We start from the raw sequence: 144179 nt of genomic DNA, 5'->3' as shown, positions 1-144179 counted from the left end.
GTAATTTTTCTAATTCAGGTTCAAATCTGGATAAATAAATTCCATTTAAAACCATGCATCCAGTATTTAAATTGATTTACAATCTAAGTGTGATCCCAAAGCTTCCTGAGCCGAGGGATGGCACAGAACTTTTAAATTCAGAGCATATCACAACATTCCACACGATTGGGAATTGCTGCCTGGTAACCATTGGGAAGGTATCCAGATCCACCTGTCTTTTCAAGAGAAAATTTACCATTCCCATTTTGCTTTGCAAACTGAAAGTGATGATAATAACATTGTTAAAATACACCTTTACAATCACCATCGGAGGCTCCATGTCTTATTTGTGAGGGACAGCTGCCATACCTCCTTATCAAACCTACTTCTTCCTTTCTGGAGGCCAGTGCGGCGCGATTCACTCCACACACCTACACCTCCAATGTTACCTGTGGTCCCCTACTGGCCAAGGAAGTGGGAACTTCCAAGGTAGGGAGTCCTAGTTTTCGACTCAGTCTTCCCGGATTTGTTCCACTTAGCTTTTACCATGTATTCTGTGGCCCAACTCATGGGCTTCCCCAATCCCCCGCTCTCCTGACAGCTGGCTGGCACAGTGACACAATGGTTAGCACCGCTGCCTCACAATGCCAGGGACTGGGGTTCAATTCCAGCCTCAGCTGACTGTGTGTGGAGTTTGCACATTTTCCCCATGTCTGCATGGGTTTCCTCTGGGTGCTCTGGTTTTCTCCCACAGTCCAAAGATGTGCAGGTTAGATGGATTGGCTGCGCTAAAACTGCCTCTTCGTGTCAGGGGTATTAAAATCGTAGAATCTCTACTGTGCAGAAGGAGGACATTTGGCCCATCAAGTCTGCGCCGACCACAATCCCACCCAGGCCCTATCCCCGTAACCCCATGTGTTTACCCTGCTAATCCCCCTGGCATGGCCAACCCACCTAACCTGCACACCTTTGGACTGTGGGAGAGAACCGGGGCACCTGGAGAAAACCCATGCAGACATGAGGAAAATGTACAAACTCCGCACACTCACCCGAGGCCAAAATTGAACCTGAGTCCTTGGTGCTGTGAGGCAGCAGAACTAACCAGGTTGAATGGCTTCCACCTATACTGTTGGGATTCTTTTCTATAAGAGCTGCTCTTATTATCTCCCCTCCTAATATTGCCCTTTCCCATGATCATAGCTAAGAAGGAAGCTAGCCCAATTTTTTTTTATTTCTCCCTTAAGAACACAAAAACAAGGAGCAGGAGTAGGCAATCCCTCGAGCCTGCTCCACCGTTCAATATGATCATGGCTGATCTCATCTTGGCCTCAACTCCACTTTCCTGCCCGTTTTCCATAAACCTTCAACCTCTTCTTCATTACAAATCTGTCCACCGCCTCAAATTTACTCCATGTCCCGGCATCCAGTGATTTTAACAGATCCACCACCCTTAGAGGGAAGCAGTCTCTCCTCAGCTCTGTTTTAAATCTGCTCCCTCTTATCCTAAAACTATGACCCCTTACTGGATTGCCCCACAAGAGGAACCATCCGCTCCACGTCTGCTTTGTCAATACCGATACAAATTACAATCAGAGAAAAAAAATCACCCTGGGTGGAATTTTCCAGGCCTTCACACCAATGGGATCTTTCCCTGCAGCGGGTTTCCTGTCAGCAGGTTGAGCAAGCCACACAAATCGCTGTAGCCATCGGTGGGTCTGGAAGACCCCACTGGCAGTCAGCATTGAGTTACCTCTGCTGCTGGTAAACACGCCACGGGGGTGGGGGAGAGGCAGAAAATCCCACCATTATCTGGCTATTGATTTATTTACTGTCTATTGGACTATGCCATGTGGAAGTTGCTTCCCATGTCTGTTTACATGTCACTAGTAACAGAACTTTTAAAGTAACCTTTAGATTACTCTGAGGCAGCAAGGTAGCACAATGGTTAGCACTGCTCCCTCACAGCTCCAGGGGCCCGAGTTCAATTCCCGGCCTTGGATCAGTGGAGTTTGCACATTCTCCCCGTGTCTGCATGGGTTTCCTCTGGGTGCCTTGGTTTCTTCCCACAGTGAAAAAATGTGAGGGTTAGGTGGATTGGCCATGTTAAATTGCCTTTCAGTGTCAGGGGACTAACTAGTGTAAATAGGGTTAAGGAATAGAGCATGGGTGGGATTGTGGTCAGGGCAGACTCGATGGGCCAAATGGCCTCTTCTTACACTGTAAGATTCTATTATTGTAAAGTGATTTACTACTCCTTGAGGACGTGATCAGGCTTTAAATAATTCAAGATTCATACTGATGTTTTCCGCAAAACTTCTAATTTAGAGTCTCAAGGTGTGTGCGCAGCATAACTATCTGTGCTTCAGTGCTGCCGATGAAGGGTTTGTGCTATGAGGAGTGGTTGAGGAGTCTGGGTCTATACTCGATGAAGTTTAGAAGGTAAGGGGGGCGATCTAATTGTGAGTTACAGAATACTGACAGGCCTGGATTAGAGAGGATGTTTCCACGAGTGGGAGAGACTAGAACTCGAGGGCACAACCTCAGAGTGGAGGGACAGTCCTTTAAAACTGAGATGAGGAGGAATTTCTTCAGCCAGAAAGTGGTGAATCTGTGGAACTCATTGCCTCAGGGGGTTGTGGAGGCCAGGTCATTGAGTGTCTTTCAGACAGAAATAGATAGGTTCTTGATCAATAAGGGAATCAAGAGTTATGGGGAGAAGGCAGGAGAATGGGGATGAGAAATGTATCAGCCATGATTGAATGATGGAGCAGACACGATAGGCTGAATGGCCTAATTCTGTGCCTTTATCTTATGGTTGTTCTCTAAAAAGATGACTATCATCCAGAATTTTTGCTGCAAAACTAAGGATTCTAACTTGACTCTGTCAACACAAATCCCACAATGCCATTGGAAACCCAATCGATACAGTTCAAGATTGAGCTTTTCTTGAAATACAGGATCCTTGAATAATTAATATCCATGTAGGAAATGTCATGTCGAAATATTAAATTTTTACAACCCTCATGTGTAAATGTTGCAGCAGTGATTTAACCTGCTAAAATCTTCATTTGCATTTTTCCATCGCATCACACAAAAGGTTAGAAAATGTAATTTTATAAGTGATAGCCTTTATTTCCTGTTTAACTATTCTGGTTTTACATAATTCATTTTTTTTAGAAAGCACTAATGCTAATCCGTGTTTAATTCTGACATGAATATTTAAGGATAAAATATTAGTTGAAGAAAAGATCATTTACATCTATTTTCCCACTTTCTGTGACATAGTAAAATTAAAATCTTGGACTAAAATTTGTCTTTGGGATCTTTGGCATTTGTTAGTGGCTTCTGGTAGTTTGTCAGTTGTGTTTGACGGTGAACTAGACAAGGACATAACATTCTCCTTCACCACAGCAACTGCAATTTGCCTTTCCCCTTCTGAGATTTTGACCCATTGGCTACAAACAGGATGTAAAGCTCCATTATGCTGTGTTCATTTCTCATGTCTAGCTGAATAAATGCCTTTTGAATCATTCATATCTAATTGCACTTTGCAAAACTGTGGTCCTTCGAAAACTTGGAAAGTTGCAACAAATACAGAAGCAAACAAAAATGTTATCAAACTTTCAGTAAAGCTGGATATGGTGTGACCCATCAACTTGGAGACTTGATAGGAACTTTCTTGGAGGTTCTCCTAATCAGCTGCCACAATTAGAATCCTAGAACCCCTACAGAAGGAGGCCATTTGGCCCATCAAGTATGTATGTACCGACCATAATCCCACCCAGGCCCTATCACCATAATCCCATGTATTTACCCTGCTAATCCCCCTGGCAATAAGGGGAAATTTAGCATGGCCTATCCACCTAACCTGCACATCTTTGGACTGTGGGAGGAAACTCACACTGACACGGGAAGAATGTGCAAACTCCGCACAGATAGTGACCCGAGGCCAGAATTGAACCCGGGTCCCTGGCGCTATGAGGCACCAATGCTAACCACTATGCCACCATGCCATCCCATAGCCTTTTACCAATGAAACAGTGAAGATGGGCGTGGTGTTCCCAAAGATAACACATTTTAATTTAAGTTGCTTTCCCTGAGAAACAATAATACCAAAAAATGCATTGAAGCTCCAGTAAGTTCTGTGAATATTTTGGTATGCAAAAATTCTCTCTAATTTCCAACAATTGCTAATCCATAGGGCGGCCCAGTGGTTAGCACTCTCTCCCCTGCCAACTCCATTTCAGGGCTGAGCAGTTCATCATCAAGAGTCCCCATTCTCAGCAATTATTTTTTTCCCAATTAATTCAAGGGATGTGAGTGTCACTGGCTAGGCACAGTGGCACACTGGTTAACCCTGTTGCCTCACAGCACCAGGGACCTGGGTTTGATTCCTGGCTTGGGTCATGGTCTGTGTGAGGTTTGCATGTTCACCCCGTGTCTGTGTGGGTTTCCTCTGGGTGTTCTGATTTTCTCCCACAGTCTGAAAGACATGCTGTTTAGATGTATTGGCCATGATAAGTTCTCCCTCAGTGTACCCAAACAAGCACCAAAGTGTGGTGACTAGGGGACTTTCAAAGTAACTTTATTGCAGTGTTCATGTGAGCCTACTTGTGACAGTACTAAATAAACTTTAGAAAAAATAAATAATTGAAGTGAGTTTGACCAGCCTGAACTTGATTAGGAACAAAACTGTGATAAAAGTGAATATATTGTGCAGGTTATGTGAATTGGCCGTGCTAAAGTTGTCCCTTAGTGTCTGAAGATGCGTAGGTTAGGTGGGTTGGTCATGGTAAATGCACAGGGTACAGTTGAGGGGTGGCAGGGAGGGTCAAGGTGGGACTCTTCTGGAGATCCAATGGGCCAAATGATTTGATTAAATTTGATTTATTACTGTCACATGCATTAACATATAGTGAAAAGTATTGTTTCCAGCACGCTATACAGACAATGCACACTGTTCATTGTGAAGGAAATGAGAGAGTGCAGAATGTAGTGTTACAGTCATAGCTAAGATGTAGAGAAAGATCAACTTAATGCAATCCATTCAAAAGTCTGACAGCAGCAGGGAAGAAGCTGTTCTTGAGTCAGTTGGTACATGATCTCAAACTTTCGTATCTTTTTCCTGATGGAAGAAAGTGGAAGAGATAATGTCTGTGGTGCATGGGTGTCCTTAATTATGCTGGCTGCTTTGTTTTGCTGAGGAAGCAGGAAACGTAGACAGAGTCAAATGGCCTCTTTCTGCACTGTAGAGATTCTATGAATACAAAAATCGAATCATAGAATGGTTACAGCAGAGGAGACCATTCAGCCCATCAAACACATGCCTCCTTTTGTACTTCGCGGCATTTAATTATTCAATAAACTTTATGTAGAGAGAATCAATGATATAGGGGACAGAAACATGAAGCAGGGATTGATCCAAATTCCTTTCAGTTAATTGAGTGAGGTCGCAGTTTATTGTACTAAGTGTCATTCTGCTCCATTAGTAGATGGTGAGCTATTCTTCATACTGAGTTTTACCTCGTGATTTCCTCAGTTTATAATTATGTTTCATGGGGATTCTAAACTTGTTTTGCATGAATATCCAATTTATTGGTTCTTTTCATAATTCTAAAAGTTGGAAGCATATCCTCTTTAATCTTTATTTCCAATGAGAATACATTTGTCCTCTCAGCTCCTCTTCATAACTTAATGACAGAAGCACAATGTGGAAATAATTGCGTTGGTGCACACTTGTATCAACATTTGCAAGGAAATAAAACTGATGCAAACGCAATATCGCTCCACTCAAAGAGTCCAAATTAGCATGCCTCAAATTCCATTTAATTGGGAGCTGAATATTGTGTTACTTTGTGCCTATCAGATTTCCAAGAAAATTCATCAGTTTATTCCCACAATATAGGACTGCAGGTTGTCAAAAATTTGGATAGAAAATCACTAGATTTGTGTGACTAACATAAGAACATAAGAACATAAGAAATAGGAGCAGGAGTAGGCCATCTAGCCCTTCGAGCCTGCCCCGCCATTCAATAAGATCATGGCTGATCTGTCGTGGCTCAGTTCCACATTCCCGCCCTCTCCCCATAACCCTTAATCCCCTCTCTTATCAAAAACCCATCAACCCACGTCTTAAAAATATTTAGCGAGGTAGCCTCCACCACTTCAACGGGCAGAGAATTCCAGAGATTCACCACCCTTTGAGTGAAGAAGTTCCTCCTCAACTCCGTTCTAAACCGCCCCCCCTTTATCTTGAGGCTGTGCCCCCTAGTCCTACTATCCTTTCTGAGCGGGAAGAGTCTCTCCACCTCTATCCTATCCATCCCATTCATCATCTTATATGTCTCAATGAGATCTCCCCTCATTCTTCTAAACTCTAACGAGTACAAGCCTAATTTATTCAGCCTCTCCTCATAGCTCAACTCCGGTATCAGCCTAGTAAACCTCCTCTGCACTCCCTCCAAGGCCAAAATATCCTTGCATAAGTACGGCGCCCAAAACTGCACACAGTACTCCAGCTGCGGCCTCACCAATGCCCTATACAGCCGCAGCAAGACCTCCCTACTTTTATATTCAATCCCCCTCGCGATGAAGGCCAGCATCCCATTCGCCTTCCTGACCACCTGCTGCACCTGCAAGCTGGGTTTTTGCGACTCATGCACAAGGACCCCGAGGTCCCTCTGCACCGTCGCCTGCTACAGTTTTTCTCCACGTAAGTAATAATCCTTCCTACCATTATTCCTACCAAAGTGGACCACCTCGCACTTGCCAACATTAAATTCCATTTGCCATTTCCTGGCCCATTCGCCCAGCCTGTCTAGATCCTTCTTGCCTTTCCACCAATTTTGGTGTCATCAGCAAATTTCGACACCCTACACTCGGTTCCCTCCTCCAGGTCATCTATGTAAATGGTAAAAAGCTGAGGCCCCAGCACCGACCCTTAGGGCACTCCACTAGTCACCATCTGCCAATCCGAATAGCACCCATTGACCCCCACTCTCTGCCTCCTATTTGACAACCAGTCCTCTATCCACGCTAACACCCTACCCCCAACTCCATGCCCCCTGACCTTCTGCAATAACTTCTTGTGAGGTACCTTGTCAAACGCCTTCTGAAAATCAAGAAAGACCACATCCACCGGCTCTCCTCTATCCACCGCCCTAGACACATAGAACATAGAACATAGAACATAGAAACTACAGCACAAACAGGCCCTTCGGCCCATGAGTTGCGCCGATCACATCAACACCTACCAACCTACAGACCTATCTATAACCCTCAATCTCATTAAACCCCATATACTCATCCAGAAGTCTTTTAAAAGACCCCAGCGAGTTCGCCTCCACCACCACTGACGGCAGCCGATTCCATTCACTCACCACCCTCTGAGTGAAAAACTTACCCCTAACATCACTTCTGAACTTCCCTCCTTGCACCTTAAATCTGTGTCCTCTCGTAGCAACCATTTCAACCCGGGGAAATAGCCTCTGAGAGTCCACCCTATCTATTCCTCTCAACATTTTGTAAACTTCTATCAGGTCGCCTCTCAACCTTCGTCTCTCCAGGGAAAAGAGTCCCAGCTCCCTCAACCTAACTTCATAAGGCATGCCTCCCAGTCCAGGCAACATCCTTGTAAATCTCCTCTGTACCCTCTCAATAGCTTCTACGTCTTTCCTATAGTGAGGCGACCAGAACTGCGCACAATACTCTAAATGAGGCCTGACAAGGGTCTTATAAAGTTGCAGCATTACCTCCCGACTCCTAAACTCAATCCCTCGATTAATGAAGGCCAGTACACCATACGCCTTCTTGACCACCTCCTCCACCTGCGAGGCCGATTTAAGAGTCCTGTGGACCCGGACCCCTAGATCCTTCTGCTCTTCAACACTACTCAGACTTCTGCCCTCATAGAACATCCTCATAGAACTCCAGTAAATTTGTCAGACACGACTTCCCTTTAACGAAACCATGCTGCGTCTGCTCTATCAAGCAGTTCCCCTCAAGATGCCTCGCTATTTCCTCCTTGATGACAGATTCTAACATTTTACCTACAACAGACGTTGAACTAACAGGCCTATAATTCCCCGCCTTTTGCCTGGCACCCTTCTTAAACAACGGCGTAACATTAGCCGTTTTCCAATCTTCCGGCACCTCCCCGGAATCCAGCGACGTCTGGAAAATAACCACCAAGGCATCCACTATCACCTCCGCCATTTCTTTCAGGACCCTAATTCAATCCTTACACTCTGAGTCACAATTAGTTGAATAAATAATTCAGGCATTTGGTTTTGATCACCAAAATGGCTTTAAGAGAGCATTTTTACTTTCATTGACTTGAATGGCGCTTGGCATTCAGCTTGGAAATGTTTGTCTTACTTTCAAAGATGCACTAAAGACATGGAAAGGCACATGTGGCTGTCACATTCAACCTGAGATGAGCTTCCAACCCTTATGTTAGTGCCATCACCAAGGCCAACTGTTTCCATTGCCATAACATTGTCCAACACCACTCTTGCCAGAACTCATCATCTGCCAAAATTCTCATTCATGCCTTTATTACATCTAGGCTTGACAATTCCAATGTATTCCCTGGTTTGTCTTCTACATTCTGCCCCCTGATTTGATTTGACTTATTGTCACATGTATTGGTATACAATGAAAAGTATTATTTCTTGCGCACTATACAGACAAAGCATATAGCAATAAGGAAAGGAGAGGGTGCAGAATATCCTGGCACAGTCACAGCTGGGTTGAAGAGAAAGATCAGCTTAATGTGAGGTAGGCCCATTCAAAGATCTGATGGCAACAGGGAAGAGGCTGTTCTTGAGTCACTGTAAACTTGAGATCATCCAAACCATTGCTGCCTGATTCTTAATCTGCAGTAAATCCCATTCATCTACCACCTCTATGCTTTCTGATCTACGCTGAATCCTGGCCAAGTTAGATCTTGATTTTAAAATTCTCATTCTTGATTTCAAATCCTCAATTTCAAAAGACCTCTCCCCCGAGACCCCACTTCCCTGTAATCTCCTCCAACCCACAACCCTTTCCAGTATCTGGCTGATTGTGTATCCCTGATTTTATTGACTCCACCATTGGTGACTGAGCAATAAGTTGCCTAGCCCCCAGGTTTTGGAATACCCTCCCTGTACCATTCTGTCTTGCTACCTCATTTTCCGCTAAAAGACCTACCTTTTTGACCAAGTCTTTGGCCATCTGATCTAATATCTCCTTCTGTGGTCCTTGAGAACATAAGAACATAAGAAATAGGAGCAGAAGTAGGCCATCGAGCCCCTCGAGCCTGCCCTGCTATTCAATAAGATCATGGCTGATCTGAAGTGGATCAGTTCCACTTACCGGCCTGCTCCCCATAACCCTTAACTCCCTTATTGATCAGAAATCTATCTACCCGTGACTTAAACATGACTTTGTGTTACATTATGTTATATAATGCTGGCGTGAGCAGCCTTGGGGTGTTTCATTATATTAAAGACACTGGCCTGGATTTTCATTCTTGAGGTGGATAACTGGAGTTTGGGAACATTCTGGCTCAACCTGTCCTTGGGAAAGAGTTTCTGTAAAGACGAGATGTCTATTGCCTGGAGGAAGGGGAAGTAGAGGTGCGGACTGGAGTCAGGTTGGATGGAATTGTGAAACAAGTAGAGATCAAGGTTCCATTTTCCAAGCACCAGCAAGAAGAATATCAATATGCGCAGAAAAGTCAGGCACACTCCTTGGATAAATAGGAAAATGTCTTGAGTAAGGAGAGGAAAAGCTCCCTCAGTGCATGTCCATACATCTGGGACAGGATTTTCCAGCTGCACTTGACCCAAAGTTTGGTCTAGAATCACGATGTATGCTTATGAGACACAGTATCTATCATCAAGGAAGGAATGCACTGTATCACGACCTTAATCTCTTGCTGACCCATAGCAAGATGAAGCCACTATAAGATATATCTCAATAAAAACAACATTTTCCTTACCACCACAGAGCCCATAAATAGTGTTAGCACAGAAAGATGAAGAACATAGTAGCAGCGAGTGAAAGAAGAGGTATGAAAAAGTCTCTGCCGTTACCAGTATGTTTCAAGCAGGTAATGGGTTTCAACCAACCAAAAATGTGCTGAACTGGTGCTGAAAGTTTATTAGATATGGCACCTCATCAGGCCTTATGGCAAACAGGTCAACACAGTGCTATATGAACTGGGTAGCTGTGCAGATGATATCCCAGTCAGGCAAATGATAAATGAAGAAAAGGTTATGTAAGATGATGTGATAAAAGTGCTACTATCTGCAAAAGAATGCCATTGTTGAGCAGACTAAACTTAACAAGCGTAACCAATGACATGGGGAAAGCTTTGATACATTTATAAATGATCGGTGTGGACTTGCAGAGACTTGCATGGGCGGCACGGTGGCACAATGTTTAGCATTGCTGCCTCACAACTCCAGGGACCCAAGTTTAATTCCGGCCTCAGGTCACTGTCTGTGTGGAGTTAATACATTCTCCCCATGTCTGTGTGGGTCTCCTCTAGGGGCTTCGGTTTCCTCCCACAATCCAAAGATGTGCAGGTTAGATTGATTGGCCATGCTAAATTGATGCTAGTGTCAGGAGGGACTAGCAGGGGTTATGGGAAAAGGGCCAGGGTGGGATTGTGCAGACTTGATGGACTGAATGGTCTCCTTCTGCATTGTAGAGATTCTATGATTCTATGAACTGTGAATGAGCCAGCTTAAAAGATGTACTAATCAGGGACAGACTTGTCATCAGAGTCTTGGGTGAAGCATTGTCCGGCCATTTGCAATTGGTAGAGGATTTAACCTTAAGAAAGGTAATTCAACTGAGCAGACAAGCTGAAATCAGGAAGCAAAATTAAATCAGCGACTCGGGGTGACAAGGAGAATCATATCCCAAAAATGACAGACTCTGGAGTATGTTAAAATTAAAAGCATAGAGTTGATTGCACAAAAGCAGGGGAGATGGGAAAAGCATCCAACAACTGTTCTAACTAACTGCTATTTGTATGGTGGAAAAAACACAGACACAAAGGTTGCCTGCCAAAGAGGCCAAATGTCATTACTACAGAAAGAAAGGCCATTTTCAAGCTTTATATCATAGCAAGAAGCTTCCACAGAATAAGGAAGTAACAGAAACCATCAAGATCCATGAAGTAGAGGGTATCAATTGTACTGAGATGTCTTTCCTTGGAGACACACAGGAATCAAGTGGAAGCTACTGGAGTGCTGATGTCCTAGCAGAGGGAAACAAGAGACACTTTAATCTAGACGCAGGTGCAGCAGTTTCAGTTCTTTCTAATGCTGAATGTGTTTGGAGGGAAGTTCTCTTCAGCCATCATGCAGAAAGTTAAACAGGGCAGTTGATAAAGAACATCTTCTGCATCAAACAATCAGCAAACTTTTCACACATTGACAAAGGCTCAACAGAGAGATGCAGTGATAGTGAAGTATTAGTTGCTCACAGGTACTTGTGAAAGCATGCAAATTGTATTGTTGGTCTCCACTTCAGAACGAAGAAAGACCACTAACCCTTGGTGAACGCTCTTAGATTCTAAGGATTTAGCAAAAATTCCTTAATGAGTCCCATAATTCAGACTGAGGATGATGGGATTTGATGCAGAGGATATTCCAGGAAAACAGCAGACTGCAGCAGAAGCTTTATCCTGTATCCCAGCGGTAAGACTTGAACAACATGATATCGCCCTTGTTGAAGAAGTAGAGACCTTTGCATCAACAATAACAAAACAACCAGCAACAGCAACTGAGGAAAATCAAAAATCTGATGATTAATATGCTCATGTCACAGAATACTGGGTCAAAGGATGGCCAGCATACATGCTACACCATCTAATTCTCAGGCAATACAATGAGAAGACACCTCAGTGTCATTGACAATTTACTCATCTCTGACTAGAGATCTTCATTCTGAAAATTCTGATTCTTGATACACTACAATGATTGTTCCAAGGACATTTCATGGAATCATAGAATCCCTACAGTACAGAAGGAGGCCATTGGGCCCATTGAGTCTGTACCGACCACAATCCCACCCAGGCCCTATTTCCTTAACCCCACGCATTTACCCTAGCTAATCCCTCTGATACTAAGGGTCAATTTAGCATAGCCAATCCACCTAACCCGCACATCTTTGGAGTGTGGGAGGAAACTGAAGCACCCGGAGGAAACACACGCAGACACAGAGAGAACGTGCAAACTCCACACAGACAGTGAGCTGAGGCCAGGATTGAACCTGGGACCCTGGCACTGTGAGGCAGCAGTGCTAATCACTATGCCACCGTGCCACCCATTTGGGCATTATAAAATTTCAAGCCAGAGAAATATATCCAATTTGGTGGTCAGCCCTCTTAAAATTGTTGGGAGAGATGATATCAAGCTTTATTACTTGTAGTGTTCATCGTCAGGAGACAGGAGAACCACTGATGTTGTCTTCTTTTCTCTCAAGAACATGGGATGAACATTTTGAAACACAGAAGTTAAATATTCTTGATTGTCATAGACTACTACTCCCAGATGGGTCGAAGTCAAACAACTGCAGTCAAACCCTTCTGAAGCAGGGATCACATTACTGAAGGAGATACTTGTGACACATGCAATCCCAGACCTTGTAATCTCAGACAATGGACTACATTGTCTGCATGGGGTGGCATGGTGGCAAAGTGATTAGCACTGCTACCACACAGTGCCAGGGACCTGGGTTCCATACCCGGCTTGGGTCACCCTCTGTGCAGAGTCTACACGTTCTTCCTGTGTCTGCGTGGGTTTCCTCTGGGTGCTCCAGTTTCCTCCCACACTCTGAAAGACATGCTGGTTAGTTGCATTGGTCGTGCTAAATTCTCCTTTAGTGTACGCTCAGGTGCTGGAGTGTGGTGACTAGGAGATTTTCCCAGTACTTTCATTGCAGTGTTAAAGTCAGCCTAGTTGTGATACTAATAAATACATTTTAAAAACTTAAGCTTTAAGTTTTGCAGTTTGCCAATGAATAGAGCAGAATTCATGGCATTATATGGATTTGTCTATAATACCAGCCCACCAAGACATCCTCAGGTCAATGGTGAAGCTAAAAAGTGAAAGTACAATGAAAGCATTGCTGAAGAATAATGACAACATCCAATCTGCATTTCAGAGCTATCCTCAACCCCACTGCAAAATGGTTTAACACTATGTGAACTCCTCATGGGAAGACAACCAAGAACCTAACTCCCTACTCTCCCTCACGCAGTCATGCTGCAAGTTCAAGCTGATGACTTGCATGAGAGAAAGAAGATGGGTGTTGCTGAGCCAAATGTGGAACTATGACAATAAATCGCTAACGTTTAGTTCGCAAGAGTTGAGACGAATAAGGGGGGATCTCAGACTTATAAAATTCTAACAGGAGTAGAAAGGGTAGATGAAGGAGGATATTGCTGATGTTGGGGGAGTCCAAAGCCAAGGGTCACAGTCTGAGGATTCAAGGTAGACCATTTAGGATGGAGGTGAGGAGACATTTCTTCACCCAAAGAGTGGTGAGCCTGTGGAATTCATTACCACAGGAAGTAGTTAATGCCAAAATATTGAATATGTTCAAGAGGTGGCTAAGTATAGAAATTGGGATCAAAGGTTATGGGGGGGGGTAACAGGATTAGGCTATTGAATTGGTCAGTCAGCCATGATCATAATCAATGGCACAAGCTCAAAGGGCCGAATGGCCTTCTCCTGCTCCTATCTTCAATGCTTCTATGATTAACGAAAGTCATCAACTCAAATGCTGGGATGAATATTCCTGTCGCTCCCCCCACGGGAAACATAATGGGCGGGGTGGGGGGTGGTGGGCAGACAATGCAAATGTCTGTTGACCTCGGGGAGGATTTTCCGATTTGGGGATGGACGTGGCTGGAAAATCCTACCCGTTAACTCAGTTTCTCTCTCTACACAGTTGCTGCTGAGTTTTTTTTTTAACAGTCTTTCAGATTTCAAGCTGTCACAATATTCTGCTTTTCGATTTTAACATGAGAATTTCTTTCCATAGTTAATGTGTTAACCATTAAAAAATGGAGAGACGGATTCCTTTAAATTGAAGCAATAATGATAAAAGATTGTTGTGAAATGCTTCACTTGGCACAAATATAAAAACTCAAACAAATTGATTTTGTCCTCACCTTGAAATCGCACAAATAATAGGACCAGAGCTTTCATATCATTGCAGTAAATGAAATTGTGGCTATTAATTTAACTGATTTGATTCCTATAAAATAAGGTGGCATTAAAAGGATTCTTTGTTGTAATAAAGTTAATCTAATATCAAGGTCATTGGTTTCTTATGAGAAGTATGTTTCAGACAATTACAATGTTCCACTTCCAGTGAAGTTGGACCTACAATTGCAGCTCGATGTCCCTTAACATTTGCCGATTTCTATGTAAGTATTCAAAATTGTGCTTTTAATATAAAAACGGTGATGAGTGAGAGAGATATTGCAATTTTTTTCCACTCACTGTGAAATTTATAGCTTAACCTCAGCACTTTAGAGAAACATAGATATACCTTTAACTTCTAACAATAAGCTGAATTGTTAAATTGTATAGCCTGAAAGAACAAAGAACAAAGAACAAAAACAGCCCGGGAAACAGGCCCTTCGGCTCAACGAGCCCGCGCCGCCATTTTAAAATTACCAGTCCCCACTCCACCCATGACCCTTATCTATGCTTATGGCATTCCACATTGAGGGAAACTAATTTAGGGGCAATTTATTACAGCCAATCAGCCTAATAGCGCATCTTTGGGATGTGGGAGGAAACCGAAGCACCCGGAGAAAACCCACGCAAGCACGGGGAGAATGCGCAAACTCCCACAGACACTGGCCCAAATCCATGTGTCTGCACAGCAAACAGTGATGTCACTGAACTGTCGTGTTGCCCGGCATCTGGTCCAGTTTAAGCACACACTAACGACATGAAGCACTAGGCTATTCTCAAACATCCAAGAGCAGCCCAAGTACGACCCATCACGTGTATGCCCCTCGTTGGAGAACAAGGCAGACCGACTTAAAACCTGTGAATTAAAAGAGAAAAACATTAGGACCATTCAGCCCATCTTGTCTCTTTTTAAAGAGCTATCCCAATTATTTCTGCTCCCCAGCTCCCGCATTTCCCTAAAATGTGGTTTGCATTCAATTGAGAGTTCTGTATGCACAAATGTGTAACTTCCATTTTCTGCAATCTACCTGATCTATTGGTAAGGGCACATTGCATTCCCTATCACACAAACATCACACACTCTGGACTGACCAGTTATCCAAAAGACAGTGACAGCCGCATTTCATTTCTACCTGCAGAGATATGCAGATAGGAACTGACTGTGATGCCAGATCTCTGCATTGAACTTTACAGATCCATCTGCATTCAAAGCAGCTAATGGGGATCAATGTAAAATGCAACACATTGTTCCCCAACTGAAGTGGATATATAACTCCTTGGAGTAACTAGCTGCAATATGCACAATAATATTTCCTTCACATGATACATTGTTCCACAACTTTTAGCAGCAGTGCTTATTCCTTGCAACCCTCTGCTACTGAAGAGCATTTAATCGTAGAAGCCGACAGCATAGCTGTAGGCCATTTGGCCTGTCATACCTGTGCTGGCTTTTGGAAGGAGCAGTTGTGCTTTGTCTTGCATCCCTGCTTTTAGTCCTTTAAATCCCTCAACACTCTTAATTCAATTTTAAAATTACTTACGGGGATGAATTTTTCCGTTCCACCCACCATGGAATCGGAGCAGGCGAGGGATGACCATGGCAAGATCCATTAACCTTGGGTGGGATTTTCCAGTTTTGGGGTGAGCACAGTCATGGAATCTGCCCATGGAATTAGGACTGCTGCCTTTTCAGATGGTATGTTCAGACCTTGACAACTCTGAGTGAAACAAGTTTCCATCTTCTCTCCAGCTCTTTTGACAATGATTTTAAATCTTTAACCTCTGTGATTAACCCATTTGCCAAGGCAACATATCAGCCTTTTGTGTGCACACAAAGTCCATTACAGTTCGCCTATAACTGCAAAAGGTCCACAGCAGACATCATCTCCCAGGCCCTGCATTCAACGCTGGCACACTTGATAACAAAGACACTTATGTCAGATTCCTATTCATGGACTACAGCTCGGCCTTCAACACCATTATTCCCATGAAACCCATCTCCAAACTTCATGGCCTGGGGCTTGGCTCCTCCCTCTGCAACTGGATCCTAGACTTCCTAACCCCCAGACCACAATCAATAAGGATAGGCAATAACACCTCCTCCATGATCACCCTCAACATTGGTGCTCTGCAAGGCTGGGTCCTCCGCTCCTTACTATATCCTCATACACCTTTGATTGTGTGACCAAATTCCCTTCCAACTCAATCTTCCAATTTGCTGATGACATGACCGTTGTGGGTCGGATCTCAAACAAAGATGAGATGGAGTATAGGAAGGAGATAGAGAATCTAATAAACTGGCACAATGACAATAATTTCTCCCTCAATGTCAACAAAACAAAGGAGATAGTCATCAATCTAAGGAAGTGTAGTGGAGAACATATCCCTGTTTACAGCAATGGGGACAAAGTAGAAAAGGTCGAGAGTTTCAAGCTCTTAGGTGTCCAGATCGCCAACAGCTTGTCCTGGTCTCTCCAGGCCGACACTACAGTTATGAAAGCCCATCAAAACATTTACTTTCTCAGGAGACTAAGGAAATTTGGCATGTCAGCCAAGACTCTCACCAACTTCAATAACTGCATCATAGAAAGCAGTTTTTCCAGTTGTATCACAGCTTCATATGGCTCTTGCTCTGTCTAAGACTGCAAAAAACTATAAAAGGGTCGTGAACGAAGCCCAATCCATCACTCAAACCAGCCTCTCATCCATTAACACGATCTACACTTCCTGCTGCCCTGCAAAAGCAGCCAGCATAATCAAGGACCCCGGACATACTGCCTTCCACCTTCTTCCACTGGGAATAAGATACAAAAGTCTGAAGTCATGTACCAACCAATTCAAAAACAGCTTCTTCCCTGCCGCCATCAGATTTTTGAATGGAGCTACCTCACATTAAGATCTTTCTCTACACCTTAGCTATGACTGTAACACTACCTTCTGCACTCCCTCCTTTTCTTCCCTATGAACGATGTGCTTTGTCTGTATAGCGCAAGAAACAATACTTTTCACTGTATACTAACACATTTGACAGTAATAAGTCAAATCAAATCAATGCAGTAAACACTGCATTGCTGATTACAGGCGTTTATTATTAGATCACTGTACTAACTAATTCAGAGAGATGACCCAAAGTAGTTGGAACTTCCTACTTTTTCATAACTGTTACATTTTTGTTTCATTATCAGTTTTGGAAGGTAAAACAATCTATTCATTGACAGCACTTTGATAGTTACTGGTTTGATACTGCTGCCGCTGATACTGATAGGAGATTGGTAGATCGCAGTTACATTGTCACTTCAGGACAGCAGGGCAGAATTTTCTAGACCTTCCCTCTAATGGGATCTTCTGGTCCCACCAACGATAACCACCGTTCCCCCTCGCTTCCCCCCCCCCCCCCACCACCACCCCACAGCGAGATCCCTGACCGTGATGCAAAACATCAGAGACATTGATAGGGCTGGAAGATCTTCCGGGAGCTAATGGCGAGCTGCCCCCATCACCATAAAACATAACAATGGGGAGGGGGAGTTGGGAGGGGGAGGGATGACTTACATTTATACGGCTCTCTTAACTAGTAAAATATCTCAAGGCGTGTCACAAAATTTGACACTGAGCCTTGGTGAGAAGATATCAAGACAGGTAACCGAAAAAGATTGACTACAAAGAGAGTTTTTGAGGAGTGTCTTAAAGGAGGTAAGGTCGAGAGGTTTAAGAAGGGGGGTAGGGGGGAAGTTCTAAAGCTTAAGAATAGGTAACTGGGGCAATGGTGGCAAGGTTAAAATCAGGAATGCTTATCTGACCAGGATTGAAGGAGCACAGGGATCCTGGAGGATGAGAGGACATGGAAATGTCCTCCCGCTTAGAAAGGATAGCAGGACTAGAACATAGAACATAGAACATTACAGCGCGGAACAGGCCCTTAGGCCCACAATGTTGCGCCGACCAGTCTTATTTTTAAAAAAAAACATTGACCCACTAATCTAAACCAATCCCTTTTCGTCCATAAACCTATCCACCAATCTCTTAAACGCCCCCAAACTAGGCGCATTTACAACTGCAGCAGGCAGGGCATTCCAGTCCCTCACCACCCTCTGGGTAAAGAACCTACCCCTGACATCCGTCCTATAACTACCCCCCCTTAATTTAAAGCCATGCCCCCTCGTGCTAGATTTCTCCATCCGAGGAAACAGGCTATCACCATCCACCCTATCTAAACCTCTAATCATCTTATATGTTTCTATAAGATCCCCTCTTAGCCGCCTTCTTTCCAGTGAAAACAACCCCAAATCCCTCAGTCTCTCCTCATAGGACCTCCCCTGCATACCAGGCAACATCCTGGTAAACCTCCTCTGCACCCTCTCCAAAGCCTCCACATCCTTCCTGTAATGTGGGGACCAGAACTGCACACAGTACTCCAAGTGCGGCCGCACCAGAGTTGTGTACAGTTGCAACATGACGCTGCGACTCCTAAATTCAATCCCCCTACCAATAAACGCCAAGACACCGTACGCCTTCTTAACAACCTTAAGAGGACACAGCCTCAAGGTAAGGTTGGGGGGGGGGCGCGCAGTTTAGAACGGAGTTGAGGAGGAACTTCTTCACTCAAAGGGTGGTGAATCTCTGGAATTCTCTGCCTGTTGAAGTGGTGGAGGCGACCTCGCTAAATATATTTAAGTCACAGGTAGATAGATTTCTGATAGACAAGGGAATTAAGGGTTATGTGGAGTAAGCAGGAAAGTGGATCTGATCCACTTCAGATCAGCCATGATCTTATTGAATGGCGGGGCAGGCTCGAAGGGCTAGATGGCCTACTCCTGCTCCTATTTCTTATGTTCTTATGTGGGCTGTGTGCAGAAACATCAGTTATATCAGAATGCCAATTCGATTTGAACATTAACAGAAGCATCAGCATTCAACTAGCAAGTGCAATGATTAAAAATACAATTTTAAAAGTTCCCAAGCTGTTCAGCGGACCACCTGGGGGACATTTTAAACTTTGCTGCATGCTGCCTGCAGTTATGAAACCAAAGTGTTGCGAGAATACCTCTTGAATTCATTTTGCATTCAAATCCCACTCTGCGGTGATGAGAAATCAAAACTGTGTAATATAATTGGCTTGTTATTAACCATCAGCAATACTTTTATCCCAGGGAGCTGTTTTTCTTGAAGTGAGAAAGATATGGGAAAAATACAACTGCTATTTTGATATTTTTAAAAGCTGAAATAAAAACTATTATGGAACTATTAATGAGTTATTTACAAAGTTATCCCTCGTGGAATATCCAAACTTAGGCTAGTTCATCTGTGTGGTATTTTTATTAAATTGATGATTCATTAAGTTTATTGTCCTAACCTTGTGAGAGACTCAGAATTCTCAGCATTCATATGGCTGCAATTTTTACGTTTCACTATTTAGATAAAAAATACTAAAAAAAGGGTATCCTTGTTCAAAATGGATGCTGGCAAAAGATCCTTAGTCTAAAAGTCTTTATGGTCTATAGGCCCTTTTGATGTTTAAAGGCAAGGACTCCCGGGGAGATAGTGGTGCACTGGAATGTCACTGGACCACTTAGCCACAGACCTAGGCTGATGCCCTTGGTTCATGTGTTCAAGTCCCTCATAGAGTCATAGACCATTTGGCCCATCATGTCTGCACTGACCACAATTCCATCCCAGGCCCTATCCCCATAACCCCATGCATTTACCCTAACTAGTCCCCCAGAGCAATTTAGCATGGCCAATCCACCGAACCCGCACATCTTTGGACTTTGGGAGGAAAACGGAGCAACTGGGGGAAACCCACACAGACTCAGGGAGACTGTGCAAACCCCACACAGACTGTGACCCAAGCCAGGATTCAAACCCAGGACCTTGTCACTGTGAGGCAGCAGCGTTAACCACTGTGCCACCATGCCACCCAGCAACTGGTGGAATTTCAGTTCAATTAATACAATCTGCAATTGAAAAGCAGTTGATTGTCTTTAAAAAACTTGTCTGGTTCACCAATGTCCTTTAGGGAAGGAAATCTGTCACACTGGGCTGGGCTGGCCTGCACGTGACTCCAGACCCACAGCAATGTGGTTGTCCCTTAACTGCCCTCTGAAATGATCTAGTGACCAAGCAGTTCAAGAGTAAAGAAGGATGGGGCACACCCACTTGCTATGAAAGAATAAAACTTTAAACAAATGTAACACAAATAATTTGCTTTTAGGAAAAGGTCTTTGAAAACCCAATTTTCTATTTCATACAGTGGTAGAAGAAACATTTTTAATACCAACGTTTCCCCATCTGCTTGCCTCCTTCATTCTTGATCCAAGATTGCATGTTTTTAATGCCATCAGTAACTCACTCAAGAGATCAGTATTAATTTACAATGACTTTATGAAAGACTGACACTTAGATAGCATCTTTCACTACCTCAGGACATCCCTTTAAAACCAATTAAGCACTTTTGAGATGTAGTCACAATCATAACATGGGAAACCAGAAAGAAATAAGAATACTGGTCTGAACTACTTTTTTTCTCCTTCAGTTTATTTATTAGTGTCATAGGTAGGCTTACGTTAACACTGCAATGAAGTTAGTGTGAAAATCCTTCAGTTGCCACATTCCAGCGCCTATTTGGGTACATTGAGGGAGAATTGAGCATGGCCAATGCACCTAACCAGCACGTCTTTTGGACTGTAGGAGGAAAATAGAGCACCTGGAGGCAGCCCACGCAGAGGGGGGGGGATGTGTGACAACCATTTTGCACACAAGTTCTTACAGCCATCAGTGGAAACAAGTGGCCAGAAATTTTTAGGGTATTTGTTAATTGATAAATGTCAGCCAAGTCAGAGAGAGGACTGGGATCCTTTATCTGGGATCCTTTACATCTACCCAAAAGGGCAGACAGAAATTTATCAACCAAGTTACAGCATTTCTGACAGTGCAACATTCCTTTAGTACTGCTTTGATGTTTCAGCCTGGAATATGTGTGCCCTAATTCAGAGGTGAAAGTGCTATCACAACCATTAAGACTTAAAGGAAATAATTCTTGAATCAGACAGTTTATTACCAGGATGGAGGACATGCACATTCTAACAGAGAACAAAGATCAAACAAACAGAACCAGATCAAGTGGTTACATGGATAATGAATTAGCTTACTTAACTGAATTTATTTAATCCCCAAGGCTCCATAATCTGTTATGAACTTTTATAATTTTTGATATAAGGCGGCACAGTGGCAAAGTGGTTAGCACTCCTGCCTCACAGCTCCAGGGACCCAGGTTTGATTCCTGCCTTGACTCACTGTCTCGAGTCTGCACATTCTCTCTGTGTCTGCATGGATTTCCTCCCACAGTCCAAAAAACGTGCTGGTTAGGTGCATTGGCCATGCTAAATTCTCTCTCGGTGGACCTGAACAGAAAGGAGCCCCACAAGTGAGAGTTCTTACTGTGCCCACCCCAGTTCAATGCTGGCATCTCCGCATCATGTACTCGAACAGGCACCAGAATGTGGCAACTTGGGGATTTTCACAGTAACTTCATTGCAGTGTTAGTGTAAGCCTACTTGTGACATTAATGTTTAAAGTTAATTTATTAATGTATTATGGATGTACGAGGTGAATAATTCTTTCAAATTGTGTTTAGGGTGTCTGTTTTATACATACCTGGATAAAATGACACAAGTTCTGCAGATTCAACCAAACCTTCTTTTCTTTATTATTTTATGGAATATGGGCATTACTGGGAAGGCCAGTATCTGTTGCCCTTGAGCTGAATGGCTCACTAGGCTATTTCACAGGGATCTGGGATTGTCCATAATACAGGCTAGGTAGGGACAGCAGATTTCCTCCTCATTAGTGAACCCATGTAGGCTTTTATGACAGCCCCAAATAGTTTCATGGTCACCATTATGGAGACTAGCTTTTCAATTCAGATTTTATTAACAATTTAAATTCCATGATGGGATTTGAACTCAAGTCCCCAGAGCATTAGCCTGAGTCTCTGATTACTCATCCAGTGACAGTACCACTACGGCACCATCTCCCCCTGTTGACTGTGCTTTGCTTTCTGGATGGAGAAAGGGAAGTTCCACTTACGGTATACAAAATTTTTAAAAATCCAAAATGAAACTGTCACCTCTCCACTAACGTCACAAGTATTAAAAGTGAAGTTTAAGGTCCCTTCGAACTTTTTTAAACTCAGCTTGATGTGAGTTCTCACGTCAGAGTCAGCAATAAGTCACATTGCTTTGAGATCACTTCCATAAGGTGGTGATGCTTCAAATATTTGGGCAATTTCACAGTTATGTAGGTTATTCAAGGCCAAATCCACTTTGTATCAAGGCAAAATGTGAGGTATATTGGCCCGTTACTCCACAAAACTAGGGGTAACCAGCCCTCATACAAATAGAAAAGAGATAGGATTATAGAAAGACAAACAAACTTATTGGTATTTGCAAAATGTTTATTTCTACATTATCGTACATGATTGAAAGCTGCTATACAAAAGTGCTTTGTACAAAAATAAATTCTGTTGATACAAAAGGATAAATGCAATGTTCATCGTTTTCTTGCAGGAACTGTAACCTTCAGTGTGTTAAACTTATTAAAATACCAATGTTCAAACCATTTCACATAATCAGATATTTCTTCATTTCATATAAGCAGTAACCTACTTCTGACCATTTTTCACATAAAAATATACAGTAACAATCCAAAATATTTCTGTCCTCGTGGGCCACAAAAAGTTGGTCTTCTATTTATCTAATTACTGTGAAAGCACAAGAGTTCAAAGCAATGTTTTCTCTCATGATGAGAGTTGTACACTTAACAGAAACTTGAGCACATTGAGTGTGGTATTGAGAGAGCTTCAAGAAGCATTCCCCCATTCCCAATATCCTCCCGTTCTCTCCTGAAGCTGGTGGCCTTGTCAGGTACAGCTTCAAGGCCCCAATACCATATCCAAGTGGCCCTACCCATGAGTGAGCAATTGACAGGGGAGATCAGAACCGAGCCCCTCCATCCTATTCTCAGCTCATGCGACACTAACATTGGGGAGGCGGGGGGCACAAATTTTCCCATTCGGCCCACCGTTGGAATCGTAGCGAGTGAGTAGAGGATCATGGAAAGGTCTGTTGACCTCTGGTGGGATTTTCAGGTTTCAGGGCGAACGTAGCCGAAAAATCCCATCTTGGATATCAGCAATCAGGCTTGATGGCCATTGTCCCCCTTTACTACAAATACTGGGATCAGTTCTAACACACCTTCTGTTGCTCCGACTGAACTCAGGTAACTAAGCACAGATTTAAATTAGTAAGTCAGAGTTGGGACAAAATTGTATTGGGATAGATCTTTGTGCAATAAGACAAAGCAAGTGAGTCGGGAACTCATTTTACCTATTTCCATTGACTACCCAGTTACGACAGCCCCTGCCTTACACTGCATCACAAAGTCAACATCCACCCCCATCATAAGATATGAATCTACAAGATGGAAGCAAGAATATGGCATTGAGATAGAGGATCGGCCATGATAACATAGAATGGTGGAGCAGGCTCGAAGGGCTAAGTGGCCAATCCTGCTCCTAGCTTTTTTGTGTCTGTGTGATTGAGTTAGTGAACCTGAACTGATTTTTTTCTGTAAGAAGAAAAACGCTGGGAATCTGAAATGAAAGCCATAAATGCCATCGGCACAGATCAGACAAGATCTCTCCAAAGAAATATGTCAGTTTTGACACGTTCCTAGCATTTTCTGTTTTTATTTAGGAGCCTGCTGTTTTTTGTAAATCCGCATCGTTACCCTGTTTAAAATGAGAGATGGTGGGTGGGTCGTGAAAATTTAATGTAATTGTGTTACTGTCTCTACTGGGGATATGTTAACTATTTGAGTTCTAAGATCACACTGTACACTAAAATCCCAACTGCCATTGGGGAACGATTTTGAATATAGAGATTGTGAAACAAGACCTTGCAATATCACCATTTAGTTTTGACTGTTTGTGTTACATACGCTTTATGACTATGGCCCAAAAAAGATAGTCCTCGGTGACATATCCAGACAAGAAACATACATGAGAATGTAATGAAATGGAACCTCCTCTGTACCACTCTAATTTTTTAGGGGGAGTGTGTGGGTAATTTATTTAAATGCATGACTTTACATTTTATTGTACATAGTAATTGGAATTTGACTCATGCATAGCCTGGTCAGGGACTTCTGGGTGCCTGCATTGCCGTACAGTCTACAGGGAACACTGCTCTGTCCCCTTATGTAACATCTCAATCTCACACTGGATTGAATCAGTTTGCGGTGGTGGAGACCATAAGCAATTAAAATATTCCAAACGTTGAAATTTTATAGCCATCTAACGTAAATAGAAACAAAGAGCAATGGCTGAGATTTTCTGACCCCCTGCCTTGATGGGACCCATTGTGGGGGACATGATGGACCAGCCAAAAATCCATCGACTTTCCACGGAACAGGAATTTATTCTCCCTGTGTCTGTGTGGGTTTCCTCCGAATGCTCCGGTTTTCTCCCACATTCCAAAGGTGTGCGGATTAGGTGGATTGGCAATGCTAAATTGCCCCTTAGTGTCAGGGGGACTAACTGGAGTAAATATTGAGGGGATAGGGCCTGGGTGGAATTGTGGATGATGTAGACTCGATGGGCCAAAATGACCTCCTCCTGCACTGTAGGGATTCTATGGATAATCCTGACAGCAGGCAAGGCCAGAAAATCCCACCCGATGTACATTGTCCAGTCAAATTCTGGAAGAGGCTCAATGACAGGACACAATCTTACTTGCCGTTCATGCCACACTCCCGTTGCAGTGAGGTTGGAGAAGTTGACGACCTGCCAAATCTCTGTTCTCTGCGGCAGGATTAGAAAATCTCACTGGCACTAACTGGGGAAACATTCTGGCCTCTGTTTTTGGTCTTGGTTTTCAGTTTTCCAACATTTCCAAAATTATATCATGTCAAAGCCCTGATATGCAGTAATTGTGACAAAGCTAATCAAAGCTGTCTGCCACATTACCAAATATGGTTTGCAGTACCTCGTACAACTTCAGAAGTAGTTGTAATGGTTACGGCAAACTAAAATGGTGACAGCGATACCAAAAATGGGAATGGGTCAGTAAGTGCTGGACTGGCATTTTCAACCCACTAGTAGCTTGTTACAATCGCATGGAATCCTTAGATTTCGCATTGATGTCAAAGCACTTTTTAGCTTAAAGTGTAAGTTGGACACCGAGGCCTGTCTGAGCTGACTCCCAGGAAAATGGAGGGAAACTCCCTTTCCAGGAAAGTCTGCTCTGCATTGAGTACACCTTGGAATGGGTAAAAATCTATTCTCATAGAATCATTGAATCTTGATGGCAGAAGGAGGCCATTTGGCACTCTGAGGCAGCAGTGCTAACCACTGAGTGTAACGGCATCTCAGAACAGCCCAGCAACCAGTAATGCCAAGCCATCTACCTGTAAATGCCAATCAGGTAGTTAGCCAACTCCTTCACATGGGAAAGTCACCAGCGGTACAAAAAGCAAATGGAGGTCCTTCCATAGACAGCATACTTCCAGATCTGTACCCTTCACCATTCTGGAGTTGGACAAAGTACTACATACCATCAAGCTTGGCACTGCTGGTTAAGACAATACCCTCTCAGAGTCCCTAAAATAGTGTGGCCCACAAGGCCTGCTCTTGCTTGGCCCCAATCCTTTATGACAGTCAGATGTGAGAAAAACTGTCACAACCCTGGCTCATATCTAAAGTCATCAGCCTCTCAATACATGGCAAAAACTCAGAAAGTATCATCCAATTCTAGGGCAATACTCCTGCTACCAGTATCCTTCTAGGTGGTAGAATGCCTAACCCTTCAGCGGATCAGGCTAAAAGTGGAGAACGTCCCTCAGATCAAGAAGGATTTCAACAAGGAAAAAGCAGCATGTGATCTGATCCTTGCATTAACTCCTTTCACTTTAAAGGAGTCTTAAAATGGATCAATTTCCCTTTACCTCACTGCGGCATACAATGCAATCTGGCACATCAGCTTACTCACAAAAATACCAAGCTTTTCTCCCTCCCTTGGTTACTCACATCATTGAACTGCTACTCCAGGACGGATCGTCAAGGGTGACTAAACTGGGCTTAAAAATCTCCATCTAGCCATTGACAAGACTAGCAAGAGCCTGGAGGAACAAGGAAAATGGGCTACGCTTAGGGATCCAACCCTATTCAATTTGTACACCAACGACCTACCCCAACCCAGTCCCAGACATTTATCTATGCAGGTTTTATTTATTCATTCGTGGGACATGAGCGTCACCGCTGGTCAGCATTTATTGTCCATCCCTAGTTGCCTTTGTTCAGAGGGCAGTTGAGAGTCAACCATATTGCTGTGGCTCTGGAGCCACATATAGGCCAGATCAGGTAGATTTATTCCCAAAAGGATATTAGCGAACCAGATGATTTTTCCCTAAATCGACAATGGCCATCAGTGGATTCTTAATTCCATATGTTTTTTTATTGAATTCTAATTCCATCATGTGCTGTGGCAGGATTTGAACCCAGGGCCCCAGAACATTAGCTGAGTTCCTGGATAAATAGTCTAGTGATAATACCACTAAGCCATGGCCTCCCCTCTGTTCTGGCAAACAATCTTTGGTGCATTGCATTTTCACAATAGAGCAGGGGGAACTGAACATTATCCTGGGCAATGAGAGCATGATCTCTGCCCTTGGTGGTACCTTTTGTATACACAAAACCTCAAAGGCTGCAGAAAAAAATGAAAGACACGATAACCTCCCCAGTAAGCTAGCAAGTACCACATGGAAATCACAGGCCAACACATACCCAGCTGCAGAAGATGGCACATCAGTATGGCACCAACTTTACTGATGTGCAACTCAACTCAACAATGTGCATCATCACAGTTATTCATTGACCAACCCACTTTCTCAGTGTTGAACAACATTGCAGCAGCCCCCTTGCCCTACTTCAGGTAGGTAACTGCAAGCCGCTGGAGAAGATCTCCTCCAACCCAAGCCTGTCTTTATTCAAGGACACCCTCAACTCAACAGCAGTTCCCTCACCCCTTCCCACGTGGTTAAACCACCATACCAAGGACCCACAGCAAGAAAAACTTACACAGAGAAACTCTTTTATTGTAGATGCCACTGCTTGCTCACTCATCTTTGAACTCCCATGACAACAGTAAGCCCTTTTAGGTTAGGTGAATTGGCCACGCTAAATTGCCCTTTAGTGTTCGGGGATTAGAAGGATAAATACGTGGGGTTGCAGAGATAGGGCATGGGTACGACTGTGGTCAGTGCAGACTCGATGGGCCAAATGGCCTCCTTCTGCGCTGTAGGGATTCTACGATTTACACCTTTGCTGGATTGTCCAAGGCATTTGTGCAGCCGTCCAGCATCAACGGGGTCACCAAGACCATCCAGACTGCAGTTATGGTACAATCCAAATAATGGCCTGCTTCAACCAGGAATGTCCTCTGACTAAACTTAAAATCGGGCTTAAAGAACTCCATCTAGATTTTGACAAGGCTGTTGGCTCTGTGACTTATTGTAAATATGGCAAAAATAAATGAAAAACATCCTTTCAACAATAAAAAAGTCATGGTATAAAGCGACTACTCAGTAGGCAAGTAGAATACGATGCTTGATTATAATTAACTCTCATTTATGAGTGTTACCTTACTTAAAGGTTACAAATAAGATTCAATCAAGCCATGGAATGATGAGTATTTGTTTTACTGTGCTAAGGCGCAAATGCTTTCAACTCAGTCGAGTCTTTTTACACTCAAATGGATTTATATGAAATAATTATTACTAAATGATACAAGAAGCTCCTAGCTATATATTACTTTCTTACCTGTGAGACACTGAAACATTATTGTTTGGATTTAAGGAATAAATAATACTTATCGAGTAGATTACATGACATCATAATTTAACTTAAAAATTTCCGACAGCTTCCCCATGTTTTTCAATTCGAGGAACTTGCAATTTTTGTTAAAAAAACATAGAATCATAGAACCCTACAGGGCAGAAAGAGGCCCTTCGGCCCATCGAGTCTGCACCGAACACAATCCCACCCAGGCCCTACCCCCATATCCCTACATATTATACCCACTAACCCTTCTAACTACGCATCCCTGGACACTAAGGGGCAATTTCTTAGCATAGCCAATCAACCTAACCTGCACATCTTTGGACTGTGGAAAGAAACCGGAGTACCCGGAGGAAACCCATGCAGACACGAGGAGAACGTGTAAACTCCACACAGACAGTGGCCCAAGCCGGGAATCGAACCCAGGACCCGTGAAGCAGCAGTGCTAACCACTGTGCTACCGTGCTGCCCCTATTGCAAACTATGGCAAACAAACTATTGCAGATGCTGAAAATCTGAAATAAAACCAAAACAAAAAAAAGATGGAAATTATCAATAGGTCAGGCAATATTTGTGGAGAGAGATCGTTAATATTTCAGGTGGCGATGAGTTTTCATCGGAACTGAAGATAGGTTAAAAATATAACTCTAAAGGTAGGATTTTCCAGCTCTCCATACTGGTGAGATCTTCCAGTCCCTCCACAGGCTGCCACTACCCCCAAATACAGTGGTGAACCATATAAACAAAGGGCCTGCCAACAGCCAATGGTGAGCCACCTCTGCCACTGGGAAAAAAACGGCACGGGGTGCCCAAAACATTCCAGCCTTCAGTTCTGAAGAAAGGACAAAAAATGAGTATTTCCATCATGTTGTTTAGTTTATTTTTATTTCTTAAAATTAAAGTCATTTTTACTGGTACCTCCGAAGTGAATCCGAGGTTGACTTTACCGTGGCAAAAACCAACACTGTTTTTTACTGAAGAGAGGATCTCTCTTTGTGGTTTCTTTTCCATCAATTATCTCCCACAAACTCTTCCTGAGATTCACTTTTACCAGGGTACACATCAATAGACACCACAGCACTTGGGTATTTTGTGCTTACATTTGTGGCCTGAAACATAGAACAGTACAGCACAGGAACAGGCCATTTGGCCCACAATGCTGTGCCAGACATGATACCAAGTTAAACAAATCTCTTTTGCCTGCCCTTGATCCATATCCCTCTATTCCTTGCATATTCATGTGCTTATCTATAAACCCCTTAAACATCTCTATCGTACCCGCCTCCATCACTAGTCCTGGCAACCTGTTACAGATACCCCATCACTCTCTGTGTAAAAAACACACCCCTCACACCTCCATTGAACTTTCCCCCTCTCACTTTAAGTGCATGCCCCCAAGTATTAGATTTCAACTCTGGGAAAAAGATTCTGACTGTCAACGCTATCTGCGCCTCTCATAATTTTATTAGAAGATGCTTTTACTCTGCAGTTCCTCCTTTGGTATTCTACCATTCCAAAGCCAGCAAGGTGGCAAGAGACTTTACATTTACTGGTGCTGAACTAGCCACAATAGTCCCAATGAATTGGTTCCCATTTGCTGGATTAATGTGAAAAACATGCAATCTTCTTGAAACAATATATTAAAGGTGTCATTTTCCCAATGCAAAAGTGCAAGGACGGATTATGTGTGAGGCAACCAGCAATCAACATTAGAAAATCATAGGCCTCAGGACACGCATACCTTGTGTTAAGAAAAGGAAGCCATGCTAAATCTTTACAAAAATCTCTAGTTAGGGCTTATCTGGAATGTTGTTTAGAATTCTGGGCATCAGACCTTAGGAAGGATGTCAAACCCTTGAGGTTGGTACATAGGAGCTTTATCAGGATGAAAAGAGGGATGAAGAATTTCAGTCAAATGGAGTGATGAAGAGGATGGGATTCTTCTCCTTCGACCAGATAAGACCTCATAGAGGTATTCAAAATTATGAGGAGTTTTGATATCGTAAGGAAAGGGTAAGGAAAACTGTTTCCTAGGAAAATGGCTTGTAACCAAAGGGTGTAAATTTAAAATGTTTGGCAAATGAACCAGGGGAAAATGAAGAGAATTTTATTCACACAGAGTTCTGTTAAGGACTGGAAGGCACTATCAGAAAGAGCAGTGGAATCAGACTCCATAGGAACTCTCAAAAGGCATCTATCTGAAGAGGTCTAATTTTCAGGGTTATTGTCATGGGATTACATTGGACAGATGCCAGCACAGATGTGACGGTCCAAATGACCTCCTTCTGTGCTATAAGCTTTTTATGAGTCAGTGATTCTATAATTTTGGATTGTATGAAAAATACTGCGTCATCTCTTAAATAAGTACAACATAAACAACATGGTCTGATTGACGTAGGTAGTAACCACAAATCACCTCAAAAGACCGGAGAATGCCAATGCTAAATGACACCACCAGCAAATTGCAATATATCTTAAATCTCACAGCATAAAGGGGACAAAATTGTGCTTGTGGAAATTTTACTCAACCCCTCGGCAAAACCATATGAACTATGATGGTCTTGAACTTACTTGGTGCGATACTAATGCATTCATGTTCAACGTGTTTACAGGAGATTCTAATGTCTGTTATTTTAAGAAGGGCGAGGTTAATTTATTTGCATTTAATTAAAGCTCTCATTAAAATATTGACATGAAGTTTCATACAAATATAAAAATAGGCACATGCCAGCCAAGCGCATATCAAGGTTCACAGTTAATTAGGTTGTTAATGCCCTTATTTTCAGACTGAGTCCGTTTCATCCCCAGAGAGTACTGCATAGGAAATGTTTCTGCTGTTTGGCATTATACGCAACAAAGGAGACAGTGAGAGCTCACCATCATGGTTCTATTTGTTCCTATGTTTGAGCTGGATAACAAGTAAGAAGAAACATATTCTGTTTTGTTTTTTGGTCTGTTGTTGAGATAGAGAAAGATATCCAGACACAGTGATATGCATCTTAGTCACAGGGCTACACAGTATTTCGAATGATATTTAACTCCCAACATGTTATTGAGATAGCTGGAACAGGGAGTGTGAATTATTAATCATTGAAAACCATTGGAATAACAATTGTGCACGTCCTTGTGATGGGCTGACCAGTTTATCGCCTAGGGAGTGAGTAGGACAATTATCTCCTTCCCAATGGTGAGATGAGATGGGAACATCATACTGCCTCTCTGCTGTACTCAGACATAATGTGATAAGTACTGGCCGCTGACTGTTTCCCTGTAGGATGCAGCTCTGCTTAATGGCTGTCACCTACCAGGTTGGTGTGTGGCTTGACTCAATCTGTGAGACCTTCCAAAGCCATTTCTGGGTAGCAGCATTTTGCTTTAAAGAAAGATAGCAGATTGGAGTGGAGAGTGTCAGATTCCTGTGCAATATCTGAGGCGAGATAACAATATCACATATTAAAATGCTGGAAAATCTCAGCAGGTCTGGCAGCATCTGTCAGGAGAGAAAAGAGCTGATGTTGAGTCCAGATGAACCTTTGTCAAAGCGATTTTTTTCTCTCCTTACAGAAACTGCCAGAGCTGCTGAGATTTTCCAGCATTTTCTCTTTTGGTGTCGGACTCCAGCATCTGCAGTAATTTGATTTTATCCACATATTATTCACCCTACTCAATGGGGGAAAAATCAATGGCATTTGCCTTAATTAAGCCAATACTTTAACTGCCTTGATATGTTTATACTGTGTGATGTGGGGGGGGGGGGGGGAACTTTTGTTGAATCATCTTTACACTTTTCCCTTTGTAGTCCAGAACTAGGGGACATAGTTTGAGGATAAGGGGTAAACCTTTTAAAACTGAAGTGAGGAGAAATCTCTTCACCCAAAGACTGGTGAATGTATGGAATATGCTACCACAGAAAGTAGCTGAGGCCAAAACCTTGTCTGATTCCAAGAAGAAATTAGATATAGTTCTAGGGGCTAAAGGGATCTAGGGATATGGGGGTAGGGGGGAAAATCAGGATATGATCAGTCATGATCAAAATGAATGAAGAAGCAGGCTTGAAGGACTGAATGGCCTACTCCTGCTTCTAGTTTCTAGCAGTCATTTCTATATTTTCTTTTAGTCAGCTTTCAGTGCCATTTCACCTGTGGTAGGTAGCGTGTTCCTTCAAGTATTGTGAGAAACATCATTAACTTGGCAATCAACCTGCTCCTCTAATTGTTTTTCCTGTTGTAATCACTTTGATAACTGTGTCTCAACAGCCTCCCATGTTCTTCTAGATAGTGTTCATTTTCACCTGTGCTTGGTCTCTGCGGTTTCATCAACGTACTGCAGTTAATCAAAAAAATCTATAATTTTAAAAGATTGACTGCTTAGCAACAAGTTTGATGTTGCTCCATAGCGCCTGAGCTCTGCTAATATCATATTTGCACACAGACAATTTTCCTACACGCATCTCATTAGCTCTGGTGCAAAGTTAATCTGCTATTCAGATGTGAATGATGTAATCTTGCCATATAAATTCTCACTTAAGTAACCATTACAACAGTGGAGCGGGATTGTGTGGGAATTAAGCTCCTGACTGGAGCACAATAATTTAAATAAAGATAATTATTCAACTCTGATAATAGTGGCATAAATGCAATGCTGTAACTGCTGCAGCATTGCTTGCGCCATTTTAGCTCTCTTATCTGCTTGTTTATCTCAAATTATTTCAAGAGATGTTGGTGCTGTAAGTATTCGCTTAAGAAAAAAAGAGGCATTTCTTTTATTGTAGTCCAGGCCTTTAGTTGACCAGGTTCAGTACTCATAGACTAGAATCATAGAATTCCTACAGTGCAGAAGAGGCCATTTGGCCCATCAAGTCTGCACCACATCTCTGACAGAGAATCTTACAAAGGCCCTCTCCCCTACCCTATCCCTGTAACGCCAAATATTTACCACAGCTAATCCATCCAACCTCCGCATCTTGGAATGTTAAGGCGTAATTTAGCATGGCTAATCCATCTAAACTGCATATCTTTGGACTGTGGGAGGAAACCGGGGTACCCAGAGAGGACTCAGGCAGACTTGGAATAACTCGAAACAGATAATTACCCAAGGCTGGAATTGAACCTGTGTCCCTGGTGCTGTGAGGCAGCAGTGCTAACCACTGTGCCACCGTGCTGCCTTATTTAGAGCAACTCTTCAGAAAATCATATATGCCCAGGTCTTGATGAAAAATCAGTATAGCTGTTTGATGTACTGAATCAAGGGAGGTTGCCTGGTAATACTGCACTGTATCTATAAGAGACTGTGGATATTGTTGTGAAGGATCCACAGTCTGCTCTTTCTTTTAACATCTACCACAGATTGATGTGGAGATGCCGGTGTTGGATTTGAGTAGACACAGTAAGAAGTTTCACAACACCTGATGTGAGCAGGAGCAGTGCTCTGAAAGCTTGTGCTACCAAATAAACCTGTTGGACTTTAACCTGGTGTTGTGAGACTTCTTACTGTGCCCACCACAGATTGTTACAACTCAGCAAAGCAGGTGAGCTTTCGCTGATGATGCCAGATGAACCGGTTAAAAGCATTTCAAGGGCAACTCTGTACAAAGCATCAGGGACGCTCAAACAACAGCTCGCTGCTAGAATGGAGGAGCTCCACTGAGAAAGGAGTGAATTTCAATGGGCTGCATTGACTTTTCTCATCTTCTGTTATATGTTCCTGAATCTCCTTTCTAAAGGCTAAGGAACTCAACAAAGTGCAAGCCTTGAACAACTGCCTGACCTTCTCCAGCCCCATACCACAGGAGGTATTAAAAATTGTCCAAATGAGGTTATAAAATCTTATTTCAAAGTAATCAAATAACAATCATTGGTGTATGGAGCAGGTTAAGATAAGATTTGAAACTGTTTTCTTTCAAAGAATTGCCTGGATTTCTTCCTTATTCACACGATTTGTTTTAAAATATTTAGCAATGTATTTTAAAAACATTAAACCTTGTTATCAAATTGCTATAAAAACTTAACACACTGTTTCTTTGTTGCTATTATAACAGAGCATTATTCAATCAAACAAGTTAATATCTCTGTTAAAATACTAGACCAAGGAATCTGATATTACTACTGTAATTGTTCAAACAACAACATTGCTGACACTAATTTCTCTGGCTTCATGTTAAAATGATACAAAAGCTACAGATGAAAAGGTAAGTGGCAATCACTTTTATGCATATTTGTGTTTTTAACATTTTAATGGACTTGTTGAATGGGAACATAAGCTTGGAGTTTAGCTCATGGGCAGGCAGGAGGCACTGAGGGATCAGAGGGAATGGGCGGCTTTGGAGTGGTGCTATTTTGAGATGTTCCCACAACTCCCTCTGGGGCAGCACGGTGGCACAGTAGTTAGCAATGCTGCCTTACAGCGCCAGGGACCCAGGTTCAATTCGCAGCTTGGGTCTCTGCCTGTGCGGAGTCTGCATATTCTCCCTGTGTCTGCGTGGGTTTTCTCTGGGTGCTCTGGTTTCCTCCCACATTCCAAAGGATGTGCTGGTTAGGTGCACTGGCCACGCTAAATTCTCCTTCAGTGTACCCAAACAGGCGATGGAGTGTGGTGACTTGGGGATATTCATGGTAATGTCACTGCTGTGTTAATGTAAACCTACTGGTGACACCAATAAATAAACTTTAAAAAAAAACTTCAAATTATCCTTGGATTTCCTGCCACAGTTGGCCTGACTGACAGTGTCAGGTTGGAGTCTGTCAGGCAAAACCTCATATGGCACAGGTCTCTCCAGTGCTACAGGATCTTGTTGCAGCCAACGCTGGGAAGGAATCCTCCCTCGAGGCAACCAAAATTCCCACCATGATAGATTCACATGTACACTTACTTGATGTTAGCATTAAGCTAATGTTAAGTAACCAAGAACATGAAAGGAAGGCTCAGGAGAATAATAATTGCAATGATATGCATATAATAGCGAGAACGGCTATGATAGGGAGATTAATTTTGGAGGCTTCTAGGAGAGGATCATGTGCCAATCACATTAAATAGTATGAAGCATATTACAGTGCAGAATTGACAACTTGCTTCTCTCACATTAACGCAGACTATCAACACAATTCATTATTTATGACTCTGAATCAACTAGCCTAATTTCACCCCTTTGCTCAGAAAACATGGTAAGAATTCTCACGACACCAGGTTAAAGTCCAGCAGGTTTATTTGGTATCATGAGCTTTTGGAGCACTGCTCCTTCATCAGGTGAGTATCAGCCTAGTATTTTAGCAGAGGCATTAACTTCTTTGATTGATTTAATGCTCCTGTTAGAATAGCATCAAAGAAACAGTGTGTTGAGTTTTTGTAGCATCCACTCACCTGACAAGGGTGCATCACTCCGAAAGATTGTGATACCAAATAAACCTGTTGGCCTTTAACCAGCTGTTGTGAGACTTCTTACTGTGCCTACCCCAGTCCACTGCCGGCATCTCCACATCTCAGAAAACTCATAATTTCATTTCCTCTTGCTGAGATTTTTACTGCACTATTTCATCAGACAACTGCAGTTAGAACTGATTGTATGTTTCCCTCATGGATATTTAGGATAAATTGGCTCATATATATTTAAACTGTTTAGTTTTAGTGACCCAGCCACTATGATGTCCGAGCGATGAACCTCTGGCCAGGAAGCCTGACTGAAACCTCTTGATAGGCAGCTTTTTCAGAAATCTGTTAAGCTGCCATTATACAGTATGCCCTCAGGCGATACCTGTGCTGTAGTAAATGAAGTTCATATTTGATTAAACCCAATAAATAATGAAAATACTCCAACAATTAAAAATACATCATGCGCAAATATACAGCAAGAACACTAAAATGTATTGCAAATGAACAGGATCGCAGAGACAAAAGAATCAGCTTCACCTTTACCATTATTCTAACTTTTCTATTTTCTTTTGGATACATTCTGGTCAGCTTGGCTTGTCCCCATGTGCCACCCGTAGCCAACCAGTGGTCAATTTGTTTGTGGGCATTTGTCAGTGCTTGGCAGAAACTGTGTAATGGGAGGATGTGAGTGGGTGGTGGGGGAAGCATAGAAACTAAAAGCGAGGGTAAGGCATTCAGCCATTCATTTTGATCATGGCTGATCGTCAAATTCAATGTCCTGATCCCACCTTTCCATCATATCCTTTGATTCCTTTAACCCCAAGAGTTATATCTAATTCCTTCTTGAAATCACACAATGTTTTGGCATCAACTACTTTCTGTGGTAGTGAATTCCACAGGTTCACCACTTTCTGGGTGAAGGAATTTCTCTTCACCTCAGTCCTAAAAGATTTACCCCAAACTTCAAGTATAACCCTAGTTCTGGACTCCCCACCATTCCGGAACATTTTCTTTTAGTCTACCCTGTGTAATCCTATAGGAATTTTATAAGTTTCTATGAGATCCCCTTTCATTCTTTAAACTCTAATGAATATAACCCTAACCAATTTAGTCTCTCCTCATAAGTCAGATGTACCATCCCAGGAATCAGCTTGGTAAACTTTCCTGCACTGCCTCTAATGCAAGGACATCCTTCCTCAGACCAAAACTGCACACAATATTCCAGGTGTGGCCTCACCAGCACCCTATACAATTGCATTAAAACATTCCTATACTCAGATCCTCTCAATATGAAGGCCAACATACCATTTGCCTTCTTTACTGTCTGCTGCACCTGAGTAGTTACTTTCAGTGACTGATGCACAAAGACACCAAGGTCTCACTGAATATCCACCTTTCATTTTACACCCATTCAAATAGTAATCTGCACATAAGCTCTGGCCTCTGAGTTTCCTTTCACTCACTTGGGAGATGCCTGGCTCTTTTCCCCCACATGCTAGTGCAGTCAAGAAAGAGAACCTGACGCAGCCCAACTGGTTCTGTTACATCAATCACACATTTTTCATCAGCCAGGAGCTAGCCTAAAGTGGAAGTAGGTCTTTCCTCCGACAGGAGGGATCTCATTGTGAAATGAGGAGAAGGGGAACTACTTTGCAATTGCATGTTGCCAACTTGCCACATACATTCTCATAGATCTTCCATGGAATTGGTCAGTGAGTCAGAGGATACAAAGATAGAATGTTGTTGTTCTCCTTACTGCCAACGACATAGGAGGGGTAATGTGCCATTAGCCCTTTGAGTTTGTTCAATTAAATCATGACTGATTTCCATATAAACTCCATCTATCCAATGTCTCCCTTGTCTGGCAATCAATCTTGTTTTACAATTTTCAGTTGACCCAGCTTCAACACCTATGGAGAAAGTTCCTTATTGCCACTATTTCTGGTGTAAAACATAACCATCCTTGAATGGCTAGCTCTGATTTTAAAGGTTATGCCCCTTTCTCCACAAGAGAAAACAGTTTCAATTTACCTCATCAACTCCTTTAACCATCATAAGCAGTTCTTCAACCTTCTATATTCTAGGGAATCAATAGTTAAGTTATGGTAGTTAGCATTGCTGCCTCACAGTGCCAAGGACTCAAGTTCAATTCTGACTTTGGGTGACTGACTGTTTGGAGTTTGTACATTCTTCCTGTGTCTGCTAGGGTTTCCTTTGGGCACTCTGCTTCTCTCCCACAGTCCAAAGATATGTGGGTTAGGTCAATTGGCCATTGTAAATTGCCCTTTTTTTCCCAAATAGGTAGGTTAAATGGATTAAACATGGAATAGGGTGTGGTGGTGGTCTGGAGTAAGGTACTGTTGATGTGGAGATGCCGGCGTGGGACTGGGATAAACACAGTAAGAAGTCTCACAACACCAGGTTAAAGTCCAAAAAGTTTATTTGGTAGCAAAAGCCACTAGCTTTCAGAGCGCTGCTCCTTTGTCAGGTAAGACTTTAAGACTTGATTATCTGTAAAGACTCACATTCCAACCATTATTTTGTAAATTAAGCTGGTGTCTTTATATGCCCTGTTTGTAAACAGAACTCCCACTTAGCTGATGAAGGAACAGCGTTCCGAAAGCTAGTAGCTTTTGCTACCAAATAGACCTGTTGGACTTTAACCTGGTGTTGTGAGACTTCTCACTGTAAGGTACTCTGTCAGAGAGGCCAAGAAGCTTGGTACTCTGTTAGACAGTTGGTGCAAACTTGATGGGCTAAATGGCCTCCTTCTGCACTGTAAGAATTCTATGATTGAAGTATCAGTTTGTTGAATCTGTATGGCCTACCCTCCATGTATACTGTTGCTTTTTTCAGATGTGGTGTCAGAAATTAATGCAATACTTTAAATATAGTTTACTCAGAGCTTTGCAGAGCAGTAGTATCATATACAGAGCTTCAATGTGGGTCTTTGCCATTAAGCTCAATGAAGAAAGCTGCTTGCTGTTATGATGAAAATTAGCTTCCCCTGTTGATCTTTGAGGCCACAAAGTGGGAAAGTGTTCCAAATTGTCAATTAGTGAATAAATTGTGATTTTTTTAAATTCAGGGGTGGAGATCAGATGGGGGGGGCAGTGGTGTGTTGCGGAGAGTGCAATACAACAGGGGGTGACGTCTGTAACTGATGAAAGTGATTTACAATGGGAAGGAAATAGCTGAGCTACAATAAACATAATTTTCCCACCTACGCATGTCTAATAATTATGTCTAAATCTTTATAGATAAACTTAAATCCTTTACTTTTCAATCTGGGTGCTTTATACATTTGCCTGGAGTCCCCTTCTATATTATTTCAGGTAAATGTGGTGCATAGAATCCTGCAATACATTCAGGTGACCATTCAGCCCTTCAAGTCAGCACAATCCCACGCAGGCCCAATTCTTGTAACGTCACATATTTACTTTGCTAATCCCCTGACACTAAGGGCAATTTTGCATGGCCAATCAACTTAACCCATACATCTTTGGACTGTGGGAGGAAACAGGAGCACTCAGACAAAACCCACACAGACACCAGGAGAATGTACAAACTCCACACAGATAGTGACCTGAGGCAGGAACTGAACCCGGATCCCTGGCGCTGTGAGGCAGTAGTGCTAACCCACTGTGCCATCTTGCCATCCCATTGTGGTTAATATCTTTATATCAGATATCAGTATCCTAACGCATAATTTCAGCGCATTCATGTGAAAAATGCAAGATATTAAATGCACATATTTGTGTTATTTAAATTCTAATCAAAAAATGCCAATTCAAATTAAGTCCAATTATGGTAGAATAGATACTAGACTTGATCTTAGCCAAAGGGCCATGCAACTTGTTCCAAATATACTTACTTTTAGGTTCCACGTACCTGTGGCCTCCCGGTTAGTAATTCATTATTGTGAAATTATGATATATTTTGGTTTGTAATTAGTTGCTGCGTAGTGTTTGGTCAGTTTGGAACAGAGATTTACTTTACTACAGTTGTCATCAGTGAAACTGCATACTGAGACAATGCATCCACCTAATCATCTGATCAATAACTGAGAAGCCACAGAAAGTTAGAAGAGTTCAAATCTGTAACTGAAGCTGAACTTGAGTCCTTTGTTCAACATGCCCCAAAAAATATTGGGCTGACAGATTTCTAACTCAAAGAAGTAGTTTCTTGTTGGAAAGAGTCTCACTCTCACAAAATTGTGCAATTTTGGTGATCAGTGTTGACCTAATGTTGCACTAATGCTTTAAATCCTACCCAAAATCGCTGGAATTATGAGCAAAATTCTTTAAGCGTTGACCATTGGACTTGCTCTTAACTTTGCTTTCAATAATCCCTGATGGAATGGATGTTATGATGCTAGAATATAGTATTATCTTTTAATTCTTGTGTTGACATTTCAGTTGGTTTCCCCCTGACCTCAATCCTGATTACGAGAATTATGTTTGCATTTTAAAAAGAAACACATTATAATCTGTACTTAATATTTATGTGGTAAACCTGGAATTTGCAACCATTGGTTTTTCTTTTGTTGCAGTTATGAAAATGTACACAAAATTTCATGTGTATAAGAATGACAGCAAAACTGTCAAAACAAGCATATTTAATCATGTACAACTAATCCAGTGTGGGTGATATAATACTATGTGGCCCTTGTTGTTCATACTCAATGTGGCTTTGATGCTGTGTAAGTATGGGGAGATAATGGCTGAGCGATATATAGATTATATATAGATACATATAATCTATATCTATATATAGATTATTAATTCAGAAATTTAGCTAGTGTTCTAGGGATCCGAGTTCAAATCCTGCCATGGTAGATAGTTGAATTTGAATTCAATTAAAAAATATCTGGAATTAAGAATCTACTGATGACCATTGTCAATTGCTATAAAAAAACCATCTGGCTCACTAATGTCCTTTAGGGAAGGAAATCTGCCATCCTTACCTGCTCTGGCAACATGTGATTCCAGAACCACAGCAACGTGGTTGGCTCTGAACTGCCATCTGAACAAGGGCAGCTAGGGATGGGCAATAAATGCTGGCCAGCCAGTGATGCCCTTGAATAAAGGAAAAGTTATCCATTTATATTAATACAGGATTTTTTTCTGTAAATAAATATTTGGCACTAAAAGCAAAATGCTGCAGATGCTGGATTCTGAAACAAAAACAGAAAATGCTGGAAAATCTCAGCAGGTTTGACAGCATCTGTGGAGAGAAAGTGGTCCCAACATTCCAAGTCTGGATGACTTATGGGGGGGAGTGGGGGTGGGAGGTGAGGCTGTAAAAAGACAAAGGAAATATAAATGAAGATAAAGAAAGCTGAGAGAGGTGCTAAAAGTGTCCATTAAAAGATCAGAATCTGTGACTCCATTTTTATCATCCTTCTTTTTCTCTTCCATTTTTTCCACTTTTCAATTGCCTTCACCATCTGCACCTCTGTTCTGCCATCCACATACTCTGATTTCTTAATGGACACTTTCAGCACCTCTCTCAGCTGTCTTTATCTTTATTTACATTCCCTTTGTCCTATTACAGAACCTTCCCCCATCCTCATAGTATAAATCTCTGCTGATTCTCTTTGCCCTTAGCTCTGACAAAGGATCATCCAGACTCGAAACGTTGGCCTTATTTCTCTCTCCACAGATGCTGTCAGACCTGCTGAGATTTTCCAGCATTTTCTGTTTCTGTTTCAATTATCTGAGGCTACTGATATAAGGAGTTTCTAAAGTATGTCACTTGGCAGTATTCCCCTAGCCTTTCCCTTTAAATGAAAATATATCCTCGAGGATGCAAAATATTCATTTTATTATTAATGGGCGAGGGTAATGTATTGACTGAATAAAATCAATTAATTTCTAAATCATGATACTATTCAGTAAGTGTTGCCATATTTTGAATTTAAAAAAACTCTGCTTTTTTAATTTAATTTTTTGCTGTCATGACGACAGTTAATCATAGAAAAACAAGGAAACCCTTCAATTAAAAGAAAACGATAGAAGATCGCATATTACAGAGAAACCTTGGGGGGTGATATTCAATTTCAGCATTGAAGCAAAGCAGGCCATTATGAATTGGCATCCTGCTTCACTGTCCTCCTGATGTTATTTTCTATGAACTACTAATTTGCTACCTGCCAATGCGCATTACTGCTTCTGCATTTCAACCACCTCATTTCTAATTTGAGTACTAGCTCACTTTGCTACTATCTGACCTGTATTAAAATAACTGCCCTCAATAGCCTTTGCTGTTCAAGTAGATGATTGAATACATTTTTTTGTTGTCATTCATTCTCAGGCTGTGGGCATCGCTAGTAAAGCTAGCATTTATTGCTCATCCCTACTTGCCCTTTAGAAGGTTATTGTTGGTCTCCTACTTGAATCGCTGCAGTCCGTGCGGGGAAGTTACTCCCAGGGCACTCTTGCACAGGGATTCTGACTCGCTGACAAGGAAAGAGCAGCAATACATGGTCAAGTCAAGGAAAGAAAGAATTATATTGGACTTGAAATGTTCACACGGTTTCCATCTCCACAGATGCTGCCAGACCTGCTGAGTTTCTCCAGAACTTTCTATTTTTATTTCAAGATAATTTGTAACTTGGAGAGGAACAAACAAGCCTCCCATCCATTGACTCTATCTACACTTCCCGCTGCCTCGAAAATGGAGCCAGCATAATTAAGGACTCCACGCATCCCGGACATCCTCTTTTCCCCTTCTTCCATCAGAGAAAAAGTCTGAGGTCACGTACTGACCGAGTCAAGAACAGCTTCTTCCCTGCTGCCATCAGACTTTTGAATAGATCTACCTTGCATTAAGTTGATCTTTCTCTACACCCTAGCTATGACTGTAACACTACATTCTGCACCCTCTCATTTCCTTCTCTATGTACGGTGTACTTTGTTGTATAGCGCGCAAGAGACAATACTTTTCAATGTATGCTAACATGTGACAATAATAAATCAAATCAAAAAAAAAGGAACGAGTGGTGATGTTCCCATTCACCTCATGCACAGTGGCACAGTGGTCAGCACTGCTGCCTCACAGCACCAGGGAGCCAGGTTCAATTTCAGAATCATAGAATCTCTACAGTGCAGAAGGCCCATCAAGTCTTCACCGACCACAATCCCACCCAGGCCCCATTCCCGTAATCCCACACATTTACACTGCTAATCTCCCAACACTCGGGTTAATTTAGCAGGGCCAATCAACCTAACCTGCACATCTTTAGACTGTGGGAGGAAACCGGAGCACCCAGAGGAAACTCATGCAGAGACAGGAAAAATGTGCATGTTTCCCTGTGCGCATGGGTTTCCTGCGGATACTCCAGTTTCCTCCCACACTCCGAAGATGTGTGGGTTAGGTTGATTGACCATGCTAAATTGTCCCTTAGTGTCAGGGGATTTGCAGGGTAAATATATGGGGTTATGGGGATAGGACCTGGATGGGATTGTTGTCAGGCCAGCGTTGAATGGCCTCCTTCTGCACTGTAGGGATTCTATCCAATGACTTGCACAGCTTATTCCTCTAGAGGAAAGAAGCTTTGGTTTGTCAGAGAATCCTTGGTGAGTTACTGCAGTGCATCTTAACGATGGTATGCTCTTCAGACTGCCAACGTAGATGTGGAGGAGTGGATACTTAAAGGTAAAGACTAGGCTGCTAAGCATATCATCCATACTGATGGTTATGTATGTAAAATTTAAAAAACTGATATCGGGATCAGAAACTATGTTTATTTCACAAACCAAAACCTCCCACTTGTGTTGTGTGGAACTAATTTACCATTTTCCCCAGAATTTAATAGTGTTTATTTTGGTGAGAAAAGAAACATGAGTTTTTGTGTTGCTCATAGAATCATAGAATCCCTACAGTGCAAAAGGAGGCCATTTGGCCCATCGAGTCTGCACAACCACAATCCTACCTAGGTCAAATCTCCATAACCCTACATATTTACCCCGCTTATTCCTCTAACCTACATATCCCAGGACACTAAGAGGAAATTCGGCATGGCCAATGAATCTAAACTGCACAGCTTGAAGAAACTGGAACACTCAGAGGAAACCCATGCAGACCTGGGGAGAACGTGCAAAACTCCACGCAGACAGTGACCCAAGCTGGGAATTGAATCCAGATCCTGGAGCTGGGAGGCAGCAGTGCTAAACACAGTGCTACCGTGCTGGCCAATCAGCCAAAATCCACTGTGCTCGGTAAAATCTTGAACTGGATGGGAACTTGTCCTCAACCTTGGTAAACCGCTTAGAGCCACAATCAGCAAAGAGATGGCTCAAGGATGCCGGAGGGAAGAGTGATTCAACTATCTTTGGGATTATGATCCAGGCAGCCCTTTGCACTCTCCTGAAGTAATTGCTTATTTGAAGCAAATAAACTCACAACCAGGATGGATGCCATGGGATGGATTTTAAACTTCCCAGGGGAAATTAAATACATCCAATCTCACCATGTTGGTTTTCATCCTGGATGGCAAATTGAAAACCTATTCTTTCCTCAGCATGCAGGAGAATATGCGCTTTTCAGAAAGACCAGAACTATATGGTTTCACCAGAATGTTTTGCAATTCCAGTGTAGTGACTGCTTGGGCAATTGGTTTAATAAGTGTGAAGATTAATATTATTTACATTTATAATCATAAAGTTCTATGACCATCGTTATTATAGTGACTCACTCACAATTTGGAATTTATGAAAGCAGAGTATATTAAAATATGCCTGGCCAGTTTCCACACATCATAAATTATGTCACACTAATAGTCCCATACAGCTAAACAAGAGTCCAGGCAATGCCAGCACAAGAAACTGTTTGCACCAATTCAACATCAGACCTAACCACCACTTCAATGCACTGTTACTCTTGCATAGTCTTAAAGATTTTGAAAAAGTTTCCCCTAATAGCTCAGTGAGTTTGCATCAAGTAAGTTTGTGACCAATATGGATGAAGGTTCTAAAGGTAAGTTAATATTTTCAAAGTTTGCAGGTGATTTCATTGTGAGTAAAGTGCCAACAGGATTGTCAACATCAGTAATGATAGCAGCTTCCATTTATCCATCAACTTAAATCACGAGTTCCTACAATGCAGAAAGAGGCCATTTGGCCCATTGAGCCTAGACCCACAACAATCCCACCCAGGCCCTTCCCCCTGTAATCCCAAATATTTTTCTTGTTAATCCCACTTGACACTATGGGCAATTGAGCATGGCCAATCAACCTAACCTGCACATCTTTTGACAGTGGAGGAAACCTGGTTGCCACACTCCAGTGCCTGTTCAGGTACACTGAGAGAGAATTTAGCATGGCCATACATCTAACCAGCATGTCTTTTGAATTGTGGGAGAAAACTGGAGCACCCAGAGGAAACCCATGCAGACATGGGGAGAATATGCAAACTCCACACAGTCATCTAAAGCCAGAATTGAACCTGGGTCCCTGGCGCTATGAGGCGACAGTGCTAACCACTGTGCCACTGAAGAAAGCTAGTAATACATCTAAAGGAGACTTGTGCAGATGGAGACGAATGTAGAAAGGTGGAGAGATTTAAAGAGCGACCATTTCAGAGTGTGGACTTGAGAGGACTGAAGGGTCTCCCATTGGTGGTAGGGTGGATCTAGTGGGGAACATACAGCAAATAAGATCTGGAAGGGTAAGGAGCTGAATTTGAATAACAGGAACATTTCAATATTAACTCAAGAGTTTTGAGATCTTCGTGCTGAAGAATGGGAAGTGAAGAGAGAACTGCAAGTGACAGAGGAGATGGGTGAATGGAGTCTACAGACAGTAGAAGTCTGGGGGATTTGGAGTCTATGGTGGATAAAACTTGAGATGTCAGTAAGGAAGATGCTGGAAAAATGCAGTGCACATTTCTCTAATTTTTAAAAATATCATAGTACCTGTTAACAGTGAACAGAACATGTACAGAGCTCCATTTTGCCAATTGGAATCAGCAGTGCATTCAATGCCTTTGTAATTCCAGAGACTGGTGCCAGTCTGGTAAATGAAGTTTGGAGACAACATCAGACGGGCACCAGCCAAGAAAAATACTGCTGCCTATATTTTCCACCAACTACTCAATGTAAGTACTTGCACCTAACCCATTAACTGTTGAAACATCGGAGTAAATCACTGGGATTATGGCCACTTTAAGTCAGGTAATGACAAGGAGTTCTACTTGACGCAATCCTGATTAATAGCACTAAATCCAGGCATGCAGTGTGGGGGTCAACTCATTTATTCTCTTCAGAATGGTCACATGTTTGAATTATGTACTGAAACTGAAGAGGGAAATACACTAAAATGCTGAAATTGTTTTTCAATCGGACGCCAAATATTTTTGAAAGGTCATTTGTATACTTGTTTTTAAGGCAAATGTTTGGCTTGGAGATGTGTGTGCAGATCCAGCTTAGGAGGTGAATGGGAAAAGGGTGCAAAGAAAAATATGCTTAATGTTAAAGCAAATTTGGATTTTTAAAATATTACAACCTAGAAATTAATCTTTGATATTAGTGTCCAAATGTTTAACATAAATTAAAAGGTTTTATACCTCCATTAAAATAGCAGACAGAAGAACAACAGACAGATGCACTCTCATAGAAAACAGCTTGAAGGATTCACCTGGTGATTCTTATTTTGCTGGGATCTATTAGTATTTTCACAGTAGAGCTTTTCAGTTAAAGCTTTTCAAGCAAATTTCCACTATTACCAGTGCTTAAAACCCATAAATTCAACAGCAAACGAGAGGGGAAATGTTGATCTGACGCATTAGTAATGCAACGGTCAAAGTTAGCACAATCACCTTCTGGGGATGTCTGAATAAATGGCTGAAACACGTTTCCACATTCCTCGGATAAAAATTCATTGTATGCTACTGTAAACAGGCCGCAAATTCTTCCTGATTCCTGTCTCATTTTGTGGAGAAACATTCTGGAATGGAGAGAGTTAAAGGACATCTAACTGTGCTATAACAATTCCAGAGGCGAATGGCAACGAGACTTGGGTCAGTGTACTTAGTGTCACGCAATCCAATTAAACAAGACACACTTTATCGTTCCCTCAGCATCCCTGTCCTCTGCAGCATGTGATTATTGATCTATCCTTGTTACAACGCCCTAATCTTTACCCTCTTTTTCTAATCTTCTGATGCTGTTCTCATCTTGACACTACCTCAGGAGCGCAGGCTTAAGTGGTGATACACTGTTTACCTCTTTAGCTACATCATCTGGGCAGATACTCCTCGGGTAGCCCGGTCAGGTTTTTCATTTTGAGAGCCTCATCCACCATCCCTATATAGCTATTAATTACACTTTTCATTTCGAGTGTGAAAGGATCAAAATCTTTCTGCCTCAGGCCAGATCGTTTGAAGTTTCCGTCTTTTTGAGTCTCGACACACAGCAGCCTGTCGTCTGACACAGTGATGTTCAGGAACTCTACCATACGCTTCAGCTGGGGTAACAGATTTCTCTTCAAGTCTTCGTAGTGCACCACCAGCACTCGGCTGCAGTATTTCAACCAATCCAAAGTGTGGGAGGCCCACCAGGAGGCATACGTGTTTACAAATTCTGGCCATTCTGCAGAGAAAAAGTTTCAACCTTGTTCAGTAATTTTGCATATCAGCACATAGGACCGCAGTTACTCCTCTATGGGTTTACTTAACCTTACACTACAAAGCTGTCATAATCTTCCGCTCATGGGAGACTCTAGGACCAGAGGGCATAGTCTCGGAATAAAGAGATGCCAATTTAAAATCATAGAATTCCTACAGTGCTGCAGGAGTCCATTCAGCCCATCTAGTCTGCACCAACCACAATCCCATCCAGGCCCTCTCCCCATAACCTCATGCATTTACCCTAGCTGACAATTTAACCTGGGCAATCCGCTTAACCCACACATCTTTTGGACTGTGGGAGGAAACCAGAGCACCCGCAGGAAACCCACGCACACACGGCGAGAATGTGCAAATTCTGGGAATCAAATCCAGGTCCCTAGCACTGTGGGACAAACCTCTGTGCCACTGTACCACCCCACGGAGATGAGTAGGAATTTCTTCTCTGAGAGGGTTGTGAGTCTTTGGATCTCCTTGCCATAGAGAGCTGTGGGTGCAATATTAAGCAATATATTTAAGATTTTTGATCAGGAAGGGAATCAAGTGTAACAGGGAAAGGCAGGAAAGTGGGCGTGAGGACCGTTGGATTTATTGAAAGGCACTGCAGGCTTGAGGGGCTGAAAGACCTACTCTTGTTTCTATTTCTCATGGTCTTAAAGTTTACTTATTAGTGTCACAAGTGGGCTTAAAATAACGTTGCAAAGAAGTTACTATGAAAATTCCCCAGTCGCCACACGCCGGTGCCTGTTTGGGCACACTGAGAGAGAATTTAGCATGGCCAATCCACCTAACCAACATGCCTTTTGGACTGTGGGAGGAAACTGGAGCACCAGAGGAAACCCATGCAGACATGGGGAGAACTTGCAGACTTTGCATAGACAGTGACCCAAGTTGGGAATCGAACCTGCGTCCCTGGGGCGGTGAGGCAACAGGGCTAATCACTTGACGGAGTTGGTGCTGCTAACTCTGAACTGACAGGCAGGCAAGATTCAGAGGACAACACCACAACAAATGCTTGACTATAACTTCAGTCAGGATGGTTTTAAGCTTGCTACAGCTGGCCTTGGCTCCCTGTTGCTAAGGAAAGAGAAATTTCACCTGAGTTTCTGCCCGAAATATCAGCCAAATCTCTGACAAATGCTAAGGTTCCACCCACTGTTTTATCTGCCAGCAAAAAATGCTTACTTTCATCTTTGCAGCATTGCCTTGCTATGTGCAATATCCCTTAATTCCTGGAGCTAGACTCCACAGGAACACATAGCTTCCAGCTATCATTCTACCTTCCTCTCTGACCCAAGTGTCAGGATCACTAGTACAGAAGGCTGGGGTCTCGTGTGAGTTCACATGTTCCTAAGATGTCCAAGATATCAAGAATATGGGGTAGCACAGTGGTTAGCACTGCTGCCTCACAATGCCAGGGACCTGGGTTCAATTCCCAGCTTGGGTCACTGTCAGTGTAGTATCTGCACATTCTCCCTGTGTCTGTCTGGGCTTCTTCTGGGTGTTTCGGTTTCCTCCCACAGTGTGCAAGGTTTGGTGCATTGACCATGCTAAATTCTCTCTCAGTATTCCTGAACAGGTGCCAGAGTATGGTGACTAAGAGACTTTCACAGTAACTTCATTGCAGTATTAATGTAATCCTACTTCTGACACTGATAAATAAGCTGAACTAATATCTCAGCATTTTCCCCTTATTTCTGTGTGGGAGTGGGACATTACAGCTGAGGCAGGTCAGGAATCTGAAGCAGAAGTTTTGGATTTAAATTGGCCACTTTTCCAATAGAACAATAGATCATCCCACACTGTCCTTCTGCCTTTCCAAAACTGGAACTTGCAGCTTATAGCTTCTGTCCCAGTTCCAGCAGGAACTGATTCTTACACACAATGTCTTTGTATTTTGCAGGTGTACTTTATCCTTGGGGAAACAGAAGTCAAAGTGTGGTGGACATTGTCACCCTGGCTGTATTGATGATATCTGCATGGAAGAGGTGGGAGCAAGAAGCAGAATTTCCCAACATAAAGGGATGGAGACTGAAATTCCCTCTTAAAGGCATGGTTGCACAGCAATCTGCAATGCATGGTGCAGTGAAGCAAACAGGATGCAGACGACCAGCATTGCCTTTAACAAATGTGGCCATGCAGCAGTCTGAAAGGGATAAGCAGCAGTGTGGAGAGACTGCATGCAGCAAGTAAAATTGAACAGGAGGATTTATGGACACCCATTGGAGAAGGTTCCAGCCCCACATTCTGGCCTGAAGGTTTGGGATGATGATTACCATTGTCCCACTGGCCAATCTTTTTGACCTCCACAACTGCAGCTTGTCCATAACTCTGTCATTTGCATCGAGTCTCTCTGCTGTCTCCTTGATTCCACACCCAAGCCTCCAACAACATCCTCTGTGTATCACATATCTCAAGAACAGTTTCTTCCCAGCTGCCATCAGACTTTTGAATGGACCTACCTCGCATTAAGTTGATCTTTCTCTACACCCTAGCTATGACTGTAACACTACATTCTGCACTCTCTCCTTTCCTTCCCTATGTATGGTATGCTTTGTCTGTATAGCGAGCAAGTAACAACACTTTTCACTGTATACTAATACATGTGACAATAATAAATCAAATCAAATCAAATATGAGAATCCTGTCTCCATCTATAAAGCTCTCTATTTCCTTCCTACCTTATTTCTGCGATCATCTTCCACCTTGTGTCTCCTCATTCTTTCTGGTCATTTAACCCTGGCTTCCTGTGTATCTGGAAGATACATTTCCTTCCTTTCACAATCAAAGGCACAATCTTCAGCTCACTTGATCCCCCTTACCGCACCCGACAGAACACTTTTTCATCTCTGCATCTTTTTTTAAGGTTTAAAATTTTAAAGTAAAATGTATTTATTAGTCACAAGTAGGCTTATATTAACACTGCAATGAAGTTACTGTGAAAATCTCCCAGTTGTCATACTCCTGTGCCTGTTCGGGTACACTGAGGGAGAATTTAGCATGGTCAATGCAAGTAACCACTATCTAAGCAGCACATCCTTTGGATTCTTCCAAGGTTCTGCATGAAAGGGGAACCTGAAAATTAGTTTATCTGGCTCTGATGGTCACTTCTGATAGTTGTCTCTCAAAGAATTTGCACCCATTCCCCTCTTCCTCTGTGAAGCACCTGACATCTTTTTTCCTGCATCAAAGGCGATATATAAACGCAAGTTATTGTCAGGATGGTCAGATTGACGCCCCTCAGAATTTCCTTCACTCATTTCAGAAATTTCTCAGTTTTCAATCGACGCTTGAAAAGTCACCAAGTAGCAAGTCATGCGCAGAAACTGACCTGGAACCACTGCAAAGCACAGGACATTGTGAATTCTGTCACAACACAAAGAAAACTCTCAAAATGACATGGTGATCACTGACACAAAAAGCACCAGGTTTAACAGTGCTGGATGTCATCTTCTATGCTCTTTTACGAAAATTATTAGAACTGGATCTGCCATTTTACCTTTGCTCTTCCAGTGGCGTTCCGATGCATATCCCAGGTGACCAGCACGCTTCCTATTAAACTCTGCCATCAAAGCCTTGTAAGGGTTTCTGATCAACAAGATGGCTGCATCAAAAGTTTCTATTTCTCTTTTCCCACTCTCATGAGTTTTTATACAGATAGTCCGGCCACTTTTCCAGTAGTCCTTTTCCCCTTTGAAACCTAACAATGATAAAGACATTAACAATTCCAATTGGGTGTTGGACAGCATTGTGGCATACTCCTAAAAACTTATGCACAGCTTATTCAAATGGAAGCTAACATTGTAACTTCTTTGGGAGACAGCGACATAGTGGTAATGCCACAGGCCTAGTAATCCAGAGGCCCAGGCTAATATCCTGGCGATAATGGCTTAAATTCTACTTGGGGCTATTGAAGTCAAGCAATAATGGGGAATTGAAAAGCTAGTTTCTGTTATGGTGTAAAACCATTGTCCATTGTCACTGGATACAGATAGATTGCAGACTTGGACAGATAAATGGCAGGTGGAGTTTAATCCAGATAAATGTGAGATGATGCATTTTGGAAGATCAAATTTAGGTGCGAATTTTACAGTGATTGGCAGAACCCTTAGGAGCGTTGACATACAGAGGGATCTGGGTGTATAGATCCATGGATCTCCTAAAGCAGAAACACAAATGGATAAGGTGGCATCTTATTTGGTCTAGACTAAAATGTTACTCCAGACCAACAGCAATGTGGTTGACTCTTAACTTCTCTCTGGAATGGCATGGTAAGCCACTCAGTTCAAGGGAAATTAGGGATGGGCTACAAATGCTGATCTTGCCAGTGACACCTACATCCCATGAAAGAATTTTTAAAAATTGGTTCAGGGCTAATGCCACCATAACAGCTTCTTACATATGACAGGTTACAAATATCTTTATGAATGAGATAATTTCAGTACTAAATCAATTTTGTTTACTAGGTAAGATCAATCCTGCCTGGAATGCCAGAAAATTCCGACCTCAGCCGTGGCTGGGATTCTCCAGTCTCGCTGATTTGAACGGTGGCAGCTGTGACGGGGTGAATGAGATCGGAGAATTCCACCCAATGTTCCAGCCAAGTAAAATGCCACATGCAACTAGATTTCACACATTTAAAAACAGAACTGCAAAAAATAATTGTACCAAAGATAGTTAAAATCCCATTTCAAAAGAAGAAGAGATACTTAGCTTAAAAGGCATAAACAAGTAATCTAACTAATGAGTTTACATTGTTTTATTGGTACCTGAGTTAGATTCAATTTAAAATCCAATAGACATCTTTCCTGCAAATGATAAATAAGACGGCAAAAAGTTTTATTGAACTGATGTGCTCAGGGATTGATTAAAACCTGTGTAATCAGGTGAAACTACAAATAAAAGTGTTACATCCCAATATTGAGGTTTAAGTTATCCAGGGTATACCTAAAATCCACAAAGCATTATTAAAGGAACATAAAGAAATAGGAGCAGAAGTTGGCCTTTCAGTCCTGTGAGCCTACTCTGTCTTTCAGTAAACCCATGGTTCTTCTGTTTCAATTCCACCTTTCCACACTATTCCTTTATCCCGTCATTCCCTTGGTAGCCAAAACCTACCAACCTCTGCTTTGAATATTACCAGTGACTGAGCATCCATGCTCTTCCAGCATAGAAAATTCCAAGGACTTGCAATCCTGTGAATGAAGAAATTTCTCTTCATCTCAGTCCTAATGGCTGATTCTTTATTGTAGAACTGTGATCAATCATCCCCCCACTCCAACCCATTCCTACCACCCCTGTCCCAGACTCCTGAATAAGGGAAAATATCTTCCCAACATTATCCTCCTAAGCCACTTTAAGAAGTTTATATGCTTCAATAAGATTGCCTTCATTCTTTGAAGCTTCAGGGAGCAGATCCACCCTGCTTTATTTCTCTTCAGAGGACAATTCCCTCATTCCACAAAGTGAACCTTTACTGTTGTCCCTTTAAGGGAAGTGTATCCTTTCTTGAATAAGGAGACCAACATTGTGCACAGCACTTCAGATATGTTCTCACCAAGGTCCTATAGGATTGTGAAAGATTCCTTTAATCTTACACTCCAATCCCTTTGTAATAAAGACTGGAATATCACTTGCTTTCCCAATTGCTTGCTGTGTCTGCATGTTAACTTCCTGTAATTCATGTGCAAGAAAACTCAAGCCCCTGTGAATATTGCCTAATCTTTCCACATTTAAAAAAAATTCTGCTTTTCTATTTTCCTATCAAAATGGTAACTTTTCCACAATTATATTTCACGTACTTCCCCACTCATTTAACCTGTCTATCCCTTTTCAGCCTCTTTGCATCCTCCTCATAACTTACTATCCCAACGAGCTTGTCATTGATATAGATTGTAGGCAGCTAAGGCTCAAGCACTGATCTTAGTGTCATCCCACCAGTTACAATTTGCCACTGTGAGTATGACTTGATTATTCTTGTCCATTAACATATTCTTGATGCGTGCTAATACATTATTGCCCAATCCATTTAGCCCTGATTATGTACAATAACCTCTTGGATTAAGGTGCACTCAATATGTACCGTCTGATTGGATTGAGTTAACATGCATTTCTGAAAAGGAAGTATTTGACAATTTGTTGGGCGCTCTTTTGAGTTTATTGCTGGCAGGGTAGATAAGGGAGACCCAGTGGACATAGTATGGATGGCCTTCCAAAAAGGAATGGCCTTCCAAAGAAGATGTAGATTTATAAAAATACTTACTAAGTGGGGTAAATTCAACCTTTCATTAGGGCCATTGGTGGGACGATTCTCCAAGCCTGCTGCACTGTTCTAAATTCTCCGACAATGTACTTAAACAGGTGCTGGAATGTGATGACTAGGAGATTTTCACAGTAACTTTCACAGTAACTTACATTATTAATGTAAGCCTATTTGTGACAATAGTAAATAAACCACTGTGCAAATCCCCTAGGCACCACACTTCAGTGCCTGTTCGGGTACACTGAGGGAGAATTTAGCATGGCCAATGCACCTAACCAGCAGACTGGGGGAGGAAACTGGAGCACGTGGCGGAAACCCACACAGATACGGGGAGAATGTGCAGACTCCATACGGACAGTGAACCAAGTTGGGAATCAAACTCAGATCCCTGCTAACCACAGTGCCACTGTGCCACCCCAGAAAGGACAGAATAGCCAGAAAATTTCACCCTAAAGCTCTCTAAAGCCACAAATTTGCTATGTGGCCCACACAGATAGTTGTCTGAATAACAAGATAAAGAATGTTAATTTCATAATAATTGTGTTGAATTGCATGCAGATGGTAAACATTAAATGAGCATTCTGTAAGGCCACCTATAAATAGTCACAGACTAAAATTGAATTTTTGGATTAGGAGGTGTATATTTGCAATGTGCAACTCTGTAAATAAATATAACATTGTGTAAAGATAGGGTCTAATTCTAACTTCTGATAACTGGCTTTCTGGAGTAGAACAAAGAATAACACATACCCTTATTATAAAGGGTCCCATCAAAATAATAGCTTCCAGTGTAGAATCCAGTGGCATGTTCTATCAAATGCCGTGCCCACGTATTCCCAGCTCCCGGAAAGCTGGAGAGAGCAACCATTACCTTCGTTTTCGTAGGCAGGAACTTCCTATCTGTACATCTGGTATCTAGAAAAGAAGCGGACTTGTATTAAATACATTATAATTCCTGATTTTTTATTTCTGATATTGTTTCTTCGAGGCAAGACTGGAAATCAATTGGATTGTACATTTTAGGTTTAAGAGAAAAAAAAAGAAAACATTTAAGTTGAATGCAATGTGAATGATTTGGTGGAAGATAAGCTTGAAAGGAAATTGTTCTGCAAATGGGCAGTGGAATAATTTGGTTCTATGTATTCCTATAAAAAGTGCAATCCCATTAAAACATATTGCACTGTTGCAGATCTTGAGTGAAAAGGAAATGACAATATTATTCGTAGTTGGGTCTTTTGATTAAAGATATGTTTATTTTTAGTCTCTCAGGCAGTCTTTTGATATTATTCCACTGTGGTATGCAATTGTAATGGATGGATTGATCAATGAAAACTTATTTCTCTTTGGGTCGAGTGAGGCTTTCTCTTGTGGAGCTTCCCACAGTTTGTTTTTTGGAGTTTTCTCTCTGAACCTGGTTTGCAATTTGGATTTTCAGTTCTGAATCCTGCCACTTTGGGATTTAGGATGTAGGGTCAAAAGTAAAGTTACTGTTCATTCTTAGTGTTTTTTTTCCTTTTGATACCCTCCCTGATAATAAAATAATCAGCACCCATCTCAGGCTAAACAAACTGCTCATTTTAAAAAGTTCCCTCCTTATTCTCATCTATTTTTTCCATTTCTTTTTGTATTTCTGTAAATAGTATATTTTTGCTAATTATAATGAAGAATTTGAGTTAAACATGATAGGGGAGGCGATTCTAGTGCAGCGGGCCAGGAGGTGTCAGCGGAGGCCATTTTGTGGGCTTCCCACTGGGCGCCATGGCAAAGCTTCCCAGGAATCGGAAATCAGCATGGAGCTGAGTTCAATATTATAATCCGCATTTGCATATCATTAGCGGGCCCAGGGCTGAAGTCCCCTGGCCCCCGTCTTCCACCCACTCACCGGGGCATGGTTCACTCCACTGGGGCTTACAACTGCATGGGGGACAGGCAGCCCGATCTTGCTGGAGTGAAGAGAGACCATGGAGGCCCCCCTCCCCCCTGCCTCCCCAGGACATCAGAATGAAGGAATAGTGCCCCCGGGTAGTGCCAGCCTGGACCCCAGCACTCCCTAAGGGGCAAACTGACAATGCCCAAGGGGGTGGGACCAGAAGAGGGTGGGCCTACTGGGGATGGAGCCTACTGGGGGAAATCAGTAGGGGTGGGGGGGGGGGGGGGAGGCAGTGCTGCCGCTCTGCATAGGGATCGGTGACAGAGGGAGAGAGTACGGCAATTGGGGCTAGCCATCCTGGTAGAGAAGCCAGTGGGGGTGGAGATATTGGAGTTGCCGGGGTGGGGGGGTCATCAGGACTGCTGGGGGAGGAAGGTTGGAGCTTGTGGTGGGGGAGGAGGATTGGGAGATCAGGGCTGGCCAGGGAACGGGGACATAGAGGCTTGCCCGCGGTGATCCGGGTGGCCAGTGATCGGGAGTGAGGGCACTGGAAGGCCAGTCATTGGCAATTGCAGGGCTGGCCAACAATTGAGAGGTCAGCAGCACAGGGCCAATACACACACGCTGATCGCTGCACAGACAGATCAGAGCTTGCTCAGTAGTCCGCTCAGTGCTATGCTGCCAGCCTCTCGGATGGGAATAAGCCCAATTCCTTGATTTTCAGAGAGAATACCACTAGATACTCTGCAGTGCCTACATTATTCTGAGTCTGAGATTCGATCTAAAAATCCTATTTAAAAAAACAGCGGGAGTTACTCCCATTTTCATGTGAATTGGGGACTTAGAATTTTTTTGGGAGAGTCCCAGCCCTAATCTTTACGGATCATGAATCACAGAATAGAATCCCTATCGTGCAGAAGAGGCCATTCGGCCCATTGAGTCTGCACCCACTCTCTAGCAGAGCATCTTTACCCAGACCCACTCTTCCACCCTATCCCTGCACATTTCCTATGGCTAATCCATCTAACCAACACATCTTGGGGCAATTTAATATGGTCAATGGCCAATCCACCTAACCTGCACATCTTTGTCCTGTGGGAGGAATCCCACACAGACAGTTCCCCAAGGCTGGAATCGAACTCAGCTCCATAGCGCTGTGAGGCTGCAGTGTGCCACCATGTCCCTATATTTGAAGTCACTTGGCAGGTCAGTGTTCGGATTTAAAAAAAAATGAATATTTTAATCTGATCGTTACTGAGATTTCTAAGTTTAGCAAAGAGAAAGATTTATAAGAATCACCACAGGAGATAATATGTGTGTGTGCAATATTGTTGAACTTAGTTGAGGAACTATGAAGTCCTGTATTGGGACAGGCCATTTGGAAGGATGAGACTGTCAGGTCATGTCCTTCAGGCAAACTGATTTCCTCAATTTCCTGCTGCACTCCACACAACCCGTTCATTTCTGTTATTTTACCATCCTTTAGATTCTGACGGAAAGTCTTATTCCCTCTTTGCTTTCTTGGCTGCTTAATTTCCATCATTGCTTCCATCTGTCAATGGCATCAGGCACTACACACTCAATCACTGCCGCAGTAGGAACTTGTCATGCAAGAGCACCCGTAATTGTGCCAAAGTATCCTCTTATCACATTCAGAACTGTGGTGCCCAGACGATCGGAACAGTGCACTTGGCAGGAATATGACTGAACATGCAATACCTTCATCCAAAGATTAAAATGCAATAGATTGGATTAAAAGCAACATCTTGCGAGGAAGAATGGGGTTTTAATTAATTCCCGCTAGTCTGCTTTTTGGGGCATTTTATTCCTCTGCACACCCATGTTGCTTAGAAAATAAAGAAACTTAAATTTGCCAAGAACTCAAGAAATTGAAGCAGGAATGGGCCACCAGGCCCTGCCATTTAATATGATCCTGGCTGATCTATGCCGGTCTCAACAACTTTTCGGTGCCACTTCTCCATAGCCTCCTATTTCTTGACCGAATATTTATCCACCTTCACTTTAAATACTTTTAATGATCCAGCCTCCACTATCCTTTGGGGCAGAAAATTTCAGAGATTAACCACCCCTCTGTGAAAAGAAATTTCTATGCACCTCAGGTTTAAATGACCTGTCCCTTATCTTGTAGCTATGTCCCCTTGTTTGAAATTCTCCCACTAGTGAAAACATCTCACCATCTCACCCTATCAAATCCCCTCAGGATATTATACATTTGAATAATGTCGGCCCTCACTCTTCTAAACTCCAAGGAATACATACTCAGACTATTTATTATCTCTTGATAGGATAATCCTCTCATTCCAGGAATTACCTGGTGAACCTTCTTTGGGCTGCCTTCAAGAGTATTATATTCTTTTTTAAGAAAGGGGGCATAACTGTATGCAGTATTCTAGGGGAGGCCTCAACAACACCCTGTACAACAAAACGTAATTTTAAACTTCAACTCCTTTGCAATAAAGGCCAAGATGTCATTTGCCCTTCTTAACTACTTGTTGGATCTGCCTGCTAACACATTACGATTTATGCACTAGAACACCTAGATCCCTCTGTACTTCACTCATCTGCAGTCTCTTTCCATTTAGATAATAATCTGTCTTTTGATTCCTCCTGCCAAAGTGCATGAGCTTCCCTACACTAAACTCCATTTGCGAGGTTTTCACCCAGTCACCCAATCTATCTATATCCTGTTGCAGAATCACAATATCCTCAGAATCGCTGTCCAAAATGATCTGAATCAGCCCAATTAGAGTCAATAGCGTTGGGGTTGCTGCTTGTTCTGACCACAATGGTAATGTGTCTTTCCTGCAATCCCTGGAGAACCATGTCACATGACCTCTTCAAACCCAACTAGACAGATGTCTGATGTGTGAACCATGCTTAATGTGTTTTAAGATGAATTTTCTATCTAAGTATGACATGCACATATCAGTATGTCATTGTTCAATCCCTAAAATGAATAAGGCAATAAATGTCACGCAGTATGAAGTGTACATTATAGTAATTGTGAATAACATCACAAACTGCACCTGAAATGGGAATAAAAGGTGAGCTAATAGTAATTCATAGTACTTCTTTGCCCTTTTGCTCCCCGGAAGGGTAGGGGGTTTAAGTTCAGTCTGGCAGCATGGTCGGTGCAGGCTTGGAGGGCCAAAGGCCTGTCCCTGTGCTGTAATTTTCTTTGTTCTTTATTCTTTGTAATTCCACCTCACTCCTGATCCTGTCCCCCATTTTCACAATTTGCTGATTTTCTCCTGAAGACGGCTGAGGCATTAAGCATTCTCAGGAAATCCATATCCCATTTAAGGGCCACGCTTTTTAAATGGTCTCAGGCAATGAGTTAGGGATCGAATGCCAGCTTGATCTCACCCTCACAGATAAGCCCTTTCCAACAGGGGTCGCCAAGCAGCAAGGAATGCTGGTGCTTTATCTCCCACTCATCTTGGTTAAAGAAGGATGATGCTAACTGAAGAAGTGCCCTTGCCTTACTCTGGTTGAGACAGGAACATAAGGAGGCCATTAGGACTTCTTCCCTCTATTTCACCCCTTTACTTGAGGTTGACATACTAACTCAGCACAGTTCAAAGTTTGGAACCAAGCTCCTCCTCAATGTGACTACGTATTCTAGTTTTTCAAACAACACAGAGCAAAATCACAGGGCAAAAATTTTTAACTCACTCAAAATGAATTATCTTCTCAGCCTTTCGGCTAAGATCAAGTGTAGTATCTGTTCTTGACATGCTGCACTTGGTTGAAGTCATTGGGTTACATTTCAGCTTCATTTGAAGCAATTTTTTAAAGCGGCATCTTGGCCTTTTGGCTAAGATGCAAATGAGATCAAACCTTGGAGGAGAAGCTATGCCTACTCCAATCAGCTTGGATCATGTAGATCAATCCCAGGACAGGAGGTGAGAGCCCTGTCTTGTCAGCTTGGATCGGGAATGTCTCACTTGTTGGGTCTCTGCATTGGATTTGATTGGACTGAATTGAAATAAAAACAAAAAAAAACTTGGACCCACAATGGTCTTTCTGTTAATCAGTTTCTAAGCCCAGTACTGACATTTTAAAATGACAGCATTTTCTGTTTGAATTTACTTAAAATGTGTTCAACTGCAGCATATTAATACATGCTGTATTAATCCTCTATGAATTCTTCCTTTAGGTTTTCCTTTCCCTTGTCGTTTTTCGGCTATAGCTAATTCATAGATGGACATGTGTACAAAACATTAACAGTGTGTGATTTAGTATTTAGGATTAAATCACTTTCAGTTTCCTGACTTGGGTTCAACTCCAGCTTAAACTATAAAGCGAAAGGCTCCTCTGCCTTCTGTCTATGAAGGTGTTGCATGAAGTGAGTTTCAGCAGTTTTAATCTAAAATCTGGTGAGCATCACTCGCTAATTTGACGTCAAAGGTTTAACCCTCATTTGAAGTGTCAAAAGATGGCTGTTGTGCGACGTAGAAACATGTCCCACTGATGCTCAGTAAGTGGGTGCTGTTTTGAAGTCAGGTCTGACGAACATTACTGATGGCATACAAATCTGTACCTCAAAGCACCTCTGCTCTCAAATGACAACACTTAGTACTCATATCGGATAACGTTCCTTTTCCTTGTATTAATCTTGCTTGAAAATTCACATGCGTAAACAGAATAAAAAGATGAAAGAAATATTTAAATAAGACTTAGTGGATAAATGCAAATATTCTGATTTGAATTCAAGAACCTGAGTAGACCAAACAGATATTGTACTTAGGCTTCAAATGAACAAGTCAATGTTAAGCCACAGAATGTGATGTTACAGTTTTACCTTGAACAGGAGTCTGATAGATAACACAATAATTTTCATCTCCTAAGAACTCTATTGTAGTGTCACTTGACAGCTTTCCACAGAGTTGGTCCTTCGCAATGTCATGAAGTGTGAAGTCAGTTGTGGCAAATCCACAGTAACATTCTGTCCTCCTGATGACAACGAGGGGAAACTCCTGTCAAGGAAAATTGCACCAAATTGTGACATGAGCCCCTGAATCTCTTTTAAAGCTCATACCTTGTGTTGATGTGTCTGCACTGTTAACTGAGGATGAATGCTCATCCTCCTTTTGTTAACTGCACACTGCAGAGCAGGTCAATTTCACTGCACTCAACAAATTTCCTTAGTCATCAAGGACTTCTGCATTGTGCTATTTTCAGACTTTGGTTTTCAAAGTGGAGAAGATTGTTTACTCTCAATACATGTTTATTTTACTTCAGGAGATCTGTGTACATTATTAGAAGCATGCACTTTTTAAGTATACATAGAATCATAGAATCTTACACTGCAGAAGGTGGCCATTCAGCCCATCAAGTCTGCACCAACCACAATCCCACCCAGGCCCTATACCCATAACCCCATGTATTTACCCTAGCTAGTCCCCCTGACAAGGGGCAATTTAGCATGGCCAATCCACCTAACCCACACATCTTTGGGCTGTGGGAGGAAACCAGGGCACCCGGAGGAAACGCACGCAGACACAGGGAGAACGTACAAACTCCACACAGAGAAAGACCCAAGTCAGGAACTGAACCCGAGTCCCATGTGCTGTGAGGCAGCAGTGTGAACTACTGTGCCACCGTGCCACCCCTTTGTTTCTATTTTTTTTCTCTTTTTCTTTCTGGCTGGATTTAAAAGAAAACTAGAACCCTAGCGAGGCAATAATGAAACTTTCTACCCTGCTGCAATGCACATTTTCACATTCCACGAAGTAAGATATAAAATAAAACCGACACTCAATCCCCTGGGGAACGTGGAAAACTCCATCCCCTGTTGGTTCCACTTCCTTCTGAGGCTTTTAAAATGTTTCTGAAATGAAATCTCAAAATGCAATTATATGTTCTGAAACAATAACTGTAGCAGATATGAACTAATAGAATTGCACTGGAATACATGCCGAGCATGGTACTTTCAGAATACTTACCAAGCAGGAGAGAGAGACAGAGAGAGAGAACAAAAGACATTGCTGTGCTGAACAAAAGCGTCTGAATCTGTTTGCTCTCTTTGCCTATCTTTCTCTCTCGGATGAGGTTTTGCAAAGTAATCATCCTGAGGATGGAAATCTACTGCGAACTAAGACCTTTTGGGAATAAAATGTAGATACTTGTTCTGTGAAACTACGCCCTTGCGTGTGTGTTGCGGTATGTGCGTGTCGCCACATGTGACATATAGATGGTGCTTGTGATTTATCCAGTTTCAATGAACTTATCCTGTTCTTTGCGTAACCTATGAAAGCCTGTTTATAATTCTTCACAATCTGAACGTGCAAACAATTGGCAAAGCGCATCCTCTCCAAATTAATTTTTAAAAACCCTGTCGTAGCTGAGCCTGGAGTGGAAGATTACAGCAGTAATTTCATCCCTCCTCAACTGGTTATATTAACATTTACATGAAGTCTGAAGAAATCTTCTGCCAAACCTCTAAAAAAAAATTAATTTCATTAAACAAATTTTCCTTTAAGCAAAATATGTTAATACATGAAATATAAACTAAAAATAACAGTCGGCAATATTGGTAGGTCGTTCCTTAACATTTTTGCATGATATTTCTCTATCCATGAGATTATGTTACCATGATACATTATGTTAAGTAATGGCTTAAATAAATGGCTTAAGCAAATACCAGTCCTCATCAGTTGGCACACTACAGTTTGAGATTTCCTATTAGTATTGGATTGGTTAGATTCAGGTGGAGACTATAGTGTAGTGATAACATCGCTAGACTCGTGATCCAGAGGTCCAGAGTACTGCTCCATCAAATCCCATCACAGCAGATGGTGGAATTTAAAATCAATTAATGTGATCTGGAATTGAAAGCTGGCCTCAATAATGGTGACCATGAAATCTTCATCAAACAAACCATCTGGTTCATAATGTCCTCTGTCGCTCCTACCAGGAACCATAGCGAGGCAATAATAAAGCTTCTTACTCTGCTGCAATGCACATTTTCACATTCCACTAAGTAAGATATAAACAAAACCCAACACTCAATCCCCTGGGGAACGTGGAAAACTCCATCCCCTGTTGGTTCCACTTTTTTCTGAGGCTTTTAAAATGTTTCTGAAATGAAATCTCAAAATGCAATTATATGTTCTGAAACAATAACCGAGGCAGATATGAACTAATAGAATTGCTCTGGAATACATCTGTTGACATTAAGGGAGAGATTATTGTCATGGTGTATCATGCACATCCACTGTAGTTCATTGACACTGTAGCTCCTTGATGCTTGTCTTCCTACTACACCGAGGTGACTCCTCATTCTGCTACCCTCCACTTTGACTTCTTGAAAAAATTATTTTCAGCTCTGGTCAAATGGTTGAAATTCCAGAATTTTTCTTTCTCAATGTCACTTCTTATAGTTCTTTTTGTTCTTGCAATTTCAAGCACCTCTTCATAGGATGTGATTTTACAACCTTGTTCCGTCTGACATTCAGCAAAGTGAGGTGGTATGATTGGGTGAGAGGCCTTAAAATCCCTTTTTATGATACTCAGACAATTGCACTCCACTCCTTCAGGTTTCTGAAGTAACTTAATGAGTACTGTATGTCTCAAGTCACTTGGTATATATTTCACTACAAATTTTTGTTATTGCTTCTTATTCTGTTTCTGTACTCACTTCTAATTCTGTTTCTCCTCAGGCTTTTTTGATTTGATTTGATCTGATGTCGTATTGTTGCATGTATTAACGTACAGTGAAAAGTATTGTTTCTTGTGTGCTACACAGACAAAACAAACTGTTCATAGAGAAGGAAACGAGACAGTGCAGAATATAGTGTTACAGTCATAGCTAGGGTGGAGTGAAAGATCAACTTAATGCAAGGTAAGACCATTCAAAAGTCTGACAGCCGCACTGAAGAAGTTCTTGAGTCGGTTGGTAAGTGACCTCAGACTTTTGTATCTTTTTCCCGATGGCAGAAGGTTGAAGAGAGAATATCTGGCGTGCGTGGCGTCCTTAATTATGCTAGCTGCTTTGCTGAGGCAACAGGAAGTGTAGACAGAGTCAATGGATGGGAGGCTGGTTTGTGTGATGGATTGGGCTACATTCATGACTTTTTATAGTTTCTTGCGGTCTTGGGCAGAGCAGGAGCCATACCAAACTGCGATACATCCAGAAAAAACGCTTTCTATGATGCATCTGTAAAAGTTGGAGAGAGTCATAGCTGACATGTCAAATTTCCTTAGTCTTCTGAGAATGTAGAGGCATTGTGGGGGAACCAGGACAGGTTGTTGGTGATCTGGACACCTAAAAACTTGAAGCTCTCGGCCCTTGCTACCCGATGATGTAGACAGGGGCATGTTCTCATTTACGTTTCCTGAAGTCAATGACAATCTCTTTCGTTTTGTTGACAATGAGGGAGAGATTATTGTTGCCGCACCAGTTCACTAGATTCTCTATCTCATTCCTGTACTCTGCCTCGTCATTGTTTGAGATCTGACCCCCTACGGTGGTGTCGTCAGCAAACTTGAAAATCGAATTGGAAGGGACTTTGGACACACAATCATAGGTGGATAAGAGTATAGTAGGGGCTGAGAACATAGCCTTGTGGGGCACTGGTGTTGAGGATGACCATGGAGGAGGTGTTGTTGCCTATCCTTCCTGATTGTGGTCTGTAAGTTAGGAAGTTCAGGATTCAGTTGCAGAGGGTCAGTTGTAACTTCATCTATGCCTGGACATTTTTCTGTACTCATTAATTTCAAAGCATTCTTTTCATCTAATGTCATAATGTTTGGCATTTCATTTGCCCATATATCTCCTCAATTTGGAACATCACTTATATATTCTATTTTATCATCACATGACCTGTTTGATTCCTATACACAACACTTGGGCTTCTCCAAATGTAAAATCATCTTTTCTGTTGTTTGAAATGGTCTTTGCCACCATCAGATCATTTTTTTGAATTATAAAATCCCTATAGTGAAGAAGGAGACCATTTTGCCCATTGAGCCTGCGCTGACTACAATCCCACCCAGGTCTTAACCCCACATATTTATCCTGCAAATTCCCCTGACACTCAGGGTCAATTTAACATAGCCAATCAACCTAACCCTCACATCTTTGGACTGTGGGAGGAAACCGGAGCACCGAAAAGAAACCCATGCAGACACGAGGTGAATGTGCAAGCTCCACACACACAGTCACCCAAGACTGCAATTGAACCTGGATCCCTGGCGCTTAGAGGCAGCAGCGCTAACCACGGTGTAACCGTGCTGCCCCTTTACTTGACAAAATTGTACAAGTCTCTCTCCTCTTTATATTATCGATCCAAGGCCATAATGACCAAAATGCATTTCTGATGTTCCTTCACTGATTTTTAAGTCACCCATAACAATTATCACATCAGATGATCTAACTTGATCATAACACTTGGGGAAGTCACCAAAAATGCCTCAATTCCCTGCTCACCGTGATCTTGTGTCAGGACATGGACTTGTATGACAACCAGGTTCAAGGCTTTGGGGCAGGAAATCTGTCATCCTTACCTGGTCTGGCTGACATATGACTCTTAACTCATAGCAATGTGATTGACTCTTAACTACCCTCTGAAATGGCCCAGTAAGCTCTTCAGTTCAAGCGCATTTTGGGATGGGCAAACACTGGCCTTCTCAGCAAAGCACATATCCCATAAAAGAATAAAACAAAGATCAAAGTTTGCCATACGATTCTTATCCTATCAAATGGCCATCACTCTTTACTTAAAGAATGTATGGCTCAGCCTTTCCCAGGCTATCAAGGACTTTGTTCAATAAATGATGACCAGCAGAAAGTTGGATTTCTTGCCATGTGAGACTTGATAGAATCATAGTATCCTACAGTGTAGAAGGAGGCCATTGGGCCCATCGAGTCTGCACTGACCACAATCCCCCCCCCATGCCCAATCACCATAACCCCATGATTTTTAATCTAGCGAGTACCTCTGGCACTAAGCATGGCCAATCCACCTAATCCGCACATCTTTGAACTGTGAGAGGGAACCGGAGCACCAGGATGAAATGCACGCAGACGCAAAGAGAACATTTAAACTCCACACAGACAGATGCCTAAGCTGGGAATTGAACCGGGCCCCTGGCGCTGTGAGGCAGCAGTGCTGACCACTGTGCCACAATGCTTACTACGCGGGCTGAAAATCCGAACATTATCGGGAAACGCGATTCTCTCTAGAGAGATCGCATTCCACAATTTTCCCCACCCTGGTGAAGTCGCAAGGTTCACGCTAATAAAGTGCGAGAACTTCATTTTAATGTATTTGCATAAATTTATCTTTCATTATCAGGCACCCACCTTATGTTCCCTTTCGCTGTATTTTCATGTCAGTCAAGTTTACAACAGGGTCACCCAAACGTGAACCTGTTGAGGGGATCCCTCTGGGAGTGTGAAGCCCCCTGGGGAGAGGGACATGCCCAGACACTTCCTCCCCCGGCACTGCCCTCTTGCACTGCCAGGTTAGCACAGTGCTAACCGAGCAGTGCCTACCTGTGCCAGGGAGCAGTGTTGGGACGGACCCTAGTAGAAGCCTCATGGGAGTGGGGGAGAACAGGGGTGGGCGAAATGGGTCATGTGTGTATTGTGGGGGAGGGGACGAGAGAGCATGCACTGAAGGGGAAAGGGAGAGAGGGAGATGTTGGTGATGATTTAGGGAAGGGTGTTGGCAGAACGGAGATGACAGCGATGACAGTTTTTGGGGGGCAGGGCAGAGGAAACTGCCAATTATGACTGTGATGTGGGGAGTGGGTGAGAGGGAGTCGCCAATGATGATCGTTTTGAGGGGTGGGACAGTGGGGGAATAGGGAGATGTCACGGTGACTGTTTTCAGGGGTGGAGGTTGCCTTTAAGAATGATGATCCAATATCTGTGGAGCCAGCTTTGCCAGCATCTTTTGGGCCATATGGTGACGTGAAACATGACCCGCATGCAGAGAAACACACCAGTTTTCCGTCCGATCTTAACCTTAATCGATACAGTGACACCAGATGGCTTCTGGAGTCTTGGGATGAGAAACTTCTCTGTTCTCTTCACTGCTTGTGGTTAAGTACATGTTAAATCTCGCTAAATAAATCCTACTTCATTCATAAATTCTAGTGATTCAGACTAGTGTTAGAAATTAATAAGTTGGACCTGAGAATTTGTTTTAAAGGGAAGGGTTTTATACTTTAACCCAAATGCACACAGTTACTCATTCCAGCACAAACCAGCCGTCGAATCATACAGCACAGTTGGAAGCCAATCGGTCCAGCATGCCTATGCTGACTCATTGTAAATTCTACCAATTAGTCCTACTCTCGCACTCTTTCACCATAGCTCTGTGCATCTTTTCCTTTTCCCAATTCTCTTTTAAAAACTGTGATTGAATTCACACTTATACCATCATTTCAGGCCCCAAATTCCAGATCAGTCGAGTCCTTTATCTAACAGCAAGTATCTTCAGTAGTCACACTAAATACGCCACATGTTTAATGCTTAAGAAGCTGTTAATAACGCTAGCAACACTTCAAAGATTAAAATACTACAGCGCTGACAGCCATTAAATGTACATGAACTGAATTCACTAGCAGACACTACAAACACTTTGGCAGGTTCCTGAATTTATTGTGTAAACGTTCTGAATGGTTATCACTAAAACAAAAAAAGGGATAAATTACTTTTGCAATTCACAGTTTCATCGACAAATTGTTTCTGTGGGCGGAATTTAATATGGTGAGGCCTTTCTCGCCCCCCCACCTCGGAGATGAGGTCCTAGGTAGGAATAACGGGTTGGGGGGAGGGATGTGTGGGGGTGCAGAGTAGGATGGCAGATCTTTTCACCTGGATGCTAACTGAAGTCATTGAATGAGATGGAAGAGAGACTGACCATGTTGGGAGACCAATAGCAAGCCTGGGAGATGGTGGGAGATTTCCCTCTTCAAAGGCACAGTGCCTGATCCAGGGGTCCGGCATTGGGAAATGGGAAGCCCACTGAGCGCCACTTTGCCTGACCTTCCGTGCCTCCCGCACCCCACTGAGTTGGCAATGCCCTCCCTGTGACCCTTTACCTTTCTTCAGGAGCCCCACAATGAATCCTAGTGAAGGCTCAAGTGTATTAGTGGCAGGTGGCCCTGTCTCTAAGGCAGAAGTGCTGGCACATGGTGGGTTGGCAGCTCTCGAGGGCAGGATTTCTGTCTTACTCGGGGAAATTCCAAATTTAAACATTTCCTATGGAGTTGAGAGCCTAGATGGCATGGCTCCGAGAGATCGTTGGCAGAGAATTGCCTATTTTGGGAGCATCACTCCTGTCCCTCCCCAACAACCTTCCTCATTAAATTCTGCCCTTAAATGCCTAATATGGGAACTAAGCAGTCTGAGAAATGTTCCCAATCATGCAGTACTTGTTTCATTCAAATGCCTTGATGACTTGCCTCCTGCTCTGCCCAAGACCGCAAGGAACTACAAAAGGTCGTGAATGTAGGCCAATCCATCCCTCGAACCAGCCTCCCATCCACTGACTCTGTCTACACTTCCCACTACCTCGGCAAAGCAGCCAGCATAATTAAGGACCCCACACACCCCAAACATCCTCTCCTCCACCTTCTTCCGTTGGGAAAAAGACACAAAAGTCTGAGGTCACATACCAACCGATCCAAGAACAGCTTCTTCCCTGATGCATCGGGATTTTTAATGGATTTACCTTGCATTAAGTTGACCTTTCTCTACACCCTAGCTATGACCGTAACAGTACATCCTACACTCTCTTGTTTCCTTCTCTATGCTTTGTCTGAAAAGCGCGCAAGAAACAATCATTTTCACTGTATGTTACTACATGTAACAATAATAAATCAAATCAAATCAAATGGATTCCAATCCCACTGGACACCAATAGGGGAAGCTTCTTGAATCTTCTAGTATCAAGAAACATGGATGTACAACACAATCTTGAACATGTGCAGAGATATCGAAATGGAGATCATAGGAGCACTTGAGAGCAGGAGTAAGCCATTTGGCCCTTTAAGGTTGCTCTACCATTTAATAAGATCATGGCTGATGTGGTTGTGGTGTCTGTTCCAATATCCTGTCTGCCTCCATAACCCTTGACTTTCTTGTCTAATAAAAATCTCTCTAACTCAGCCTTGAATATATTTAAAGACCCATCCTCCACTGCCTACTGGGGAAGAGAATGCCACACTCTAATGAACCACTGTGAGAAAAATCTCATATCTGTCTTAAATGTGGAGACTCTTATTCTTAAATTATGTCCCTGGATCCCACAAGAGGAAACATCCTCCCAGTATCTACTTTATCCAGTCCCCTCAAGATCCTGTACATTTCAATAAGATTACCTCTCTTTCTTCAAAACTCTAGTAGATATAGGCCTAACCTGTCCCACCTTCCTTCATCCTAGGAACGAGTGGAGTGAACCTTCTCTGAACAGCATTTTCTGTTTTTGTTTCAGATTCCAGTTTCCACAGTAATTAGCTTTCATTCCCCACTTTTAAATTCCAGTCCTTTAGTGATATAAGCCAACATCCCATTTCCCTTCCCAATCACTGCTAATTTGATGTGACTCATGCACCAGGACATCCGGATCCCTCTGTACCAGTGAGTTCTGCAGTCCCTTCCCTTTTGAATAGTATACCACTTTTCTATTTTTCCTACCAAAATGGACAAATTTACCTTTCCCCTGTGGTCCAATGGGCATAAGAAGCCAATACAAAATGTGTTGGTATCTAAGTCACATTTGATACCAAGTGATGATCACATTTTCCAGTGATCATTGGATAAGAACAAAGAACAAAGAAAATTACAGCATAGGAACAGGCCCTTTGGCCCTCCAGGCTTGCACTGACCATGCTGCCCGACTGAACTAAAACTCCCTACCCTTCCAGGGACTGTATCCCTCCATTCTCATCTTATTCGTGTATTTGTCCAGACGCCACTTAAAATTCACTATTGTATCTGCTTCCACTACTTCCCCTGGCAGTGAGTTCCAGGTACCCATCACCCTCTGTGTAAAAAAGCTTGCCTCATACATCTCCTTTAAACCTTGTCCCTTGCACCTTAAATCTATGCTCCTAATAAGTGACTCTTCCACCCTGGGAAAAAGCTTCTGACTATCCACTCTGTCCATGCCCCTCATAATCTTGTAGACTTCTACCTCAACCTTCATCGTTCCAGTGAGAACAAACCAAGTTTCTCCAACCTCTTCTCATAGCTATTGCCCTCCATACCAAGCAACACCCTGGTGAATCTTTTCTGTATCTTCTCCAAAGCCTCCACATCTTTTTGGTAGTGTGGCAACCAGAATTGAACATTATGTTCCAAGTGCGGCCTAATTAAGGTTCTATAAAACTGCAACATGACTTGCCCATTTTTAAACTCAATGTCCCGACCAATGAAGGTAAGAATGTCATATGCCTTCCTGACTACCTTCTCCACATACGTTGCCAATTTCAGTGATCTGTGTAGTTGTACACCCAGTTCCTTCTGCCTATCAGTGCTCTTAAGGGTTGTGCCATTTAATGTATATTTCCTATTTGTATTAGGCCATCCAAAATGCATGACCTCATATTAGTCCAGATTAAACTCCATCTGCCATCTCTCTGCCCAAGCCTCCAACTGATCTATATCCTGCTGTATCCTCTGATGGTCCTTATCGCTATGTGCAAATCCATCAACCATTGTGTCATCTGCAAACTTACTAATCAAATCAGTTACATTTTCCCCGAAATGATTTATATATATTACAAACAGCAAAGGCCCCAGCATTGATCCCCGAGGAGCACCACTTGTCACAGCCCTCCATTCAGAAATTCACCCTTCCACTGCTACCCTCTGTCTTCTTTGATGGAGCCAGTTCTGTGTCCACCTTACCGGTTCACTTCTGATCCCAAGCGACTTCACCTTTTGCGCCAGTCTGCCATGAGGGACCTTGTCAAAGCCCTAGCTGGAGTCCATGTAGACAACATCCACTGCCCTATCCTCATCAATCAATCTTCGTCACTTCCTCGAAAAACTCAAGTTAGCGAACATGACCTCTCCTTCACAAAACTAAATGAAATGAAGTTACTGTGAAAATCCCCTAGTTGCCACACTCCAGCACTTGTTCAGGTACATTGAGGAAGAATTTAGGATGGCCAATGCACTTAACTTGCACGTCTTTGGAAGGGTCCTGGAGGGAACCCACTCTGACACGTGGAGAACATGCAGACTCCACACAGATGGTGACCTGAGGCCGGATTTGAACCCAGGTCCCTAGCACTATGTAGCAGTAGTGCTAACCACTGTGCCACGGTGCCTGCCCCAAAATGTGAAGGAGGAAACTTTGAGTGACTTAACTTTTTTTTATCTCAGTAGCACTGAGACATCTCAATATAGTGTCCTATCCCACTGCCAACTTAGCCAAGATAAAAATGTTTTGCATTTGGATAGCGCCTTTGAGAAAGTGCTTTACAGCCAATGACCTACTTCTGAAATGTAATTGTTGTTGTGTAAGAAACGTGGCAGCAATGTGATAACAACCAGCTAACTTGCTCTTTTTAGTAATAGAACATAGAACATAGAACATTACAGCGCAGAACAGGCCCTTCGGCCCACGATGTTGCACCGACCAGTTAAAAAACAATGACCCACTAATCTAAACCAATCCCTTTTCGTCCATAAACCTATCCACGGATCTCTTAAACGCCCCCAAACTAGGCGCATTTACAACTGCAGCAGGCAGGGCATTCCAATCCCTCACCACCCTCTGGGTAAAGAACCTACCCCTGACATCCGTCCTATAACTACCCCCCCTTAATTTAAAGCCATGTCCCCTCGTGCTAGCTTTCTCCATCTGAGGAAAAAGGCTATCACTATCCACCCTATCTAAACCTCTAATCATCTTATATGTTTCAATAAAATCCCCTCTTAGCCGCCTTCTTTCTAGCAAAAACAACCCCAAATCCCTCAGTCTCTCCTCATAGGACTTCCCCTCCATACCAGGCAACATCCTGGTAAACCTCCTCTGCACCCTCTCCAAAGCCTCCATTGTTTGACATTGGTTGACAAGTAAATATTGTTCAGGACACCGGGGATCACAGCCTTCCTTGTCTTTGGTCAATGTCATGGGACTTTTAATGTCTAGCTGAGAAGGCGGACAGGGATTCCTGTTGAATATCTCATCCAAAATATGGCACCAATGACGGTCCACTATCACTGGAATATCAGCCAAAATCTGGTACCCATTTCTTTGCTGTGAAGTTGGTCCCATTTGAGACAGAACTTTCTCTGAGCCAAAGCTGACACTTGATAAGCGATCAATTGCCATGTATGATGTAGATCTTATAATCAAAGCTTCACTATTTAATACTTTTATGTGCATTCTGCAGAACTGCCAGCAATCGTATTTGCAAGTAAGAAAAAACAAGGTCGAAAGCATTCATCCAAAGAAATTCAGCTGACCTCAGGGGGGGTCACAATTGCAATCAAACATCTATTTGGCCCCTGTGCCAACAGATAAGAAATTACTGAGGCGGGACCAATGTATCTCACAGTAATAGGCTGGAATCTTTAAAATATCAATGTCTAGTCCCAGACTAATTGCAAAAGAAATCCCCAGCATGGAACGGAATGAGTTACCTTCATTCTTCACTTGATTAATTTTTCACTACAAATTATTTTGCAGGTTTTACAACACATTTCAAATGTGCAAAACCCAAACTCATGCAACCCTTATTCAAGGTGTCCTTTTGAAAAATAAGAAAGAAATAGAATTTCTGTGAGATCCAAAACTGGGTTAAAGGAGGTGAGACTGGATTTCATTTCCCCAGGACCTTTGCTTAGCTTTTATATCAATCCCCAGACCGATGACCCTTTTGCTTTGAAGAAAGCGGGAACATAGGCATAACCTGTAAGCTGGCATCTAAAGCACTGCTAATGGAATTTTGATCTCTCCCTTAATTCCACAGCTCAAATGTGTTACAAGTAGAATCAGAACGCACAAAATCCTGTTGACCCCAATGCAACAAAAGTTCAACAGTGCCTTCTTATCCCACTTTTGACCCAATCTTCATTCTTAGAGGGATGGGATTATAGTCTTTCATCTGACTCAGTGTCTTCTGGAAGCTTCCAAAATGAGAGTTGAATAAGAAAAGTATTTTCCCACTTGTGTTTGGTGTGTCATCAAGTAGAGCCACCAATTGCCAAGGTTGTTTGATAAATGTTAATAATCAACTTCAGGTTTCAAGTAGTTGACCACCACCACCCCCCCTGACCCCACCCCCTACCCCCACCCCCTCTCGCACCCACCCCCCCCCTCCCAGACTAATATATGGTAAGTCCATTCAAAAGTCTGATGGCAGCAGGGAAGAAGCTGTAATTGAATTGATTGGTACATGATCTAGAGTTTTGTATCTTTTTCCTGACAGAAGGAGATGTAAGAGAATATGTCCAGTGGGATTCTTGATTATGCTGGCTGCTTTACTGAGGAAGTGTAGTCAGAATCAATAGATGAGAGGGTGGAGGATGGGCTGCGCTAGGTTTACCTTTGTAGTTTCCTGCGGTCTTGGTCAGAGCAGGAGCCATACCAAGCTGTAGTGCGTCCAGAAAGGGTGCTTTCCATGGTGCCTCTGTAAAAACATGCTGAATTTCCGTAGCCTCCTGAGAAAGTAGACACACTGGGGGACTTTCTTATACTATAGCATCAGTGTGGAGGGACCAGAACAGGTTATTGGTGATCTGGGCACCTAAAAACTTGAAGCTCCTGATCACTTCCACTTTATCACTGTTGATATAGACAGAGGCATGTCTCCACCTTTCTCACCTTTACCTGTGTTAAACTTCACTTATTGCTTGGTTTAGCTCAGTTGGCTGGACAACTGGTTAGTGATGCAGAGCAATGCCAACAATATGGGTTCAACCATATCATACCGGTTGAAGTTATTGAAAAAGGCCTGGCTTCTCAACCTTGCCCCTTGCCTGAGTGTAGTGATCCTCAGGTTAAATCACTGCCTGTCATCTCTACCCCTTAAAGGGGAAAGCAGCCTATGGTCATCTGGGGCTATGGCGACTTTACCTTTATCTGTCCGTTTACTTAATTCAATTCCTGGCTTGGATCACTGACTTTGCGGAGTCTGCACCTTCTCCCCATGTCTGCTTGGGTTTCCTCCAGGTGCTCTGGTTTTCTCCCACAGTCCAAAAGATATGTTGGTTAGGTGCATTGGCCATGCTAAATTCACCCTCAATGTACCCGAACAGGTGCCAGAATGTGGCAACTAGGGGATTTTCACAGTAACTTCATTGCAGTGTTAATGCCGTTTTAAGTTTATTTATTAGTGTCACTGCAAGCTGACATCAACACTGCAATGAAGTTACTGTGAAAATCATGGGGGAGGCACTTTGGGCACAGTGGTTAGCACTGCTGCCTCACAATGCCAGGGACCCAGGTTCAATTCTGGCCTTGGATCACTGTCTGTGTGGAATTTGCACATTCTCCCCATGTCTACGTGGGTTTCCGCCGCGTGCTCTGGTTTCCTCCCACTCTCCGAAAGATGCAAATAAGCTGATCAACCATGTTAAATAACTCCTTAGTATTAGGAGGTTAACAGGGTAAATAAGTGGGATTATAAGGATCGGGCCTGGGTGGGATTGTGGTCAGTGCAGACTCGATGGGCCAAATGGCCTCCTTCTGTATTGTAAGGATTCTATGATTTCCCTAGTCGCCACACTCTGGCACCCACCTGTGATAAAAATAAACTTGATCTCTGTTATTTTATGTATACTTCCAAAATGCTTCAAATGCTGCCCAACTACTTTTGGTACCTGGCACAAAGCGGGTGAAGGGTAAGGAATGAGGCAACGATGATGTAAAGATAAAGAAATGGAACTTATGACTATGTCTTTGCTGGCAACTTGAATATAATTCCAGTAATATTTGTAGAACTGCGTACCTCCAAAGAATTTCAATATTTATTCTGAGCTGTAAGTCTCCGCTTCCTAGACCCAAACGAATGTGTATTTGACTAAAGCGCAGGTTATTCTTGCCAACTCTAATGGCAAAAGAAAGATCCTCGCCAGTAAACGGCAATTCATTTCAACAAGGAAAGGATTATTATTTTTTAAACTGCTTTGCCATTTCCACTGCATAAAATGTCCTCAGAGAGAAACTGTCCTGATCTGTATAGGAAAACAACTGAAGTTCGATTTCCACTACTGTAGACAAGCTTGCAAATACTTCAGAGGAAGTAATGATCGTTGCAATCATTAATAATGTGTTTGCCTGTGGCCTCCAATAAAGGGACGTGACATTAATATTCATCAGTTTACAGGGGTATGAGGCTGGATTACGGTCTCCACAGCCATCCAGTTGCAACAACTGTAACCGCCAGGGGCATCCCTTCTACAGCTTTAATGATAGACGCAATTATGTCAGTATTGGGTCACCAAATGCAAAGTAAATTATGTGTCCAGCTGCAATTTCTTTAATAACTGCATATTCTTTTCATGTTTTCCCCACTTCTTACAGAATATCATGTTTAGGGAGATAACCATTGGAGCCAGCAGCCCTCTGACTCTGTACCAATAGGGCGACACAGTGGCACAGTGCTTAGCACTGCTGTCTCGCCGCGCCAGGGATCCGTGTTCAATTCCGGTCTCGGGTGACTGTCTGTGCACCTCCTTCCCGTGTCTATGTTGGTTTCCTCTGGGTGCTCCTGGTTCCTCCCACAGTTCAAAGATGTGCAGGTTAGGTTGAAAGGCCATGCTAAATTGGTCCTTAGTGCTGGGGGACTAACAGGGTAAACATGCGGGGTTACAGGAATATGGCCTGGGTAGGATTGTGGTCGGCGCAGACTCGATGGGCCAAATGGCTTCCTTCTGCACTGTAGGGATTCTACGAAACTCTTCAATGTGTGGGTTACAGGGACTGTGTATGTGTGTGTGTGTGTGTGTGTGTGTGTGTGTGTGGGGGGGGGGCAGGGGGTGGGGGGCTTGTTGCGGGACGGGGGGTGTTGGGTGGAGGGGTGGAGGGGGTGGGGGGTGAGCCTGGTAAGGATGTTGTCAGAGAGTCCATGCAGACTCAATGGGCCGAATGGTCTCCTTCTGCATCTTAGGGATTCTATATTTCTAAGAATTTATGTGTGACTGCTGGCTAGCAGTCTGCTATGGAATGCAGTCCAGTCCTTTTATAATGGCTACTCAAGTGGTGGATTTTACGGCTGTAAATCAGGTGGGCTGCCCCTGTCCCCTCCATGATTAAGTTAATTATGGCATTGGGTCAGCAAACTGACAGGGGCACTTGCAAGGTCAATGTGTGGAGTTATGGGGATAGGGCCTGAGTGGGATTGTGATCATTGCAGACTTGATGGGCTGAATGGCCCCCTTCTGCACTGACCGATTCTATGAGTACAAATGATAACCAGCTTAAAAGAAAGTCAATCCCACAGGATAACATGGCAAAAGATCAGAAATTATTTGATCTAAACAGGTAAGCCAATGAATCTTTTTATTGTTCGTTCATTTGCTCTCCGTGGGTGTGCAGTTATTGCTCATGGTTTCAAATGATTTAATGGAAGGTACAGAAAAATAAACAGACAACTTGTGTGTGTACCTGACAGGAGCATCATGGCATGAGAGACATTCCATGATATTGGTAGTACAATGTGGATAACTGACCACTCTGCAGTTGAGTCTCAACCAACTAGCACATTTTAGTCATAGGTATCCCTACTGAGCTTGAGTGTCACCCTGCGTTGCTGTCCCATCAAGCCCACAGTGTTGTCTCTGCACAGTTGATCAGCTTCCCAAGGGCACAGTGGCACAGTGGGTGGCATTGCTGCCTCACAGCGCCAGGGACCCAGCTCAATTATGGCCTCAGGTAACTGTCTGTGTGGAGTTTGCATGATCTCCCTGTGTCTGCGAGGGTTTTCTCTGGGTGCTCCGGTTTCCACCTATAGTCTAAAAATATGCCGATTAGGTGGATTGGCCATGCTAAATTGTCCCTTAGTGTCAGGGAGACTAGCAGGGCAAATGCGTGGGGTTATGGCGATAGGGCCTCGGTGAGATGATAGTCGGTGCAAACTCAATGAGCCAAATGGCCTCCTCCTGCGCTGTAGGTACCCTGTGATTCTAAGGTATAGCTTAGTCCTCTGAATCAAACACTCTCATTCCCTCACACACTCCTGATATTGCAGCTGGTTATTACTGGTACACCCATTTTCTGAATTGGAAAGTTTCTTCCTATCATTGACTTTGTTGGACATTAAATCTGAAAGAAAACCATCTTGGCCTTTAATTAAAGTAGCTTTCACAATCATTATACAAATGTCACATCCATTATGTGATTTTCAGCTTTTATATTTAATGAGCAGATAATCCCTGTCCTTCTAGGCTACAGCTCCCTAGTCTGCACCATATTTGATAAGTTCTTTGATCAGTTCTTTGATTGTAAATGATGTCAATTCTGCGTTTATCGGGACTTTATATTCAGTAGGATTTATGTCAGAGTCATCGCTTCATTAAGACAAAGAATTCTCACAATCCAAACAAAGCGTTGCAGAAAACAAAAAATTATTTGAAAGGTGCAGTCGATGTGTTAGTGTCTTTCAAGAGGGAAGATGTACAAGAATGCAAAATGAATGGGCCAGCCGGTGAAATCATCCCTGCGAAATGAAGGCCAGGGTATCAGGACTTCCTTAGCCTTGCTGATGTGAAGACCACACTGCCAGGATTAACTCTGCTTGGAATTTTCACCAAGCGCCTTTCTGGGAATTCAGACAATCCCTGTCATACCTACAATGTTCAAGCCAACCTGCAAGCCAATTTAAACTTTCATTCACCTCTGACATTCAGGAGTTTTCCCACATACTTTTCACATTCAAAACAGTGATCCAACTATGACATGCAATTGCATTTTTTTTGTTCTCCTCAATGAAAGACTAGACCTACCTTTTTAGTGCAGAATTCAGTGCATTTAGACACGGTCATGTTAGACTGGATTGAATAGACGGGGAATGTCGCGGTTAGATTCCTGGGTATCTTGAAACATCCTCGATAGAGAACATTCCTATCTGAAGCAACATAAAATGCATGTTACTTTAAATCGACAACAATGGACTGAGCGCAATTATTGGAGAATAAAACTCCCTGTGGTCTGTGCCCATCTAAACTAACTTTGTTTTTACGTTTATTCATTAGTGTCACAAGTAGGCTTACATTTAGAGTCATAGAGGTTTACAGCGTGGAAACAGCCCTTTGGCCCAACTTGTCCATGCCACCTTTTTTTAAAACCCCTAAGCTAGTCCCAATTGCCTGCATTTGGCCCATATCCCTCTATACTGTAACTGTCTAAATGCTTTTTAAAAGACAAACATGTACCCACCTCTATTACTACCTCTGGCAGCTTTACTCCAGACACTCACCACTCTCTGTATGAAAACTGCAGTGAAGTTACTGTGAAAATCCCCCAGTCACCACATTCCAGCACCTGTTCAGGTACACTGAGGGGGAATTTAGCATAGCCAATGCACCTAACCGCATATCTTTTGGACTGTGGAAGGAAACCAGGCACTGGAGGAAACCCATACAGACAAGGGGAGAATGTGTGGATTTTGCACAGACAGTGACCCAAGGCCTGAATTGAACCCGAGTCCCTGGCGCTGTGAGGCATCGTGCTAACTATTGTGCCACCCTGCTACCCTTAAACTAAGGGTATGGGAATGGGGCTACGATGCTGCAAATGATGTCAAAGGGTTGCTTACCCACAGGCAAATCACTCAACCATCCTGTCAGGTCTTTGGTGGGGAAAAAAGGATTTCTTCCTGTGTTATCTCAGGTATTAAGCACACTCAGTGCATCAGGGAGACAACAACTTGCATTTAAACAGCACCTTTGATTGAGGAAACTATCCCAAGGTACTTTGTGGCAGTGTCATCAGAACAAGAAGCTGAGAACAACCAAAAGGGGGAAAGGTGACAAAATGCTTGGTCAAAGGGCTTCTGGAATATTTTTTAAATAATCTGAAAAATATTTTTGATAGGTCTTATTTTAAGACCAATAATTGATGTTGTATTCTGATTGCACTAAACTTTGCAAAATTCCCTGACATTTTAAGAGGGTGATAAAGCTGGGCTTGATTGTTGACACAATGGAGGGCAGTGCACAGTATCAGAAATCAATGAAGATATATGAGTGGAATTGCAAGCTACAGAACAACCTGCCAAGTGCTGCAATAGCAGAATACTTATTGTTGGTTATTAGTTCAGGAAGAGAGTTCTCAAATAATGTTATTTGCTGTTGATGACCCCACAAATCACATTTTGATTGAATGGAAATTAAATTATAGAACAAAATGCAATGATAGTGTTTTCTGGAAATTATGGAAGGAATTTTATGAGTCCCGCTGACAAGTTTGTGGATGAGGGGCCTGTGAGTTCCCTCAGGTGGCCTTCCCTCCACCCTCCTGTATTGATCCTATCCCCCACCCCTGATCTGTTTGCAATTTTACAGGGGCAGGCAAGGCCTAGAATGGCTCACACAGCCTCACTCCAATGAAGCCCTTATATGGATAATTGATAGCCAACAGGTAAGGGGAGGTTCAGGATTAGTGGGGGGAAGCTCAGCAGATTATCCTGATCGGGCTTGGGGCAGGGCACTGGTGGAATTTTGGGAGTGTTGGGGGGTGGAATTTAATTCTGAAGACATGGGTCCCTTACTTAGGCACTCCCTCCCTCATGCCCTTCAAATCACAATACCCTCCCCTCAACCTCCTCCCCTTCCCCACTCCTCCTCTGAGTCTCCGCTCCCCAAGTCATCGCAAGACCTCGAATTTCCTTGTGTCCTGTGGGCTGTGACAACTTTGACTTTTGGGGCCTGCTCACTGTCCCAGCAGTAGGACTGATCTCAGTGACATGATTGGCCAGTAGCTCTCTGAGGTGGGAATTCCACACGAGTGAGGGTGAAGGAAACCATCTCATGTGACCCAGTTTTTGGTTACTCCTCCTAAATCCCCTTGTTTGGTGCCTATTTTTTACGTACACTTCTGAGAGGCAGATTGGATTAGGTTTTACATTAAAGCTGCCATACAAATGCAAGTTCTGCTTGTTGTAACTGAGTCAAACAACACAGTCCTGGTTCAAACCAAAATCCCTGTGCCAATTTCTGGTGCCTGAATTCATCTGCTGGGATTACTTGTTAAAGCATATGGAATGACCTCCATGTAATGCTCAGTGTGGTACAATACATAGTACAACAGGTAGTGAAACAGCTCATGTCCAAATGCAGAACAATCTGGACAACATTCAGATTTGGGCTGATAAGTAGCAAGTTACATTCAAACCAGCTCCAACAGGAGAGGAGCCAGAATCATAGAATCCCTACAGCACAGAAGGAGGCCATTTGGCCCATTGAGTCTATACTGACTGCAATCCCAGCCAATCCCTATTTCTGAAACCCCACACATTTACCTTGCTAATCCCCCTGAGACCAGAATCAATTTAGCATGGCCAATCCACCTAACCTATACATCTAACCCGCTCCCCCTGACATTCAATGGCATTACCATGGCTAAACACTGCCCCCTTCCCCCTTAGCCAGCGACACCTACATCCTGTGAACAAATATTTTAAAAATAAGATGCGCAATTCTATTTCATTGAAAAACAAATTTCTTTTCACCAAAATAAAAGCAAAATGCTGTGGAAGCTGGAAAGCTGAAATAAAAATGGAAAATACTAGAAAAATTCAGCAAGCCTGGCAACATCTGTGCAGAACGAAACAGAGTTAATGCTTTGAGTCCGTATGACTTCTTCAGATATATTTTTTTCTTTTGATCAGAATTCTCCGACCTCGTCCATGATTCTCCAGTCCCGCTGCTATGAATGAAGATTTGGCTGAGCGCCAAATTCTCCATTCCTGCTGGCAGCAGCAGTGGGACATAGGCAACTGGGGAATTCTGGCCTTTATCTCAGTCAGCTTACAATTTAATGTTAAATTGTCAGTAGTTTGGGCTTTCTCTGTTTGATCTAATATGCAGCACATGCCGTTGAGTTGGAAAGACTAGACTTGCCATCAGCAACCACCCACCCAGGCAAGCAGTCTTTCTTCTCTACTGCCAATACTCCAACTCATAAACAATTGTCTTAAAAGTAGATGAAAAAACCCACACAATTTCTTTCAGGCTCTTTTTTTTTCCCACCCACAGCAGCGTCTAGGAAATCAATTTTTAATTTCTGGAGACTCAGACAATAGTGGAAGGTTGCCAACCCTGTGTACTGACGATGATTGGAAAGTTCAGTGGCATCTGGTACTGTGTGTATTTCTGAACTCTCTCGCACTATACCACAGCTACAAAAATAATCACATCTACAGCGTGCCTTGTCATGTTGACACATCTCAAAGAGCCTTGCACAGTGAAGCACTTTGAAGTGTAGATATTCTGTACCAGCAATGTCCCACAAATAGCAACAAGCTCAATGGGTCGGTTAATCCTTTGGATAGTGAAAAATTGATGGGGGATTCCGAGACTAGATATTCATCTGCAAATATTGCTTGGAACCCTTAGTGTTCACCTGGGCCACTGGAATAAGCATACAGGCACAGCCTCTCATTTTTAAAGTTTATTTATTAGTGTCTCAAGTAAAGCTTATATTAACACTGCAATGAAGTTACTGTGAAAATCCCCTAGTCGCCACACTCCGACGCCTGTTCAGGTACACTGAGGGAGAATTTAGCTTGGCCAATGCACCTAACCCGAACATCTTTCGGACTGTGGGAGGAAACTGGAGCACCCGGAGGAAATCCACGCAGATACGGGGAGAACTTGCAGACTCCACACAGTGACCCAAACTGGGAATTGAACCCAGGTCTTTGGCGCTGTGAGGCAGCAGTGCTAACCAAAGAGAGCAAAGATCAAAGGAAATTACAGCACAGGAACAGGCCTTTTGGCCCTCCAAGTCTGCAACGACCATGCTGCCCGACTGAACTAAAACCCCCTACCTTCCGGGAACTATACCTCTCTATTCCCATCCTATTCATGTATTTGTCAAGACGCTCCTTAAAAGCCACCTTAAAAGCCATATCTGCTTCCACTACCTCCCCTGGCAGCGAGTTCCAGCACCCACACCCTCTGTAAAAAATCTGCCTTGTACATTTGTTTTAAACCTTGCCCCTCACACCTTAAACCTGTGTCTCAGTGCTACCCAGAATGAGCATTGAAATAGGAGTGTAGCCAATCTGAGGGAAATCATTCTGGCGTGTGATAGGAAAAGAAATTTTTCTCTTCCTTAGATAGCTAAGAGAAAAAAGTCAGAGATGCTTTGCATCTGGTGCCTCTGTACTGTGCTACCCCAAGACAGCTATGGCTTCCCAATGGCAGGGCTAAGACCTGAAACTGGAAATGGTACAACAACGTAAATAAGGCGGAGAAATCGTTTCAACTTCCTGCCTCATCTATAATTCCTCATGTGCTTGCTGGATACCCTGGTGGAGCTCTGTTTGAAAAAATAAACCATTGTTGGGGCCAGTGCTTGTATTGCCAAACACTAGACAGTCTCCACTGGGAGATCCGAAGGTTTGTGCAGATTGGAGAAGTGGGTGGCAGAGTGGTAATGTCACTGAACTAGCAATCAGAGACACAGGTTAATGCTCTGGTACATGGATTCAAATCCCATTAGGGTGACCAGTTGAATTTAAATTCAATACACATTTGGAATTGAAAGCTAGTCTCAATAATAGTGACCATGAACTTTTCATTGATTGTTATTTAAAAACCTATCACTAATGTCCTTTCGGGAAGGAGGAATCTGCCACCCTTTCCCGGCTTGGCCCACACGTGGCTCCAGATCAACAGCAATGTGATAAGGTGGCCTGGTAGCATTGCTGCCTCGCAGCACCAGGGACCCAGTTTCAATTCCGGCCTTGGGTGCCTGTCTGTGTGGAATTTGCACATTCTCCCCACATCTGCGTGGGTTTTCCTCCCGCAGTCCAAAGATTTGTAGGTTAGGTTGATTGGTCATGGTAAATTTTCCCTTAGTGTCCCAGGTTAGGGGAATTAACAGGGTAAATATGTGGGTTACAGGATTTGAGTTGGGTGAAATGCTCTGTTGGAAAGTCAGTGCAGACTTGATGGGCCAAATGGCCTGCTTCTGCTGGATTCAATGATTAACATTTGTCTGACATGGCCTAGCATGCCACTCAGCTCAAGGACAATTAGGGATAGGTAACAAATGCTGGCTCAGCCAGCAGCACCCTCTCCTGCCAAGCAATAATAAAAAGTTCCTTTCTTAACTTCAACCCCTACCAAAGACAACTTTTGTGTTTTGGGGCCATGTGACTGCTGCTCTTGGGTTTGTTAACTGTGATCCTGACTTGGCCTCTCTACCTGTTCCCTACTCAAGACTTTGCCAACTGCTCTGTGCACAATTAAGCAATGGCCTAGTGGTATTATCACTAGACTATTAATCCAGAAGCTCAGCTAATGTTCTGGGGACCTAGGTTCAAATCCCACTATGGTAATTAATGCAATTTGAATTCAATAAAAAGAAAATATCTGGAATTAAGAATCTATCGATGACCGTGAAACCATTGTCAATTGGTATTAAATCCCATCTGACTCACTAATGTCCTTTAGGGAAGGAAATTTGCCATCCTTACCTCCAGAGCCATTGCAATATGGTTGATTCTCAACTGCCCTCTGTACTAGGGATGGGCAATAAATGCTGGCCAGCCAAGTGATGCCCATGTCCCATGAATGAATAATAAAAAAGTTATCCATTTATATTAATGCAGGATTTTTTTCTGTAAATAAATATGTGAGACTAAAAGCAAAACACTGCTTTGTCGGAAAAACCAATCTGGTTCACTTAATGTAAATCTGCCATTCTTACTGGTCTGGCCTACATGTGACTCCAGAGCCACAGCAATGTGGCTGACTCTCAACTGCCCTCGGGCAACTAGGGACGGGCAATAAATGCTAGCCAGCCAGCTATGTCCATGTCCCACGAATGAATAAATAAAAGCAGGGTACCTGAAGGCCCTTCTCTCCTTACAGACACGGCACACCTGATTCTATGAGAACAGCACTGCTTTCAATGTGCTGTAAGGTGTAGAAATAAAACTCTGTCACTCGTAAGTTGATAACATGCGACAACAGCAATAAGGAACGAGCTCTGTAATTTGACATTATATCTTTACAGAGAACATGACTGCATGTCACTGGGGCAATTTGCCAGAGAAATGAAACAAGTGAATGTGAGGTAAGAGGTCTTAAAACAAATTAAGTATTCAGAATAGCAGGGGAAGGAGGTGTCCGTGTATAATTCTTGTTCTGTTGTTAGGATAATTGATAGGTGAGTCATGCTGTGATATATTTGCTGCTGCGATATTACATAATGTAATTACTAACCCCATGCATTTTTTTCCCCATCTCTGATATTCCAGTTCTCACCCAGCACCCCCGGCCCCCTTCCTCTGGTAAATTCTGAGTCAGCCACCACATTATAATTGCTCTTAATAGCAAGGACAAAGTTTATCATTACAGCTGAATAAAAAATAAGAGCTGAATTGGAAACGGTCACGTTGACCTCCATTTCAAAAGGTACGCAACACAATTACTGAGCATCGATCAGTAAAATGAAGCAATAATATTTGAATGTGAGATCGTATAGTGTGGCGTCATTTAGACTCGACCGTTTAAAACCAGTTACAGTGAATTATATTGTCGGGGATCAGGTATCATCAGATATGTATGGAAAGTACATTATTTGGGGGTCAGTTTAGCTCAGTCAGCTGGATGGCTGGTTCACGATGCAGAACGACACCAATAGCGTGGGTTCGATTCCCATACCAGTTGAGGTTGTACATTCTCAATCTTGCCCCTTGCCTGAGGTGCGGTGATCTTCAGATTAAATCACCACCAGTCAGCTCTCCCTCTAAAAGGGGGAAAACAGCTGATGGGTCAACTGGGAATGTAGGAATTAGGGACAGGAGGAGGCAAATTCAGCCCTTCGAGCCTGCTCCGCCATACAATCAGATCATGGCTGATCTCTCCCTGGTCTCAAATCCACTTGTTCCCTTTATTTAATTAGCAATATTTTATTAACTGTGGTAACTTTACTTTCATTATATTATTTAATTTATGATACACAACCTCAACATTCTACAGCTAACAAATAAAACTTCTCCACAATCAAATCATGATCGGAAATAACTTTTCCTCATCATCGACCCCCTGACCCTGACACCAAGTTAGTGTTCATTAGCATTCCTGCATTACCTTTCCCTTGCCCCTGCAGTGTACATTATACAGAACGTATCAGACAATGGAAGACTTCTTTCTGGAGGGGTGCTTGAGGTGTTCTGTTTTAGATATTTTCTTGGCCCCTTAAAATCAAAATGATTTTGCACCATAATTTGCAAGAAGCATGAGGTGATGACAGCATTCCATTGACCACGGAAAATCCGCAACCTTCGTCCTAATCCACTGGGATGGAAGCGCTGAAGACAAAAATGGATTGATGGAGAAGTTGAATGAGTCAGTGTGGGTGTATTCACTGTGAAATCAGGCAGAGTAAGAGAAATAAAGAGAGGGAAATCAATATTTGTTTCAGAGAAAAGTGCTCTGGTTTCCTTCCACAGCCCAAAAGTGTGCGGGTTAGGTGGATTGGCCATGCTAAATTCCCCATTAAAATCGGGGGACTAGCCACGGTAAATGCATGGGGTTATGGGGATAGGGCCTGGGTGGGACTGTAGTCGGTGCCAACTCGATGGGCTGAATGGCCTCCTCTGTAGTGTAGAATTCAATGATTCTATGAAATCCTTTTATGAAAAATATACCAGTTGATATTGACTGACATTGCTTTAACAGTTATCATGAAATTGAAAGGGAATTTCTGCTCTTAATCACCAGCCCTAACTTTATGCAGTAAGTTTTATGGGCACTTTGTATCAAAATTCAGAAAGTCCTTAAAAACAGGAAGGGCAAAAAATGCCATTTGTATGAATCAAAAGATGGAGTGAATTAACAAGCTAGCTCTGGAGTTCTGCGAGTCAAAGAGTATCTCGTGGATTTGCTGGTCGATTTGCGCATTGATAATAGGTTTGTGTCATTAACACGCTGTTATTCTTCAAGCACGATTTGGTCCATTAAGGCACAGTGATGAGTCATTTCGTGAATAATGTCTTTCAGCCAAAGACATGATGAACAATGACATTCCTACATTATTTAATTGCATAACTGAAGTGATGAATGTCATGCTGCTCATATGTTAAAGCAACATTTTCTGGTTTGGTGTGATTTTTCCCTGCCGCTGTGTCAAGTAGAGAGTTTTCTGCACAGCATGCCACAGGGAAAGAGGCAAACTGGCCCATCGTGCCCGTGACTATTGCCACTTCCATTTTCATAATCTCATGAAGCTTTCCTTTACATATATAACCAACTCCCTTTTTGAAACTTACTATTGAATTTGCCTCCACCACCCTTTAGGCAGTGCAACCCAAATCGTAAAAACTCATTCCAAATTAATATGATCTGGATTGCAATGTTTTGCAAAATATTTTGTAATGTTTAAGGGGTGCCACCAAATTATGCCTGGCTGACCTGGAGTCTCTTTCCACCTGCCAATAGCATGCGATGGAAGGATTTTGCAGGTTGGCACTCAAACTGTTTGGCTGTATTACAAACGCACTTCCCTTGGCCATCAAGGGCTGGAATGGGACTCAAACCCAGAGTTTCTGGCTGAGGGCAGAGACAGTACCCACTGCGCCACCAAAGAAGCAAGAAATGGACAAAATTTAACTCTCAGCAGGTGAATTTAGTTTATATCTACCATGAAAATGGAGAATGTCAATGCCTTTCAAAGGTGAATCAGACAACATGGGGCTGTTATCACAAAGTTAATGATGGAGAGCAGTCCAAACATGCATCAGTTCCTCTCCTGAAGTTGATGCTGACAGAAAATTCTGGCTCAATATCAAAGGGTTGCCCCTTTACAACTGAAGCAAATGCTCAAAACATGACCAATATCATCTGACTCAGCTAAAGCTATCCCTCAGAGCCTCTAGAACATGAAAAGAGTGGCTAAGAAGACAGAAGAATATCATACAACTGAATTTTGGAAGAAAGAAAATTGAGAAGAAATATTAACTATATGGATAGCACATGTGTAACTGGTTCATTTAACTTTAACTACATTTGCTCAGTTATAAGGTGTGATATAAAACATTCATAAATTTGAAAGAAGCGTTCCGTTCCCCACAGTGGAAGATACGTGAAAAGTCATCCCATTGAAAGCATTAATTCAAAGCTGCTCTTTTAAAAACGACTGTACATCTTTTAAAACTCAGAAAGCAAGGTGAAAGGTCAGGATCGGAGGCACAAGACGCCATTAGTGTTTGCAAAGGCAAAACAAATGAGACAATGGCATTAAAAATTTGAAAACTGTAAAATGAAAGGTAAGTGGAGGGAGATAAGATATTCATTAAAAAAGTTTATTTACTAGTGTCGCAAGTAAGCTTACATTAACACTGCAATGAAGTTACTGTGAAAATCCCCAAGTCGCCACACATTGGCGCCTGTTTGGGTATACTGAGGGAGAATTTCGCATGGCCAATACACCTAACCAGCATGTCTTTCGGACTGTGGGAGGAAACATTTGCAATCCCATGAAAGTAGGAGATAGAATAGTCAATGTGGCCTGTGTTTTCCAAAAGTTTAGTGATGCAGTATTGATAAAATGAAAAGAGGTGCCTTTAATAAAATAATTAGATCCTTCATAGAATCCCTACAGTGCAGAAGGTGGCCATCCAGCCCATCGAGTCTGCACTGATCACAATCCCATCCAGGCCCTATTCCTCTAACCCTCATATTTGTTTTGTTAATCCCCCTGACACTAGGGTTGATTTAGCATGGCCAATCAACCTAACCCTTTGGACTGTGGGAGGAAACTGGTGCACTCGGAGGAAACCCATGCAGACACAGGGAGATTGCGCAAACTCCACTCAGTGACCCGAGGCTGGAATTGAACCCAGGTCCCTGGTGCTGTGAGGCAGCAGTACTAACCACTGTGCCATCCATATGAGCTGTTAGTATGTCCCTTTGGATACGGGAACAATTCAAGTTTTGAATGTCCTTGGCTCGATAGAAAGTTAAGAATTTTTGAAAGGAGAACAAATATTTGACACAAAAGAGAAACTTCTTGATTTTTTTATGGTGGGGAGTAAAAGTGAAATGTTGGGTCTGTAACTGGGGATACTGCTAATGTTTGAATTGATAAAAGAAAATATCAAAATCAACCAAGTTGGACTGAAGGTTGAGAAACAAAGTCTTCTTGGGATTCAGATCGAACTCAGCAAGCTACAGAGGCCAACAAGGAGAAGAAAGGCCTCATCGAAACTGTGAAAATAAGCGAAAAGAAATATTGGTTAAGTAGTCAAGAGATAGAGAATAGGAACTGTACAACAGGGAAAAAAAGTATTGACAATCTCTTTGAAAAAGAGATCAGTGCCTCCCTCTTGAACTTCATCTTCAGAGTATCCAGCCCACACATACCCGATTGGAAAGCCCCAAGTTCAATCCTCAAGTCTGTTCTTAGTTACCAGCCATCTATTCAGTCATTGACAAGTTGCTACAATTCTCCATTGTGAATTAGAGAGAAAGAAATCAATCTGGGCTCTCATTCCTGATCATTATTCAACAACCACTGCTGGATGTGGGTCTACAATGAATGTTGGGACAGGATTGATTTTGGCTGTCAAATACTGTGTCAACAGTCATTTATTTAATACGCATATATGAAATACGGTCAGTTGAGTGCGATATCAAAGATCAACTGGCATTAAAAGCTTTATTCTAGAAGGAGCTGATATCTTCAGGAGGGAAAAGGGTAAAACTGGTGTAAGAAATTAACAAGAAAGATGCTGACCGGTGTCCAAAGAAGTAGGGTACTTGGCTACATTCCTAAACCCGCACTCCAGCAGCCCCTAGCGGAATATTGCTCAGAATTTTCTATCCACTGATTTCATTGTACACAAAATCATCAGACAGAAACCTCCAATTTTCTGATTCAATGAAGACCAAGAAGATTTATGCAGGTTATAGCACAGTACAGAAAATGGTGAATCATTTTAATTTATTTATCTCTCAAGACCAAGTCTATGATGCTGCCTTCTTAACCTCTCCTCTCATGCTCCAGGCATTTAAGAAATTCTTATCATTTGAATAGATATCTAGAATAAGTTCGAGGTTTAAATTTATTTGTGTCACAAGTAGGCTTACTGCAATGGAGCTTCAGTAAAAATCCCCTAGTCGCCACACTCGGGCACCTGTCTGGGTACTTTGAGGGAGAATTTAACATGGCTAATCAGTGCGTCTTTTGGACTGTGGAAAGAAACCGGAGCACCCAGAGGAAACTCATGCAGACACCAGGAGAATGCGCAAACTCTGCACAATGACCCAAGCCAGGAATCAAACCCCGATCCCTGACGCTGTGAGGCAGCAGAGCTAATCACTGGGCCACTGTGATTCTATATCCCGTTCTTTCTGAAAATGTTACGAGTGACATCAGTGTCCATTCCTGGAAGGAAAATGGAATAAATTATCCAGAGACTTTCCTTACGGGAGGTTTAATGTAGCCTCTGGTATAGAGCAACAACTTTTGGCAGAATCTTTCAGTCCCAGTGGCAGAGAGAATTTACCGGTGTCACCAAAGTCAGTGGACCTTTGATTGGCTCACCACATCCGCCATGCTAGTCTGGAAAATTCTAGTCAAAGGCCTGAATTTTATGGTGGTCATAGAGTCATAAAGTCATAGCGGGTTACAGCATGGAAACAGGCCCTTCGGCCCAACTTGTCCATGCCGCCTTTTTTTTTAAATCCCAAAGCTAATCCCAATTGCCTGCATTTGGCCCATATCCCTCTATACCATCTTACCCATGTAACTGTCTAAATGCTTTTTAAAAGACAACATTGTACCTGCCTGTACTACTACCTCTGGCAGCTTGTTCCAGATACTCACCACTCTCTGTGTGGAAAAATTGCCCCTCTGGACACTTTTATATCTCACTCCTCTCACCTTAAACCTACACCCTTCAGTTTCAAACTCCGCTACCTTTGGGAAAAGATATTAACTTTCTCGCTGATCTATACCCCTCATTATTTTATAGACTTCTGTAAGATTATCCCTCGGCCTTCTGCTCTCCCGAGAAAAAAGTCCCAATCTATCCAGCCTCTCCTCACAACCCAAACCATCAAATCCCAGTAGTGTGCCAGCAAATCTTCCCCGCACTCCCTCTAGTCCAACAACATCCCCTCTATAATACAGTGACTAGAACATTCCAACATACGGTGACCACAGCATTCCAAGTGTGGCCCCACCAATGTCCCGTACTACTTCATCAAGGCATGGCGTGTAACATGGTGTGTAACAGTGCAACTTTCAGAGGTGGTCCTCATTACTCCACTGAAACTGGCAGCAAGGTCAGGAGTCCACACATGCACAAAATAAGGAGAAAATCAGAGGTTGCTGACAGGCATTTGTAATGGTTTGACAAAGCGCACTATTTAGACTCCCCTCTATGCTCAGCCCGTAAGCAATCAGTGAGTGAGCTGATGAACGATTCCATGTCCATGTTGATCATCTCACTGTAACAACCCTTGAATAAGTTACCTGGCTAAATAAGGTTTAATTGAATTTTTAACATAGCACTAAATTCATTATTAAGTTTAAGTTTCAAGTTCTAAGTTTTTAAATTTTTTTTAAGTTAAGTTTAAGTTTTAAGTTTTTTAAGTTACATTGAAGGTTTAATTTTTTAAGTTTTTTTAAGTTAAAGCTTTGTTTGTTTGCATGACTGTAAAGATTTATTTTAACTGTATCTTTGCACAAACACACTTTTTCCAATGGGAATAGCAGGGAGGTGATCAAAGGATTCTCAGGCTATTATCAGCCCGTTGGACCGCTTCCATGGCCAACAGATCTTGGAATGGGACACAAACCCAGAACGTCTGCCGCATAGGTAGGGATGCTACCACTATGCCACAATACCTTCTGGACTGCAATGCTGAATGAATGCAGAGTTCTTTTTGACTGGCTTGTGTTCACTTGGAATTAAATATGATTGATCCAGTTTATTAAGTTCCAAGAGTGCATTAAAAAAATGCCCATGAAGGTCTAATCTCAAACTTACGTCTAATCTCACTCTGGCTTTCTGCCTACAATTGTTCTGACAATTGGCACCCTGGCTACAGTCAGCAGCAGCCTCCTGTACCCACAATATGGTTTCATATATGTGCATATGGGATCTGACCCAGCTAAGAAAGACCCCACACACTGCCTGGAGCATAAGAGGAGTAGTTGAGAAGACAGCATCATAGAATTGGACTTTGGAGGTAAATAAATTAGGGTGGAATGGTGGCACAGTGGTTGGCACTGCTGCCTCACAGCACCAGGGACCCAGGCTCGATGCCCAGCTTGGGTCAATGTCTGTGCGGACTCTGCACGTTCTCCATGTGTCTGCGTGGGTTTCCTCCAGGTGCTCCGGTTTCCTCCCACAGTCTGAAAGATATGCTGGTTAGGTGCATTGGCCACGCTAAATTCTTCCTCAGTGTACCTGAATAGGCACTGAAGTGTGGCGACTCGGGGATTTTCACAGTAACTTCACTGCGGTGTTAATGTAAGCCTACTTGTGACACCAATAAATAAACTTAAACTTAAATTGAGAAGGAATAGAACCTTATTACCATTTGTCGCTACTCAGGCCTCAAGGGCTAGGTCCAGAACTTGTGACTCCATTTTGAACCAGCCATGCACTCAATGCGACTCTGCAGGTTTTCGACTCTTGGCCTGGTAAGTCTCTCTTTACAAATGCTCATTATCAGACTTGGCGGAGGAGTGGACATATCACTAAAGAAACTGGGAGGTTCAGTTTCCTTTCTTTCAATTTTTTCGGTTTCTTTTTTCAATTAGCATCTGCCTCAAAAAAATGGAACCACTGAAGTTTCCTTCTGCCAACCCATTCCCAATCCGACCGGAGCTGTTTTTGCAACCCACACTTTCCTCGTCTAACTATTCGACCTCCTCACTCACACAGTTATTTGTGGTGATTTTAGCTTGGACACAAGAAATGTTTATGTTGAACCAAAAACAAAACCTGCAAGATGTCCATTCATTACTGACTGCATTTCAAAACACTTGGCACAGCATTAAACAAAATTCGTACAGTACCAACTGTCAATGGAGTTTGGGGAGCTAAGCAACTGGCAATACAAGTGAAAATGAGTGATTGCAGTTGGTTTTAAATATGCTCAACACAATATTTCATGGTAAAGCACTATAAAATGTGAAAGATGTTGTGCCTGAGAGGTCACCACATGCCAGAGTAGAAGCAATAATTGGTATACCAATGCCAACTATTGGTATACCAACTATTGATAGAGGTTGGTAGAGGTTCTGCTGTGGGCACTACCATTGATCTGGGTACAGCATGGTGGCACAGTGGTTAGCACTGCTGCCTCATAGCACCAGGGACCCCGGGTTCAATTCTTGGCTTGGCTCGCTATTTGTGTGGAGTTTGCACATTCTCCCCGTATCTGCCTGGGTTTCCTCCGGGTGCTCCGGTTTTCTCCCACACTCCTAAGGTGTGCGAATCACGTGGAATGCTAAATTGCCCCTTAGTGTCAAGGGGATTAGTGGGTAAGATACTTGGGGTTACAGGGATAGGGCCTGGTTGGGATTGTTGTTGATGCAGGCTTGATGGGCTGAATGGCCACCTCCTGCACAATAGAAATACTGTGATTCTAGGTGGATTTGTTCAGGCAGTGTTTTTTTTTGAATTTCTGGTCAAGGCTGATTTGCACTTTGCTGAAAGTAAAGGTCAGAATTCTTGCACACCCCACTGGTATTTAATGTTTATTGTTGTTTGACACTTGTATAGTAAAAATTCTTCATAGCAACAGGACCAGATGATCTTAGCTGTGGCTAAGCTCTGAGAATTGCAACCAAAATCTGCCACAAGACAATGCCATCAGTGTTTTAAAACATTTATTTTAAATTGTTATATTGGCGGTAACCAGAAGTAGCTTAATTAACAGAACTGAAAATTAATTAATCGAGAAAAATGCTGTTAGTCACAGTGTCAATCCTCTGTCCTACGATCTATTTAGAGACCATTAATCATTTCTTTAAAAGTAAGGCACTCAGCCAAATCTCCATTCACAGTAAAAGGATCGGAGAATTCCAGCCATGAGTGAGGTCAGCTAACTCTGGCCAAAATCTGAAATCCCAACTATTCACATAAAGAATAATGGCACAAGACTCCACAGTTAAAAGCAGAATAATTTTTACTATACAAGGGTCAAACAAAGCAAGCATTAAATAGGACAAAGAACAACGTACAAAGAAAAGTCCAGCACAGGAACAGGCCCTTCGGCTCTTGAAGCTTGTGCCGATCATGATGCCCTAACTAAACTACAAAAAAAACTTTCTGCCCTTACTCAGTCCATATCCCTCTATTCCCTCCCTATTCATATACCCATCCAAATGTTGCTAATGTGTGGGCTTCCATCACCTCCTCTGGTGGCGCATTCCAGGCACCCACTGCTATCTGCGTGAAAAACTTTCCCCACACATCTCCCTTAAACTTTCTCCCTCTCATCTTGAACCTGTGCCCCCTTATAATTGACACTTCCACCCTGGGAATGGCCTCTGCCTATCCACCCTGTCATTGGCTCTCATAATTTTGGAGATCTCTACCAGGTCTTCCCTCAGCCTCAGTCTTTCCAGTGAAAACAATCCTAGTTTATTCAACTGCTCCTCATAGTCAATACCCTCCTGACCAGGCAACATCCTGGTGAACCTTCTTTGCACTCTCTCCAAAGCTTCCACGTTCTTCTGGTAGTGTGGTAACCAGAACTACACAGGGTACTCCAAATACTAGACAACCTTCTTTAGTCTACCATCCCAAATCAATAAATTTTGAACATGAATTATCAGGCAAATTGCAGTTGATGATAAATTATAAATTACACTTTAAGTGGCAGTTCCAACTAAGACCAATCCTATTAATCAGCTCGGTAGTACATACCACATATATGTCATGAAGCTCAGTCAAAAAGCCCTTCAAAATTCTGCCTATTATGTAGAGTTTTAGCCCCCCCTCCATATTAGAGTTTGTCTGATCCCTAGCCGACAGCAGTTCCATTGGCACGGTCCTCACCACACACAACTGCAGAAGCTCCTCAACTCAATCAGGATGGCATAGATCGACCAATGGCATCTTTCTGTAACAGAGACAACTACAGTAGCTGATTCTCAGCTACTGGATCTGAACTCATAGAACATGGAACATTACAGTGCAGTACAGGCCCTTCGACCCTCAATGTTGCGCTGACCAGTGGAACCAATCTAATGACCCTCTAACCTAAACTATTCCAATGTTATCCATATGCCTATCCACTGACCATTTGAACGCCCTTAAAGTTGGCGTTGAAGATGACTCTGTCATCTTCAGCTTGCCTATAGGGCACCACCCAACTCATAATTGCTACTACCCAGCTTGGGTGGCACTGCACCCCTTCATATAATTCAATCAGTTTCAATCTACCCAGGAGTTCCAGTCTCCAAGTCTCAATTGCAGTCTTTGTTTCCTTAGAAACCAGTAAATCTTGGGTCTTGACTGGTTTTGGAGCTCCAGTTAGGACCAGTACCAGTCATGTCCCAAGTTCTACGGTTTGTTTTTCCTTCTGGCTGGGAAGGTAAATTTGCTTTCTTCTGCTTTCTTTTTCACAGCTCCTTTTCTGTTGGGGGTTGCCTCAAAAATGAATCTTGGCAACTACAGTTTCCATGACAGCTACCTCTGTGAGTAGCCGGCTTAAAATTTAGAGAAAATCCCTTAAAAGCTATGCAGATCTATGTATTAGTTATACTTGGGTACAGAAGTTAGTTGACAGAATTGTCGCATCTGGGGACAAAGAGCAGAGTGTCCCCCGTAGAGGCTGATGGGAAAACATGCCATATCTTGCGGCCGCGACCTCATCAATTATGCAATTGGGTGTTTTGTGACATTTTTCATGTCACAACGATGGCATGTAGTCCATAGCCGTGTCCAAATACCATATTGGAAAGGTGCCCATTATCACTGACCAACTACTGAAAAAAGAATATGGACTTCCTGAAAATGAAAATGGATCTCAGGAAGCACACTGATGCTGGATGACAAACCTGCTGAGAAAAAAAGATGTGTCTCTAGGAACATTTTAAGGCTGGAAGATGGTCACAGGATCGGCAATGTCCACCTGGAGAAGTTGCCCCCCACCCACTGCTGTGGTATTCCAGACTCCAGAGATACAGGTCGCCTCAACCCCTAACTCCAGAGGCAGCCTTAGGCATTGTTTAGGTGAGCCCCAACATCTGCACACCACGTTGCTCCAGATGTGATGCGGAGAATCGGGAGTGGGTAGTCAAGCGCCCATCTGCACCCCATTAGCAGGATGCAAATCAGTTAGAATCTGGCCTCCTGCTGATCTGTGAAGGCGGGCATCAGCAGAAGGCCCCGCTGGATATCCACCCCAGCGTGAAATCGAACTTTGAATCCACCACCAAATTCTTCTACCCACCCCTCAACCCATCTGATCCTGCTGGTGGGAGCATGAGCGAATGAGAGGGAGGTCCAAAGATATGCAGGTTAGGTTGATTGACCATGCTAAATTGCCCCTTGTGTCAGGGGATTAGTAGGGTGAATATGTGGGGTTATGCGAATAGGCCTGGATGGGATTTTTGTCAGTACAGATGTGATGGGCCGAATGGCCTCCTTCTGTACTATAGGGATTCTATGATGATTCTATGAATAATGCCAAATGTCCTAGTAAATCAAAACAAAAGCATCCAATAATTCTTAAAATGTTTCCATGAGTCTCTGAGTTCCCAACATAAGCGGCTTAATTTTGGAAGTGTTTCCAATGGCCTGTAAACAACTGTAATTACTGGAAACCCACCACAGTGATCAATTCAATCCAGGTTTGTGGGGAGAACTGGCTTTCAACTTGAAGCATTTTGTAATTAGCGCAGCAGATTGTGGAAACTCGATTTTGTACCAAATGTAAATTTGTGTTTCAAACTCGATGATCTTTAGGTTGGCTATGCAGATGTTCAGACTAACTGAGCCGGGGTTGAAAAAAAAACAATGCAAATGAATGGAAAAAACAAATCTGGGTTTTCTGAAATGGAAAGGTGTTTTATTACAGCAATCTAATAATCGGCAATGATTTGCAAATCATTCATCTCCATCTATTTCTCCAACTAAACTGGACTCAGAGCTTCTGCAAATATGATTAAGGATCTAAATCAATAGTGATCCATAATCTCCATGCACTTTGCACATTGCTTATTCAACATCATTTTGGTAAATTGTGAAATGTATGGGGATTAAGGAACAACATTAAGGAGCAGGAATTGGAAGATGGTGTTATCTGATATCACCATTAGAATGTGAAGCATTTGTTTCAAAACAGGAGGGTAGGATAGAGTTTAGAAATTTGTAAGCAGGATTTTTCTCCCACTCTGCGACGTGTTTTGAGGTGAAGGGTGGCGGTGCACCACTCACTGGCAGAGGGACCTTCGGATGGCGTGGTGGCACAGTGCTTAGCACTGCTGCTTCACAGCACCAAGGACCCTGGGTTCAATTTCAGGCTGGTGTCACTATCTGTGTGGAGTTTGTACGTTCTCTCCATGTCTGCGAGGGTTTCCTGTTTCCTCACACAGTCTAAAGATGTGCAAGTTAGGTGGATTGGCCAGGCTAAATTGTCCCTCAATGTTGTAAGATGTGTAGATTTGGGGGATTAGTGGGGTAAATGTGTGGGGATACAGAGACAGGGCCTGGGTAAGATGCCCTGTTGGAGAGCTGGCGCAGATTTGATGGGCTGAACAGCCTCCCTCTGCACTGTAAGGATTCTATGGTCTTACGGTCCTGCTTTTGTCAATGTGGTTTTCCAATGAACGCATCGCTGGGAAACCCCCAGCAGGTCTGCGGCTTTGGCAGCACCGTAACATCCCACCGGTTTGAAGATTTTAGCCAGAGTTTCTGGTGCAGAGCTTTTCATACAACAGGGAATTCAGACGTGTGGCGACTAACAGGCCTAATGTAACTTTCAGAGTTTAGGATCAAAGAATTATAGAGTCTTGTGTGAAATACGCTTATCTTGATGCCCAGTTTTTAGATTCTCACACTCCTGTTCCCCAAATCTCCGTAAGACTGGGTCTACTTCATCAAATTTGGAGACAGTGGGGAAAGCTAAGAAAGGAAAGTGGGGAGAACTCAGCAGGAGACAAATTCTCAAGTGCACGCTAAATCTGTACTGATATGTACGGTCGGAGAATCAGGTGGAATTTTACTGCCCCGTCATGGCGAGGGGATGTCCATAAAAGGTGGTGGCAAATCATTTAAAAGTCCATTGACTTTGGCAGGACTATAATAATCTACTGGCATAAAATTCTGCCCAGACAGTACTTGTGTGAGCCTGACTTTATACTTGATGTCATGCTTCTGAGTTAATCATGTACTAACTGTGGGTAACAATGGGTGGGATTTTCCTTCCCCTCCGCGGTGTGGTTCACGGTTACGGTCAACGGGGTTTCCCACTAAATGCACCTTTTGCCACTGGGTAACCCGCAGCAGGGGTTTGCAAAAGATCCCACCTGTGTAAACGCCAGCGAGGTTTTGGGAGCGATTCCGCCCCCCCAATCTGGTTTTACACTAAAGTTTGTCATTTTCTGTCTGTAGGCTGAAATGGGTGAAGCCGCTCACACATTCTGGACCAACTTAACAGGAGGATTCAGCATTAAACTCTCTAAATGTCCCTCTGCTAACCCACTACTGATGAAGGTGGTGGCTTGTTAGGGAATTGTGGACACTCCAAGGCTCACGGCAATATTGAGTTGTTTGAATACACACACCATCAGACAAACTGTTTCCTGGACCAGCTCCAGATAGGACAGCCAGATCAGCCAGTAACCTAGGCAATGCTCATGTATAATCACAGCAAGACATTTACTAATGACTTACTTTGAAGAAACTAATATTGATTACACTTGTCCAACACTAGAAACATAAAAACTTCCTATTTTCCAATAAGTATTAACAAATTTTAGGGTTTGAGGTCCACACTAACACAGCGACCATGGCAAACTCATCCCTTTTTTTGGAAAAGTACAATTTTCATAGACTCAGATTAGATCCTTTTAGGAAGAGGACAAGCACAAAGCAGCAGAGACAAACCAAAAACTACAATACTTCTTTTGAAAGGGTTTCTCACAAGATGGATAGCTTCTGTTGGGACTAATGCCAATGGCAGATAAAAAAGAACTGAAACTGATTCATCAAAGGGACTTCATAGACACAATGAGGACAGATCATTTGGGTTTTGACTGTAAAATCCCTTGAAGAAACAATCATTCCTCTAATTTTCCTGGCTATGTATCTTCCTCTAGGCTCCACACTTGTGGCATACAGAGTAAACATGTGTAAATGAATGCAAATAATTTTCCGGTGAAAGTTGTTCAAGAAAAGAATCAACTGAAATATAAACCATCGGAATGTGTCACAAGCAATCAGTCCATCGCATGTATGGGAGGGGTTTGGAGAAGGTTCAATAATAGGCATTGAGGTCAGTTACCCCGCCCCCCACTGCTTGGTGTCCTTCCACTCAGTGGAACCAGCAGCATTGTGAAAGAAAAACAGAAAATGCTGGAAAATCTCAGCAGGTCTGACAGCATCTGTGAGGAGAGAATAAGACCAACGTTTCACGTTTAGATGACCCTTCATCAAAACTGGGGGGGAGGGTTTTTTTTTTAAAGTTCTTTCAGCATACAAACTTTGAGCTGCCTGTATCTCCGTGACCATGGTGAATTTACTGATATCACAGTCTACCATGCACAGCCTGACCTGAAATGGAACTCCGTTGGTTCCTTTGCCCCTTCCACCTTCTCAGTGGATCACTGTCTAGCTAGTGACAAGGAAAGTGCCCTCATGATGGACATACCTGCCAGTGGAGAGTCAGTAATCAGGCAGGTTGATCTCTCATCACTTCTCGGTCTTTTGGCTAAGATCATGTGTAAGAATCCAGGGTAGCCAATGAGGTTAACCTGAGGCTTCACTTGATGCAGCTTTTTAAAGCCATCTGGGCCTTTTGGCTAAGATGAAGCTCAGGTCAAACCTGGGAGGGGGTGTAATACCTCATCCTGTCAGCTTGGATCTTCTTTGATCGAGCCAAAGATGGGATGTATACTTGGATCTGATTTGTCCCTTCGGTTTGTCATGTAGGGACGCTGATGGAACTTAACTGGCTTTTTGATTAGGAATAAAGTACCAAAAGGTACCAAAAAATTGATCATGGTGTGCTGATGAGTGGTTTCTTCCTCACTAGGTGTCCAGATTCATGTGAGGTTTATGCCAACTAAAGATAGTTTGCGCCCATTGAAGGGGAGTTGCAATCTAGTTGCTGCAAATGGCTGGGAAAGATCTTCTAAGGGGGAGGAAGCCAGAGAACAGTGCAGCAGGCTAGAGAGAGAATGCTCCTAGATTCTCCAATGCAGTGCTGGAGGCCCTGGTGCAGGTTGTGCAAATAAATCAAGAGGTCATTTTCCCACTGGGGGTCCTCAAGATAGACATTGCAATGACAATGGGAGCAGATAGCCATAGTGGTCAATGACAGCACGCTGACCGCAAAGACCTGGATACAACATTGGGAATAGGTTCAATATCCTCATGAGTGCTCAAGGTTAGTGAATGACTCTTTAAATGCTATCGCCCACCAACTGCCTCAACAACCTCACATTGCTCAATGCATCACATCCCCATCGACAACCTCTGGCAGTCAGGAGTCACACTTAATATTTATCTGCACCATTTCACCCTCACACACATCCCATTACTGCAAGCTTCACACCCATATCCCATCGCACAGCTTTCAAAAGCTGTCAGCTATTCAGCAATAACAGGGAGATTACCCAAACACTGAGGAAGAAGGTGGCAGAGCAGTTATATCACTGGCCCAGTAATCTAGAGGCCTAGGTTAATGCTTCTGGGACATGGGTTCAAATCCCACCCTGGCAGCTGATGGAATTGAAATTCAGTTAATAAAATTTGGAATATAAATCTAATCTCAGTAATGGTGACACATATCTATCATTGATTGTTTGAATGGTTCACTAATGCTCTTAATGGAAGGAAGTCTGTCATCCTTACCTTGTCGAGTCTATGTTAGGTTGATTTGCCATGCTAAATAGCTCCTTAATGTCAGGGGGACTAACTAGGTAAATAAGTGGGGTTATGGAGATAGGACCTGGGTGCAATTGTGGTCAGTGCAGACTCAATGGGCCAAATGGCCTCCTTCTGCACTGTAGGATTCTATGACTCTATGTGTGACTCCACACTCACCACTGTGTGGTTGACACCTAGCAAGCAACTCAGTTCAAGGGCAAGGAAATTAGGAACAAATGCTGACCTTGCCAGTGATGCCCATAGCACATTAAAGGAAAAATTATCACATTTTTCCACACTGACAGACACTTGCCCACTTCCCTTGCAGGTCAAGGAAGGACGAAAAAAATCAGGGGGTGGGGTGGAGATGGGGTGAGGGGGCACATGACCACATACCCTCAGTTGCTTGGAAGGAACTATGTTTGGAATTATTGACTTGGCTAACACTTTAGACTAAAATAACTTCTGCCAAATCCTCCACCAGCACAGATTTTCCACTAATATAGAAGTCAGAAGCATTTAAGATGAAAATGGCATGTTGATTTGGGGGAAGGGTATCTGTCCCATGTATTGGAACACAATTTCAGCTCTGTATATTTAAGAGAGGGCATTGACAGGATCGGTGAGGAAGAGGGCAGTTTGGATGACAAACCAGTGTAAAGTTCAGAAGATCATCACAATCTACCTAATTTGCTTGCTCCTGGCATACTGGATTCTGCATTGTGGTCCTTCACAACATGCATTTGGTGTAGGGGACACTGGAGGTCTTTGGAGGGATCCCCCCCCCACCAATCTTTTCATCAACCCCCAACTCTCAAACCCAGGAATCCTACAGAGCTAAAATTTGCACCCCATAGTCCTTAATGAACTTGGATAAATTGGTTGAAGTGAATGCTATATCGTTTAAAGTTTGTAAAGTTTATTTATTAGTGTCACAAGTAGACTTACATTAACACTGCAATGAAGTTACTGTGAAAATCCACTAATTGCCACACTACGGCACCTGTTTGGATACACTGAGGGAGAATTCAGCATGGCCAATGCCCCTAACCAGCATGTCTTTTTGGACTGCAGGAGGGAAAAGGAGAACCCAAAGGAAACCCACGCAGACACAGGGAGAACGTGCAGACTCTACACAGTTTGAACCTGGAATTGAACCCGGGTCCCTGGCACAGTGAGGCAGCAGTGCTAACCATTGTGCCACCATGCCACCAACGTTGTGTGCAGAGGAATCTTTACTGTAATTATCGCATATGTTTGGTGCACAATTAATGAAAAGTTTCAATCACTGTTGTATGATAGTCTTTTAAATATTTCCAAGAAAGAGACATACATCGTTTGTTGCTTGGTCGGAGATCTTCTACTTTGTACACTGACAGTCTGTTCACTCCACCACAGACTGTGTGCTTCTCCCCTTTACACTCCATGTTGCAATCCTCTTGCCTTGCATTGGTTGAAGTGACCCGATTTCCACAGTAACACTCTGCACCATATTCCAGACCAGCATACAGGTAACCTCTGTGGAAACAATTCTGCTGTCAGGTCACAAAACAAGAAACAGGATTTGAAACAAAAAGACTTGGATCTCATCAGCCATGGTCTTATCGATTGGCAAGCTTGAAGGGCTGAATGGCCTACTGTATCTCATTTCTCATGTTCTTTCAGCAAGTAAATTTTCTAATCATTTGACACTTTACATAAAATCCAACAAATTTGATGTGCCCAGGTGCTTAATTCCCAAGCTGAAGGTGATGGGATCATTTCCCACAACTTTCAGGTTTAAGGTGAGAGGGGAGTGATACAAAAGGGTGCAGAGGGGTAATTTTTTTCACTCAGAGGGTGGTGAGTGTCTGGGACAAACTGCCAGAGGCTGTTGTAGTGGCTGGTACAAATTTGTCTTTTAAAAAGCATTTAGACATTCAGATGGGTAAGATGGCTATAGAGGTATAGGGGCCAAATGGGGGCAATTGGAACTAGCTTAGTGGTAAAAACTGGGTGGCACGGACAAAGGGCCTGTTTCCACGCTGTAAACCTCTATGACAATAACATTAAGTGTAGGGGTTTTTGTAACTTAAAATCCTTGCCATGGTTGTCAAAGTTCTCACCTCTGAATTTTGAGAGGAACAAAGGGGATCTAAAAATCTTTTAAGAAAACTTAATTCTCCAACAAACGCAAAATCACCCTGAATGGGGCTCAAATTATATTCACAGGGGAATCGGAACAAGGAAGAAATGTAGAACATTGAGTGTCTTTTAAGACAGAGATTGATAGGTTCTTGATTAATAAGGGGATCAGGTGTTATAGGGAAAAAGCAGGAGAATGAGAAAAATATCAGCTATGATTGAATGGCGGAGCAGACTCGGTGCCAAGTGGCCTAATTCTGCTCCTATGTCTTATGGTCTTATGGTCTAGAAGTGCCAGATGAGGCTGTAAAATGAATATAAAATTCAGTTGGGACACTGTTGGGATTTTCCCTTACCTTTCAGCACAACTGTCTTGACACTGTGAAACAGTCATTTTTCGAAAGTCATAGAACACTGCTCCTTTCAAAGCCTTCTCCTTGGATTCATCTCTGAAACATCCGATGTGCGTGGCTGTAAAACATAACAGTGCAATCATAAGTTCTACATCTCACAATACACAGTGTTGTATCACTGCTTGGGATTTCTATGGATTATCATTTCCAAGCAACAGCACATATTTTACAATAACAACGTAAGCTTGAAACGAAATTCTGATTGGTAGAAGCTTGGCAGTTGACTGTTCCCTGCATTCTCCATGGCAACTCCTCTACAAACCAGATTTCTTCTTGCCAAACAATTAGCAATATCATTCATGCCACACACATTGTTGTTCTCTTTACAATAGCATCTATCCTGATAAGTGGAAGATTAAAGATTTGACAGCATATGTCTTTTCTCAGCAATATTTAAAAACGGTTCAGTTTTCAGCCAGATTTTAGTGACTCAGTTAATGCTGTCAATTTCTCTGAATTGTTCAAAAATATTGTTCATTTCTGGTGAATATGGAAGTTGTTGTGCTGTAGGTAATGACTATATCAAACTATACATATTGCCTTTATTGTCAATACTTTGGATTTTGTTCATAGTACAAACAATTGGTTTCATTACACATACACTTGCAGATGAAGCATTTGCATTGGAACTTGCGATATCTTGCGATACTTTGGAGCAGCAGCTTCTGCATGGGATTTGGATCCTACTTGTCTTCTTAACCAATCAGGTTGAAAAATTATTAATGAGGCGGAGAGTAGCTTAACCAGGAAGTTTACATCAGATCATTGAATCCCAAGAGTACAGAGGAGGCCATTTGGCCCATTTAGTCTGCACCGACTCTCTGACAGAGCATCCTACCCAGCTCACCCCCGCCCTATTCCATAACCCCATATATTTACCTTGCTAACCTCCCCTAACCTACACATCTTGCAATATTAAGGGACAATCCACCTAACTTGCACATCTTTGGTGCATGGGAGGAAACTGCAGCACCCAGAGGAAACCCACACAGACATGGGGAGACTGTGCAAACTCCACACAGACATTGACCCAAGGCCAGAATTGGACCTGGGTCCTCGGCGCTGTGAGACACTGTGCAAAAACACTGTGCCACCGTGTACAAAGAAGTTTTAATACAATGTCAAAGCCAAGTAATAAGCTGGGGAAAAAAAAGATGGGATGAAGAGATACGAAAGGAAAGAGTTAAAAAAAAGTACATTTTTACTTTTGAAAAGCTCCAGCAATAACTGAAACCTGAAAGAGTAAGACTCCACACCTATGGAAAAAAGTATCAGGGAAGCTGTTCAACAGTCATTAATACCAACTACATCATCTAAAGGGTGTTACCCTGGAAGAGGTAAACCCTGACATTTTGTGGCAAGTTCCACCTTTAATTATAAGTACAGCAATTTCATAGCATTCATTGCGTTAACACAGTGCATCAGATGGCAAGATGTGGTTTTTGGAAGACCTTTAGAGCAGTAAGACAACTCAGACAGAAACTTCCTGTGTGTTTAACTGTGGTTGCGTGGCTGCCAAAGGTTATTGGCCGACTTACACTTCAATAAAGGCAGGTGCTGTTGGCCTCACTCTCACTTTCACAGCAAGCTTCAGCCCATTTCCACTAATTAAAGATTCCTTTATTAATATTAACTACAACTGAATCTAGCCTTTAGCTTTGGGTTTCTGAATCTAAAATTGATTCTCCAATACCTGTATAAAGTACATCCACATCATTCCATTTTGACAAATTTCTCAAGCGTGTCAGGGGTGGTCTTAACAATATTTGTATTGTTGAATATTAAAATAAGCTATGGACTTAATTGGGTTTAATTTATTAGTTCTGTGTAAGAAGAGTGAAAATCCAGTTGACTTGTGTGAGACAAAGGTGCTTGTATGAGTGGGAGTTTAGTCAGTTCATACTGCGCTTTTATCGTGCTTAGAAAATGTTATGGTATGAAAAGTAAATAAGCTGGAAGTAATGAAAAAAGGTTGCTTAGCAACCAGAGGCACTTTGAGGGTAGTAAGGCCTATCTTGATTGTGTTTTAAATGAATATAGCAATTGGTTATTGGAGACTTCGAAAGGGAACATTTCTCTCAGCTTTGCTGGAAGAAAAAACATACCACAGAGTAGTGGTTAAGAAAACCAGTACTGGAAACTTGAAGTACAGCTAGTTAAGGAAACTAGAAAAATTAAGAGAAGTTTATATGAAGTCTGAAAAAGAGGAACAGAGGAAACTGAAACAAGAGCAGGATACTGTTTAGTAAAGCCACAGATTAAGCTGAATAGATTTTGGTTCATGAAAGGTCAGGAAGGTATCTGAAGTAGTTCTAAGGTTTCTGAACTTTTGCTACAGTTTATGAGACATTGTTTGCAATAATTGTGGAAATTGGCGATTGGATCTCAGAGTTTGTATCAACGGATTTAAGATAAAGGAAGCCTGAAAGGGGGGGGATGGAAAACCTGGAACAGGTTCCTTGTTAAAACAATAGAGATAGAGCTTTGTTTGACTAGATAGTTGAAAAACCTGGAGTGGATTCCTGACACAAACAGCTAATGGAAAGCATTGTTTGAAAGAAGATTTTAAAGCGTGTCTTCTTGGGAATGGAGTTTGGAAACACCCATGTGTCCATCATCTCAGGGGATTGTGGGAAGAAATCCACAGAAGATCGGTTGAGTGGCATCAGTCATTTGGCTTCACAGAGGGGTGTTATTTTTGAAAACTGTGTACATTTGTGAAGCTAAAGGAGGAGTAAAAGAGTATTGTATTATAATCAAATATTTCATGTTCGATAAATTTTTTTTCTTGTTGTTAAAAATTATAAATAATTAGAATTGTAAATAATTAGCAATCCTGTGGTTCTTATTCCTCCATGTTTTCTTAAAGAAGTAAAATGTTATCATCTTCTGAGGAAGGGTTCTACTCTGGAACCTTCCTAAGCAATAGTAAGATGACCTGATCTGAATTACTGAGTTGTTTGATCAGCCATGATCATAATGAATAGCCTGCTCCTGTTTCTATTTTCTGTGTTTGTACGTAATCTGGAAGTTTGCGCCATTTCAATTATATTTTCAATTGATATGCATGGAGCTTAATCACCTAAATGCTAATGAGCTACTTTATGAAAATATTGCTGCTTCTTAATAATGATCTGGATTTACTGCAAGAATAAGGATGTCATTTATATCTTCTTTTCTGAAGTTGGCACCTTGAGAAATGTCCCCAAAGACAGAAAACAGTAATTATCTAAAAGCTGCAATTACAATACAGACTATGCTCAAGTACAGCAGAAATATTTAGAATACATCCTGAACATGTTCATAGACCATTGTTTTGAAAATTAGTGCAAAGTGGGGATATGGGAGAAGAGGGCCAGAATGTGTACTGAGACACAGATTCAAACATTCATACTTTAGAATTCTGAGTGCTGACTGGAAATGAAGTTTATTCCCTACAGGAGGCACTTACAAAGGAACACAAGTCATGAAATACTGCATTTTGATTCTCGTAACAAATGCGTTCACGGACATCAAAATAAATAACTGAAAAATAACTTGGAATAATATAGTGTAATATATCGTGTAATTTTATGAGTATACCATTCACGACTCCTCAGGTACTGAACCAGTCTGTCTACAAATGCTGCAAGACTTGGACAATATCTAGACTTGGGCTGCTAAGTTGCAGGTAACATTCGTGCCATTCAAGTGCCAGGTAATGACCATATCCAACAAGAGAGGATTTAACCAACTTCATAGTCACAGCATTACCATTGTGGAATCACCTATCATCAACATCCTGGGCATTACCATTGACCAGAGACAGCAATAGTCTGGAATATAATTACTGTGGCTACAAGAGTGGGTCAGATGCTGAGAATTCTACAGCGAGTAACGCAGCTTCTGACTCCACAAAACTCATTCCCCATCTACAAGGCACATGTCAGGTGTGTGATGGAACACGCTCCACTTGCCTGGATGAGTGCACTTCCAACAACACGCAAGAATCTGGACACCACTTAGGGAACAGCAACTTATTTGATTGGCAACCCATTCGCTACCTTCACCATTCACTCCTTCCAGCACCAACACACAGTGGCAGCAGTGTGTACCATCCACAGAACGCACTACACACACTCACCAAAGCTCCTTTAGCATCCCATTCCAAAACCCCTGACCTCTATCACCCAGCAGGACATGGGATGCATGAGAACACCACCACCTTGAAGTTCCCCTCCAAGACACACACCACCTTGACTTAGAACCATATTGCTGTTCCTTCACTATCACTGGGTCAAGTTCTTGGAGTTATCTCCCTAACAGCATTGTGGGTGTACCTACAACACAGGGACTGCAGTGGTTCAAGAAGGTTTACCACCATTTTCTCAAGAGCAATTAGGGATGGACAATTAATGTTGGTCGGTCCAGCAATGTCAACATCCCATGAATAAATAATAAAAATGAATATTGTGCAACACAGGATAACTGAACAAAATATTAAAGTACTCACCAACTTTAAAGTGCTTTAATAATATTCTGTTCAATTCTGATTCTATTCTCTCCAACCACCACCCCACCACCTCCCCATGAAGAGCAAGGTACATTAATGCACAAGTTATTCACCTTAATAGCATTATGGCCAGAAGCAGGCATGCCTTGGGGTGACCTATATTTGAATATGTTCTGTGTGAGGCAATCTAGCTCACAACATCCCTCAATGCTTTTCCAATCATGTTGATTGATGAATGACCTCCCTGACCATAATCAAACATTGAACTGCAAATAATGATTACTCTTCACACAGAAATTACAAAACCTAAAATCATTTTTGCCTTTGAAATGGGAGTGTTCAGATAATAAGCATGTTAGTGTTTCACCCAAAATAGTCAGCATTAAAAGTCAATCAAGTTTTATTTCCACTGTCAACATTGATATTATAACAATGAAACATGTATTTCTTTTTGGCGCTTGCATTATTATTTGAAAAGCAATTCTGAATGAAAGAACCAGCGACTACAAAGGCTCAGTTTCTTCCCTGCCGGGTTTCCTTCAGACTATGGTGACAAAAGGCATTGGCAATGTTAATTTGTGGGCAGAAGAGTGGATTCCTCTCCAAAGGAGGTTAATGCTGTGCAGTTGCTCTCTTGAAGTGCACCTTTCATCTGAACCTAATTTGTACGATGCGTTTTAAATGTCAACAGGGCAAAATGACAAATTGTTATACCATTTACCAAATTAGTATGAGTTAAAGGCTTATTAAAGATAATTAAAAAGCAATCAAGAAGCTTTTAATTTGCAGCAGTGAATGTCAATTAGTCCAGTAAATCTATCACCAATGAATGTGTCTACCATTCTAGCTGTTGAGTGCAGCAGTCAGCATTTTGTGCAAATATTTCAATGGTAGGGTGCAATTCTGCTGCACAGTTTTTGGAAATAAAATAACACGGTTGGAGTCAAAGTGATTTAGGGATGATATCACAAGGGTCTAAACATAAGTTGGAACATGAAAAACACCATAGAAACAATACACGTCCAGATAGTCACAACAGTGGTATCCACTGGAATTGACAATTGCGTACAGACAATGGAATAAGGTCACCATTGCATGATGGAATAATACATCTTTCCGTCTTGTTACAATGCCGCTGTAATGTTGCACTTTTCAGAGAATTCAGTAGTGAAAAAAAATTTATTGATTTGCAGTGTTCTTCAGCAGCAGCGCGTTTGCAGCTAATTCTAAAATACATCACCCGGGGAGAACTCCCACCCCTGGGGGGATTCCCCACTCTGAGTCCCAATCGGTCACCCAAGCCAGCTGACCCCTTACTCTGCTGCTTTTCCCTTAAAGAGACAATCATTATAGATGCAAAGCACCTTGGGGTGTTCTTTTTCTATGTTAAAGGTGACACGGTTCCTATATTAAAGGTGACATGCATCTGTCGTTGTTTCAAAATAGAACCCTAACCCCAAGACTGAAGTTCGGCTAGTTGAATTTTTTGATGGTAAATTAATACAAAATCCAATAGAAATCATTCGCCACCACATTTAAAATCTGGCTTGCTCAGTACAAAAGCTCCCCTTTGCCCACCATCCTCACCAACCTCTGATTTGAAGAACCCAACACATTAATATGCAGAGAATACAAGAGTGCAGAGAACACTATAGCAGAGAATGGGAGATTCAGCTAGAAAACACAGCCAACCCTTGCTTTTATACATGGCCTGCCCTAGTTGGCAAATCACTGACAGGGGTGTAAGCAGCAAACATCAAGTTGTGCATATACAAATGCTAAGATCATGTTACATATTCCAATTATTCCTTAAGATAGCCTGTCTTCCGAACCCACCCTTCTATGAATGTTAAATTTCACTTTAAATAGTTGTGCCCTCTGGTTCATTTCAGAATACTTCTCGCAGTTACACGCAAAACACATTAGTCGGAGCCAATTTATGTGAGGCCAGAGACTCCAGTGATAGCATATGGTAAGAGACATTTTGAGTAGCTGAATCAAGTACGATTTCTTTCATCAATTAGCATAGGCAGGCTGAACTGATGTGTGGAATTAAAATTTATTTTTAAGCTCCATGGCCCTTGGACACTGATCCCGGCTGTCGTGCCAGGATTGTGCGTGCCAGTCTCCTCAGCACTGTCACCACTGCAGAGTGCGAAGTCATCTGTGGCAAGACTGGAAGGACTGTAGAAGTTTAAAATCTAGGGCAGGTCTCATCTGCAGTGTCGTTAAAACATGTGATTTTTCTGAAGGTGTCATTGAAGTCATCTACAAAGCATGGAGTCCCCTTTTTTTTGGTTCAACTGCAGAAGTCCTGCAAACGAATGTCAGTTGGAGGATGGAAATCCTCTTTGAATTGAAGAAATTGCCAGCTCCATTAGTTCATGAATGGGCACTCCATGCCAATATTAGCAGACCAATGTAAGCAGAACTAGTTTCTTTTTATTCATTCAGGGGATATGGGTGTCGCTAGCTGGGCCAGCATTTATTGCCCTGTTCTAATTGTCCTTGAACAGAATGGCTTGTTAGACCATTTCATAGGAGTGGCGAAGACTTTGTGGTATTATCACTAGAATATTAATCCAGAAACTCAACTCATGTTTTGGGTCCCGGATTTAAATCCCACCACAGCAGATGGTGGAATTTGAATTCAATAAATGATATCAGGAATAAAGAATCTACTGTTGACCATAAAATCATTGTTGATTGTCGGAAAAGCCCACCTCATTCATTAATGTTCTTTAGGGAAGGAAATCTGCCATTCTTACTTGGTCTGGCCTACGTGTGACTCCAGAATCACAGCAATGTGGTTGACTCTCAACTACTCTCCGGCAACTACGGATGGGCAATAAATGCTGGCCAGCCAGCGACGCCCATGTCCTATGAATGAATAAAAAAAATGTACGTGCGAATTAGGAGCAGGAACAGACCTCTCAGCCCCTCGAGCCTGTTCGGCCATTCAATTAGACCCAACTACAGTTTCAACCCCACATTCCTGCCTACACCCCGAGAACCTTTAATTCCCCCTTGTTCATCAATGAATGCTGCACAGTCTTAGGAAAATGGAATTGATATTATCTTGATATTGATGGCTTTATTTTAAAATACAACCAAGAAAAAAAAGCACAGGAAGACACTTAGAGGAAGGCATGGAGAGTCAAGAGTTAAATTTTTTGAAGAAGGAGAAAGGCGCAATAAATATTAATAATTGAGGTGAATAAGGACAGACAGGAAGTCAATCTTGGCACCAGTTAAAGGGAAATACTAAAGGGAGAAGCTGTAAGTCAGAAGCCATAAAACAGAGCAGAGTGAAGACTAAAGTGAGAGAATTTAGCATTCAGGAAGAGTGACTTTGAGAAGGCATGAGAAATCGAATGGCAAAGAGAAAAAATACGATAAAAGGGAAATGATTGGATGGTAGCCGCGTTTTAAAAAAAAGAAACATTTTGTAGCCTCATCAGAACATTAATAATTACAAATGGGGCTTGCCGAGAGAATGCATTTGATATAATTTCTCTGTTAACAGAGGGACATTAAATAATTGAAGCAATTGACATACCTAATATAGAGTAGTTAACTTACATATGAGGCACATGAAATGTAATATGAAATTCATTTCACAAAAACTGACAAAAAATCTTAGACATAGCTACATCTTTAGAACTGCCAGCAAGTGAGAGAAAGCACCAAGATTTGTGCCATTGAGTACATCAAGGCCCCAAAATTAATCTTGAACTTGACCTTCATACTACAACCTTGGCATACACTTAAGGTGAGAGGACGAAAGTTCAAAAGAGATGCGAGGAGCAACTTCTTTGCACAGGGAGTGGTAGGTTTATGGAAAATGCTGCCAGGGATGGTTGTGCAGGCAAATACGATAGGAGTGTTTAAGGGGCTTTTAGATAAGTACATGAATATGCAAGGATATGGATTAAGGGCAGACAGGAAGGATTAGTTTAACTTGACGTCATATTCGGCACAACATTGTGGGCTGAAGGGCCTGTTCCTGTATTAAAAATAAACACTTGTTGCAGGATGCTACAGTCCCAGCCAAACATTCAGTGGCGAGCCAGCCCTCCAGAATGCCGGCTGCCCCTCAGTGATTTAATATTGGGATGAGAATCAATTGCTTTTCTGCAAGGCTTCTGTTCTTATCTCATGAGGAATTCCCATCTTGAAGAGTTGCATGCCAGTCAAACATCCTGCAGCTCTGTTGTCCCATGGTCGCTCAGCAGCGCCAGGAAGGAGCGGTGGCCGCTGCTGGGGCTACAGGCATATTGTTGCAGAAGCCAGACAATGTTAGTGGGGGGAGGGGCTTTCACCGGGGTCAGGCTAGCCGCACCCCTCTTTAAGGGATTAAGCTGGAAGGGGAGGGGGAGGTGCTTGGCAGGCTTGCAAATTTGGGTGGAGGAGGATAAAGGAAAAAAGGATATGAATCTAATGGTGGGGTTTCCTCCAATGGGCACAGGGGGCTTGCATATGGGGGATCCCACCTTTGCCAATCACCAGCCCTCATTGCCAGGCTACCCGCTTGGCATGGGGCCCCCCCTGCTGTGGGGAAAATTGCAGCATGGGTTTGATATGGCTCTTAATTGGTCATTAATTGGCTGCTTGAGGATTTCAATAGGGTAAAGGGCCTAATGTCTTCACTACCCCCACAGAATTTCAGACAGGTTATGGGAGTGGGTCTGTGGTTAGGGGGCAGGGAGACAATCTGCTGGAATCTATGAGACCCCTCCCCCACCTTCAAACCCACCAGACGAAAAGCATAAAACCCAGCCCATTGTCTTAATATTGGTTATGTCACTGCAGCCCTTTTATCTCAAGAAATAATACTCCCATACCAAACCAAAGACATGTGGATAAAGGGGATTCTGTGGATGTGCTGTCTTTAGATTTCCAATAGACATTTGGCAAGATGCCACATCAAAGGTTACTGTGCAAAATAAGAGTTCATGGTTTAGGGGTTAACACATTGGCCTGGATAGAGGGTGGGTTAGCTAACAGGGTGGCATGGTGGCTAGCACTACTGCCTCACAGCGCCAGGGACCCAGGTTTGACTCCCGGCTTGGGTGACTGTGTAGAGTTTGAACGTTTTCTCAGTGTCTGCATGGGTTTCCTCTGGGTGCCCCGGTTTCCTCCCATACTCCAAAGATATGTGGGTTAGAAGGATTGTCCTTTCTAAATTGCCTTCCTAGTGACAGGAGACTAGCATGGCGTTATGGGGATAGGGTCTGTGCGGGATTGTGGTTGGTGCAGACTCAATGGGTCGAATGTCCTCCTACTGCACTGTAGGATTCTATGATCCTATGAAACAGAATAGGCAGAAATTGATCACTTTCAGTGTGGCAAGATGTAAGCTGTGGCGGGCCTCTGGGGCACTATTTACAAAGTAAAACCTTGACTTGGATGGACAGACCAAGTGTATGTTTACTAAATTTGCTGATGATACAAAGCGAGGTAAGAAAGTAAGTTGTGAAGTGGACATTAGGAGGCCGGAAGGGGGCATAGGTAGATTAAGTTAACAGGCGAAAGTTTGGCAGGTAACATGTAATGCCGGAAAATATGAACTTGTTCACTAGGGCAGGAAGAATTAAAAAAACAGCATATTATTTAAATAGACCATGATTGCAAAATTCTGTGATACAGAGAGATTGGGTTTCTTGGTACACGAATCACAAAAAGTTAACATCCAAGTTCAGCAAGTTACAGGACGGAAAGTGGAATATTGTCATTTATTGCAAGGAGATCAGGATATAAAAGTCAGGATGTTTTGCTACACTTCTATAGGGTATTGGTTAGCCTTTTATTTAAGAATGGATATAATTGAGTTAGAAGCAGTTCAGAGAAGGTTCACTCAACTGATTTGAAAGTACATATGAACAAATGAATTAGGAATAAGAGTAGGTCATTCGACCCCTCAAGCTTGCTCCATTATTTAATGAGGTCAAGGCTGATCTGATCGTAACCTCCATTTGACAGTCTGACCTACGCTCACAAACCTTTCACCCCTTTGCCTGTCGAGAATCTATCTAACTCTACTTCCATTGCATTTTGACAAAGAGAGTTCCAAAGACTCATGAGCCTCAGAGAAAAAATATTCTCCTCATCCTTTGATTTAATTTGATTTATTATTGCCACATGTATTAGCATGCAGGGAAAAGTATTGTTTCTTGCACGCTATACAGGCATCCTTGTCTTAAGTAAATGATCCCTTATTTTTAAACTGCGAACCCTAGTTCTAGTTTCTCCGATAAGAGAGGAAATGTCCTCTCCACATCCACATCCACCATGTCAAAACCCTTCAGAATCTTAAAGCTTTCAATCAAGTTGCCCTTTACTCTTCTAAACTAAACTCCATTGGATACAAGCCAAGCCTGTCAGCCTTTTCCTCATTAGACAGCCTGTCCATTTCAGATATTAGTCTAAAGAACTTTCTCTGAACTGCGTCCAACACATTTACATCTTAATTAAATAAGGAGAACAATATTGTATAGAATACTCCAGATGTGGTCATGTTAGCGCACTGTTTAACTGAAGCATAACCTTCTTATTCTTGCATTCAATTCCCTCCCATAATAAATTATAACATTCTATTAGCTTTCCTAATTATTTGCTTTACCTGCATATGAATGTTTGCAAATCATGCGCCCTGATCCACCTGTGTGGTAATTCAGCCAACTGCCAGTTACAACACCTTTTATTGCACACCAAAGGAAAGGTCTGTGCCTCTGGCTTACAATCAGATGGTCTTCACCTTGGAATCTACAACAGTAGTCTGGGTAGAATGACAGGTTTAAAAACCCCCCTTGACCGCTTCCCATTGGGGCAGCCTCCCCTCATTCAATAAGGCAGCTCATATTCCACAAATTCTGTGGGGAGATCTATTGATGATTCCCCCATGGTCATCTTAACAACGGGCATCTCACAGCTCTGCAGTCTCCCCACATTTAGACAATATGCTGCTCTTCAAGTCTTCCTTCCGCAATGGACAATCTCATATTGTTGCACACTATGCTCCACTTGCCAGATTTTTGCCCACTCACTTAACCGATTATGTATCCCTTCATGGCCTCCTTATGTCCCCTTCACAACTTACGGTGGAGATTTGAAGAAATGTTTGCTCTCAGAGGGTCATGAGTCTTTGGAACTATCTTCCCTGGAGAGTGGTGGAAGCAGAGTCATTTAATATTTTTAAGACGAAGGTAGACTGGCTCTTGCATTAGTCAAGAATGTATGCTTATCAAAGGGAGGCAAAATGGGGAGTTGAAGTTACGATCAGATCACCTTTGATCTTGTTGAGCAGAGCAGGTTTGAGGGGCCGAATGGTCTACTCCTACTCCTAATTTGTATGTTGGAATGTAACTTCACCAATAAATGGTAAACCTGATTAACTTTAAAGAAGGAATATGAAACTGGAACTCAGACATACATGTAAGGAGATACTGGTGCCTTTACAATTCACTTGTAATTATATTGTCTCGGACAGTGTGATGTCCTTTAAATTACTGTTCAATAACTCTGTGCGCACTGTCCTCTCATCAGTCATGACAGGTTTTAATAAGGATGTCTGACTTAATTAAATTTTAAGAAGCAATATTAGCTGCACATCACTGGTGGTTCGTAAGTGGTCCAAAATGGCACATAAAATATACACATTGTAAACAATAATAAACAGCAGCGAGTAACTTCAAGATCACAATCTATTCTTAAAGGTCAGAGATTGGTCTCTGTGGTGAAGAATTTAAATCATGGAGTTGAAAGTAATAGGTAGCTGAGTATAAGAACCACACTGAGTTTTGGAATAGTAACCAGGGAGATCGTTGTATGAACAGGTCGAAAATCAATTGCAAGTGTACTTGGAAAGAGAAGGAATTGAAAAGTACAATGGCAAGGGTTAGACCAATAATCATTTCTTGTTTTTTAAATCTTAACTTTTTACGCTGACCATTATAAGCTTATGTTTTACTCTTCCAACATGTTCTTAAGCCTTTTACTGAACTATAGTTTTGCAATTTCTCGGCCTTCCGTCACTCTATCACAACAAAACACAAAGCTGACATTTTACATCCATGTAAATTTACTGTAGTAATGCACACATGTAATGCTATCCACGACACATCTTTCTCATCATTTGATTTTTCCAGACTAACCACAAACTGGTGACCTGGTGTACACTGTACAGTCAAAGAGACGGATTGTATCCAACCTTAATGTTATACTTCTCAATCCCTCACTTTATCTCGTCACAGTATGCCCCTTGATCTAAGTTTTGTCAGCTTGACCAGCCAGCAACAACCCCAAACATTGTAGGGTGAAGGGTTGACATCAAGGGCAACATCATGGGTGGCACGGTGGCACAGTAGTTAGCAGTAGGGACCTGGGTTCAATTTCAGCCTCGGGTGACTGTCTGTATAGAGACTGCACATTCTCCGTCTCTGCATAGATTTCCTCCAGGTTCTCCAGTTTCCTCCCACAATCCAAAAATGCGCGTGTTTGGTTCACTGGCCATGCCAAATTGCTTTTTAGTGTTGAGGGATCAACTAGGGTAAACACAGGGATAAGGCTGGGTGGGGTGTTGTCAGTGCAGGGTCAATGGACTAAATGGCCTCCTTCTGCACTATAATGATTCTATGATTTTATGAAGGGCACTTGGAATCACAGAATCCCAACAGTGCAGAAGGAGGCCATGTGGCCCACCAAGTCTGCACTGACAACAATCCAGCCTAGGGCCCTACCTTTGTAACCCCACGTAATCCTCCTGACGCTGAGGGAAAACCCCACCCAAACCTGTTCCCCATAACCCCAAGTATTTACCCTGCTAATCCCCCTAACCAACACATCTTGGGACACTAAAGGGCAATTTAGCATGGCTAATCCACCTAACCTGCACACCTTTTGGAGTGTGGGAAAAAACTGGAGCACCCAGAGGAAACCCACGCAGGCACGGGGGGAAGATGCAAACTCCACACAGACAGTCACCGGAGGCTGGAATTGAACCCAAGTCCCTGGCTCTGTGGGGTAGTAGTGCTAACCACTATGCCACCCTTGATGCTAACATAACTATGCTGCAATGTCACATGACTAAGAAACTGAGATCTGGAAGGAAACAAAAGTATAACTGATACTGTGTACTGTGATGTACAAAGATCTGCAAACACACAAGAATGTTTTTGATGAATAATAGTCAATGGTAACATTCTCAGGTAACAGGTAAACCCTAAAGGAATCCCATCTAGATCCCAAATCCAAGATGCAGCATGGTGGGAGCTGTCACCATGGTTGACTGCTCATATGCACCATCTGAAATATGGTGGCAGCTATGATGTCAGTGGACAAGGCATAAAGATCGAGAAAAACTCCAACAGAAAAAGACTGCAGACCTGAAAGATCTACAAATCCTTGGAAAAAGGACTAGAAGAAAAGGATTGATTACTCACCCGAGAATGGAGAATCCTGGGTGCTGCAGATGCAAGCAAACTCAGAAAGCTGGATTCCAGGCAACAATGAGTACAGATCACAATCTACCAGCCAAACTACTGGAGCAGCAGCAGACCCAAAGCTTAAGGAAAGCATGAATTCTGCATCGCCACTTCCAGAACCATCTCAGAGCGTTAAAGACTCCTGACTAAATCAACACTGGGACAATTGGAGAAAGTGAATCTCCAGATACAGAACAGCCTCAGGTTTGTATAAGAGGAACTGGGAAGGTCAGATCAGTGCTTTATTCTATTCAGTAGGAGCCATGGCAGACAATGTTATTGCAAGACATAACAATGCTGAAGTTTCATGCTCATATGTGGAAGTCCTTCAATTTGATATTCATTGTTCAAAAGAATGTGATCATTGAACAAGAGGAATTTAATAAGAGGCAAAAACTGGGTGAATCAATACACTCATTAATAAATGACCTATGCAGAATCACAGAGAATTGGGACTGTGAGATTCTCAGAGATGAATTACTACATAATCATATAGCTGTTGGTGTCTTAGATGAAAACCCTATCAGATCATTTCTAAACGAGGGAAGAGTTAACTCTCAGATAGTGTAACAAACCGAGCTTAGGAAAGTAAACAGAACAGTTGTCCGGGTGACTCAAAAAATGTCCCTTGGGGAAAAAATTAGGAAAGCCAATCAAGATATCGGACACAAAAAGAGAAAGCGCAGTAAAGCAAGAACCTGTGAAAATTTGGAAAGTGTGCACAAATGACCATCTTGTGATGCTCTCAATGTGGTGGGAATACCCCTACACAAGTGTCCAGCAGGGGGAGCCAAGTACCACAATTATGGGAAGTTAAGATATTTCAAAATAGTCTACAGATCCAATGTTCCTACAGTTCATAAGAAGGAAGAGCAAAGCAAAATATAATTCAAGAAATGGAGAGAAAGAACAAAGTTAATAAAATAGAAAATAATTACTGAAACATTGAATTAATGCTATGAAACACAGTTTAAATACTGTGGGTGGACATCCACCTCTAATTCAAGAGAAGAAGAGTGCAGACCTGAAAGATCTACAAATCCTTGGACAAAGGATTGGAATGAAAAAGGATTGACGACTCACCCGAGAAAGGAGAATCCTGGGTGCTGCAGATGCAAGCAAACACACAAAACTGGACTCCAGGCAACAATGAGTACAGATTACAATCTACCAGAATGTCTGTCCACCACCACTCCAAACAACAAGGGGAGGGTCACAGAAAATCTGCACACTATTCCTAAAGGGTGACATGGTTTAGGATTGGTGATGATATTCCTGATGAGACCAGTGTACTAGGTCGTACAATGGCAAAAGTAAGCCCAAGCTGGGGGACCAGGCCAAGACCCTAACACGGAACCCCATAGAAATCTTTGCAATTTTGTTTTAATGTTTTCAAAACGTAAGGGAGCCTAGGACTTCCGTACAGGGGTTGGACCCAGCACCCTCCCCGAAGCTGCTATTGGGGCTGGTTTATGCAGCTTATTACTAACTCTTACTTTACTTCTTGTCCCCAGTTAAGGCTTATGATAAACCTTAGGTCTTTCCATTAACTCTGACTCTTTGCTGAACACTGTTCCATCTTTCCTGTTTCACCTTGTCAAACACTTTCTCATCATCTGCAAAGCATGGATACTCTTTCTGCTCATTCTTATGCTGCTCACAGATCATTCAGAAGTTAAGTATTCCTCCGTGAGTCCCAATTCCCACTTCTAAAGAACTGTCCCTCTTAACTCCTCATCCAATTTCCTTCTCATTATTTCGGATACGATTTTTAGGACGAAGACGCAGCATGTGTCAGGAGACTGATGGCACTCTGTTATTTAAATTCTGTGCCCTTTGAATTTTTTTCTTTGCGGGGATGGGTGGATGTGCCTGGAATATAGATCTGGTAAAGTCCATAGGTAGGATTCCCGAGTGTAGATTGTGCAGGGCCATCTTCTGTAAAAGATACCTTCCTTCCTGAATCTGCCTTGCTTGCCTTTCCTACTTCTGTAACTTCCATAGCATGTTTAACCTGTGTTACTGCTTTGCCACAGAAACCAGCAGAACGGTGGAACAGCAGGACCACATCTCCTGCGCACATTTCTTGTTAGTGCTGCTACGTAATAGTATTTCTATGGATATCAGCTCAGTTTTAAAGACACAAAATTAAAGCTGTGAAAATGCTGGGTTAGAGAAAAGGGGCGAAATTTGTCAGGAACAGAAGCACAAACAGGCACAAAAGTTTAAGCTTATTTTATAGGCGTCACAAGTAGGCTTACATTAACACTGCAGTGAAGCTACTGCAAAAATCCCTGCCACACTCCGGCATCTGTTAGGGTGCACTGCGGGAGAGTTCAGCATGGCCAATGCACCTAACCAACACATCTTTTACACAGTGAGAGGAAATCAGAGCACCCTGAGGGTACCCACGTAGACACAGGGAGAACGTGCAGCCTCCGCACAGACAGTGACCCGAGCCAGAAATCGAACTTGAATCTGTGGCGCTGTGAAGCAGTAGTGCTAACCAATAGCCCATTACACACCGCACCTATATTACCTCTAAATTTATTAGGCAGAGCGTAGAACCAGATGTTGATTCATTATTGCTCATTTTACATGACAGCTGAAGAAAAGTTTCTCCTCCACAGTGACAGTGACACAAGAGGAATATATGCATGTCAGTTTCAGTAAAAGGAGAGAAATACACATCTTCAAGGCTGCAATCTCATTTTGGACGCAATCTAAATAGAGGTTGGACATGAAATTCACTGAACCTCTCTCTGCTTTGAAAGAGTCAATATTATCTCTTTCATCTATTCTTTCAGATGTTTCCATCAAAGATGTGTTGCACAGGGTTTCAAGGGCCCCAGTAACTCAAATTTGGCAATTTTTAAATAAAATTGTACAGCACGCGTTTTGGGTTTAAAATGATCAAATCAAGTGAAAACTACAAATTAAGGGCAGAACCTGTAAAATGCCTTTAAACACGGCATTGTCCAGGATAATTCCAAGTAGGCAGCCTGTTCTAAGTCCTCTTGTACATTATGACCAGTTGCTAGGTGATGCAAAGGCACTAAGAGCAATTCATCCACTAATCTTCCCTCTCGTTCATGTTTTATCGGGAAACACGCAAAACTTTGTTTGCGTCTCTGTCTGAGTGGCACAGTCAGACTGGAAATGTATTCTGGATGCAAATACCCCAGCACACTGCCCCCCACTGCATTGTGTTTGAAATTCTACAAAGCAGAGCACTTTTCTTGCACTGCTCGAAGTGACACATATGTAAGGACACTGTTAAACTAAAACAAAACAGCAATTTCTGCAGGAGTTCTTCTGACTTCCTGGGCAGCACAGTAGTTAGCACTGCTTCCTCACAACGTCAGGGACCCGGGTTCGATTCCCGGCTTGGGTCATTGTGCAGATTCAGACAGATATTCTCCCTGTATCTGCATGGATTTCCTCTGGATGATCCGGTTTCCTTCCAAAAGACGTGCTGGTAAGATGCCTTGGCCATGCTAAATTTGCCCTCAGTGTACCTGAATGGGCGCCGGATTGGGATTTTCACAGTAACTTCATTGCAGTGTTAATGTAAGCCTGCTTGCAACATTAATAAATAAACAAAACTTTGATGGGAAATTAGGAAAAGCTTGGGGAAATAATACAAACAACAGAATATATGGTTTCTTGGTGGTGGTGAGGGTGAAAGGTTTGTGCTGATTTTCCACCATAAGTTAAACAATAACAAATTGCATTTATATAACACATCAGCAAAGGACTCACAAGGAGTTTAACAGAAGTTCGAATATAAACATGTGTGACACTGAGCCACAGGAGGAAATATCAGCACAGGAGACCAGAGTTTTAAGCCACATTTCTCTGGCTGTGCACGCCAGCCGATTCTTCTGGTCCTGCCAATGGTGCACCACCCCCTCTCCAACTGTGTGTTCCCCAATGGCATGGGGTGCAATCAATGGGAAATCCCATCGACAGCGATGGTACCAAAAGATCCCGGAACCGATGATCAGCATACCGCCTTCCGTCACAGGAAACATGCTGCGGGGAGGCCAGGGAACTCCTCTGCTTTGGCAGAGCGATGGGTTTTATATCTTCAAGCAGTTGAGAGTTAGAGAGGTTTAGGGCAGAAATTCCAGAACATTGGATTTAGACAGCTGTAAGCAAGGCCAGCAATGGTGGGGTAGCAGAAAATCAGCAACGGACAAGAGACTAGAATTGAAGTGTCATAGAAATCTCAAAGAGAGGGCAGGGTGGCTAAGGAATGGAGGGATTGAAAACAAGTTTAGGGGTTGGCTCAACTTCAGATAATAATCAGGGATAGGGAAGGATTTGGTGGCGGTGGAACAGCGATGTGTGGTGGGATCCAAAGATAATGACTCTAGTCTCCCCAATATTCACTTGGAGGTATGTTCTGCTCATTCAATATCGGATACTGGGCAGCCAGCGTGAGACAGCGAGGGGTCAAGAGGGATGGTGATAAGACAGAGACAAAGCAGGATTTTCCAGCCTCGATCGGGCGAGGCTCTTAAAATCCCAACTGAGGCTAACAGGAAATTCCGTTCTGCAAGCTTCGCCCGCCCCGATTCCAAGGCGGATAAGGTAGTAAAATTGCGGCCACGGTGCACATGTGGAAACTGATGTTTATGGATTATTTTGCCAAGGTGTAGCCTGTAAATGAGTACATTCCATTTCTCTTCCTACACCGAGTGATGCACTAAGGCAGATTTGTCTGTTTCCATAGCTACCGATTCCTGGAACATATCACTAGAATTTTGCCGGGGCTTATAGCTTGAGGGGCATCACTCCACATCAAGCAAGACTGACCAGGACTCTCTCCCACTCTTACCACCAGCCACAGGTATGTTTGGCAGAATTTGCAGGCTGACAGACACCCTGTTTGACCGCATTATACAGTCAACCTCCCTTGGCCAAGCCCTGGGGTGAGACTCGAGCCATGAGCTTCTGGCTCAGAGGTAAGGACACTACCCACTGCGCCACAAGACCTCCTAATTGAGAACATGGAAGGAGCTAAATCCTTGGGAAACTCCAGAGGTAACAATAATGAATAAGAGACGGGAGCACTGGTGATTCTCTGCTAGAAATTGATAGATAAGAATTAATCAAGGAAAGTGCAGTTCTACCCAACTGGCTGACAGAAGAGAGGCTTGGAGGAGGATGGTGTGGTCAGGTATGTTGAGAGCTGGAAATAGTTTGAGAAGATATGTGGAAGTATAGTTTCGCGTGCTCCCAGTCACAGAGAATGTTATTAGTTACTTTGCTAAGAGCCATTTCAATATAGAGATCTGTTGTTTGTATTGAATACAGGAGTTGGGACGTCTTGTTGAAGTTGTACAAGACATTGATAAGATCACAGTTGGAATGCTGTGTACAGTTCTGGTCACCCTATTATAGAAAGGATATTATTAAACTAGAAAGAGTGCAGAAAAGATTTACTAGAATGCTACCGGAACTTGACGGTTAAGTTATAAGGAGAGGCTGGAAAGATTGGGACTTTTTCCTCTGCAGTGTGGAAGGCTGAGTGGTGATCTTATAGAGGTCTATAAAATAATGAGAGGCATAGATCAGCTAGATAGTCAATATCTTTTCCCAAAGAGAGGGGAGTCTAAAACGAGAGGCCATTGGTTTAACATTGCAATGAAGTTACTGTGAAAATCTCTTAGTCCAGAGGGGCAATTTTTTCACACAGAGTGGTGAGTGTCTGGAACAAGCAGCCAGAGGTAGTAGTAGAGGCAGGTACAATTTTGTATTTTAAAAAGCATTTTGACAGTTACATGGGTAAGATGGGTATAGAGGGAAATGAGCCAAATGCGGGCAATTGGGACGAGCTTTGGGGTTTAAAAAAAGAGGGCAGCATGGAGCTGTTAGGCTGAAGGGCCTGTTTCCATGCTGTAAACCTCTATGACATCAGCTTTCAACTTGGATCTTAGAAGCAGTATTCAATTTTGAAACAATTGTCCCATCTCTTGGTCTCCCCCACTTTCCCAAGCAATGCCTGCCCTCAACTAAGAATTGAAGTCATAGAAACATAGAATCCCAATAGTGCAGAAGGAGGCCATCCAGCCATCAAACCAGCATCCAACAACAATCCAATCCCGGCCCTATCCCTATAACTCTAGATATTTACCTTGCCTTACCCTCTGACACTAAGGGGCGATTTAGCGTGGCCAATCCACTTAACCCACACATCTTTGGACAGTGGGAGGAAACCGGAGCACCTGGAGGAAACCCACACAGGCACAGGGAGAATGTGCAAACTCCACACAGACAGTAACCCGAGGCCAGAATTGAACACGGTAGTTGTGGCTATATTCTCTTGCAAGTACCCACCCTGAGGCACTATTACAGTCTCCCTCCAGCTTGACAGTATCCACCTTTCTTTATGGGGCTGTTGGCTGCCCAGAACCTCAGATGTTCCCCTTGGTTCAGCCACCCACATAACCCACCCTCCAGTAATATTTTGTAGGTGGGATGGCTCCTAAAAATGAACCCGAAAATGGTTCCGACCCCGGTTTTAAAAAGTCGGGTGATAAGATTTCCACCCAATTTTGTTGTTCGGCTATCAGCAAGAACTAATGCGCAGCAATTTTAAAACTATTTCTGTTTCAGCTGTGAGGGTAAAAAAAAATCCAGCAGCAGGCCATTGGCTTTGTCCTTAGCATCACAGAATTCCTACAGTGGAGAATAAGGCCAATTGGCCCATTGAGCCTGCACTAACATTAATCCCAGCCAGGCTCTATCTCTGTAACCCACATATTTACCCACATATTGGGGCAGTTTAGAATGGAGTTGAGGAGGAACTTCTTCACTCAAAGGGCGGTGAATCTCTGGAATTCTCTGCCCATTGAAGTGGTGGAGGCTACCTTGCTGAATATATTTAAGTCACGGGTGGATAGGTTTCTGATAGACAAGGGAATTAAGGGTTATGGGGAGAAAGCAGGAAAGTGGAACTAATCCACTTCAGATCAGCCATGATCTTGTCGAATGGCGGGGCAGGCTCGAAGGGCTAGACGGCCTACTCCTGCTCCTATTTCTTATGTTCTTATTGTTAATCTCCCGACAGTCAACTTAGCATGGTCAATCAATCTAACCTACACATTACTGGACTCTGGGAGGAAACCACAGCGCTCAGAGGAACCCCATGCAGACACGGGGAGAATGTTCAAACTCCACATAGACAATCACTGGAGGCTAGAATCGAACTCTAGTCCCTGGTGCTGTGATGCAGCAGTACTAACCACTGTGCCACCATGTCACCCTCCCAAACAACTGGCTTGGTGAGAGTGCTGTAAGCTGTTAGCACAGATGTCACTAGTGGCATTGCATGCAAGGAACCACCAGTGCACTGGAATACACCAGCCTAAGAATAAACATTGGTGCACGATCAAATTCTCTTTGGGGGTACATGGTGAATTATTAATGGATTACTTTACTAAACTTGGCATAAATCAAGTTACATAGTAGCAGTTGAAAGGGATAAAGGGAGGCAGTGACTTAATGGGGCCAGAGGCAGGGGGCGGGAGGGAAGGGGGGAAGCAGCTGAAGCAGGCTTGGGGGAGGAGCAGGTCTCCTAGTGCAGCCTTAGCAGGAGCAGGCTTGGGTAAGAGCTGTTGGAATGGAATCAAGTCGGAGAAATTGAAGTGCATCAGGGAGACAAATCATTTAACCGTGTCAATCATTACTGAAGCATGGATGGATGGCTTCCAACTAAGATCAAATTGGGTTCAGTCCAAGAGCTGGAGTGGAGGCTTCGCAAGGGCCTGCAGGCTCCATCATATCTCACATGTCGCATCCAATACACAGAGTAAAATTCTGTAACTGAGGCAAAAGGAGGTATCACTCTTCTGATATCCTTGCATTAGAATGCATTCAGCAGTTTTAAAGAAGGGCTAAAAATGTTCAGACTGCTGTAACTAATAGCTATTTATTCATTAAAAGTGCCATTTTTGAGACCAAATTTTCTCGGTCAGTTTTTACATGGATAATGTCTTTCAGAAATTGTGTGCTTGATTTGGACTCAAAAAGACCCCTTGCAATAGAATAAGCAGAAAAATGAATAACACTAAAGAAATCATATTAGTGCGCGAACATTTAAATAACAAAGAACAAAGAAAATTACAGCAGAGGAACAGGCCCTTTGGCTCTCCAAGCCTGTACCGACCATGCTGCCTGACTGAATTAAAACCCCCCACTCTGCCAGGGGGCACATCTCTCTGTTCCCATCCTATTCGTGTATTTGTCCAGGTGCCCCTTAAAAGTCACTATCGTACCTGCTTCCACAACTCCCCGGCAGCAAGTTCCAGGCACCCACCACCCTCTGTTTAAAAAACTTGCCTCGTACATCTCCTTTAAACTTTGCCCCTTGCATCTTAAAGCTATGCCCCCTAGTAATTGACCCTTCCACCCTTGGAAAAGCATCTGACTATCCATTCTGTCCATGCCCCTCATAATCTTATAGACCTCCATCAGGTCACCCCATCAACCTCCATCATTCCAATGAGAACAAACCAAGTTTCTCCAACCTCTCCTCACAGCTAATTGTCCTCCATACCCGGCAACATCCTAGCAAAACGTCTCTGTACCCTCTCCAAAACCTCCACATCTAATGTGGTGACCAGAATTGAACACTATATTCTAAGTGCAGCCTAACTAAGGTTCTATAAAGCTGCAACATGACTTGCCTATTTTTAAACTCAATACCGCAGCTGATGAAGGCAAGCATGCCATATGCCTTCTTGACTACCTTCTCCACATGCATTGCTACTTTCACTGACCTGTGTAACTTGTACACCCAGATCCCTTTGTCTATCATTACTCTTAAGGATTCTGCCATTTACTGCATATTTTCTATTTGTATTAGACATTCCAAAATGCATTACCTCACCTTTGTCTGGATTAAACCCCATCTGCCATCTCTCTGCCCAGGTCTCCAACTAATCTATAACCTGCTGTATCCTCTCATGGTCCTTATCACTATCCACAATCTACCAATCTTTGTGTGGTCCGCAACCTTTGTTTTGCAACATTCAAAACTGTATTCACTGTCATCCAATTCCATAGAAATATATGCCAGAATGAATTAATTATCGTACTTCACTTTGAAATCCTTCAAAAACGCTTTGATCTAAACTTGAATAATTTGTCCCAATGACCTGGTTTTATAACATCTGTGCCAATCGTTACTGAAGCAATGTTACTAGAAGGTTCTTCATCCTTCATCAGCAGTCGTACCGGTAACTTCAGCATCATCTTTCTACAAGTAATCAGTCACTATGTCATCATGCACATTTGATATTCCACCTTTTAGAAATGACATTTTGGCAATACTGAGACCAACTACCTGTTATCCATTGGCATATTGTTGCTCATGAGGGTGTTTGCACATTTCTGCCTTTAGTGAATCTCTTTTCACCTTACAACATCCAATCGTTCCACATCTTTCAAATACTGAAAAGTTTATTTATGCACACATCCGTGGGCTGAACTCTGAAGACCACTCGGAGTAACTACCACATCATAGAATCCCTCTAGTGCAGAAGGAGGCCATTCGGCTCATTGAGTCTGCACCCAGCACAATCCCACCGAAGCTCTATTCATGTAACCCCACATATTTTCCATGTTAATGCCCTAACACTGGGGTCAATTTAGTATGACCAATCAACCCAATCCGCACATCTTTGGACTGGAGACGAAACCAGAGTACCCAGAGGAAACCCACGCAGACACGGGGAGAACATGCAGACTCCACACAGACAGTGACCTGAGGGTGGAATTGAGCCAGAGTCCCTGGTGCGGTGAGGCAGCAGTGCTAACCAATGTGCCACCTCACATTAGTGCTGATAGATCTCACATTATGGATTTATATCATCGACAAGGTGGATTTGAACACGTTCCGGATGAACAAACTCTTTTCCTTGTGTAAAATTCCACAATTCTTTGATCTATTTCTTGCATCCATGTACATCCATGCAGCCTGTCTTCTGAACATGGATGGCAATGCCTCTCTGAAATTTCTCTTTGAGGGGAGCTTTGTGCTTGAATATCATCATCAGTTTTAGTTTGGTACCACTCACTAAACAAGATGGAAGTAGCTGAGGACCATGCCATCTCATAGTCAGACCTCTTTACAAGGACGGTTTCCTCACCAGTCTTGGTAATGGTTTTGTTTGCTGACATGTTGGAGTTCATCGGTGTTTCATCCATGTTTCCAATCAATCCACACTCTTCTCTCAACGTCACAATGATGATAGAGTGAATTTAATGAGTTTAATGTTGAGTTTGGATGGTGGATGATGCAAAAACTTTTACTTTCTGATAGAGTTAAATTTCCCCTTTTCATAAATTATGTGTATCACCAGGTACTGCCTTGAATTCGGGGGCAAAATCTTTCTTCACTTCTGTGAGGGCAGAGAATGAGATGGCCCTGTGGGTGATAATATGGCAATTTTGCTGATACTCATTAACCCATTCTTCCACTTCTTTCCACCAGCTAAAATTGAACTGCAATTATTCTGCCTACAAGGTGTCATGATTGATCATTTGGTACACAGTTGTCTTGTCAATTGGCTGGAGGACTGCCATTAGGATTGATGGAGTGAAAACCTAAAGGCTCCCACAATTAATGAACCATAACGATTAATGGTAAGTAATTATCAGAATGTGGTTTGATCCCTGAAAAAACAAAGGATGATTTTTCCACAAGCTACATGAAGGAGTATTCTTTTTTGTTAAAAGTCATGAGGTTGACTTTTACACAAGATCAATCTTCACAGAATTATCATCAGTCATATGAAAATAGAGAAAATTAAATGTTTGCCTCCTGTCCCAATTTTAAATAATAATTTACCAGTATAAGAAAATTTACAAAACTTCTAATTTTGTTACTTGGTATGATGATAGTGCAATTGATATAGATACTTTCTTTTTATGTTTAAGGGAAATGTTTTAAAATTCAGCTTTATTCTACAGGCAGTCGGTATGTCTGATAAGAATGCAGCTCAGATGCTGGGAGAGCAGGATAATTATTAATTTTAACCATGGATTGTTTACTTTTAATTGAGCAAATGGATTCTTCATGCAAATAGAAATGGAGATTTCCTGTGAGGTTTTTGATTAGGTTGGTTGAAAGGGTCATGAGTTATCTATCAGGTGCTGATGTGCTAATGGGAGGAACTGGAAATGAAAAGAAGGGAAAAAACTGGGCAGTTGCAGTTTTTGCTGAGACCTGGCTGATGTCAGAGACATTTGCAGGCTGTTCCTGAGCACTTTCTCCCACTCCACAAAATCGCTCGGAAAGTTTCAAGACTGTTATCACAATTTATAGCAAGTATGTCTGAATTTGCTAACTCTATTTATTTGGAAGTATTTTTGATCCATGCATGAATGGGGCTTATTTAGAACTGGAACAGTCATAAGCTAGAAATTAAAGTTACTTTCTTTCATTTTTAAATATTGTTCAACTGTTAATGGTTACGTTGATTCACTTGTTAGAGTTATATTTAAACAGTGTTATTGAATAAAAATTGTTTTACTATAAAAGATCCACACTTAGTTAGTGGAATTAATCCTGGAGAAAAACATCCTTTTCTCATATTTACAGCAAAATAGAAAATTTGATGGCCTCTAGTCTGGCCTCATACAATACCTTGGGGTTCTGGTCCACTTAGTACCCTAATACTTAGGATAAGAAAGAAACAACAGCCTTTGAAAGTTCACATGCCAAATGTACTTCATGCTTCATGGCACAGAGGTATGAGAGACCTTCAGTTGATGTTGTATGATTTTGAAGAAATCCATCAGTTAAGCTCCTGATTGTTGCCATTCTTTCCCAGGCCACTTACTCAGGAGTACTAGGGCATTCCAAATTAGGAGTGAGAAAAATTGACATCATTTGTCAAATCCTCGCAGCAATCCTGTCAACCAGCAGTGCAGCCCGAACAGAAGCATTCATGGAGAAATGTAGCTCGGGCTACTATATTCCTCCAGCTGACAGCTGCAACATCTTCCTTGTGGGGGAAAGACATCATATACAGCAGGACAAAAAGCCCCGGGAAACAAGATACCAGTTTAACTCACATAAATGTGTAATCATCAGCAATAAAGACAAACCAAGCAGGACAAAAGCAAGCTGAAAATGATTTTATTCCTCCTGTTGTATAAATTCAGGATCATCAAAGAAGCCAAGTTCCTTTTGGGTGGAGAGGGGAAGTAGATTAACAATTCTTCTCCTCTTCCCTTTTCCAGAACTCAGGGTCAGCAAGGTGGTTAGCACTGCTGCCTCACAGGGCCAGGGACCCGGGTTCGATTCCAGCCTTGGGTAACTGTCCATGTGAATTTCTATGTTCTCCCTGTGTCTGTGTGAGTTTCCTCTGTGTGCTCTGGTTTCCTCCCAAAGTCTGAAAAACGTTCTGGTTAGGTGCATTGGCCATGCTAAATTAGCCCTCGGTATACCCACCAGGTGCCAGAGCGTGGCGACTAGGGGATTTTCACAATAATTTCATTACAGTGTTAATATGAGCCTACTTGTGACACTGATAAATCAATAACTTTAATTTAATAAATGAGTCTAAGATCTCAATCTTGGACACCCAACCTGGTAATTCATTCCTGTACAGTGTCAGTCAGCAGCCAGTTTGTTAATATGACCCAGATCTCAGGTCTCCAGCTCAATTGAGACTGGGCATATGACCCAAGGTACACTTCAGAAACCACCAGACATCTCTGCCCAGTGACTCCATGAGAATTGCTTGGGAAACTTAAACTTCCAGTGGGCAATTTCCCCACTTCCCAGGAAACACCAAAAAAGTCTATGATTCTAATTACAGTGTCCATAACTTGTGACAGTAGTAGACCATTTCTGGCACAGTTTTCAATGATTGAAGTAGAAGCAGTCAAATTTTTAGGTATCCAGATCACTAACAACCTGTTCTGGTCCCTCCATGCGGACGCTATAGTTTAAAAAGCCCACCAATGCCTTTACTTTCTCAGAAGACTAAGGAAATTTGGCATGTCAGCTACAAGTCTCATCAACTTTTACAGACCCACCATAGAAAACATTCTTCCTGGTTGTATCAAAGCTTGGTATGGCTCCTGCTCTGTCCAAGACTGCAAAAAACTACAAAAGGGTCGTGAATGAAGCCCAGTCCATCACACAAACCAATCTCCCACCCGTTGACTGTGTCTACATTTCCCAATGCCTCAGAAAAGCAGCCAGCATAATTAAGACATACTGTCTTCCACCTTCTTCCATCAGGAAAAAGATACAAAAGTCTGAGGTCACAAACCAACTGATTCATGGACAGCTTTTTCCCTGCTGCCATCAGACTTTTGAACAGACTTACCTAGCACTAAGTTGATCTTTCTCTACACCCTAGCTATGAATTTGGTAGCCTTGATGTGGAGATGCTGGTGTTGGGCTGGGGTAGGCACAGTAAGAAGTCTCACAACACCACGTTAAAGTCCAACAGGTTTATTTGGTATCATGAGCTTTTGGAGCACTGCTCCTTCATCGGGCAACTCACCTGATGAATGAGCAGTGCCCCAAAAGCTCATGCTACCAAGGCTTTAACCTGGTGTTGAGAGACTTCTTACTGTGTCTAGCTATGAAAGTAACATTGCATTCTGCATTCTCTCCTTTCTTTCTCTATGAATGGTATACTTTGTATAGCACGCAAGAAACAATACTTTTCGCTGTATACAAATACATAGGACAATAAATCAAATCAAATCGACTTGTGCTGCAGTTACAGGAGTTTATTGACTACTTTGAAATGGGAAATATCCCTTGAACTATTCATTGATGACTTGTTAGGTAAATGTAATCCGGAAAGTCCATCAGAGTTCCCATGGAGATTTGATTGATGATATTTTATTGAGTATGCATGTGCTGACAACAGCAATGCCCATATCTGCATCTGACTCGCTGACAGAGATGGAATACTGGTATGCAGCCCGAATATCATTATCAGCAATCCATGATCTGTTAGTAAATTTCCTTCCGTCTAGGTATTGGTAAAATGTTTGATCCGGAAAATGATACCTAGAGCTTCTTTCTCTATTTGTGCACAATTCTTTTCAGTTTTGTTCAAGGATCTTGATGCAACTGCTATTGCCTTTTCTTCACCAGCACCAGCACTGGCACAGTGACACAATGGTTAGCATGCTACCTCATAGCACTGGGGACCCGAGTTCGATTGCCAGCTTGGGTCACTGTGCACAGTCTGCACGTTCTCTTCGTGTCAGCGTGGGTTTCCTCTGGGCACTCCAGTTTCCTCCCACGCTCTGAAAGACGTGCTGGTTAGTTGCATTGGCCATGCTAAATTTTCGCTCAGTGAACCCGAACAGGTGCTGGAGTGTGGCAACTTGGGGATTTTCACAGAAACGTCATTGCAGTCTTAATGTAAGCCTACTTCTAACACAAATAAATAAACTTTAACACATCGCATGAATGGACTCTTAAAGTGACCTTGTCCAACTAAGAACAAACATGATTACACAACACACATCATCAACACCACTCAAAGCTCACTTAATTCAGTTATCATTTTCCTCACTCAAAGAAAGGAATATTTCTCCACGTGTAGGCTGATGAAGGTGCAACACATACAAAAGTCAATGAGCTAGTTAGAACAAGAAGAAGAAGAAAACACAAAATGAATAGCGTCTGAATGATCAATACCTTTGCTTCCAATTGTCCTCTTTATTGTTCCAATTTCCAGTCTTTGCCTCGGTTCTTGTTCCTTCGCAAAGCTGTTAAACCATCTCCGTCTCAAGTGGCCAATTTCGGGATGTCCTGATATCAGCCAACGCGGTCCAAATTTCCTGTTCAGGGCTGGCTCTTCCCACACCCGCATGCTGACTGGCATTTTGGACTTGTACTTCAGGCTGTAAATTGTTTCGGGGCCAGGGGGAGCTTGGTCCAGGATGGTCGTGGCAGAAGCTGGCACTGCCTGGCTGCTGGACACACCGCGTTGGCCCAGTTGTATGGAAAAGCCTGACCGCTGCAGTAGCAGCAGGCTGCCAGCCATCAGGTAGGCCACAATGAGGAAAACGAACAGTATGGGTGTCCGCCGCAGGAATCTCTGTAATCTAACAAAGGGTTTGGCCATGCCCTTCGCCCCTAGCTTCCACCTCAGGTGCTGTGAGTCTTTGAGGCTGCGGCAATCATTCCATCCTGCTGAAATTTTCACAAAACCGCATTTTGTTCAACTTGCACTTCCTTCTCTTTGGCAGGCATCAGGTCGCAGCACACATCACCATGTATAGAGGTGTGACTTTTCCAAGCACTGAACAAACACTGCTTCTGTATTACAATCCTCTCTTTTCAGATAAGCGTTTAGCCAGTGCATGTTGAAGCCTGAACGAAGGGTGAATTGGATCCAAAAGCACTTATGAAACCTAACGAGAAAAAAGAAACATTTGAATTTGACTTTATTTCTTGTTCTGTTATTCATTTCTCAACAATAATTTAGTTTGCAATTAGTTTACATCTTTTATGCATAGCAAAGGGGACGTGATGGCACAGTTGGATTGTCACTAGACTAGTAATTCAGGGACGCCATATCATGCTCTGGGGACCCTGTTTCGAATCCCACCATGGCAAATGGTGGCATTTGAATTCATAGAATCATTGAATCCCTACAGAGAAGGGGCCATTAGGCCCACAAAGCTTGCAGTGACAACAATCCTACCCAGGCTCTATCCCTGTAACCCCACACATTTACCCAGCTAGTTGCCCTGACACTGATTAGCCAGGCTAAGTTGCCCCTCAATCATTTTTGGAGTGTGGGAGGAAACTGGACCACCCAGAGGAAGCCCACGCAGACATGGGGAGAACATGCAGGCTCCACACTGATTGTCACCGGAGGCCAGGTTTGAACCTGGGTCTCTGCTAACTAGTGTGCTACCACTTGTAATTTATAAAAGGAAATCCTGGAATTGTGAAAATGGGCAAGGATGTCCAACCCCATTGACTTACTTCCAATTGAGTTAGTAATCAAATGACAGAAAGTTCCAGCTAAAGAACCTAAAAAGAAGTTATACTAAAATTAAGGGCACATCCATTCCTTTTGAATGCTGATACTGTTGGAGGCTCCTTGGTTTACAGTCTTTATTTCCAAGTATGAATCAGGTCATAAGGCAGCTTTATTCCGTTTTAAAATGATAGAAACCATTGGAAATACAGTCTAAAAGTTCCCACCTTCCCCCATTCCAAATGCTTTGGGTTTTAGCAGAACAGGGAAACAGAACAAAGAACAAAGAGCAGTGCAGAACAGGAACAGGCCCTTCCAGCCTATGGCAATCACACTGTCCCATCTGGATCAACTGCCTGTATCCCTCCATTCCTCTATGGAATATGTCTACCCAGATAAATCTTAAGTGTGGCTAATGTATCTGCTTCAATCACGTCCATTGTCAGTGCATTCCAGGCCACCACCACCCTCTGTGTAAAAAACTTCCTCTGCACATCTCTAATGAACCTTGAAATATTCCAATCATACTTTGTTTGAGTGGTGTTAATCTGGATTGACTGTAAAGAATAAGCTACATTGTTTATTAAATGATGGAATTATAAAGGATGTTATCTTCACCTTCCTAAGTTTCAAAATGGAGGCAGTTTATGGAAAAGGAGTCAACGGCCGGAATTTTTACTGGTACTCTCGTCCTGATTCCGGGGGTGGGCGAGGCTTGGAGAAGGGCACTCTTCCTTGGCCTTGGGTGGGATCGTACTGACCTTGGACAGACGTGCCAGTAAAACTCCACCCAATGTCTCTGTTCAGAAACCAATTAAATCAAGGAATAGCTGGACTAGCCGTGTGAAATATTAATATATGTACGTTGACAGCAAGTGGAAAAGATCATGTTATTCTGTCTCAGCAGTTAGGACAGCGAGTCACGCTGATTCAAAACATTAGCTCTGGCCCTCACGCCACAGATACAGTTTTTTTTCCATTAAGCAATTAGGAGAAACCAGTTCAGGAGGAAAGCTCCACTGAGGAAAACACAATCTTTAAAGAAAGCCCTTTAATTATATATTGCATTTCATAATCTCAGGATATCCCAACCTGTTTTACAGCCAATGGCCAAAATTTTACCAGCATGTCCACCCTGGAATCAGGGCAGGCGAGGCTCGCAGAATGGAATGCTCCGTTGGCTTTGGGCAGGATTTATGAGCGTCGCCTGAGCGAAGTCATAAAATACTGGCCCCTGAAGAACTTTTGAATTGTTGTGTAGAAAACACAGGGGTTAATCTGTTTTTGGCGATTTTAGCCAGGTATTGGCCTTGATATCAGAGATAACTTCTCTGCTCTATTTCAAATTGGTGTCATGGAATCTTTTACAATCACCTGAGAGAAAGCAGACAGGGTCTCAATTTATGTTAAAGACAATGGGAGGGTTTTCTGCTCTCCCCATGGCATGTTTCTCACTGCAATATGTAGCACGCCATTTACTGGCAATGGGATCATCTGGTCCTGCCTCTGTCAATAGGATTTCCCATTGGTTGCACCACACACCACTGGGAAAACCACAATGGGGATGCACCATCAGCGGGACCAGAAGATTCTGCCTGCATGAACTGCTGAAAATTTTCAGCTATTTTCTGCAAAAGTAAAGCATTCCCTCAGCACTGTGCCAGCTGCCCAATCTCTGGAGTGGGACTTGAACCCCCAACCTTCTGACACAGGAGCAAGAGCGATACCACTGAGCCATAACTGTCATTCAATTGGTATCATATTTATACAATATCTATGTATGAATACTATTCAAAAGAAAGATCATTGACTTGAAATGCTGGCCAGAATTTTCCGGCCTGCTGTGGGAGGATGGGGTGGGCGAGCCAAAGGTTAATCAATTTTTGGAGGGAGCGGATGATCTCGCCAGCAGATGGGGTCAAAAAGTCCTGGCCCACAGCTGGGATTTTCCGGTCCTGCTGCAGTGAATGGAGGTTTGGCCGAGCACCAGAGTCTCCATTGTTGCTGGCAGCGATGACAGGGTGTGAATGCCCGGAGAATTCAGGCCGCTATTTCTCTATCCTCACATGCCAGCTGACCTGCTGAGTGCTTCCAGCATCAAATTCAGACGTCCAGCCTCCATACTATTTAACTTCTGTTCAAACTTTGATACATCAAGTCACAGGATCTGAAATTTGTTAAACTTTTGGGCAGCCTTGTTCATTTGAACAGAAGTAAGAGTCTCATTGATTGAGTCACAGCTCTGGTTCCTGAACTTTAGTTCTGCACAAGTTCTATCTGTGAATTCAAATTTATGCTGTCTATTACATCTTACCTAGAGATCTGCCAAGAGATTACCTTGACGGCAACACTGAAAACTTCTATTACTCATCAGGCCTTCATCTCCACTTGCTTGTATTCATGTGAGGATCTAAAAATGCATCTCTTTATGGCAGTGCATCAAATATTGATAATATTCTGGAGTAGTTCATCTCTGAGCGGCATGGTGGCATAGCTGTTAGCACTGCTGCCTCACAGCACTAGGGACCCAAGTCCAATTCCAGCCTTGGGTAACTGTTTGGAGTTTGCACATTCTCCCGTGTATCTCCTGGGGTTTCCTCCCGCAATTCAAAGATGGGTTGGCCATGCTAAATTGCCCCTTATTATCTAAAGATGTGTAGGTTTGATAGATCATCAATGTGTGCCATTACAGGGATAGAGCAGGGTAGAAAACTTAGATAAGATACGCTGTCAGAGAGTCGGTACAGACTTGATGGGCTGAATGGTCTTTTCGGCACTGTAGGAATTTGATGATTCTATGATCCCAGCTGCACCCCTGCTTCTTCTATCACAATCTGGAGACAGAATCTCATAATGAGAGGAGAGTTAGAACTCAGGGTGACTGCAAATGTCACAAAGATCCCTACAGACAAACTGAAAAGGTGACCTATTCTCTCCCTTTCAAATGTTGTATATTCAGACATACACCCTCCATACTATTTAGCTTTTGTTCAAACTTCAATACATCAGATCACAGGATTTGAAATTTGTTAAACTTTACAGCAACCTTATTCATTTGAACAGAAATAAGAATCTCGTTGATTGAGTCACAGCTCTGGTTCCTGAGCTTTAGTTCTACAACAAGTTCTATATGTGAATTCAAATTTATGCTATTACGTCTTACCTAGAGATCTGCCAAGAGATTACCTTGATGATAACACTGAAAACTTCTATTATTTATCTCCACTTGTACATTTTGTACCTTGGATTTTGAATTTTTGGCCTGACAACTCATTTTTTATTGGCATAGATTCTTGCAGTTTGATGAGTGGGAGCACTTGAGAACAGTGGAGTGTATCTTCAAGTCTCATTTAAGTGACTTCAGTGCATAATCTAAGCTGACACATGCTGTCCAATATTGAGGGAGTGCTGTGTTGTCTTGGATGAGATATATATCAAGGTCATGGGTGAGAAATTGAACTCATTAGTGATAGTATCTTTGGGCCCTACATCTGCCTTCAGTGCCCCCAAAATGTCATTTGGTGGTCAACTGTGTGACAGAGTGTGGCATGATCTTATTTATCTATGTTTGTATTTATTTATTTATTTAATGTCACAGGTAGGCTTACATTAACACTGCAATGAAGTTACTGTGAAAATCCCCTTGTTGCCACACTCTGGCATCTGTTTGGGTACACTGAGGGAGAATTTACCATGGCCAATGCATCTAACCAGCATGTCTTTCAGACTGTAGGAAAAAAACCAGAGCAACTGGAGGAAACCCAAGTAGGCATGCGGAGAACGTGCAGACTCCTCACAGAAGTCGCTTGGCACGAATCGAACCTGGGTCCCCGGCCCTGTGAGGCAGCAGTGCTAACCACTGTGTCTCACGCTCCTGGCTTCACAGATAAACCTATCTTCCATTTTCCACTCCTCTGTCAAGGCTTTCAGAGCAGCATTCCTGAACCTTGGAACGTATTCTCTCCCAAGTTACGCATCCGTCACTGTTTCCGGGTTCAGAGGCACTTCCTACGTGATTGGTAGCACCCTGTTCTATGGCACTCTCTCTTTAAATGGTGTAGGTTAGTCTTAAATGGTGCTAGCAAGTTATGATTTTGAACCTTCTATTGAGGCTTGTAGTGAATGAATAGCACAGTTAACACTGCCTGCATGCAGAAATCATTAAAAGAAGCATGTAGTGTAAAATTCCCTTGCTGCTTGCATCACTTTGAATGGATACAGGTTAATCACTTAATCCCAGTGTCTGTTTGATGATCTCCACTTTAGTTCTCCTGAACACTTGGTCAGGTGGACATAAAAATGAAAATGCTTGCAGAAGAGGGAAGTCTCTCATGCACTGGCCAACACATATATTTCAATTAAAACAAAAAAGACTTTAACTGGTGATTTGTGTTTGTAGAACCATACAATGTTATCTCACTTACTTTCCTAACAACTGGTCGTGGTTCATGTTGTCCCAACATGGTCTTACATTAAGAATTCATTGAGCTAGGCAGTACATTAAGAAGCAGAATCTCAAATGTTGTAATCCCTGAATTATTCCAGAGCCACATGCTAGCGAGTATAGAAATAGGAGGATACGATAGATGAATGTATGGCTCAAGAGTTGGTGCAGGAAGGAGAATTTTAAATTCCTGGATCACTGCGACTGTTTCTACGCAACATAGGACACAAACAAATGGGACAACCTGCATCTGAACCATGTTGGGGCCAACATCCTTGCGGGTAGTTTAGTTGAGAGGAGTTTAAACTAGTCCGGCACGTTAACAGGACACAGAACATTAATAAAATATATTTAAGAAATCATACTATAATAAGGGAAGCAAGTCAGTGTAAGTTCAGCAATGTTGAGTGTCAAGAGAGTAAGACAAGGCTGGATGGTCTTTACTTCAATGCTAGCAGTGTAATAGGTAAGGCTGATGAGTTAAAGGTGTGGATTGACACATGGAAGTGCGATATTGTTGTCATCACAGAAACTCAGTTGAGGGAAGGACAGGCTGGCAATGCAACATTTTGGGGTGTCAGGTCTTTAGATGAGATGGGGAGGATGCAAAACGGAAGGTGGTGGTGCAGCACTGTTAATTACAGTTTTAATTATTGCAATAGGAGAGATGATGTCCAGCATTCTCTCAGGTGCTAGAGGTTGGGGTGGGGCAGGGGGGGTAAATCAGGACTGGCCTGGGGTAGGGGGGATCAGGAAAGCCAGCGATTGAGGGGGGGGGTTGCGGGTAGGGGGCAGTGTACATGCGCACAGTGTCGGAGATTCATCCTGATAAGTACTCCCAAAACACGGGCGGGAAATAATCCCATTTTCACGCTGTTGGGCATTTACTTTTGTTTTGGGAGAATCCTAGCCAATATCTTGGAAGGGTCAGAGTGTAAAGGGTTTGGGGGGTAGATTTCTTGTAATGTATTTGAGGGAGTTTTTTGTATCAAAATGTAGAAGACCCGACAAGGGATGGAGTAGAGCTGGATCTGGTTCTGGAGGACAAAGGTGGACAAGTGTTCAATGTGACAGTGGGGGAGCATTTTAGTGATAGCAACCACAACATGGTCCAGTTCAAATTTGTAATGGACAAGGAGAAAAATGGCCTGCAAAAGATGGCTTTGGATTGGGGATGGCAGACTTTATTAAAACAAGACAGGATTCGACCAAGCTTGACTGGGAACAGCTCATTGCAGGAAAGTCTACAGTGGAGCAGTGGAGGAGCATTCAAAAAGGAAATGGGAAGGGTACAGGTCCAACATATTCCACACTGGGGGAAATAAGAAAACAATAAGTTCAGGAAATCCTGGATGTCTAGGACAATACAGTACTGGATAAGGAAAAAGAAAAAATCTTTTAGTGAGTCCAAAGGGAGCAATTCATCTGTGGCCCTAGAAGAATATAGGAAGTGCAAGACGGAACTTAAGAAAGCAATTAGAAGAGCAAAAAGGGGGCATGGAAAAGAACTTGCGAACAAGATTAGGGAGAATCCCAAGGTATCCTGTGAATACACTAAGGGGAAGAGGTTAACCAGGGAGACGGTAAGACCCATCAGAGACCAAGGGAGCAATCTGTGTGTGAAGCCACAGGATATTAGCAGGGTGTTAAATGAATGCTTCTCATTGGTCTTCACTCAGAAAAAGGAGAATGTAGGTGTAGAATTCAGGAAAAGGGACTATGAGGAACTTGAACAGTTTAACATAGAAAATGTGAAGGTATTGGAGACTTTGACAAGTCTAAAATGGACAAATCCCCAGGCCTGGACGAACTGCATCCCAGATCCAGATGAACTGCATCCCAGGCTGCTGTGAGAGTTGAGGCAGGAAATTGTAGGAGCTCTGATACAATTTTTTTATTCCTCACTGGCCATGAGGGAAGTGCTAGAGGACTGGAAGATGCCTGATGTAATTTCATTTTTTACGAAGGGTGGTAGGGATCAACCAGGAAATTATAGACCAGGTTAGACTCACATAAGTGATAGGGAAACTACTGGAGAAAACTCTGAAGGTGAAAAGCAATATCCCCTTGGAAAGGCATTGGTTAATTAGGGATTGTCAGCATGGCTTTGACAAAGGGAGGTCACGCTTGACAAATCTGAAAGAATTTCTTGAAAATGTGAACGTATGTGTGTGGATGAGGGACGTTCAGTTGATGTCATTTTTATGAATTTTAGCAAAGCCTTTGACAAGGTCCCACATGGGGGATTGATTGAAAACGTTAAAGCAAATGGAATTCAGGGAAACTTGGTGAGATGGACGCAAAACTGGTTTAGTAATAGAACACAAAGGGTGGCACTGGAAGGCTGTTTGAGTGACTGGAGGCTGGGATCCATATGTTCAATGTTGGGTCACTTATTGCTTGCTATATACATAAATGATATAGATGCTAATGTAGGGGAATGATAAATGCATTTTTAGATGACACCAAGATTGGTAAGGTAGCTAATAGCGAAGAAGGTCATAGTTTACATGAAGATATGGATGGGCAAAGCAGTGGCAGATGGTATTTAATCCTGATAAGTGCAAGGTGATGCATTTTGGAAGAAATACAAGGAAAGTGACTACTTAATGAATGGCAAGACACTAAGAAGCTCAGAGGAACAGATGGATCTTGGGGTGCTTAATCACAGATCCCTGAAGATGGCAGAGCATGTGATTAGGATGGTTAAGAAGGTCTTTATCAGTCATGGCATAGAGTATAAGAGCAATGAGGTAATGTTGGAACTGTACAGAATGTTGCTTAGGCCACAGCTGAACTACTGTGTGCAGTTCTGGTCACATCACTACAGGAAAGATATGATTGCACTAGAGGGGTATAGAGGAGATTCACCAGGATGTTACCTGGGATGGAGCATTTGAGCTACAAGGAGAGACTAGATAAGCTTTCATTGTTTTCTTTACAGCAGAGAAGGCTGAAGGGGGACATAATTGAGGTGTATAAAGTTATGAGGGGTATGGACATGGTAAATAGGAAGTGCCTGTTACCCTTGGCTGAAGGGTCAATCATGCGGGGGCATAGTTTTAGTGTAGGACAGGACATTCAGAGGAGGTGTGAGACATTAAAAAAATCACTCAGAGGGTGGTGGGAATCTGGAATGCACTGCCTGGGAAGGTATTGGAGGCTGGGAACCTTACAACCTTAGAGCAGCACAATGGTTAGCTTTGCTGCCTCACAGCACCAGGCACCCAGGTTTAATTCTGGCCTCGGGTCACTGTGTGTGTGGAGTTTGTACATTCCCTGTGGCTGTGGGAGTTACCTCTAGATGCTCTGGTTTCCTCCTGCAATCCAAAGGTGTGTGGGTTAGATTGATTGGCCTTGCACAATTAATCCTCGCATGTGGGGGATTATTTGGGTAAATGTGTGGTGTTGCAGGAATAGGGCCTGGGTTGGATTGCAGTCAGTGCAGACTCAAAGGGCTGAAAATGGCCTACTTCTTTACTATAGGGATTCTAAATTCGAAGACTCTTTGTGGTTGCACTTCAGAAGCAAATCATTGTCTGTGAAATGCTGTGGGGGCATTCTGAGGATGTGAACTGTGAGCTCTAACTGCCAGTTCATTATATTCTTTGAAATTGCTGATGTGTTTCTGGATGTACACCCTCTTGAGTTTAAAGTGTAAGGTTCTGTCGTGTTTTAATGTCTCAATCTTTCAATGTTATGGCATATGCTTCACTGTTGCTGAGTCATTGATGGAGAGGTGGTTGCCATTGTTTTACTTTTTCTAGCAGCTTTCAAGACATTCAGTACATTTGGCCTTACTTTGTCCAGGTAGGCTTTGAACTATCCATCAGTTGCCATGGTTCCTCATCATTCTGAGTTGATTTTAGAGGATCATTTTATACTTCAAGGATGCACAAAATACTATTTATACTGATGTGTCATTCCCTGGATTTAACTAGTGCCAGCAGGTAAAATAATAGATAGCTTTTCAAATGAAAAATCATTTCCCATGTCTCGAGATGATGCCCAAGTGGTAACTGGTCAATAGAATGACCAGCAATTCCCTAATCATTGTAGTGGAAAGCCACATTAAAATTCAGCTGATAGGCTGAGAGTATGGGTATTTTAAATGGGAGAAGTTAGGGATTACAAACCAGCTGAGGTGAGCAACACAGGAAGACTGATGGGTGGTGTGGCAGAGGAGACAGGCAGCAAGTCCATGATCTAAATGAATGGCGGAGACTCGAGGAGCCAGGTGGTATGCTCCGGCTTCTATTTTCTATATTTTTTGGAATGCTGAGGGTCACAGAGGTTGGAGAATAGGAAGTGTGTCAAGAGATCACAGGAATTAGTGAGTCGAGGGATAACTAAGGGCGCGGATGTGGGTTTTGACAGACTTCCCGTCTCTCTGCATTAAATTCCAAGTACCAGTTGTGTCTTTCCAATTCACATATGTCCTATTCTTCTCATTGTAGAATTTTTCCATGTGCTGTCTAAAAATAGACTGGAAGGGAAAATGATAGTTCATGTGTAAAATAGTGGAGAATGAGACTGAGTTTTTTGGTAAATATCACCGAACTGAAGGGAATTTTCCTGACTGGTTATCAAATACCCATGGGTGATCATCAAAGCTCCAAAATATTGGTATTACTCCATTATCTGTGCAAATCCCCCCATCTGCTCCATCTGATTTTATTTCAGTGTTCAATCACACATTTGAAAGTGAGCTGGAGCCATTCAGATTTGTAAAGAGCACAGAAGGCTTTGAACAGGAGTATTTCATAGAATCATAGAATTCCTACATGCAGAAGGAGGCCATTTGGCCCACTGTGCCTGCACTCACAACAATGCCGCCCAGGCCCTATCTCTGTAACTCTGATAATTCCCCTGACACTAATGGACAATTTAGCATAGCCAATCCACCTAACCTGGTTTGGACTGTGGGAGGAAACCAGAGCGGGCGAAGGAAACCGACACAGGCACGTGGAAAATATGGAAATTCCACACAGACAATGATCCAAGCCGGGAATCGAAGCTGGGTCCCTGGCACTGTGAGGCAGCACCGTGCTGCCCTTAAATTATTTCTTTGGCTCTCACAGGAAGGTCATGTTTGTTGAGTTGTGTTATAAATATTATGAGCAGGCAGGAGCTGAATTCTGAGTTGCAGTTGAGCATCGGGAAGACAGCAAGCTTTTTTTGCCTGACTTCCTCGACCGTTCAAGTTTGATAGGCACCGTGCTGTATTTGTGAAGATCCAACCTCGTACCGGAAACTTGAATGGACTTTCTAAGAGGAGCTACGTTGTCAAGCAGCAGAAGTCCAGTGAATTGCAACACAAACTTCCCCAACAATTTCTCACTTGTCCCTCCAGGCTTTTCTACTGGAGGCGCCTTTGGGATTGTAGAATGTCATCCAATTAAGGATGGTATATTACAATGACATGAATAACATCCATGCCTCAGCTATACTGGGCACAAGGGACATCTGTTATTCTCTCACATCCAATATTGCTATGGGTGGCAGAAAAGAGATTTTAAAATTGACCAAAGTTTTCAGTCCTGTTCATCGATTAATTGGCTGGGCTAATGTTTTTTTTAAACGGTAACCACCTCAGGCAGCAGAACAGGCTTACTGGCCATCTCTGTCCCACCCCAGACTGATTTTCTCGATGATCCCATACACCATGGAGACAGGCCATTCGACTCCTTCTGCCTCTATCAGTTCTTTGAAAGAGTTACCCAATTAATCACGCTCCCCTGTTCCTCCCGCTGCCATTAATCCACAAGCTCACATTAAGAATATGTGACATTCAGACATTTTTCCCAGAGTAAGGACAATGCCGCTGATACATCGAAATACGCATGACGCCAATACGACTTTAAGCCACTCAAAATCCGAGGCAAAAAGTCAGTAAAATAATCAAGATTAATGAGCTCTATCTTTTAATCAGATTTTGCTTGGAAATTTAACCACTTGCAACTGTGGATCCAGCCTCAGTTATTACAAGGCATGGATGGAGAGGATGCAGCAATGTTTATTTCAGCACTTTATTTGTGTTCGCGCTGACAATATGTAAAATCATACAGCACAAAAGGAGGCTATTCAGCCCACTGTGCCTGTGCTAGCTATTGGAAAGTGCCATCTCATTAGTCTCCTACTCCTTCCCCATAGTCCAGGAAATGATTCCTTTAAACATAAGAACAAAGGAAAAAGAACAGTACAGAACAGGAACAGGCCCCTCGTCTGACCAAGTCTCTGCTGACACAGATGCCTCTCTAATCTAATATTTTCTTGCCTCTACATATTCCTCAATTCATGTATCTATCCAGATCCTCTTGAACATTGTTAAAGAATCTGCTTCCACCATCTCCTCCAGCAGCACGTTCCAGGCATTCACCACCCTCTGTGTGAAAAACTTGGCCCTGTACATCCGTTTTAAACTTTCTCCCTCTCGCTTTCAGCCTATGCTCCCGTGTAATTGACCCTTCGACCCTGGAAAAAAGACTCTGACCATCCATTCTATCCAAGCCTGTCAATTTTGTAAACCTCAACAGGTCCCCATTTATTCTCCGATGCTCCAATGAAAACAATCCAAGTTTGTTCAACCTTTCTTCATAGTCCATATCCTCCAAACCAAGCAACATCCTGGTAAGTCTCTCCTGCACCCTTTCCAATGCATCAACATCCTTCCGGTAGTGTGGCGACCAGAATTGTACACAATACTCCAAATGCGGTCTAACCAAAGTCTCATACAGCTGCAACATGATTTTCCAATTCCTATACTCAATGCCGTGGCTGATGAAGGCCAGGATGCCATAAGTCTTCTGGACCACCTTGTCCACCTAAGTTGCCACCTTCAGGGAACTGTGGATCTGCATGCCTAGATCCCTCTGTATGCTAATATTTCTAAGGGCTCTACCATTTACTGTGTACTTTCCTTCTGCAGTAGATCTTCCAAATCATATCACCTCACATTTGTCTGGGTTAAATTCCATCTGCCATCTTTCAGCCCAGGTCTCCAGCCAATTTATAACCTACTATATTCTCTGACAATCCTCCACATTGTCAGCTACTCTCCCAAGTTGGGAATCATCTGCAAATTTACTAATCAGTCAATTTACTGAAGTCCATGTATACAGCATCCACTGCCCTGCCCAATTTGTTGTCACTTCCTCAAAGAACTCAATCAAGTTTGTAAGACGTGACCTCCCCTTCACCAAGCCATGCCACCCACCTATCACTAATAAGTCTATTCTCTTCCAGCTGTGAGTACATCCTGTTCTTAAGAATCTTCTCCAATGATTTCCCCACCACTGATGTAAGGCTCACGGGCCTGTAATTTCCCGGATTGTCTCTTCTGCCCTTCTTAAATAGAGGACCAATGTTAGCTGCTCTCCAATCCTCTAGTACTTCACCCATGGCTAAAGAAGATACAAAGATTTTGACCAAGGTCTCAGCAATTTCTTCCCTCGCTTCTCTCTGGCCCTGGGAACTTATCCGCCTTATGTTTTTCAAAACCCCCAATACCTCCTCCCTTTTTATCACAACATGTCCTAGAATGTTGAACTATATATATATCTAAATTTTGTCTTGAAAGATACAATTCTACCTTCAACTGCTCTTCCAGGCAATCCAGATCACAAGAAACCTCTGCATAAAAGAAAATTCAATATCCCTCAGATTCTTCTACCAATTACTTTAGCTCTGTGTCCTCTTGTTTTGGACTTTGCTACTGGTGCAAACGTTGGGGAATTTTACTAACACCCCATTCCATCACCCCCCTATCCCTCCCACCTCCTCACCCCTGCCCTGCAAGCTT

The 144179-nt window shown here is 42.6% G+C and overlaps 1 protein-coding gene and 1 pseudogene across 1 annotated transcript; one reads left to right on the top strand and one right to left on the bottom strand.

Annotated features, from left to right (window-relative positions):
- Window positions 1-44886: 44886 nt before the first annotated feature.
- LOC145357277 (sialate:O-sulfotransferase 1-like) lies at window positions 44887-131355 on the bottom strand. The gene is made up of 8 exons (XM_080210489.1): window positions 130641-131355; window positions 101918-102032; window positions 100771-100955; window positions 77143-77264; window positions 60028-60202; window positions 54083-54247; window positions 50570-50770; window positions 44887-47035 (listed from the first exon to the last, which is right to left on the bottom strand). Exons 1-8 carry the CDS (start codon window positions 131068-131070, stop codon window positions 46683-46685), a joined length of 1746 nt encoding a protein of 581 aa, XP_080066615.1. The 5' UTR covers window positions 131071-131355; the 3' UTR covers window positions 44887-46682.
- On the top strand, window positions 58909-59067 carry LOC145357648 (U2 spliceosomal RNA; annotated as a pseudogene).
- Window positions 131356-144179: the final 12824 nt, after the last annotated feature.

This window comes from Carcharhinus amblyrhynchos, chromosome 23 (genome assembly GCF_965287045.1).
Source record: "Carcharhinus amblyrhynchos chromosome 23, sCarAmb.v2.hapA, whole genome shotgun sequence".
Classification (NCBI taxonomy): Eukaryota; Metazoa; Chordata; class Chondrichthyes; order Carcharhiniformes; family Carcharhinidae; genus Carcharhinus; species Carcharhinus amblyrhynchos.
This window is presented reverse-complemented; position numbering and strand designations above follow the sequence as displayed.

What these genes read in the sequence shown, in the direction of transcription:
- LOC145357277 (XM_080210489.1), bottom strand. Translation starts at nt 131,070, where the DNA reads ATGGCCAAACCCTTTGTTAGATTACAGAGATTCCTGCGGCGGACACCC. An exon ending in GAGGACAATTGGAAGCAAAG is followed by an intron (nt 102,033 to 130,640) that starts GTATTGATCATT and finishes TATGTTTTACAG; the next exon opens with CCACGCACATCGGATGTTTC. An exon ending in TGGGACCCTTTATAATAAGG is followed by an intron (nt 50,771 to 54,082) that starts GTATGTGTTATT and finishes TATCATTGTTAG; the next exon opens with GTTTCAAAGGGGAAAAGGAC.